This window comes from Scophthalmus maximus, chromosome 10 (assembly GCF_022379125.1).
Source record: "Scophthalmus maximus strain ysfricsl-2021 chromosome 10, ASM2237912v1, whole genome shotgun sequence".
In the NCBI taxonomy this organism is placed as follows: Eukaryota; Metazoa; Chordata; class Actinopteri; order Pleuronectiformes; family Scophthalmidae; genus Scophthalmus; species Scophthalmus maximus.
Window position 1 is genome coordinate 8,761,030 of NC_061524.1, and position 138,119 is coordinate 8,899,148.

Sequence of the window (138,119 nt, forward strand, 5' to 3'; positions counted from 1 at the left end):
CTCCTGCCCAGTCTGTTGGCTGGATGGAAAGTCCTGTATCTCATGTTGGTGCAGCAGAACATTTAAAGCAGGTGAAAACAAGAGGAGCTTTATCCTGCTGCTCACGTCTCTGCTGTCTCCATCTAGGGCCAGTGAGCAGGGAAACATCTCATTTAAGTTTCCCCCTCTCATCCGCCTGACACAGCTCAAGTCCGGCTACGAGGGGCTCCTTCGCTGACACCTCCGTGTGAAGGACAGTGTGCACATAACGCAGCTCTGTGTGGAGGTTGGGTGGAAAAATTTAGCTGGGTCTGAGCTGTGCTGTCTTTGGCACCGGTCGCCTCTGGGCCAAAGCTTATTCATCTGTGAACTGACAGCTTCACCTTAGCCCAGGAAACTGAGGAGCCGAAATCCAGCGGATCACTGATGGGCTGAATGAAGAACTTTCATGAGATGTACTTGACAGGTTTACCTTCTAATATAAGGGCAACGTTCTGAGTTGACAGGATTTGTGTGGCTTTTTGTCTTGATAATTTGTATTTTATATTATTTCCCTCACTTCCTGGTTAGTATAAACCAGAATATGTTAACATGCTTGAAAAGTTGTGTATGTAGGCCTACCCTTTTCCCATTTCTTTTTTCTTTAAACCACAACATCAAAGTCAAAGAGACAGAGAGAGCGACTGGTTGTGAAATTACAAGGCAGCAGATAGTGGCAACTCCCGTGTCACCTCCCTCTCTCGGCTAACGTTACCAATTTGGGGGTTGCTCAGACATTTTTCAATAATACTGGTTTGGCTGCACAAAATATATTTGAAATATTTGATCATGTTTTTTTAAATTTATTTAATAGGTCAAAAAAGGAACTTCACAGAACTGGAAATACCTAACCAAGCTAAAGCTATGCAGTGACTTGTTATAATACAAGTGGAAGATTGTTCTCTCTGAGTCTGTGGGTGTCACAATGAGTTGCCTGATTGTGTTGCTGTGAAGCATCTTTGTGGTGTTAACATTGAATCTCAGAAGCAGTTGAAGTCAAGGTTTCTTCAGGTCAAACTTCCAACTCGGCCCTGTGGAAATGAGAAACACACCAGCAGGACTATTTTCTACCTTCCATCTCTGGCAGTTTCTCTTCTGCCCTAAGGCTCCTAACAGGAGACTAAAGCCAGAAACAAGACAAGGCTCTCTGCGCCTGCTGGAGGCCAACACACTTGTCAAGTTGTGCGATACAGATGCAGTGATTTGTTATCTAGGCTTTAAAAAAAAATAGCATAAATAGTACCTTCAGACAAAAGTCTATAAAACGAGGGCACAAACCCAATCGGTCGATCAAGCAAAAGACATCTTCACAACAGTGTTCAGGGTGTAACATGTGTTGAATGTTTGTTTTGGATTTCATAAAACACTGGTATTTCTTGGTATTTTGTGTCAGAGAAGATTGGCATCTCCACAGAAATTCTTCTGTTACACAACCCGCTACAGTGCTGTGTTATTGTAAACCCAAGGGAGTTTGCTTGGGGTCCACGCCTGTAAGAATGAAGGCTGTCATTGAGTTAGTGATGTACCATTGCAGGTATAAGCATAGTAATTACCATACCTAAAGCTTTTCATTACACATGCGTAGAGGTTACATGCTTCAGCTAAGTTCATGCAAACTCTTGAGCAGTAATGCTGGGATTTTCCAATGACTGGGGCAACTGACATGACATGGGTTTTCTTTCATGGGGAAATGTTCATGTCTCCTCTGACATCTGGTTTTACAGTGGCTTCAGATGCCACGGCTGGGTTGGTTGTGGTTGTTTACGGACATTCTGAGGGATTCGGAGAGGTTTGCCACATTGGCCCGCTCAGTGACAGAAGTGGAATTGAACCCAGATAATTATTTGCATACGAAATTAACTAGCTATCTTGGTTTCTCTGCAAATATGACAGTGGCACGTGAGTGTTCGGGGGAAGCCTGTTATAAGTCTCCATAGGGTCTTGTTATGACTTACACTTCATGTCTACACAGAAGGGCCCACAGGGACATAGTGTCAGGCTAAGGAGACCGCAGCTGAGGGGTGGCTGAGTTCAAGAGGCTGCATGCATGGATAGTCACTGCTGCCCTGAGCACCCAGGCTGTTTCTTTAACACTGCTGGGTCAACACGTCTTTATTGTCATTAGACAGAAGGAGAAGTCTCATCTATCGTTCAGCACTGACCAAAGTTTACCTGGGGTTTGCAAGCGTGTGTTTTATAGCCTCATCTCTCTACACACACACATCGCTGATGGATAGTGTGGCCCCATGACCAAAGCCCTCCCTCTTCTCTTGAAACAGCTGATTTATGTCTGGTCCTGGACACTTGTACTCTGTGGCTGGAATGCAGGGAATTTCAAAGACCCCTCCTCTGCCTATCCTGTCCACACGCAAACAAATGGAGCAGGCGCCTGGTTGGGCAGATGAAGACCCATCAGTTGCTCCCACTGCAGGGCAGGGAAACAGAATGTAAGGAATGTCAGAGGCGAGAAAATAAATCCTCTCTGTCCTTTCTGTCAATCTGTAGCTCTTTTCTCCTTCTTTCCTCTGTCTCTTTTATTGTTTGTTTTTACTCACTTGTGCCTCAACTCTTCCCAGAATTATTACTATATTTCAGCGTTACTTGGAGTTATCGTGTTTAATCATTTCTGGACTTAACTCTCAGTTCTGGCGTATGCACAAGAAATTAGCCAGAATCGCACAAAATTAATTTATTCGTGTTACAATTTTAAAAACACAAATATGCATAGTGTTCTTTTGTTTGAAATAGTCATGTGGCAAATGAACTATGTGACAATCAAAATAGTGCTTTGTTAAACACGTTTAAATTCACACAATGCTATATGTTCATAGAGAGTCTGAGGGGGTAAAAAAAGCAAAGGTCCTCAAAGTTACACCGTGAAAGTCAACATAAAACAAACCTTGAAGCATTTTTACAGTAAAATAAAATCAAAGGCACAATGGCTGTGTTTTAGCTGTAACTCACTATCACATGCATCCTAAACATGCGGATGGCATGGTAACCCAATTAATAAAGATTTAACACTCCATAGAAGCTAGAATAGTTATGTGTTTTGACAATAAAAACATAAGCGGCTCTGTCTATTGTAGCTCATTTTCATCTAAATGATATATCCAGACACCATTTTGATTGCTTTGTGAGTCTTTCTCTCATCATGGCTATAGTTTAAAAATTCCCTTTCTCCTCCTGGGGCCTCACCACAGCTCAAGGCCTGCTCTTTACTGCGGGTTTATCCATTATGTTCAGCACATCGTCCAGGATGGATGGGCCCAGATCAAGTTCCAGCGAGAGGAGTGACCCCGTGATCTGGGTGAGGGAATCCTGCGATGTGCTTTTTTCCTTGGAAAACGCAAAATCAAAATCACAGATGCGGCCCTCCTCCACGCCACTGTCCCTATCCACCCACTCTCTGTTGCACTTTGAGAGCTCCTGCTTGAAGCCCAGTGTAATGGCATTGTTAAAGTGTCCATAACCATTGCAGTTGCCACTGAGGCTTGTGCTACCATTGTAGATCTTGCTCTGGAAGTCCCCTTTACCACTTAAGCTGTCAAAGCTGTCACTGCTTGTGGTGCTGTTGAGGCTTCCGTTAGCTTTGTAGATGCTGTTGCTGTGGCCATTGATATAATAAGAGGATGTCTTATCAAATCTGCTTTCGCTCTTGTTTATTTTGTTGGCTTTGGCAACTGCCTTAGATGTGGACCTATCTCTGTTTTCCAGCAGATCCAAGAGGACATCAGGCTTTGACTGGATATCTGCAGAGGGAGACGAAGGCTCACTACTGAAGACATCCATAGAGCGCAACAAAGCATCCATCTGCAGGATCTCTACCTCCTCAGCGCTGTCGGCTTTCATGGGAGCTGCAGGCCCCATTATGTCCTCCAATGGCTCCGGGGGCATGGAGAACACAGTGGAGGAGATCATGGGAAGGGTGAGGGCCTGGCAGCCACCAATAGTTGGGAGGGAGATGGCATTCTTGAGTACTGGAGAGGGAGTCTCGGCAAATGATGCATCACCTGTGCTGTTTGCTCGCAGGAACTCACTTTGGATGCCATACTGAGGGTGAACATCTCCCTTCCCTGGTAGGAGCTCATACTTCCCCTGAAGGAAGGACATGTCTCCGAAGGCATCTCTCTCACCGCCCCTGCCAATGTGGATTGTGTGGCGAAAGTCCCCGAGTGGTGGACTAATCATATCTGGGGACAACATATCTCTGAGGCGACATTTTTTCCCCTTCTTACTATTGTTGGGTTTCAGGTATATGGGCGCTTTTGCTGGCATTGCTGTAATTGTAGTAAAGAGCTTGGTTGTGCAGAATAGAATAGTCGGAAGTGCTCTATAAGTTCTGGATGTTACAGTTCCCGAAGGGCGAAGCTCCGGTTACATTCTCAGTTATATGCCGGCCAAACACGACTCCAAAAATAATTGCAGCAATTGCAGCATCAATCAGGAAACGGGAATGCAAGCAGAGCTTGTGATGTCTGGTGTAGAGAGGTCAAATGGGTCACGTTCCTGAAATCAGAGACAAACAGAGAGTATGTCAGCATTTCTTCCGAAACATGGACTCATTGTCAGGTTTTCCAGAAAAGGTTCCTTTGATGAGTGCTGCTACTGGTACAAAACTCTGGTCCTGCCTTTCTGAAAAAAGAAATACTGTCACCCTCCCAGACATAAACTCTGGATCTTGCAGGAAAAATAACATCCTCATCCTTTTCATGCATCTGGCAAACTTAGAAGCTAGAGGAGGATGAGGCCTAGGTCTAAGGCTTTTTGCTGCTCTGTTCACATTTCCAAACATGAGCCTCCGTTGGCCTCCACAGTTCTGTATGTGCTAATGTGGAACAGCTGGACCGCAGATTGGGAAAGGAGAAGCAAAGGGGGAATTTAGTCGGATCAGAGCAGTGCAGCTTGTTTCAGAAGTGAGCTACCGCTCAGACACGCACAGAGATAGAGGGAGATGGACCAGGGGGGGAAAAGAGGGGTTTAAGGGGTTTAGGGGGATTTTGTGAGAGAGAAAGAGTGAAGGGGTTATAGAGCAAGTAGATCCTAAGAAAGAAGTTGATGTGGATTATGAATTGATTTGGCTTTGATGGGCAGAAGGCTCTGAAGTGCTGAGGTACAAGCTAGGTCGCACAATACATCAGGATGGGTCAACATTATTAAGGGTGTATTGGATTTGGTAAAAGAAAGAAGGGTGCCTGATTAAATGCTGCCATCTCAACTGAGAATGTCATCACAGTGGCAGCCCCATTCGTTTAGGATGTAAAAGAGGAGCGAATTGGTTTGACCGTTATAAATGACGTAGCAACCAAGTAGAAAGGGAAAAAACAGGGAGGAAGGGAGTTGACAGTGTGTGTGTGATGGGGGGTTGGGGTGGGGGAGAGCCCCAGTGAGGAGAGAGCTTGCCCATTTATAGACATATTTACTTATGAAAGGTCTGTCAGCAGTGACCGTCTGAGTGCACCGTTGCACAGAAGTGCCTGGGCGGTCAAGTCCACCCCCCACCAAAAAAAAAAGAGTAGAAAATAAAAAGGTTTCAGTGAGAAAACATCCACATTCCTTCTGCAGCCGAGCCCACAGAGACAAACTGTGTCAACCTTATCAGAGACACTTGAAGAAGGCTGCGGTTATTCTGCAGGCACATTAGTGTGGAACCAGAGAGACAGACACTTGCTGCATATTTGAATCCAAATGGCAGCCTGGAGACCACCGCACCATCTTCAACATGGAATTGAAAAAAATGTCACCACAATGATGAGGAGCATAGGATGACATCTTCTCATTTGGGGGGGGGGGGGTATTACGAGATAAACCTGCCAGCCAGAAATTACATTTAGGACGTTATTATAGCCATGACAAACACCAAGGGATGCAGAGCATGTGTGAGTGTGTTGAACGGCAGCACCGCTCATCGAGGGTCCTCATGTGTCTGAGTGCTGGTGAGTGTCAATGTTTGTGAGAGGTGCCTGACTGAACTCGTGAGAGATAGCAGTTTTGAATGTATGCTATGTGTGCGGAGGAGAGCATGTTTGTTTGTTAACTGTGAGGAAGAGAAAGGGGAAGGGGGAAGGCGAAGAGGAGTGCTGCAGTGTTTGATGAAGGGAGGGGGGTTGCAAGGCAAAATATTCTTTCTTTTCCCCTCTGCATTTCTCTTCCTCCCACTTGTTTTTAAGCATCTCTCCCTTTCGACTGCTCCTCAGTCCTTTACTGACCTTGACAGGTGATGTTCACTGCAGTGGGAAATTGGGCTTGGATGGGAAGTGAAACGAATGCACCTCCAAGCCAAAAGCTGCTTCCCGTGGGCTTAGAGTGCACACATCTATATTATATTATATTATATATATTATTAACTTTTGTTTGACTGCTCCGAAGAATAGAAGGTCACTGCTGCACTTCTGGCCGCAACACTTCTAATACAACATACCTATTGATTATTAGTCTGCCCTAATGACGCTATAACATCTGTCTGGTCTGTGTGGACCGTCTGCGAGAGGAAAACACACAGCCCATGCATTATAATAGATGATAATGCTGGATGAAATCAATAGTATGGACAGAACTTATAGGAAATCCTCTGGCAGATGAGCAATTCAACTCTTTCAACTCTCACAGGGGGACATCTGCTGTGCATCCTACCCAAGGTCAACACTTGTGGCCCCTGAGAAGTCAGCTGGCATGGTGAAAGCATGAAGGTCTGACCTTCACGCTCGCTGTTCTGCTGGACTATATGGCCAACATGACTGGAATTCCAGAGGCCACCAGCAAAGTATGAGGAAAAAAATTTCCACATGTTGGTCTCTTAGGGATCTGCTGCAAAAACAGTATGAGGGTTGATTTAATGAAAGATTGAGTAAATAAGTATTGATTTGAGTGTACGTTAAGAATCTCTTAAGTCTTGGCAATGTTAGCTAAGCTTGTGTTGGCCAAAGAGGAAATGAATTGATTACAAGAGCTCAGGGCTTTAATGGCCTGCTCACCAGCAGCAATGAATCCATTTGTGTCTCTGCAGGCTGTTAAAAGTTGAGCAGGTGTATTCTGGTATATCTCAAGCCAGATTTGCACCCCCCTTTTGGAACTGCTCCAAAAAAAAAGGATGCCACAGCACGTGTTGACCGGTCCAAGCCCCGCGGCGACGCCACTGCAGAATGCGGTCGCAGGTTTCATTTACACCTCTGGGGAAGTGGGGATCTACGTTCCTTTTAAAATGGCTTTACAGAGCAGCCTCCCAGTCATATTGGGAGTTGCAGGATAAAGTCACTGTCATTGGGTCAGCAACAGCTATCTGTCTGGGCATGAAGTGATCTGGAGCCACTCCAGCCTCTTTAAAAACGGAGCTTTGCCTCATCGGTTCGTGCTTTGAGGGTTAGTTATTAGCGAGGGGGCAGCAGAAGGAGCGAGGTGATGAAAGTTTGAGTGTGGGGACAGATAAATGTGGGGTTGGTATCTGGTAATTAAACTAATGGCTCGTGATTTGTCTGGGTATTTCTGGACAGATAAAAGTCACGTGTGATGAAACTGGGCCAGTATATTCTTAGAGGCAGTGTAACCCCACTGTAGTCTAAACAAATTCTACAGTTTGATGATGCTTCAGTATGAGCTGCTGAGCTGATCCAGAGCTGGTGATGAGGGACCCATAGAGAGAGAGGCTCAGAGGAGCAGCTGTTCAAGATATGACCTGCATATGACTTCACCATTCTTTAAAATAGAAACCGTGCATCCGCTAAATCATCCTCCCGTGATGGAATTACTGTGCTGACATTTCACATCAGTGCTGTTGAAAAAATAGCATTCTGCTCTGCAACCCTGTAGTAGTTGTGGTCAGTGTAACATCATCAGCGTGTAAGAGACAACTTCCTGTTTCTGCAGAGCATTTCCATAGAAGTTTCCAGATACAAGTCAAACATCTAATCGGGGCCTTGATTCCTGTCAATTCTTTAAATAGCAGGAAGACCCTCTATTTGGGGCTGCTATAAAAAGTAAAAGTTCATACCACAGAGGGTAATAGTAGCTTGAAGAATAGACTGAGCTTTTTGTTACATAAAAAAACCCCTCAATTATAGGCAAAGGCCTTACTTTCGGGGGCCTGTTGGTGGTGCCGGGACTAGGGTGAATAGCAGGGTGGAGTATTTATTCTGTCCTTCGTTCTTGTTCCCCTTGTGCCACCCACAAGCATGGTTTGGCCAGCACTTGCCAGAGTTATCCTTGGCAGGGATGGACACGAAGCCGAAATCCAAGCACATGAAACATGAAGGGAATGTCAACACATACTGACAAAAAAGAAATAATCCCTTCCTCCCAGTTTCCCCTTAAATCCTCCTCCAAATGTGCTCCCCTCGAGAGATAAAGGCGAAGCCAACTCTGCATTTCAGAGGAACATGCCTTTAGTGTGTAGCTGGACTAAAAATGTCTCTCTTGGAAAGTAGGGAGGATATCATGTTGCTCTGAAACAGTTCAGCTCTTGTGTTACACGTATGAGAGCTGGACAAGCATTCCCATAAAAGCACAAGTTACCAATGCACGTTCCACACATTTCACAGTTACTAAGCGATATCCCATTCTGCACATTCACGAAGACTGATAAAAAACCCACACACTTCACATGACAGCAGGTTTACTGCAGCAGCCTTATCCCATCTAATTCAGACAACTGCACCAAAAGAGAGTGAAATGAAACATGTTCCCATTTGTAACTCACCTCAGTTATTCCGATGGGCAGATCTTGATTCCTTCCCACGTATCACTGGTGTTCTCCTGAATGCTGCAGCCCCAGGTTGATGTGTGTGTTTGTGTTTGTATGTGAGAGTGTGTGTTCGTTCAGTGGCTGCTGTGCTGCTCCTGTGGCTTGTTGACACTGCCCTGCCTCCTGTCTCTGCCTCGGGGCTACACTTCTGTTGACTGGGACGTCTGCCGGACAGCTGTTTTGGAATTGCTCTCCGGCTCCTATTCCCCTCTGAAGCAAGTCAAGTCTCCTCCTACACCTCCCAGCACTCCCCCTCTTCTTCCTCTGCCTCTTTCTCTCTCTCTCTCTGTCTCTCTCTCTCTCTCTGTCTCTCTTTCTCTCTCTCTCTCTCTCTCTCTCTCTCTAGCGGCACCTGTGCTGTCTGTCCTCTCTCCTAACCAGAGCTCAGATTTTTTTTTTGAAGCAGCTCTGTGGTGTTTGAGGATCCTCCTCGCTTCCTGTTCCTTGGTGGAGCTGTGGTGATGAATGAACACAAGCTCCGGTCTTGCAGCCCGAAGAAATCAGCACTGTGTGCGGAGACAGGCAGATGCCTCATGGGATGTCTGGCGGACTCCCTGCTCCATAGGGCACGTATGTGCTCCTGCCCTCCCCTGTCTGACTTTGCGACTGCCCACATCTGATAAGAGCTTTTCTGTCAATGCAGCCTGCAGCCGACGCACACTTGACTGGACTCTGCCTGTGTCTCATTTAAACCTCTCCCCTCTGTCCTTATCTGTCTATCACACATGCACAAACATACCGTCCAATTATTTTCCAAACTCCTTTCATTCATTTTGTGCATGGTGCATTTTCCAAAGTTGCAGCATTCTGAGGCGGCACTGTATGAACGGACTAATTACTGCAGGATACTGCAGCACTGCAGCACATGCAGAGGACATGAGGTTAGCTGTAGACGAAACAGACGTCCTCACACTGTCAACCTTCCTCTCTCTGATAGGATTTTAAAAGCATAGCCAAGACCGTGTGTGTGTGTACGTTTGTGTGTGTGTGTGTGTGTGTGTGTGTGTGTTAGGGTTATAACCTGATGCCCTTGAGTCAAGGACATGGCGAACCTTGCCAGTGGATCCCCTTTTTTCTCGATTCTATTCTTGTACAGAATTAAAAAAAACATCGCCTTGGTAACCGGTGCAGCTCAGAGGTGATGTCACACATTGCTGTGTAGTTTAACCCCCAAAGAGGTTGAGGAAAGCAGAGTTGAGGTGTGTGTGTGAGCTGCTCATACAGTGTGTTACAGAAGGGGAAAGAAGATAGATGTGGGGGAGGGGCGCGTGTGGCTCGATCAGTGTGTCTGTGTGTGTCTGCGATTAAGAAAAAAAGGGTGAATACGTGTCGTCACAAGCCGAAGCAGCACTTTAAGAATAATCCTGTCTTGTACAGAATATGAAGCGACACATCCTTCTGCAAACACAACAGATTCTCATTCCTCCTCCCTGGTTAATTTGGCCTGGTGAACTCATTCTGCTAAATCCCCGTCTCTCTACTTTTGTATTGCAAGTGATGGATGCTCCACTGTAATAACTCGCCATATATAATGCTTTGTAAATGCGTGCGGGGTTGTGTCTGTTTGTGGATGGCTTACAGTTGCCCAGACACCTTCTATTTAGCCTGCACAGGCGTTATTTAGTAGCAGTTAAACAGCAGTTGTGAATGAAGCCCTTTTAGCGATGTGTTGTCGTGTTGCCCTGGGGTGATGTCATCGCGGCATCCATGTGGCCGGCACATGATCTTAAAGTAGAACACACAACACTGTCTTCTCATTTAAGAAGAACATTAAACCCGGGGGAAATCCAGAGCTGCCGCTCTAAAGGGAAACTAAGTAATTCCCCACTACAAGATTAATTGCTGAGTTGTAGAGATGGGAAATTAACTTAGCGATTAACTTCTGTCAAGGCATGACAAGTCGAAAGTATGTAAGGTCAAGATAATGACTTTATAAATGTCTAATTAATTAATTAATTAACTTATTCACATGGCAGGAAAAAAAACACGTGCCACTGTTAGCCTGCAACAAGGCCAAAGTCCATGACCAAGGGAGTGCTTCCCTCCCACAGAGATCCATGTTCCTGCAGAGCCCACAAACTCGCCCCAGATATCAAATAGGGATCATAAACAGTGACAACATCCTTTTGTGAATAGGGCTTTATTCACTTTAATCGTTCATAATGTCTACACTTGCAAATGTTAGTTAGCAAATGCTAACTACTACTTCAGTTTCCTTGGCGAGGCCACTTCTGCTGTGTTTTGGAAAGTTTCCTTTTACCCCTCCACTATTTTGAAATATTGTCTCACCATCAGCATAAAGCCTTACTGTATGGTGTATTCTGTTTCATACACAGTGCTTGCCAGGACTTCGCTTGTCATCTTATTTTTGTTTTTCCATCACAAGTTGTGTTTGGGTTGTGTTGTTGGAGGAATTAGTCTTCAAAAAAATGTATTCCAGTTCAGGACTAATTTGTCTTGGCCTGCTTTGACCAGTGGCTTTGCCCCGTACACAAGGAGAGCTTTCTAAGTGAGGTTTCTCTAAAGTGTTTAGTTGTCCTGTCTAAACTGTTCCACTGAGGTCACCTTTCCCCAACTGACACAGCACGCACTGATCCGAGGTCAGGTAAACAAGCCCGTCCTTGTCTACTGAAGTGAATCAACCAAACACAGGAATTAAAGAAGCGTACTCAGCCATCAACATATACAGTATGTAATGCTTCCATACAACTCGTGAGGTATAACATGCATCCGCAGTAAGTTTGACGACTTTCTCTTGTCTCACAGACTTCATTTTAATCTCGTGTTAACACCGCACTCCGTTGACACATCCACCGCACGACTCCACCATTCCTCCTCCCGCTGCTAACACACGCGTTCACACCCATTATGTAGCAAGCTACATCATTATCACTTGTTGTGTGGAGGAGGCCGAGTGATTGAGGTGAGGGATACTGTATGAAACACTACTATAGACTTGTCTTTTATAAAAGGCTGCTGCTTCAGCTGTTATTCGAAACTGCTGGAAATTTCCCTGGTGCTAACATCGTTTAACCCATCTATCATGTGACCAGCATAAGAAGACAGAGAGAGGATATGGAAAAATATATCGTGGACGCAATAATAATTGCAGCCGTGAGAGATGTATACTGTATCAGCCATTTCTTTTGAGGGCCAAGTTGGGTTCTCCTTTTTATGATTAAATCTGAGTAGGGCACTGAAGTAGTTTGCTTCCAAAGGGAACAGGCCTAGAATAATAAAGATGTATGTAGGTATAACAGCGGCATTACTCCCTACGACTCCCGGCAGAGGGTTCAAATGGCATTTTGTCGACATTTACCACAGTGTTTAAAAAACACTGTAATGAATAAAATGTCCAGCGCACGTATTCAATATACATTGTGAGCAGCTGGAGACCTGACGCCGCATGTTGACAGCCTCGTCTACAACTGCCCTACTTACATTCTTATCAAAGCTTTCTCTCGGGGTTGTACTGTTTCACTGTACATTCATTTTCAACTTGACAGTAAACATTTCACAATGTTCTCAGCCCCACAGGCAGCACACAGGGAGGGACCCGACGCGGAGGGCACTGGCCAATGTTCTGAGTGCAAGAGATGTGCAGGAAGGGGTGTGGGTAGTCTAAACACTGTCTTGCTCTGTGGCCGTATCCCAAATGTTTTTCTGTGTGTGCGTGTGGGCGATGCACCATCCTGAATTAAAGCAGACCACACACGCCAGAGGTAGCACCTCGGCTTTTGTTTCTATTTTAGCAACGGAGCAAAACTTGGCGATAGGTGAGAGGTGGAGTTCAAGAGTAAGGACAGCAAGAGGTCAAGATTTAGCGGTCAGAAGTTAAATCAGAGAGCAAAAGCTTCTTTCTGGAAAACATTTGCCAATTTAAAGTTGCACCAGTCACTAATTTTTTGTGATAATGGGTCAAATGACTGTGCCTGCCATGAAAGGAGATGCTTGTTGTGATCAACAATCAGGCATTTGTCACTGGTCGTCACAGTCAATCTCCGCCCTACAAAGCTTTTCAGCATCTTTCAGCTCATTGGCTTGCAGCTTTAATGTGTTGGTTCAGTTGCAATGCTTCCATCAAGCCCAGTCCTCACTGCAGCAGGCAGCTGCTTTTAACAAATAGGCTGTTAAACCAATGTACATTACCAACCCAGCAACCAATGGTACACTGAAAATGTTCATGACCAGCTGATAAAGATGCCAAAGAGTAAGAAATCTTCCTCCAGAGCTGATGAAGACAAAGCAGCATTAATATTATACTTATATCCAGAAATATGAATCCAACTTAATGCTAATGTTTCTTTGCGTGCTTCTAGGCAACTGTTTGTTAACACATATTTGCCGTAACTTCTTTATTTTATGTTCACAGAGTCTTTCACTGCCCCTTTGAGCACCATCGCTGCTTTAAACAGTCAAACTGGAAGAAGTCATCACAAATATGGAACAGATACTGTATCAACTTCAACGCTTTCACCACTGACAGCTTCAAAAAACAAGAAAGCAGTGCAGCCACAGTCACGCTGCATTAGAACTGTACTTTGGGCGCATCTCTTCGTTTTGTTAATGGAAAAAACTTGCCAACATTCAATAACGTTGTTTGCTGCTCTATTATTGCTGTTATGCATCTATACAAGTAATGTGATTTCCATGTATAAACCGCAAATGATTGCAGCAAAGTGAGGACACATTTTGAGGGAAAGTGTACGACACGTACATTTTACCTAATGTTACACAAAAGACTCCTGGAATGCATTAAACGTCTCAGACTGATGATAGTGTAGGAGTATCCGAGGGGAGGTTTTTCCTCAACCTTGACAAAATCTGACCACTTCCGCTGCAGGGGTGTCGATGTCTGGCTTGTATCCTTGGAAAAGGGAGCAAGTGATGCATCGCTTGGTAAGTAAAGGGAGTCTTCCCACTGGAATTCCAGTAGCTGTGCCACCGACCACCCTCTTGCGATCAAGCTTGCGGTTGTCCATTTCCACCAGCCTATATCCTGCTCCGTCCACAACCAGAGCACTATTATGTCCATGAGAATTGGCAGGATGCCCTCGCCCATATCATAGACGGGTGAGCGGGGCACCAGCTCGAGTCAAGCGGAGTTCAGCTGGAGGCCTGAACCTGTGTTCACATCACCAACTGGGAGGGAGATAAACAGTAATCACCAGTGGCGCTCATTGATGTCTCATGTTGTGCTGGTGGAGATCTTTAGATAGGATGTCAGACACACTGTGTACAGTACATTCAGTGTCCTTAGCAGATTTATACTTCGGCCCCTGGCAGGGTCTGTTCCTCATTAGAAACATGTTTCATGCTCTGGAACATGCTTCAGGTTGGAATTTGCTGTATGTACAGAGCGGTGGTTATATAAGGGCTTTACAAGTGAGAGAATAATGTGAGTAAACAGATGTTTGATTATCATTATCAAAGAATAGTGACGTTTTCATGCGGTGTCATGCGATGGGTCACAAGGGGGAACAGGAAAACATATTCTGCGTTCCGTGTGAGATACACTTGAGATACTGGTTGAATAGCTGCTCAGTTCTATTTTTGAGGAATATAATTTATGATCATTGCATGACAACTGTGGGAGGGAGGGTGACCTCTGTTGAAACCTTTCGTTGTTGGGTTACCTCCAATCTGATGGAATGGTTACTTCCTGTTTTTTCTTCATGCCTACTTGGATGTCCACTGGGAATCCATGTGTCGAGTTTGGTTTATAAAGGTCTTATCTGCTTGTTCAGTAAATAACATTCCACGGTTGAAGCTTCTCTTTTTTTTTCTCCTTGTAACTGGCACTTTATGGAAAGCATCGGCAAAAGAGAAGAGACTGACAGAAAGCCATGCCTTTGATTTAATTTTGCGGAACTGATAATGCCAATAATAATAGTAAGTGTTATGATTACTGAGAGTGTTATGCGGCACTGTACATTATCAGAGTAAGTGTGTATTGGCGGCCTTTCATCAGCTTTAGATACAAGTATGCGTGGTTTCATTTCCAGGAACGCGACTGCACTTCGTAACATCTGGTGAGATTATCTCCAAATGCTCAGTTCATTAGAGGCGCCGGAGGATTCCAGCTGCTGCTGACTTAGAAACACTTTCTGATTAAGTTGATTGCATTCATAGTTCTTTTTCAAATTGCTTAATTGTGTTATTTGAAATAAGAGACACATTGTTGCTCATATTGGTGGCACGCATCCCACAGTAAAGCATATGATTGGTTCCAAAACAGTGCTGAGCACGGAAAGGCAGAGACGACTTGAGCCAGGATTTTAAAGATACCCAGACACCATCTACTCTACTTTTTATCTCAACAGCTTTAATTTGAGAATTGCGTTATTTCTAATAGTGCATGCAATTCATTGTGAACTGCCCTGAATGGATCCAAATCACTTTTCTTTTGCTTTTCTTTTCTTTTTCAGAGAATATAGAATAAACTTGTGCAGTAATTGGCAATACATCGCCATAAGAAAGAAATGGTGCAATTTTAACATCTTGTGCAGATAAACACATGCATGCCCATGTTTCTACATTCAGTTTGAATAATCAGATTAGCTCTACTTGGATCTGGACTTGATCCTCAGGCAGGAGCTCCATTTAGATAAAGGGGAAACAGACCTTCACATTTACTTGACACAAATTAGCATAGCAGCAAAAACCAGAGCATCACAGGCCACAGGGGATGGGTACTTTTAGACTACATTTAGTGATCATTTTTGTTGTTGTTGTTATAGTTGGGCAGGCAGTAAATACACTGACATCTAATAAAGTCGGTATGGCTAACTTGTTAGCATATAACTGTGACTGCCTGACACATGAATGAATATGAATTGGCTAGACGGTGGAAACAAAGTTGTCCGAACCTGAATCTGAATCTGAATCTGAATCTGAACTATAGGTTTGGAGTCTGTCATTGGAGATGAGATTGACTTAGGCTGTAAAAGCAACAGAAGATCATCATTTTTGGTTTTGTAACAACAGTCCAACCTTTTTTACATCACATAACCATTGTCACTATTGAAACACACATGCACATGCACATGCAACTTCAAACAGAGAGGCTGAGGGAAAGACAGGGACACATTCTGGAAAATCCAAACAGGATTCATTTTAATGCCTCGTGTGCTGACGAAGGTATGTAAAGCAACTTCTCAACTACTACCTGTCGGGACTGTTACATAAAGCTGAGCTGTAGCTTGAAAGCTGACAGTCGTAACATGGCGGCGACCTGTCCAAACCTGTCAACAGAGGGGAAAAACACTGCATGCATTTTTAAGTTGACACCTCTTCAGTTACTGTCTATCGGACTAGAATCCACACATGGTGTCATACTCTGCATGTCTCTGCTCAAACACAGAAATTAGCTCAGAAAGGAGGCCTGTAATAATGGCCTGCTCCCCAGAAAGCCTAGCATGTGTCAAAGACAGAGGGAGCTGCTGCGGGGGCTAGACAAATACCAGGGATACCTCCGCCTTTATTGTATTCAGAGCCACTGAGCGTGTACAGACACCAAGCGTGTGTGGTGAAACTGAGCGCATGCAAACAACTGAGGCACTGAGGGTCGGACACAAAGGAGCTGGTCATGTGAAAGGAAGGACATTAGATTGCTTGGACGGCAAACTGTGTGCAACCTCAACGCGAAGACTATCAAAGAGGACGTTGATTGGAAGCTTAGCTGAGTAATGGCTGAGTTAACTGACAAGTGTATCTTTCGGAGATCTTTCGAATTAACAAATTTGTCGTTAAAGAATCATTTCAATGTGGTTGTGAAGTATTGCTGGACGAAAGCCCCTGGCCTGAACGTTTCGGAAATGTTCCTGCTGTTGTGAACGCGTCTGGCCTGCACAATCTATCACTGTGCTCTTCGTATATGAATGGCAAAGTTCATGTCAAAGCCCTTATCAATGTCTCCTCTGAACCTCTACACCAATTAATTTCCATTCTGCTTGACTTCAGCTTTGGCAAGAAGCTGCACCTCTGCTCATATGAGCTTACTTTTTGGTGCTCCTCTCATCAAAGTAGCTCACAAATTAAAACGGTGCATATATGGCTGAATACAGTGATAGCATGAAAGGCTTTAAGCATGAACTATTTTAACATCAGTTAAGTGGGAAGGATACTGGGGGAGTAAATGTTCCTGAGCTGTTTGGATTGGATTTAAAATGATTCACTTATGCTACAGCATGGCTCAAATGATGTGTCTTGTCTTTAAAGCTTGTGTAATATCTTTACTTAACTGGGTCCATTGGGTGACGATTTAGGAGGCTTGTATATATGTAGTCTGTGAAATGCACGTAAGGCAATTGGAAGAGATGAAGAGGGTTTTGTAGAAGCTGTTTTGTTCTTGGTCACCTCTGACACTGGCTTTGTATTTTATTTCAAAATAATGGATATAATCTTCTAACCTTTCATTCTACCAGGTCAGACAGAAACCTCTTTTCTCACGTGATACCATCTTCCTCTGTTATTCGGGCCATCAATAATCTTATTACTAGTCATTTTTCAACCAACTCTTTTTTACTACAGCCCAGACAGAGTGCAGCAATCTCCCAACCTCACCAGTTAGCGCTGTCATAGAAAAAGTGTCCATCAGCTCGCTTCTCTGGCATAATGAGCAGCCATATATTTTATCGACTGCTCACTTAAGTGTCCCAGTCTCTCTTCCCCCTAGTAGCTGGGTCACACAGAGGCTGAGGGCAGAGAAACACACCAGACCCGTCTGGATATCCTGAATCCCCCAAAGGACAGATCAAACAGTGATCTACACCTCTCCCATGTGGTATGTATTTGACATGGGTTGGGGTGGGGGTTGCAAGCTCGGCACTGGTCCCCTCCACTGTCCCAGACTCGGGGCTAAATCATGTGGGCAGACATATCCGACCTGTCCCATCTGGGCCTGCTTATCTCTCACTTTGTGGAGCAAGGTCTGGCTGTCAATCAGAGCCTTCATCCGCGGATACAGAAGGAGGTGTCGGAGCTGAGATATGAAGACAAGGTGCAATATGGGGGATGGGAAGCGAGATGATTTCTTTACATCTCTGGGTTCAAAAGCGTTGGGATTGACAGCGTGGTCAATTTACGTCTCAAGACCGTAAACAGTGGGCCTCTACAGTACTGTATGTCATGTGTGTAATGCACAGTAGAGAAATACAGTAGGCCCGGTTGGCATGTTTCCAGGCCACTAAAGTTCTGTAAGTGGGAGAGTGGGAGAGACGGAGGGAGTGGGGGTATTTGAGATATAAGCAGCAGGTTGAATTTTATACAGTTTTCAGTGGACGCATTCTTCTACAGTGAGTGTATGTGTGTTTGTGCTTCACCAGGTGCCTGGAATGCATCTGGACTAACAGGCAATATTTCACTCATATGGTCCTTTGTGTTGCTGAGTACTGCACATTTAAGTCAGCAAAGAAAGCTGGAGGATAACAAATGTTAACTTAAGGCCTCCCTAAAACAATACCCCTCTCTGTATGACTGAAGAGTTCACCAACGGGCTGTCATTACATTGTTTTGAATTTATATTCCCCAGTGGTGCAGTTCACTGACGCATTCAGATACCAAACCAAAGGAATGTTTCACATTTCTTGCAGATTATACTGCCCTGCCTCGAGGTAGCTAAACATTCATTAGTCATTGAATTCGACTTAATCAGCTCCACATAATTGTGTGATCAGCAACAGTAACGCCCCTGGAATGTCAGTGTTATCGTTAAAAGTGCATTTTGCGCTGATGACCGGCACTGTGATTAACAGCACCACGGGGTGTGTTTATCCTTTTCCCCAGTACTGCTTACATTTTTGAATCCAGAAATAGCCTCGTCATTTAAATCACGGCATATATTTCTCTTCCGTTTAAGCATTTCCTTCCTCTCAGCGCTTTACGACAACGGAAGAAAATAGATACATATTCTTGAGTCACCAGTATTATATGACAGCCCAGCAGCCCAAAATACACAAAATATGCATGGTTCAAAACAGACAGGGTGTGGAACAATTTTTTTATCTCATGATAAATAATAAAATAGAAATATTGGGGATAGAGGAGCATAATAAGCTATATATTCCGTTTTAAGATACTTCCATAAATTGTAATCTTTCTTCAAATAATAGCATTACATAGTGGAAATTAGGGGGAAAGGGAAAAAATTAAGTTTACTATTTTCCCTCTCAAACTCAATTTTCTCCCAATATTTCATCTTCCTGTTTGCTTCCACTGCCTTTCCAAATGTATCATAACTCAAAAAGGCGGAGAGAGAGTGAGAGAACGAGAGAAAGGAAGGGAGAAAATAAAAGAGAAAAAAAAAGAGTAAGAAGAGAGGACAGAAATAGTTGAGGGTGTGTAGGCCCTGCTCTGACCACTGGCATGCATGAGGAAGCAGCCTCCATTCCACCGGCCAGCGGATGGTTTAGAGACACTACAGAGCTCACAGCTCAGCAGCCCACATGCAAGTCCACTGGCTTTCCCCACCCTCGGCTATTCTGGGCCTCTCTGCCACTGTGGTGGCTTTCACTCAGCAACCGCACAAATAAAGCCTGAGAGAGAAAAATATGAGAGATGGAAGCTTCGGGCGATGAGGGGACGATTCGCATTGTTCACTGTGTCTTGTTTTTTTCTTCACCTCTTGCCAACATACAGTTTTTTGAGGTGATTTACGGGACTGCGGCATCGCCGAGACAAAGACGTCCCGCAGCAGGTTACAGTGTGTTGGCCACAGCATCACCAGCGACCATGCAGGATAATTCCAGTTTATTCCAACTTGGATTTTACTGTTGTCATTTCTATTTTTTATGATTATATTGATAGCCGCAATAATCGCTGAATTGGGGCAATATATGACAATATCAACAATTAAATCTGACAGGGCAAGAAACTTGACATGGTAAAATATTCAGAATAAATCAAAAGATTAGCAAGATTATCCAAACGACTTCATCAGGAGATATAACCAAAACTCAGCTCACACAACATGTTTGTACTATAGTAGCGTAAAACTGTGTCTGTGTACGGCTATGTTTGGAGCCAGATTTGAAGAACTGGATGTTTGTATTGAAAAAGTGTTTGATCGATTTTGGTGGTTTAAAGATCCATTCATTATTTTTTTATTGTTTGTCTTTTGGAACTGGTGGGCATTTTAAGTCTAAATGTCAACAGTTAGTCTCCATAGGGAGTGCTTGAAAGTTCACCTTTTTAGCTTTCCTATATTCAAAGGCAATGAAAATTGTGAGACCTGTCCTCCTGAAAAAATAGCCCATATTACAATCTGTCATGTTTTATTGTTGGGTTATTATTTTAACCCAAATCACCGTCTCTCCCCAAAGATAACAACATCATTTTTGTGCCTAAATGTAAACAAACTGTGACTTGTTGGAATTTGTTGTTTTTCAAGTTACTTGAAAACTGTAATGGATTACATATTAATCACTATATATTAAAACAACATAATTCAGCTGCAGCAGAATCTGTTTTCTTTTACTGTTACTCAGCTTAATCTTTCCCTGCAGTTCTAGTCTTATGTCTTATTGTTTGCTTCAACTTTCTCATTTTTAATTTCTTTCTGACTTCCCAGTTGGGGCCATTTGATTATGAAATGATTATTTTCTTTCAATGATCAATTGTCTTGTAATGTCTTTTTGGGTATAGTAATTCTTGGTCAGGGAGTAGCTCCATATAGCCACACCCTTGCTCTGCTTTGCTCTCATCTGTTTTGTATCCAGTGTTACAAATCACCACACAATGGCGGGACATCTGTTTATTGGTGTATCGCATTACATGAGCAATGATAAATGATGTAGCACAGTATACTCTTACAACAAAATGTTATTTAAGAGAGGTTTTATACCTGTAAGGTCACCAGGGGCAATGTCTAAAATATTCCACACAACAATAAGCAGATTTATTCTGTGGAGCATCCATGAAATGTCATATTGCTATTTCGAACCCTCATAACTCTTGCTTTTACTATCTTGCGTTTTACATAGAACACAAATGTTTCTTTATTTCCTCTGTAAGGCCTCAGACAATACAAGCCTGTGCTTGGATGCTGGTGCAGTTTATTGTGTTATGGACAATAAACAATCTTCTCAACCTTCAACTGAACTTTGGGTAACTTGTGCGTTGACACAACCTGAAGGAAGTTTGCTTTATGAGAATGACTTCAACTAAACTCTGCTTTCATTACCATCAGGAAAGAAAATAAATTCCACAGCTGACTGATGAGAATGCATCATATTCTGTGATATCTTATGGTCCGACAGTAGTTCTCCTTCTAAGACTCACTTCACTTTTATGTGCTGGACACGTACTGTTCCCCCCCTTTGAGAAATGATTAATTATTGATCAAAAGAAAATGTAGAAAGAAGCAACAAAACCCACCTCTCTTTGAAGCTGAAGGGTGGTCTACATCAGCGTCTCCTGGGGCTACTGCAGACTCCGAGCTACTTGTCCTCTCTCGCTGTCTTTTATTTCATGTTGTAAGGTGCAACAGTTTTTGAGAAACTCTGTGCCATCTCTGTGAATGGCAATGCTGGCCCGTCGATCCACAACTTTGGTCCAGAACAAATCTCAACAACTAGCAAAGAATTATAGATTTCCATAAAGCTTTGAACTCACATTCATAAATCACAGACAGTGATCATCTCACTTTTCCTGCATTTAAAATACAATGGAAATTCATGAGCATTGACATGTTGAACATATATTAAGAAGAGTCTCGTTTGGCATTTCGTAATCACCGTGTACTGGTCTAACAGAGGGGAGCAGACATAATGTAACTACCCTAATAGACGTGACTCAGGCTTGCCTCACCTTCACATGCAGCGATGCAGCCTGGGTAATGTGTCTGGAAGAGCCGACTTACAGCACAGACTGTGTTTAAAAGCAGATTACGTTGATCTCTGGCTCATACCACCGTTAACCACAAGGAGCTGTTGTCGTCTTGGCCAATGCAGATAGATGATGGAGCGCGTCAGGGCACAATATGCTGAGCGGGACAATGAGCAACATCTGTTTTAATGCATATGGTTAAAAGGCCAACCTGTGCTCCTCACCCTCAATTAATCCTCCCAGGAGGATCTCAATACTAGTTATTTGGTCGCCACCTGGTGGCCATGCACTGCTTGCAACTAAAAAGTGCTTATTTCCTCATGTGCTCCATCAATGACTACAATAATACTACAGAATTATGATGAGGGCGGTCATTAGGCGGGACATGTATCTACTTTTATTGGGGTTACCTAAGAATCAAATCCTGACCATTTATTTTTCAAATCAAAACATTCTTATATCTCATTGAAGAGATACACTTTAAAAGCTGATGTGCTGACTTTGTGGCGGAAGAGCAATGGGAGGTTGTGTTCTCACAAACTGTTCCACCTTTTGGAAAAACAAAAAAATATGTATTGTGATGGACAAAGATCTCTTTAGAAAAATATGCAGACAAAGTTGTTTAAGTGATCCGTATCTACTTATGGAGGAATGCGTGATGTCTGATGCCATGACTAATTATACATGCAGCAGAGGACAGGGAGGAAGGAAGAAGTCATTTACCAAGACGTCACCGATGTAATCTTCTGACCTCAGATTTTCCTAGCATTCATCAGTTGTCACCACTTTGTCGCTATATTCACTTTTTGAGCTATGGTAGTTTCGCAGTATACGCAAAGCCTTTGTACATATAATATTTTATCAAAATGTCAGTCCATTGTAAGACAGCATGTACACTAAAAACTGATTGATCCAAAAGTGGCCCTTGAGGGGAACCACTTCTGATGCTACATACCAACCATTTTTTAAAGGCCCTGTACATAAGCCACTTACTTTCTTATGTACAATATACAGAATGTCCCATTAAGCCAAAACTGCATGAGGATGGATTTTAATACTGATAATTTGGTTTTGAAAATAAATCAATAATATAAAAAATATATAATATGAACCCCCCGCGACCCTTAAATGGATAAAGCGGTAGACGATGAATGAATGAATGAATATAATATGAAATACTAATTGTCTATTCATAAATACAGTAAAAGACATTGAGAAATCCACCCCAAGATTCTAAAACAACATAATTCTTTTTTCCTGCAATAAAGGAAAATAATATATAACAGAAGACTACATACGTGATGGTGTATTGTTGCTGCTGTGTTAAAATAATGCAGTGTGAGCAAACACTGCATTTTCCTACCCTGCCTCATTGATTGTGTAAGTAAGCAAATGATAAATGGTTAAACGGAACTGTTCTATTTGCTAAGAAAGAGATGACTAATATACCTGACAAACTATAACATGTGCTGCAAGTCAGTGACGAGTTCTCCGGTTCTGTGAATTGGATGCATGTCACAAGGAGATTATGAGGAGACGGGCATGGAAGTTTGCATCTCTGTTTGGGGTTACCTTCTTCTGCAAGCAGATCCGTTCAAAACAGACTATTGCAAAGTCTCTGTCCTGCTCAAGAATGACTGAGCCAAACCTGGGAAACCTACTGCGAGTAGCATCCTTATCACTAACATCTGATATCAGCAGCACGCCAAAGAACAGCAGTTCCAGTCATCGCATGAGAAAGGTTTGTGTGATGAATGATTAGTGTGGTACACCACTACTCTCACAAACCAAACATACACATCTGATGTGGAGTCTGAGATGATAGTACCTTCAAATTCATTATTACAGTTTTTCTCGATTGCTTATGAAACTGGGATCCACTTGATCTTCATCATCACCTTCTGTTTTATACCAGATGTCTTCTCTTAAAAATGTCTTTACACAGTTTTTCGTTGAGTTGACACATTTTCACAACCTCTTTCAAATCAGTTGACACATATCTCGAACAAAGACCTGAACTCTATTGGTTTAACTGTGCCAAACAAAAAAAAAAAATCTATTTTTGGATGCTAGACTTGCATGAGCATGAATCTCTAATGCACCTGTATGCTTTGAACAAATCTTCAATCAGCAGACAGTCTTGATCCCACAAGAGTTCCAATGAATATAACTGTGAGTGATACAATTAATTAATGTTATAGGTCATATATGTCATTTATTTTAAAAAATGCTTTGAAAATGAATAATCTTGATATTTTATATCTCAGTGTCACACACATCACAGTTACAAATTCTAACTTTAAAAATATATCAAGTTTGAGCCAAATGTATATATAATTTAAAAAAAAATATATATATAAAGTATATATGACTTATGTGGAAGTAATGAAATTGGTAATTGTAACTATTCATGTTGTAGACCATAGAGCTCACATTCTGCCAAACCAGGGTGCAGCGAGTGTCAGACAGGGCGAACAGGGTTTTAATAAGGTAAGTAATGATCTGGTTCTTGTTTTTTGATGATTTTTTAAGCGGAAAAACAAACTAGACATGCTACACAAAGTTAAATTGAATTAACCATGAACTGACTGAACTGTTAACAAAGATAACCTCTGCTGATACTTCAGTTCTTTGCTTCCACAAAGCCAACTAACATGATGAGGCTCATTCTGACCAAATTTTAAGATGGACAAACCACAGGATAAACTAGTATTTAGTTAATTTATCTAAAAGTTTTATTTACGAAAAAAAGAAAGTAATTTGTTCTAATGCACTGCACGTCTTTTGTGGAAAAACTGTGTTCTTTGTTAAGAGAACACTGGACATTTGGTGATCTTGTGATGTCCACAAAAGACGTAATATCTAATGTAATACATAAACAAAACATGTTTATTAATTTCGATTACTGCTGATTTGGTACTTTTTAAATGAACCTTTTATTTTCTTTATTATTATTACTTATTATTAATGCCTTTTCATATGTGGCATTATTTATTTATGTCCTTTAGCTTTGTCTCTTCCCATTCATGCGGTGTTAGAAAGTTTAGTCAATGCCAGACATGGACTTCCTCCTACAAACTAGTGAGAAATATCTAATTTTATGTTTCTTTTTATCCATTGCTTTCCCAGTGATGTTACCACTAAATGCAATGCAATCTATTTTGACGTGATTTGTTTTTTTCTAGGTTTCAAAGTTTAGGAACCACTGAGGTAGACTACAGTATATTTTACTAGGATAGGTTGAGGAAAAATATTCATGAACACTAACATATGGTCATAGTCTAATGAATGGTGACACGCTTCAAGCCAGTGACATACAGTTGCTGATTTGCTTGTTCGGCCTCAAGATAAGAACATTGAGGGCCTGCACCTGAGATAAACATCAATAGAGCAAGTGTAGGCCCATGGGTTGGACATCCCCAATTCCTTACACACACTAGTTGAATGATACTGGGAGTTCTGTTATGCAACACTTGCCAAAATCTTTATGACTGAATGAATCTTTAAACAATCTGTAAACATGGTTAGTTTTCCTTCCACTGAGGCAGGCTTACATTACTGACAGGGAACAATTGGGCTTCACACTCTGTCAGTAGTCCCGATAGTAAAGCCTTATTTAACCATGATTCTTCTCCCATGTAATGTTTGACAGCTGCAATGGGCTTATTTCTGTGCAAATCTGAGGCCGCTTTTGTTTCATCGCCTGTGGTATGAGAGCTTGTGCAGATGTGTTGTGGGTGGATAAAAATGACAGTGTTGACAATATCTCCTTATCTGCTGGCTTTGACCTGATGGGTGCAAGGCCATGGCTGGATGCACCTCCCTTATCACCATATCTACATCTGCAGTTCCAACCCAGAGGCACTGGCCAATGTTTTTTTTTTAAAACACCGCCATGTCTCCAGGTTTCAGGTGGGCTTTTTGTTTTCTGTGCAAGCAGAATGCAGGCTGTGGGCTAAGGAACAATACTGTGTTCAGAGAGCAGGGACGAAACTGCACGTAGCGATCCCCACATCATGTTATGCAAGGGAACTCCCTGTTACCCCTGTTTCAAAGCTACAATGGCTTTCAACCTTTCAGTTGGAGTTCACACACCTTTGCCAAGTCACGTGATCCTCCTAGAGAGGGACCACTTACGTCTTTTCATTATTTAATTTATTTATTCATCATTTAATCTTAACCAAACTGTTAATCATGAATTAGTTCATATTTGTGGATGAATATGATGAGATGATAAAAAAACTCTCACAAAAAGAGTAAATGTGTAAAAAAAAAAAAAAGATACACACAGTACATCTCCAGTTAGCCATTCTAATGCTCCTCTACAACCAAATGCCATTTGTAACACTTGGTTAAAAAACAGTCAGGGCAGCTCCATGTTCACTGAGTACAGGTCCAAGGTTGATGTGATAATATGTGTGTTCAGTAACGTTTTTAAATCCTGCCCCACACTTTATTCAAGTTCACTGCTGGACACACTTGTGAGAGGAGCATTTTAAAGGGTGAGTCACTGTTTGAGCTTCTTATTACATAATAATGATTATGAGCTGCATAACATTTATTTACTGCTACTTCTAAATCACACACTGTTTGCACTGTTGTAGCTCATGTTTGAGCTTTAGCCGGATTGTTCACTCACGTGTTAAGAAAGATGAAAAAATTCATGGGAGAGAACTCTTCTCGAACAGAACAATTTGGGGTTAGATGGGTTAGATCTGTCACTAAAATTTCACCCACATTACAAAATAGCGCCGCTTAATGTCAGACAACAAAGTTATTCACTAGTGTTAATCACATTAAAAAGTGTTAATCAATTAAATTAATATTTGAGTATTTGATTGCATTCTTATTAAATATAAGTTGTTTTAGTATAGTGTGAGGCATAACGTCGACTTTTTTATTTGGATTTGAATGAATTATTTCTGTCAGAGTGGGTAGGTTCTTTGTGGGGTTTTTATTGCGAATCGTAGCCCGGAACGCTTTATTTTGGCGCATGCGCCAGCACGGAATCTTTAGACTGTTGCACTCGGAGAGCTGTCAAGCCACAACAGAAGTGCCTCCTTCCTGCACTCTAAGGTCTCTAAGGGCTGTTTTATTGTTTGTTGAAAAGATAATGCTCGCGTGAACTGTTGCCGTGGTTATGTTTTCTCTCTGAGCAGTTTTATCTGTGTGAGCTCGGTGAGTAAATTGTTTGTTGGTGAGTATGAGCCACAGTTTGTTGGTGTTAGCATACCGCTGAAGAAGCAGCCGGTTTAACCAGTAGCAGCCCCATTAGCCGCTGATTATACAGTTGGCTAATCGTGCTAATGAAACCAACATCACGGACAGGACCGGGTGCGCGTGAGACGCCGGCGACACGTTGAATCTAATGTTTTCGTGCCATATAAAGCTGCTGTCTGACTCCTGGTTAACACGTCTCCTTGGTGATGTGTTGATCCAATTATCTTTCCGTAGAAGTCTGTAATTAATCTGAATTTAGTGTCACCCCGTGTTCACCTAACCCTAACATCCGAGCCGTCGCCACGGTTCTCTCACTGAGGGACCATCAATAAATTCCCGTTTGAATAGAAGACAACAAGCATTGTTTTCCACAGCTTACATGTGTGTGACCTGCTGACTATAAAGTTATGCCGAATTGTTTTTCTACACACTACTTTGTTTTGTGTTTTTTTAAGTGCTTCCTATATTTTATGAATATCAATATTTAATGAAACATATATGCCCCCCAGTATATTCAATATTGTTGTTGTTTAGACAAAAGGAATATACCTCTTTTTTTTTTTAAACATCCATTTCAATAGCTTCCTGGTCATGTGAGCCGCTGACTGGCTGCTGAAAATAGGAAATGCCTATTTAAATTAGATTTGAATGTGTCTTCTATTTTATATGAATATTAATATTTTAAAAAACAACAACATTTTGTTCAATAGACCCACTGACTCAAAACAATTTGTCTTATGTAGCAATACAAGGTTGCATGTTTTGGAGTCAGTGGGTCACATGACATGGAAGTTATTAAAACATTGATATTAATGTAAAATATAAGAAGCACTAAAACCAATGAAAGGAGATGTGTCCTATTTGTTCAGGACAGTAATAATATATGGTATGATGTCAGCTGGCCACATGACATACATGGAAAACAATGCAGGTATCTTGATGGTCCCTCAGTGAAATCCCTGTGGCGATGGCTCGGAGGTGAATGTTTCTCAAATATCCAACCGGTAGCTAACTTCACTGTTGTTTATCTAAGCTAGTTGACCAACCAGTCTTAAAGTAGTGCCTTGCAAACTGTGTGTTGCCGATAGGCCTTTTTTTCAGTCATTTTGACATGTCCCTGTATGAGAAGCACCGGTGTAGAGTATAAAATGAACGGCGTCTGAAATCCATGTAACTGCTTCGGTTTTAGGGTCCTGGCCCAATGTTATCACTGACACGGTGATTTTCCTAAATGTCTGCCGTGATAAATCCTTTGAATGAACTCTCTTAAACTCATTTATCTGATTCTTCGACATAGTGTCAGCTTATGCAACAAGGACTTAAATCCCAAAGCGTGACAAAGGTAAAAAGTTGACTTAAATGCTATGGACACTGTACTGAACTTAAAAAAATGAAATAGATGTCTATTCATCTCCTGTTGTGTACCAGGATCTCCTGCTGTGAATATGTGTTTGGATTGCCACAACCACCAGTACATTTCAAGGACATACACAGTGATCATGATGTATGAACACAGATAAGAGAGGAGTGTTTTCTTTTTGGAGGAGCAACCCTGTCCCTGTCCTTCTCCTTGAGTTATGCCATATACACAGCACAAGACTTTAAAAGTAGTCAGTTAGCACAACTATACTTTTAATTTCTTTTTTGATTTTTGGGCCTTTAACTTTGCTGAATTTGCCTTGATGCCATTTATACCTTCATCATAACTAGTCTATCTACTTTGCATTTTTCCTGCATTGGCTGCAATGAGCTGTCACAGTTTATAACTCAAATCCAGGCTGTCACACCCCTCACACTCCTACGTCCATCCAGATATCTTTTGGCTGTCAGTGATACATTAGTTAGATTTTTCGATCAACATTTTAACAGTTCACAAGACCTTCACAGACCGAGCTTTGTTTTTACTCTGATCTCTTGGGGAATTCCTCTGCAATCTCCAAAACCTTTCTGGCTGAAATTGTGTAGTTTGAATTCAATAGATTATTTACAGTCAGTAATTTCTTCAGGGTTTGAGTTTTGAAACTGCTGTGAAAAGAGTGAAGTCATTAAGTATGTTACCTATATATACGAAAAAAATATAAAAACACAGGGTTTGAAAAGAAATGTATGACATTTCGGTCAGCAAGAAAGTCAATGCAGTTCATCATCACCCCACTCTGTGTTAAAGGTGAATGGTCAGTGTCTGGAAGAGATATTGTTCTTTGTTGGGTCATTTCATGTCAAAGCAGATAATGTTGCTGCTGCAGCATTGCTTTCTTTTTTTCAAATCCTGTCTTTATCATTAATGGGTTGCCAAACGAAGGCCTGTCATACATTTCTTTTCAAACCCTGCGTTTTTATATTTTTTTCGTAGCCCTTGATATCAGTTCCTTTTAATAGCCTCAACATGTCTTATCTGGGAAGCCATGTTTGGACATTTGTACCTTGACAAGTATTGTTCTGAGTCTCACCAAAGGGCTGGAAAACAAACATTTCATCACCTTTTAATTTAGGAAGTACGTGACGTAAAAATTGTAATTTCTATTCATTCTTTTTGCAGACCTCCAGGATGGCCCAGGCAGACAGCAGGGTGCTAGTTCTGGGAGCATTGGCTGGAGTTGCTGGTGTCAGTTTGGGTGTGATGTTTTACCAGGGCTTAAGTTCAAGACGAAAAGGCTCCTTAGTGGGCCACTACTTCAACCGCACTAATGAACAGGGGCCTGGCATCATGTTAGTGGATGGTCCAGGTCTGCCCGGGGGTCAGGCTGAGGTGCTGGATCGCCTTGAGGCCCTGATCCAGTCTGTGTCTGAACTCAAGAATGAGATGAAGGCATTGAAAAATGCTCTGCCTACGCTGCAGGACCAAGTCAGGGAGGAGCTGAGTGGGCGTGATGAAGCACGTCGAGCCAGCCCTCTACACAGGACCACGCCAACACGGAGGAAAAGAGCTGCAGGCACCATCACTGGCACCAGAGCTGAGGGTCGGAGCTCAGAGGAAGCAGAGAGTGAGGGAGGGTGAGTACTTCAAAAGCCACCAATCGGGGAGAACTTGTAACCCTTTCAGTATTTAATTTTTTCTAATTTGTTGTCAGTCAACATTTCTCAGAAATGTGTCCACACATAGCTCTTTCAAACTCACTTTACATTTTATGTCAGAAGTGCATTTTCCTAAATTCACCCCTCAGAGAAAGTCAAAAAATCAATACTGCCACGCTTTATCATCGTCCCCACACAATGACACAAATATGAAGAATCATATCTCCAGTACCTACGACATATGTGGTACCTTCTTTACTTACAGTACTGTAGGAAAGAATATGGTTTTCACAGAAGTCGATTTGTAGTGTGACTACATTAATATAGACACAGTCCAGTAAATCTAAACGAAAGAAAATAAAATTATTTGGAATTTTAATGAACATTTAAGAACGATGACTGATGATTAATAAGAAATCCAGTAATTGAGAGTTTGAAAGGTCAGTCAGTCAAATGAACTTGAGTGATTTTGCTCTACAAAGGCAGATTTCAAATGAGAGGGATTATGTGGTTTTCTGTTAATCTAAACTGATAAACTGTTTAAACTTGAGCTTTAGATCATCTAGATGTTTGATCAAAGGGTAATGAATCATGAAACGCACCGTTTGACATTATTTCATGAATCGAGTTTCAGAGTCTGGCTCATCACATGCTATACTGACATATGGGTGCTGATGTTTAATAAGTCCAGTTTTTGGTTTTAAGTCGTCATGCAGTAACTGTGGTTGTATCACAATCACTGTCATCATTACAGAGTTTGTCCAGCAGACTTCACTGTTTACTATACTTCCAAGCTGCCACTGCTCATGAGTTGACACGGAACAACAGCTGAGCATATGTCAGTGTAAAATGCTTTAGAATATCTGTAATATATCTGCCCCATGGTACTTTTGTTCCATTCTTCAGATCATGAACATAGACATTCACGTTAATATTGTCCAATATATTATAACAGTTTCAGCATCAGTCAGAATGTAGAGATAATGTAAATAATTCCAGTAGATAACTACAGGATAAATATCTCAACAGATGGCAAATACCCTTTTTATTTCAGGGTAATTTCCACTTCCACTGATCAGCCTTTCTACTCTTGCAGTAAAACTTGACTGCTCATTTAATGCACTAAATTATAGTTTTGACAGTATGTGCATTCGCCTCAGGTGCTGCAGAAAACAGACTGATCGAGCACCGCATGCCGACTCATCCACCTCCACCCTCAGCTAAATGCCTTGAACTCATGCCAACCCGAGGTAACATAAACAACAGATGTGTTCCCTTTGAATGGACTACCATTTAAAATCTAATCTTATAAAAACAGATATCAACAGTTAAATGATGATTATGCAGTCGGACAGATACTTTTTTTCTCAACACGTGACTCGGTAATTGTAACACATCCAGAGAACAAATCAGAGAGCACATGGCGATCTCTACGAGGAGTTGGATGGAGATTATATCTGGCGTTTGAGTACTTAACCTGAACTGGCCACTGCTTCACTCAGAAGTAGAGAGAAGTAGAGCATGTGAAATGAGCAATCCAATCCAATGTGTTTTGCCTTCTGTGTCCTCTATGAATTACATTCCACACAAAGGTTGGGTTGAGTGAGTGTTTTTGTTTTGTAATGTTTTCCAGGAAAGAAGCCACTGTCAATTGTTATATTGTGTTCAAGATTCTTGGGATAGTTCAGATGCAACCAGATGCATGAGGGCATGAACACATCTAAGTGTGAAAAAAAAGTCTTGGTATCTGTCGATTCAACATTTGTGTATTGTTTTCCAGCTGTAGATTATACTGGACCTTTGTCGCGTCAACAACGACATGCAAAGCAGTAGTGCCATCACCCTAAAAGTATTTTAGGTTCCAGTTGTTGGCATTTGAAGTGAGACAGCACAAAGATGGGTAAAAACACCATTTCTTCTTTCATCACGGATAAACATCTCAGGTTACCCTGCCTGTGCTTATGTTACCATCGCCCCCTTCATTTGCTAAAAGGAGCAGATGGAGGTACAAGACAGCCCTCTAGCAGGTTTGGTTCACAGGTTCACCCTGGTTCACAGAGTGACAGTCGTTGGCTGCATCAAATGCTCTTAATTACAGCTCGGATTATTATGCTTTAAAAGAAATCACATCACGCACACACCTCCCATAATTAAAGAACCTTTCCTGCCGCTCTGTTATTTGTGTGAGGGTGTGGGGGTGAGTGGGTATAGTGCAGTGGAGAAATTCCAGCCCCTCAGGGAATGAGTAGCATTCCCCCAGAGGAGCAAGTTACACCCCTAATCCTCACATCCATTTAAAGGGTTCTTTGTGCGTGTTCGGCTGGTTTGGAAGCACAATATCTCCACACCACATCCCAGCAAAAGCCAGGATTCAAGGGATTGGTTAATAATCACTGCACTCAACAATACATTTAAAATAAGCAAGATATGGTATATTCATCACTTTTCTTGAAAATGTAAGTTTGCAAACATGCCAGCTCAACATTTTCTAGTTCAGCCCATCTCAAAGTGTTGCATTCTCCTAGTTTTAGTAGCAAAACAACAACAACAACTTACTAAACTTATTTACATAACATATACATTAGTGGAGCAGCGGATTTCCAATAGGGGGCGTCATGCAAGTATAAACGGCGCTTCTCCAAATATTCACACAGAGCTGTGCAGCAGGACATGATAGATGAACATCATGAAAAGGCAAATGCCGCTTCTAGTCTTTGTGGATTTCATTTCTTTTGCAAGCTTAATGATTTCCTCACATTTGTTTTGGCATGTTTCTTTAAGTTTCATAATTTCAGTTGATTAATTAGAAAACAAAAGAAAACAGCTATTTTTCTAAATCTTCGTAAATCAGACTGTACATTTGCATAGATGTTTCAAGTGGAACCATTTTTGGCAAATTATCTGATGCAGTGTAGCTCCAACCTGAGTCTGTGTTTCTGCAGAAATGTGGAATATAATGTAAAAATGATTGATAAAGTAAAGTATTGATTTATATTTTCTGACAAACTAACTAAAACGTCGACCCATCCACTGAAAGGTTGTACGTTCCAGCTGTTTACTCCATTGACTCCTCATATGTCACATCTGCTTCCTCAATGTTACCTCTACAGATAAGGAGGCCCATCAATCACCCTGTCTGGGGGCCAAGCTGTCAGAGGCCTCATTTAAAAATTTCTTGTAGGAACTTGTAATTCCTTGAACAGTTCCCACTCAGTTTATTATTCACATCACATCTATGTAGCTCAAGGACATTAGCACTTCTTTTTCCTTATCAAAAAATAGCTGGATAGTTATTGATTTAGGCATATTTAAGCAGCACTTTTGTTTAGTGAGGGATAAGCCTGATCAACACACAGACTGTTTAGAAAGAGAAAAGGGAGCTTATTGTCTGCTTTGTGTTTAAAAGCTTTTAAACTATCTTCCCTGTGATGTCATGGTACATGCTGCTCCCCAGCTGTCTTCAGCTGAGACATTCAGATTTATATCCTCAGATTCATACCTCAGTGAAAGGCTTTCAGCCAAGCAAACATTGATTGAATTGAGTTTTAATAGTACAATGTGTACAGCGCAGACCCAATGTTGTGTCAAAGTAAACCGGTCTTAGTTTGATTCTGACCACCCACATTTCCTAATCATATGTTTGTTTTATTGGCCCTACAACAAAGAAGCTTCCATGCTATCATATTAAAATGCAATTCTCTGAAATTTGGATTAATTTAATGCAATTTTTTAAAGTTGAACACACTATTGCATAGTGTAAATAATATAAATAAATTCATATTCTTTGTAAGTAATTCTGGGACCCAATGTGGAATAGGTCTTAAATTGGAATTGGAATGGAATTAAAAAGTCTTAAATTAAACTGTTGAAATCATGTTTTTTCTGCTATACAATTAAAGCGGCTATTATCAATATTCTTTTCTTTATTTTTTCTTTTTCTTTTCAGAGCCAGTTCTGATTAAAAAACTATCCAAATTATCCGAACAATCTGAATTGTATGCCTCTGAGCTTATCTTTTTTTTATATATATAGATTTTGGACTTGCGCTGTGCAAATAGTCATGGCAAAGAGGTAACACATAGGCTCTACTTGGGTGGCCCACCCAGGTAGATTAAAACTCGCCCAGGTAGATAAAATCACTCTTTTCAACTTGCGTAAATCTTGCATTAAAACGTCATATTTCATTCTGTACAAAAATAACACATTTTTGGCCGCAATTCTGAAACCCCCGTTTCCAAATGTGTTCCTTCCTTGTACTATTAGAGAACAAAGTATTACAACATCCTACTTATGGTTTCATGAACATACCCAATGAATTGTTACATTCCTTTTTTACTTGTAATGTTATCGTGTGTCTTAAAGAAATGAATGACAGCTTGTGTATCGTTCAACATTCATTTTCCACCTGTAATACATACCACAACAGCGGAGGGTATAGTTAGACAGGAACCCAGTTATGAACAGGTGGTTCAGCAACTGATCAGTGGGAAAGTGGAAGTTAGACTTTAAAGAGTCGCTCCCTGTCCAGCCTTTGGAGGGCAGGTGAAGAATAAATAACTGGACTCCAGTCAGTCAGCCATTGGCCATTGTTGTAGAGAAGCCTTTCATAGGTGCTGTCATCACAGCTACACACTGAATGAGCCAGGCTGCATGTTCCGAGGCCCAGTGGTGTTGGGATGGTAACTCTGGTTTGTTTTGAACAGTGTTACCACAGAGACTGCCATTGCTAAGCCCTGTTGAGAGATCCCTTCATTGCCCCTTTGGGTCTTTATACTGAAAGGCTGATCTAATTTAGTGAGCACAAAGCCTGCTAAAAACGAAAGTTAAAGGGGCTTTGTTTAGGTTTTTGCAACATTATTATTGACACCTATTTATTTAACAAGCTATCAGACATACCATAAATTCACTTGCTATGAGTCGTCTCCAGCGGTGGAAACCAATGCCAATGTTCATTCTTGTTTTGCTTCTATTTCATTCCCTTTTTTGCTTCTCCTGAATTAAGCATGCTAACCAGATAGCCTGGGCTGGTCCAGCCCGTCTCATCGCTATCCAAGAGCGAGTCACTGTAGCATCCAGGCTGCCCTAAAAAGTAGCACCGTTTGGAGGGCGTATTATAAGCTTTCTTGTAAACACAATGGCTGAAGCTCTTGACAAACAACCAACACACCATTTCTAATTGTTTAATTATGAAAATAATTGTTAGTTGCAGCTACTTGTTTGATCAGCAGTGAAAAGCCTAAACATCTACTCACATTTGTGAAACAATCATTTACAAATGCATGGTGTCTTTATTGGGCAATGACTTGGGCAAATTATCCATTGATTATCAAATTGGTCAGATTGTATGTCAGTAACCTAGCACAAAGTTTGACCCATACTTTCAATTCCAAGTGTAATGTCTGAATGGATCAAAGGTGTCAAATACCATGTAATTGATAACTTCATCCATCACATTACGAATATCATTTTCATGTCAGTCATCAATCAAAACAGGTAAGTTTTTTTTCCCCTGCATAAATCAATTTAATTCCTTGTCATGTATGAGTCATTGGACGGCCTGATGGTATATTGTGTACCTAGAGTTGCAATGACAATATTCAGACTTGTGCTTTCATAGCTGTGCTCAGCTAGTAACATTGCAAGCATAATAATGCCTCCTGCACAAATATACATTACATAAACACACAGTACTTCACGCAGACCCTTTACTTCTCTTTTCATTCAGCTCAAGTCATTCATGAGCCGGGGAATGGCGTGACAGGAATGCGCTGATCAGTCAGTGCTGCCTGTCTCTCCAGCTCCACTGAGTAAATAGCTGCTGCAAGGGAGGGAAACAGACTGCTGAATGAATGAAAGAACAAAAGGATGAATGAATTGGGGATGAATGACTGAATGACACTAGCCCAATAATATGACTGTCTTGCTGCAGTTAAATGGCTGGCCTATTAATTGCAAAAGCAGTGCTATACTTTATAACGTGGTGCGGCCAGACAAAGAAAACTCAAAAGTAAACACAAAAGCACACCCATTGAGATTTTTTTAAGCTGGGGTGTATTGGCCAATACTTGCCTTTAAGTTTGAGGGTTTACTCAGGGGTTAGTGCAGAGAGCAAGACTGTAGAAAGGCTTTGGAGCATTATCCCAAAATGATGATATGAAAACAGATGGAGATTTAAATAAAGACACCCTTAAGTCTGCTGAACTACTGTATATGAATGAAGGATGAAGTCCCAAAATGAAAGGAGAAATGGCAATCGTTGTAAAAGTTGAATTGATAATAAATAAAATGCATTCTTGTTCAGTTCGCAGAGGGCCTTGCCACGATGGCAAATTTCAGCTGATCTTTGCAGACTTAAGGTAGATATTGCTGTGTAACTGACTTTTCCTGTTTTAGATCCTTCACATTATTACTGATCTCTACTCGTACTGTTTTAACATTAGATTTTAGCATTTGCCATTATCTTTTAATTATTCGAGCTCTAGAGATGATGAGTGCACGCAATATACAATCAACCCTTGTTGATCTGAACAAACACAGTGGGTCTGCCGTCATAACCATCCTGAGCTAATAACAACGAAAAGCATTCTAGGGAGGACACACAGGTGAGATGATACCCTGCTCCCAGCTATTCCGGTGCACAGTGTAACAATTAACTGTGATCACTCAATCAATTGGACATAAAGTCAATTGTGTAATGAACAAAGAGTTTTGTTACATAAGAAAAGTAATGAGAGCTCAGGAGGTTGCACTACCTGCATTCATGGCGGTGTGTTGGGGTGTCGCGGTGCCATTGTCATGTATCATAATATAAGAATCTTTACACCTCCAGTTATCACGTTCAGGAACCGATTAGCAGAACTGAAATTCAATTTTTCTTTATAGGTATCTGGTACTCGGCCTTTTGGATGTGTTTCGGTGTTGGTTCACCTTAGATTCCCAACCCAAGTAATCACAGCACTCGGGGTTGAAGGGGTGTGTTGTGGGAGGAGTCAGCAGGCAGCTTCACCTTTTGGGTCCACAGTCTTTGTGCCTGTGGCCCGCTCCGACACGTCCCTCCAGAACCATGGCTCTCAGCCCAACATATTCCCTTAACCGCCAATGACGCACATTCAGCCGTTGCCAAGACTTAATAGAGGCTTTTCACATTTTTACCCTTGTCTATGTCTTTCATTTCCACCAATATTGTTAATATTGTTTGGCTATTCTTTCTACTGCTGCTTCTTAAGTGTTAGTTTTGGGTGTTAGTTCATAAGACTACAGTGGTTGAAAAGCACCATAAAACATCTAATGCCAGTGTTGCATGCCTCACCCTGACAAACAAACCTCCCTGTGTTCATGTTAAGGTTTCCAAGAATCCACGTTAAGACGTCAAGAGTTTCTTTACAGCTAGCATTTATAAACAATTAAGTGTCCCACTTATATAAACTAACAGTATGTGTGTGAACAGGAAGTGAAGGTTGATCCTTTATAATGAGCACCTGGCAGAAAACAACTTTGCTCGTTAATACACGATTGTGATTGATCTGATAATTTTTTTAGCTCAGGTGTTTTTGTTTTACCTCACAAGTAGAAGATGGATTTTGGACACAGACCATTATCTTTAGAAACTCATAACATTCAGGCTGTTGATTCATGCTTCTGAGGTCAAGTTGCACATCTAGCTGTTGGCAGGTTGGTGACTGTCTGGCCAGCTCAGCTTTCTAATCCACAGCAAACTGAAACTACAGCTTTTTCTTTTACTGACATGTTGTTGTCTGTTTTGGGGGGTTTCAGGTACATGACTGCTCTGACAGACTCTGAGGAAGATGAGCAAAGTGATGCAGAACAGAGGGATGAAGAACAGCCTGCGGAGAAGTTATCTGTCCGCCTTGAGAGGATCGACTGTTTACATCTGGGCACCGATTCTGACAAAAGGGAGAGTCTCAAAATCCTTTTGGAGCTGAGAGAGGAGGTGTGTAAAAATGGTTGTCAATCTGCATATATTCAGTTTACAGATGTTTCTGTTGTCACAACTGACAGAACTGTGTGTTTTAACACATTCATGTATTTCTGTAGTTTGGACAGAACTCCAAGCTTCTTTGGCGGCTAATCCGAGCTTACTTTGATGTTCATGACATCAGCTCCACTGTGGAGGAGAAGAAGATTCATGCACAAAATGGTAATTTTCTAAATTCCCATCCCCGTCTAGATTTGCGGTTTTGTAATGTCATAACCACAGCTCTTAATACTAGACAAACCTCAAATGGCAGTGTCTCATCTGGAAAACCCAAATCCACGCATTATTTTTTCCTGCAATGACCTCAGTCCTGTGGTTTTAGTTTCTGACCCACAGTGAATGAGAAAATATTTGGCAAGCTCTGACCAGCCTGTGGTTTACAGTCCACAATGAATCAGATAGTAGCAAGTGTGATCTTTACGTGTTACATCGTCAGTTTAGTAGAACAATTTAGTCTAGAAGAAAACTGTGGTCGTCAGTCAGTAACACGATGAGAGACAGGCAGGCCCAAATCTCATGACCTCGCTGTTGCTATGATGGTTTACAAACAAACCAATCAGAATACAACATTAATTGATATGTGTACTTATGATCTGGTATAATGTTGCTGCTAATAAAAAATCAACCCATGCTATATCCACCACAAGAAACTTTTACCAAATGGCCATTTCATGTCGCTCTCTTTTCCTTGGCTATGACCAGGTTGAAAATATTGTCTATGGTTAATGTTATTCGTAGTGCCAGCTCTATCGCAAAAGCTTAAGTTCTTTAATTTCATAATAGCACTACGATTTGGCTGACATTTATCTGATATGGCTGAATATTGCAAAGACACAGACGATTTTTTTAAAGCCATCTCATGCAGTGTGACATACATTGAGCATGTTATTGATTTATTTATTTTGGTAAACCTTTGCACACTGAGCTATCTGTGTACATGTGCTACACAAACTGTCTATTCCGTGTACTGTATAGTATCTCAATAGTTTATGCCCTCAAAGAGGACACCGTCAACCTCACAATGACAAAACACCTTTCTGCCACAGGCCCTGTAAAAGCAGGGCACAATGACTTTCTGTGCTTGTCTTGTGTTAGTCTCCAAGACTCAGTACAGTAGACGGTAATGCTTTTATTTCACAAACAGAGGCTGTTTTGTGATTCTGCAGTTCTGAGGTTCAGACTGGATTTACCTGTTTCTCTGTGATCGTCAATGAGCCTCTAATCAGAACTGGCCAGGTGCCTCCTGCAAAGACACCTTTTGTTAAAGCATCTGACAGTTTTAGACACATGGCTATTTAAAGCAACCGGGCATCATATTTAACATTCACTCACATATAAATGGAGCAGATGGAATGAGACACTTTCAACTGTGCTCTCTTCCTGCATTGCATTGCACTTCTGTTTTTATCTCTGTAATCCAGTTCCATGTGACATTTCTTGATTCAAGCACTATATCCTGTCATGTTTTCTCAGACAACACACCCTTTGACTCCACTAATCCCAGTCCTCTTTTGTCATGTGAACAAGAATGTCCGGAGTGAATTGTGTGCGTTTAATTAGTTTTTCAGTGGAGCATCATTATCAGTTGTCTGTCTTTCCCTTCCTCTCAGGGAAGACGGTTGGTGAGGAGGCGGTGAAGCTGAACCCTACATGTGCTGAAAGTCATCAGTGGTAGGTTTGAGTTTGAGTTCCACAGTTCATCATTTAACAGCAACTTTTTTTTCTATCTTTCCAGCCACCATTTCAAAAGTAAATCAGTCATGCATACTTGAAGATACATTTTAATGACATGTGACTCGCTGTCATTAAGCTCCATTATGGGAATCACTGTTGAATTAGACAGTATGAAAGCATAGAACAGGTACTTTCCCCAGATGAGAAGTCTTTGGGAGGGGGCGATTTTGAATGGCATGTCTGCCTGGAGCAGCTGTTCCTCTGTGTTGGACTGGATCATTGACTCATGCATTTCTTGGGCAGTTTAGCAAAGGTAACTTGAACAAATCAAAAGGAAACTCTCAGAAAGCCCACAGGGGTAGATGACAGAGAGACTAAAATGTGCGTTATGGTCAGTTATTCCTTGGGCAGAAGCAAAACAGAAGAGAATATGCAAAGGAAATTGGATTATTATTATTTTTTCAAATAAGAGTGAAATTGTTGTTTTCAGCGGAGCATTGCTACATGCGTTGCAGACGTGCGTGTTTGTGAGATAATAGTAGCTTACTCCCCCAAATATCTCCTCCCTGCAGATCACCCCCTCATCCACCCGATAGCATCAGATCCACTTCCAGGAATGTAAACACAGCCTGGGTTTACCTTCGTTCAGATAGACTGACAGTTACACGGGAATAACTCATGTAATTAATGGTGTTCTGTTATTGCAGTTGCTGTTCCTGTGTGTCGGCAGTTGCGCCACAGCACACAATGTACATATTTACAGCTGCACATATTTTGTGCTTGAGGTTACACTTGTGATTGATGAGGCACTAATGCGTTGTTGAGTTACCTTAAAAAGCACTTTGTTTGCAGGTAGTGGACATTCCAAAGTGAATAATAATGCTCTATGTGTGGATCTTAGTAAAACACGTAATAGGTTATTTTCAGATCAATTAAAGGAAAGGAAATTAGGAGAGCCTCTTCACCTCTCGTTTACCTCCCCGGTTTCTATGTGACTCTGGGAAAAAAAAAATCCTTCTTATAATTAGTTGTGCAAGAATTGTGAATCAGGCCTGGTGACACGAATCCCATTTGCATTTGTGCAAACCCCGGTGGTGCATTCCCCTTCTGAAACACTGCTCATGTCAAAACTTGACTGCTGATCATACGTGGAATCCCTGGCTGGGGTAGAGAGATGATTGCACTGGATGCAACGCTGATGAGCTCTGAGCTTCACTCTGCGACCGTTTTAAAGGCAACTGCAAAGTCTGCTCCGTTCATTAAAACAGTAGAGGGCCACTTTAACTCACAGTAGCTTTGCGTACCTCATGTTCAACATTGGGCCTTGAAATATAAACTGCATGTTTGAAACACTGCGTTGTGTTTGCTTGTTTACATGACATGTTTCCAAAGTGTTCATTTTTTTACAGTTAATTACATTCCCTGAATTAGTGTCCTTGATAAATAATATCATATGGCCACTTTCTGTATACTTGCGTGTGAATATGTCTCCTGGAAAACAAACCCAAACTGCCTGCTCGAGCCAGCAGCCCTATTTGCTCTGTTCATTAGGGGATAATTAGTATTAGCTCATACACATACCTCAGCACTCGAGACGTCAAGTGAAATAGAAGGCCGTGTTTGTTTAGTTAATTATGAGCAACAGCTTTAAAAAAGCTTAATGCTTAATCCTATATCCACTAATGGAATTTGTAAGATTCTTAAACCGAGCAGAAACACTGTCTAAGTTGAATGGACAGGGCAAAGTAGGTAAAGCTGCACTTTACGAAGGGAGGAGGCAAGGACCGGGGCCGGTGCCAGGCAGTGTTGCAAGGTAGTTTATGTCTGAGGTAACTGTTTACTTAGTGTTCCGATGCCGTGAGAAAACTTGTCACCTGTTTTTCTTAATGCCGCCAGCCTTGTCACAATATGACAGATGTTGTTTAGATGCGCTGCAAGTCAGTTCCTGCTCCACCACTAAAACTACTCACAGAGACTTTCGGTGAATGAACGGCTTTTTGAACATTTCCATTAAAAAATGAATTTTGAACCTAATTTCACTCTATGAAATCTTGGAAACATAGCAAACATAAAAGAGTTAGTTACTACTACTGTAAACAAAGTTAACATAGAGAAGCCGGACAGGAAGTGATGGGATCCCAGTAAGTGTTGCTGCAGTTTGACAGATGTGGCTTCAGTGTCCTCGTCTGTCTTCTGCATGAAGGGAACTGTTGTTGGATGTACTGCTACTAACACTAACAATAACACTAACTCAGTTATTGTCGAAATGTGTTAATTTTTCAGAGTTGACCAAATTAATGTACAACCTCAGTGGCAGCACCAAATTTGTTACGAGTCAGTTGACTTATTCTTCACGCTGCAGTGCCTCAAAGTAAGGCCGTTATAACTGGATGTTCACCAAAAAAAAGGATTCTTAACCACGCCAACTACTCCAAATGCAGCAGATGAGCGGAGAACACGGCTGTCGTATCCTGTGTGGCCTTTGGTATCGCATGTAGTGAAAGTACTTGGACTTGGCTGCGTGAAGTCGTTTTGGGAAGAAGAGCAGGGTCAGCTTCTTCATGGACTACAACCTTAGAGGAACACTGACAGTGAATTGGGACAGAACTACTTTCATTGCACAGGTAGCCAATGCTCACTGCTGCTATACTCTGAGCCATAACAGCCAGTGAGTGATCACGCTTGGCCTGATTTATAATCTTGTGTACTTTACAAGTAGATTTAACATTTTTGCACATCACATCACATTTCAAATATCTGGCAGGATGACAGTGCACGTATTCTTTGGACATTTTAGCTCCTCACTACATTTTGACTTAATTGGTACAATCAAAATTGTTTATTTTACCAGATCAAAAACAATAAAGAGCCTGATATTATTGTATCTGTCCACTAATGCCCTGCCAATAAGTAAAAGGTCCTAAAAAAGAGTGTGTCTTATGTAAAACATGCGACCTCCCTTCTGAGCATGTACACTGGCCGTTTGAAGAGCTGAATGTGAGGTCTGTTTCACTTCATAAGAGATTACACATACTTTCCCCACTCTGTCATGCACTAAAATCTCTGTGTTTTTTTCCCTGGTGAGGTGGATGCAGTCCTCATAGCTCTCCACACTGTCCCCTGCTAAATATTTAGATTCCCAGTGTGTGTCAGAGTAGACGCCTCCACCGCTCTGGTCTCAGGTTTCATTCCTCAGAAGCTCTCTAGTAATGTGTAGCAGTCGAGTCTGCCACGGAGCTTTCTAAGAAACCATTTTGAAACAGAGAGCTGAGGTGTGGAACACAAGTGGGACGCACTGTAAGTGTGTCTTGTGTCCGTGGATATATGAACCAGTGTGACTAGGGAGGTTTAAACACACAGTACACGAGGTGCTTTCGTGACAGGGAGAGAGGCCTGTGTGTATAATCTCGGGAGATGTCAGCGATGTGATTCGTCCCTTTATCGCCGGCTTTGTTTATAGGTGCCTTTTCATTTATCCCACCATGTGAATTCAGCCTGTGTAAATCCCTGCCCATAGGGCCTCTCCGATGGTACAAAGGCCCATGGATTAAGCAGGCAGCCGGTGGCAGAGCCAGTCAGAGGAGGGAGAATGGGGTCACATTGACCTCTGCAAAGACAACTTTAATTTCAAACACGTGCCTCTGTTTGCAACGGTCATCGTTTCGTGTCGCCACCGCAGCATTGTGCTCTGTTCCTAGCAGCTGTGGAAACCCTGCGTGCGTCTAAATTTCAGCCCATTGCTATACTCCGGCTCATCACTGTGGGAACACTTGACACATGGGCACAAATCCCACCTCCCATCCAAAGAAAACACTATCAGCTCATTCTGTCATGCGCTAGTAAGTATATCGGCGCACTTAACACACTCCTGCTCATTGTCTCACACAGGTTGTCCTTGAATTCCTCAAGTTCCTCCTCCTGTTTCTGTACATGTTTTAGCCTGGAGTCTTGCCTGGCCCTCTCTGTCTTTGAATGAGCTGTCTATGTTTGGAGAGTTGAAGGTTGAAATCAATCTGCTGTTTCCGCCAAGCAGCTGACACTTGGGCACTTTTGTTTTTGCCCAGTAGAGTGGGGGATTTCACTGAGCCTAACCTTGCACAATTAAGTGTTCTGTCCTTCGCTCATCTTCCCTCTTGTCATGTTTTGCCACGGCCCACCTTTCCTCCTCTCCTTGATATTTCCTTTTTCTTGACAGTCAAGCAGAGATAGTATTTCAACTCTGAGAAGAAAGGAAAGGATTAACAACAGCAGAGAGGCCCTTGAGGCTAGACACACCTCTCTACACCTTCACATCCCCTCCTCTCATTCGCTCCCTCCCCTCACTTTCTCTCCGCCCTCTACCTCTGCCTCTCCACAGGAGGCCTGGTGTCGTTGCACATGGTGACAATAGGTATGTTACATAAGAGCAAAAACAACACACCATCCATCTCCTGCATGGTAAAGAAAAGTTCATCTTTAATCTTTTTGCAAATTATAGGCATACAATTTTTTTTACAGAAACACAGGAGAACAATGTACTTTGATGTACTAACTACTGCCAACTCCACCCAACCTACCTCCACCGGGGAAAGTCCAGGTGCAGAGATGAGCCAACACTATTATATCCTGCTCCAATCATGAGTGGCTCTGCCACTGGCACTTCTCAGTAAACACAGCCAGAATTGCCACATGCTGAATAATTTTCCAGCGAGCCAATCAGAGGGAAGTAAAACTATGTCTTGCGGTAGCATAAAAGTTGAGCAATCTCTTCCACAGCCCACACCTGGGAAATGTTCAATATCAGTTATGATTACTATTCACCTTGGTATGCCGCACTGGCCCTTTTTCTATTGAAGCGAATATGTCTCACCAGAATGAATTGCTGCTTCAACTGCTGAATTTATTTATTTTTTAAATATGTATCAGAATTTTTTTACGTTGAAAAACACAAGTGAAAATTAGTTATTGAAATTTTGAAGTGTTGAATTCAGATGGAAAAAAATTCACTTACATAATACAAAATATTTATGTAGCAGAAATTCAGTGCCTTTTAAATTTAAAAAGTCTGGTGAGACAGATTTGCTTCCATATTTTTCTCATATCACCTCTTATAAGATTTATTGTACTTAATCACATCAGCATATAGTAACATGCTGGTAGCAAGAGAGGGAAGACTGACTGGTTTGCTGCCATCCAATATGGACTTACTGAATTCACAGAGCATTAATGGGTGATTTCAAAGAGAAAAAGAGGAGCCAGGAACTCTTCTTGTTTATTAATTGGGAAAATTATGTTAGAATTTGTTAATCTATGTATAATGAGAACCACAAATGTTAAACTCATGATGCTGCCAGAGGAAGAGCCGAGGACTGCAGGGGTGAGTCTCTCTTTCTCTGAATGTACAAAATGTCCTGGCAATCCATCAGCTGTTGAGATTTCAGTCTGGACCAAAGTGGCGTACTGACCAACTTTGCTTTTTGTGGCTAAAAACGTTTCACTCTTTCAGTAAAAGCTCTTGATCCACCGTTGCTTTGATGTTCTCACTTTGTTTAAATTTGTACGAGGAGAGCTCAGAATTGGATTAAAGTGTAGTGGCCAAGTGCAAACCGACTGTGTCCCGGCTCGAGTTCCTCTCAGCAGATATTTAGTCACCGGTGATGGATTTGCTCAAAGCCTTTACATCCAACGGTGTGTTTTGATTGGAAGCCAGGCAGCACAACTGCAGGCAGATAGCATCTCTGCTCCTGTGATGTTGTGGAGCTCTCCACTCATCGGGCGCCAACCAGCGGCGGAGTGGCTGCACACTGCACTACCCTAAGAAAATAAACAGACCTTCAGCTATAGTAACTTACAATTCATCGGCCATTGTTTGCTCTGCAGAGGATCTTCAGGGCACTTAGAAGATGTGGTTGATACTTGTCTTATCCCGGTTCATTTTCCACACCACCTACATGAATGGGGGTTAGCACCAAATTTTTTTGTGATGCTTCATCCAGTTACAACCACCCTGAATCATATGTGCACGTGTGTGTGGTTCGCTTACTAGATGGAGCATTGTCAACTGCAGTCAAATCCCAGTTTCTTAACCTGCCAGAATAAAAGATAAACCTATCTAACAACATCTTAATTTTGAATTTATCTGGTAATCATATGATATAATTTGATCTGTCACAACATCTGAACTATTTATTCTTTTTTGTTTTTTGGCTTAGTGTGGTAATTTGTGTCAGCGTGTTGTGCCTGATCACTATCCAGAGACAAAAACAGTACGAGTGACTACAGAGAACAGTAACCCACCTACTAATCATGCCCTGTTAAAAAAAAAAAAATCCATTCACACATACCAGACACCTCAGCACACACACGCACAGTTGCAGATTCCATCTACCATCAGCACCACCATGTCAGATGACCTTTGTATACGCCGATCCTTCAAATAAAAAGGTGTTCATGTCACTCTGTGGTGTTTGACAGAGTACCAGCAGGATTAAAGCAGCCTTGCGGTGAAAAGACTTTGATCAGCGCTCTCCTCTTTAAACTCTCAGCGTCATGCTGTCTTACAGATTCTGAAGCTGAAATCACTCCTTGTTTCCCCCTTCACCTGCCCATTGGTCCAAGTCAGTGTTTTAATTAGAGAGTGAGGGAAAAAGGTGAACCAGCTTATTTCTGCAGATGTTGTCTAATGAGGAAGTCTCGCTAAGTAACGTTGAATGTTGAGGGTGTTTTTTTCCTTGCCCCTCAGATTGTGACCCAGAGGAAATGCGGTGTGACTGAAAGGTGTTGCCAAATGTTCTGTCTAATCCTCCCACCTACATAAAAACTTCACTAGCTGACTTCTGTATGTCAGTCAGGACTGGGCTGACCAAAACAATGATGCCAAGTTCTCAGAAAGGCTCACATTTTCCTATTCTACCAGTTGGATCATAGGTTTTCAGTAACATATAGATAGATGCATTATCAACTGAGAATAATAAGAGTGTTATAATAAGTCTTTGGCAAAAATAATTATTTTCTGTTGCATCTTTCCTCAAAGGTTATTCTACTTTCCATCCAGTGACTTTCACTGCATTATGAAGATGTGGCAAAAATGAGGACTGAAGTGATCTTGTCGAGCAAGGTCAAAAATTTGAGTTGCCACACCAGCTGGGCAGGGTTGCCCTTGCCCAAGACATTCGATCCCAAACACACGGTGGTCCACGTCTTGTGTAGTGTTTACAGCTATCCCAAACAGACACACTTGAAAACGAGGAGAGAGCCGGCTGTCGTAGAAAGGGGTGACGACGTGATATTCGTTCAGGCACTTTCAGACAGTCCTTCCTCTGAGCCATTCATAGTGTTTGAATGATGTAAACACAAAGTAACAGAAGTCGTTGTGTGAAGAATAAGAAAAGACAAAGTAGAAGTCAGCGTGTCAGAAAAGTGTGGGCGGCGGGGGTTGAAGACGCAATCAACCATCCATCAAGCACTATGATTAAAACATACTGATGAGTATTGCAACAATGCACCTTTCATGTTGCCAGAATAAACGAGGGATAACGCAGTGTGGAATAATGACTCTGTGATGCATAACTCTGTGTTGTTTTAGGAAAAAAGTTACCACCAAGTGTTTGTTTGTGCTTATTTTGAATATTAATAAAATGTAATCAGAGTTTAAAGAATAACTAACATATTTTTAAAAGTACTTTTTGTTATATAATGTTTCTCTCTGAGTAAAACTTTTTTTACATCAATTTTTTGTGTGTGGATTTCTGGGGGCTGAAAATACAGTGTGTAAAACCGGCAGACGAGTGACTTCAACACACTCTGCTCTCTGCACAGGTACGCCATCATATGTGGGGTTATAACAGAATACGACACGGTGCAGAACAGGATAAAGAACGGATACATCTTCAAGGTAAGTTGTTGTCTAACGCACATTATTCCATGTCACATGTTGTGTCACGGAGTGCTCTTTAATAGAAATGAATGTTCATACTGTGTATACTGTATGATGGACATTGCTCCTCCCATGTACTTTGAGTAGAGGGGAATGGCCACTCAAATCACTGAAGCCACTCCTATAGCCATCCAGTTGCATAAGACGTGTGTGGAACAACGGCACGTAGCATTTTATCTTCTGTCAGCAGCTTCCCCCTCAAACACTGTACCATCAAACTCTTGACAGGCGAAAGAGAGAGAGAGAGCTGGAGAGGGAAGAGTATAGTTTTTTAAATAAATTTTAGATATGTTTATAATAAAAAAAGCTGAATCAGAGAGGGGGGGAGTGGAAAAAGAATGAGGGAGGGAGGTTGCGTGACAGCCAGGAGTGTGTGCTTGCCCGGCGAGATCGCGTGTGTGAGGTGTTTGTGAAATACTTGTGGGTTGGTGAAGCAGGACAGATCAGGTCAGAACAGAAGGCAGTGGAAATAGCAGCCGTGTCATGAATCAACAGTGAAAATCTTCTCCCTGTCTGCCTCCCCTCCCAGGATCATCTGGATAAAGCCATTGAGCTGAAGCCGCAAGACCCGTTGTCCTACTACCTGCGCGGCCGCTGGTGCTACACCGTATGTGACACACAACACGTGGCCCATCTCTCAGAGACTGACATGTGTACATGGCCCCCCTGCCTCCCCTCGCTAACCCACCCATGGTTTCCCCCCATTCATTCCCACTGTTTAGGTTTCTCCCAGGTTTATTTTTCCATCTGTGAGAATCGCAATATAATATTGTGCAATGGAGATATTTGCATCCTGTTTCTATTCAGTGCATGTTCTTTCAGTAACAGGCATTTATTTCTTATGTAACTTGTGATTGTTTCTTTTGTCTGTCCGTCACTGTATTTAACTTCTAGCAAACTTTAGCAACAATGAGTGATGATGACTATGATGAAGGTTTACAGATGTTCTGTTGTTGAGTGCTCCTGTTGTTTGATGAGCAATTCATCATACAACCTGGTGCCAGTTGTCAAACCTAGTTCGTGAAAGGAAGGAAGCTATTACGGAGATTGCTCTGATTAAATTATATAACGCTCACCTAAACTGTTATGTACCAGAGAAGGTGTGAGTTTGCTGTGCAAATTTAGTGCAGCGGCAACACCTGATATTTTCAAGGGTTGAGTTTTATGGGCTTTTCTGTGTCGCGTTCATGCTCAACAGTGATTTACTGTTTGCATTCAGCCAGAGGTTCTGTTTGAAAAGGTCCGGTGATGACGCCAAAGCAACGCTACACCTGCAATTACACATGGCTCTGAAGAATGGTGTGAGGCAGGAACATTACATGTTTGACCCTGGCTTCTCCTGGCTATTATCATGTTGTGAGTAAAGTAGACGCGTATCAATGCACAGGGAACCCTTGGTCACGGAAATACTCAGTCGAGAGATTGTGTTTTTCTGGTTGATTGGAAAAATGAAGCGTAACCGATCACGCTTGGAAATTTATTGACTTCTGGTAACTACTAAAGCACTTTTTACACTTTGTTGCTCAGAGACATTATCACTTTTAAGTGACAAAGGGAGAAACCTCCACATTGCGTCGTCTCTCAAGAGATCATTCGGCTGATGTTTTATTTTAGAACACCGATGACCTGCGGAAAAAAAGTGCTGTTTGAAGTATATGACCACTGTTACCCGCAAATGTCGTAAAGAGTAACTTAACACCACCTGCAATCGTGTTTTTCTGACCTCGCTGCAGTGAAGGACAGGTGTAGTCATGGCCACTGCGACATCACTGTCGGGTGTGGCTGCAGCTGCAACAAAGCCCATTTCTGACCACACCTCGCCACACCCTGCATGTGAAAAGAGGCAGTCAAACCTTTGTTTTCAGCCCGGTGTTAATAATCAATCCTGAACTAATTTGCATAGTTCTCTCTCATTGTGCGGCGTTCCATTGTTTTGCAGGTGGCCCAGTTGTCGTGGATCGAGAGGAAAGTTGCGGCCACGTTATTTGGAGAACCTCCAAGTGCCACAGTAGATGATGCGCTGAAGAATTTTCTTAAGGTACCCTTTCTGTTCACATCATTCTGGGTGGTTTCATACTCCTCGAATACACTCACATGTTGTAAACATTGGAATGAAAAAATGTTAATAGCTGTTACGCCCCACATCAACATAGTTTCATTGATTTTTCCGTCTCCCCCGACCTGCCCCTGATAGATCTAACACATCCTGTTTGTCCAGCCGTAAACTTGCCGATTGCCTCCAGGATGCTCCTGTACCCTGCTACCAAAGACCAAACCCTCCTTGTTTACAAAGGTGTAATCTGTCTTCCCACCTTTTTGAATGTTTATATAGTAGAGAAATGAATTTTTGCCCCTGGCCAAATATTCCCGTTCTTGCCTTCTCCCTCACATCTTGTGTATCTCACTCATCATTTTGATTTGAGCGGTCCTGTTAGGACACGTTGCTCGTGACACTGGTGGAGAGCCTCTGGAGAATCTCTTGAGCTTCAACAAACACATCCCGCAGGGTTGTAGCAGATGCCCCGCTCCTAACCTGTGGTTATCTTTACCTGACTAACTGTTGTGCTGGAAAGTCGGGATGAGTCAAGGACAATGTCTCGTGTTGTTGGCCTTTATAATGATACAGTTCGTGCAGATCACTGTCTTTATTTAAATACAGAAGACACAGAGATCGAAAAAACATAAGTAATCCATCTTGAATATCCCAGCAGGTGCCATTACAGCTTTACTGGTGAGCTTCCTTGAACATTTTATGTTTCTCCTCAGGTTGAGGAGCTACATCCAGGATATTCCAAACCCAACTTTGTGTTTCTGGCCAAGGTTCGTACCAGAAACTTTTGGTCTCAATGTGGACTCCGACTGGGACTTGACCATGCGTTGACAGTTTTTGTTCTTTTCTTCGACAGTGTTACAGAGACATGGGGCAGACGGAAAAGGCCAGGAAGATGTGTGAAGCTGCTAGTTCAATGGACTCTGTCTCCAAAGAGGTAGAGTCCATCACTGTCAGATTGCATTGCTGTATTTATATGCTTCTTTTTCTCATCTCTCTGTACTAAAACCCTTAGAAGTCAAGAATCTTAGTAGAAATGCAGCAGTTGTTTGGTTGACTTTCTCCTCAGTCACACGGGCATATTTCAGTGCATTTCGCTTTTTTCCCTCAGGATGAAGAAGCACAGAAGGAGCTGGACTTTCTCAGCCTGGCGCTTGGTGTGTGACAACGCAGCTCAGCAGCACATGCATTTTTGGTTCCATATGCTATGGGTGCGCGGGGTTTGGGGGGGGGGGGGGGGGGTTGTTGGGGGTGGGGTTGTAGAGACGCCATCATGTTAATTCGCTCTGTGAGTGGAAGGAGGTGTGATGTGGCTTTATATCACTGGTGCAAGCGATAGGCTGCCACAGTCACCGAGTACTTTTTAAATCAGACTCAACTCTGACTTGACTGTCACCATCAAGTCTTTGAGACAGATTTTTGATGACTTTAATCTCATATAAATCAGTTGAATCATGAATTATAGTAAATCCAGTGTGATTGTTAGTGTTGACTGTGTGTGTTCCTGAAGAGCAGCATGTAGCAGATAGCCTCTCTCTGATTGTTCTGATTGCTGCAAGATTCTTTGACAATGAAGATCCGTCACATTTGGGAACTTGACCCTCGGGACTTGCTGTTCCTTCCTCTTTTGTCCAGTTTCTTCTTTGTTGTTGTGTTGTGTCTCCCACCACACATTCAAATGGCAATAACAAAAGCACATCAGACAATGGTGCACCCAAACACAGATCCTGGTATGCCGTGACCACTGGATGACCTCTTGCCCTCTTTGCTCTGCCCTCATTCGGACGATTAAGGCTCCCCGGCTACATTCGTATGCAGACGCTCTAAAAGACTTTGATCATGCAGCAAACACGTGTAGGTGAATATGTTCTTTCATGATCTCTTTCATGAGATCTGATGTACTGTTGTTGTTGACTTTGGCACCTGTTCGTTCAAGACATTCATTACTGTGTTACCTCCTGCTATTCAGTGACAGTGATTTCACTCCGGTTTGATTACAGTTTATAAATTGATCCAACAGGAAGATGCAACATGGTACACTCTTGGCCGTGGGTGCCGCAGGTTGGTAATGTTTTTCCTGGACCGCTGTTGCACAGATCTGTCACCAACTAGTACTGAATAATTTTAATCAGTTAGTAGGACATGAACATATGTTTACTTTACTGACACGATGTGTCATTCCTCACATGTTTTAACCCCTGGTTATCGTTTGGAATGTTTTAGCAATAATTTCACGATTTCATATTTGGGGGTTTTATCAGCACATCTGTCCGGCAGGTCCTTTGTTAAGGACGGCTACCTAAATCCTTTAATTTTCCACGTGTTCCTTTTATGAGCTCCCGCTCCCTTACGCTTTACTTTCTTACATTGTTTTGAATGTGTCTAATCTAAAGCCAACTTTTTTGAGTTTTATCATGATCCTCCAATGTCAAATCGAGTGGAGAGCCGTCCTCCACACTACTCGTTGGTACGCCAAGTTAAAAAAGGGTTTGCTTTTAGAAGGCTCCTATTACACTGTATAAATACACAACAGCTAATTATCCCGGGTTAAGGTCCAATTATAGTTTTGCTCAGGTTACAACGTGATAAGGCTTCATTAGTACAACGAATAACATTGAAGGTGATTGAAAAGAAACCTCACTGGAGTAAAACTGTAATGTAACTAATGAACAAAACCAGAGGTGGACATGCTGCTTGAGAATGATGTGACGCATTCCAGGTTCGATAAGGACACCAAAATCTTGTTTTGGGGATTTAAAAAAAAAAAAAAGAATAATTTTACAGTCTCAACTATATGTACTACATTTAACTTTAGGTTTTTAAAGGTACCTGTATTGTAGAAATTGTTTTAATTTGTCACTTTACTGATTTTTCTGTCAGCAATATGAATGTATTTGATTTTTTTTTCTCAAATGCCAAAGCATGTAAACATTAATCAAGGAATTTGAAATCTGATACACTACATAGAGATTATACTGTACAGAGTCATAGGCAATGTGTACTAACTGATAACTGTTGCCAGAGAGTCTATAATTAAATCTGTGCAATCATGATTTGAATTGTCAGTTTCTCATTTGTCTTGCTTGTTTGAGTACATGAGCTTGTTTCATGCGCTCAATAGTTTTTTTGCTGTTCACGAGGAATACCCTCTCATAAAAGGTTATGTAATCTGCAACTTCTAATTAACTTTTTACTGTGTTTTTTTTGTCATAAACTAAATTGGTCTTGATCCGTAACCAACAAAGTAAACGCAACATGCAGGCTCCTGCACAAGTTTTAAGGCATCCTTTCCCTTCTCCCCCAGACTGTACATTGTGTGCCAGGCCAATTGGGAATTAGCTACTGGATCAGATTCAGGCCAACGTCTCGCCAGTCTAGTCATGTTTCAGCATTTTTTTTCCCTCCATGCTAGAGCCACTCTTAATAGGTGCCTCCCAAATGAGCACAGGTGTTTGTTTATACAGTCGTGAAAACTTCACCCCCACCACAACTTGATTTTATCCGACTCCCGTGCACACAGCTGCAGAAATCACTTCCAGCTGTTTTTCTTAAATATGAAGGAAACTGTCTGTTTGTTGAATATTTTAGTTCTTTTCACTGGCATCATATGGCACTGTACGTCTCTGTGTGATTGCATGTAATCTTGATTGTCTGTACATGCTTGCGTACAAGACGGCACATAATGTTGCATAAGGAGTTTAGAGGCTGCAGCAGCTTTCGGGTTTGGCTTTCTCGCAAGAAAGAAAAAAGGTAGATTGTGTCGATCTTGAGCAGATGAAAAGCGCCACCTTCCTCAGGCGTCGGTCTCAGAAGGTATAGTGTGTTAATTAGTCAGCTTTTTAAAGTGATTGGGAGAAAATTTCAACTTTAAGGCCTCACGGCTAACTCGATGCCAGCAGCCTGGCTACTGTCCAAAGCTTAAAAAAAACGACCAAAAAAAATCCCAATTTGATCGAATAATCTTCAGTTAAACATCCGGTAGTATTAATACAGGCGGGCTGGTTGTGTTACTTCCTGACGCAGTCCCTTTGTGCCATCAACTGCGTTGTCATGGCTCCGGGAACACCGGGTCCCGGTGGCCATGGAGAATAACATGGGGAAAGCAAAGCACGGCTTATAGGGAACCAATATCCGCGCGGATGGTGTCGTTTTTCTCTCACCATTACCCCGTGCAATCGGTTTTGACATCATAATGACAAGTTTACGCCTAAACCTTGTCTATCTCCGCTTGAATTGGATGTGAGAGTGCTGTATGTCTTGTGATCTAACTCTTTGAAAGACAGTAAATAAGTGTTTGTCCACTGACCCGCCAGCCTCTCCCGCTTGTGTAGCCCTGGCCCTCAAGCGTCTCCTGCAGGCCCCCCATTATTTCAGGCTGTGTGGGGCTTCACTGACAATCTTGCTCACCCTTCATTCAGATCTTCATGTATCCGTCCATTCACGGCCTAAGTTACACAACACTCAACAGCTGAAGGAGCTTATTATGTGTATGCTACATGTGTGCCTTGTTTTTATCCCCAGCCAGTGCAGGATACAAGCTTAAATGGAGAGATTCACACTAATCTTGTTAATGCAGCCTTGACAGGTCTCAGCTGTAATGACACAGGATTTGTCTCACCACCTCTTCGTGCAATATTTTATCTTTCTCAGCGGCGGGGCTCGTTCCACCGCAGCCAGCCCCGTCTTGTGATGCGCGTCCGCCAAACTAAAACAACGGCACCTGCTTCACTGTGCAACGCCGGACGTTTCTCCTGTCGTCTTCATTTTGAATCCGCGCGTGCCGCAGATATTTGTGGTTTCGTGCGAGTGTGTTCCGTTTCCATCATTTGCAGAATAAAAGCTCTGTGCCTGCACTGTATGTTAGAAATATTTGCTTCCCTCCGCAGCGTCATGTAACACAAGGAGGGAAACCCAACAAAAGCAATAAGCCCCTGAAGCATGATATTGTCTGCAATTATAACCCAGGTCATTATCCCACTGAAACAGGCACATTAACCATGACATTGTCAGCGTCTCTGTACTTTTTGTTAGCTCATTTGTGTCTGATGATCTGTCTGCTCAGCTCCGACTCCCTATTTCACCAAAGAGGTGCAAAAGCGAACGTGTTGTTTTCCTTCCCATTCCTAAAGGTTATGCTTGGAGTGCTGCCACACATGACTTCACTGGCACTATTTAGTCTTCAGTTTTAATTCTGCATTGGTAAAGAGGGGAGAAAGGCGGAGTTGGGGCGGGGGGGGGGGGGGGGGGGATGGGGCATATCAGTAATCATCTGCTGTGGTTCTATCTGAATTTGTCACGCACTCTGAAAGTTGTCTGGCTGGCTGGCTCTTGCTGATCGAGTACAGGATGTTCTGGCAGGGTGAGATAAAAACGCTGTGCGGGGGAAAGGGATCTCCCAAACACTTCCCTTTTGTTCCCACCTGACCAGGCAGGACGCCAAGAGTTTGTCGCATTCGCTAAAAAGGAGTCCAGTGTCAAAAACTTTTTGAACAAACCAACATGAATATATGGTTTGATTATAAGTCAATTCATTATATAATTTTGTCTTTATATTGTAACGCTACTTGGTCTGCTTGGTTATGACAAATGTGTGCCATTGATCTGTTTTTATTTTCACCTTTAACCAGTTAAGACATGAAATGCACCAGCGAGAAACAAGAATAGTTAAAGTGTATTTATTATGTACAGTACAGTATAGGTGAAACCACTCTCACGCAAGTGGCTTTGAGAAATACTCAGAAGAGGAAAAAAATCACATCTGCAGTTAATGTGTAGTCGTGAAAAAAGCTTAGTAATACTGCAATGCTTGACCGAGCAGTGGTAAATGTCAGGTAGCCTTAAAAGTTTCACTCGCCTAAGTTTAGTTCTATCAAAGAAGCATTTGAGGTCAAGATATTGTACAGTTTGGATATGAGGTATTCCTTGGAGTGTAGCGGTTACACTGTACAGTATCTTGTCCCCTCAAGACGTGGTAACTAATGCCAACGTTCTGCAAGATTTGATTTCAGTAGTGGGTTCACTGGTACACCAGTAAATTGACATTACTCTCGTAGGTCTGCTGATCAAAATAATAATAAGTTGGAATAATTTGGTCACTGGCATCTAAATTAAATGATGGGTTAAAAAGTTTTTTCCATTGAGCAGCATCCTACAACATAACATCTCACACATCGATAATAATGAGCCAAAGTAACACTGATTAGTCTTTTCACACGTGCATGCGACAACAGTTCATAGGTCTGGTGTAACCTTGATGTTCCTTTGCCCTGTCCTGTCAAACAGCAACTAAAGTCAGTTTCATAATATATTAGACGACTGTAGAAAAGCGTTATAGGCCTTATTCCTGAGTAACTATGCTTTTATGCTATATATATATATATATATCAAAAACTAGACGTTAGTACAAAAGATTTTATATTAGTAGGCAGCAGTGTTGAGGGCTGCAGCTCTCCATGAGCTTATTCACCTGTTCATGCAGACGACCTGGTGCTTTTGTCACTTGAATCTCCACTTTTTTATGGTTTAACTTTCAAATAGCACATATTTTGTGTATGTTTTGAGGAGTTTGGTATGGCATTTGAAGGATCTGGACCCATTATTAGAAGTATTGAAAATATGGGGGCTAAATTAAAGGAATTCGTGAAAAGCTGCGAAATATTTTTTGAGCTGTTGGAGTTTTGTTTTTTTAATCTGATGGCAAAAAGATTTCATAGAGAGCATGAAAACCCAAGAAGTCCCTAGTAAATTCTCCAGCAATGGCATCCACACCAAAATCACCAGGTTGCGTTGCACAGCAGCTGTTCAGGCCTGTGTCGCTGCCTGTTGCCTGCACCGAGGTCTGTTTGCGGCTGTTTGCCGGTGATGTGCAGCTGACTGGAGTCCTCCGCCTCCATGAATCAAAAGATGATGCTGTTTCCTAAGTGGTCTGTCCGATTGCGTTTGATGTTGGAAAGAGATTCATCCCAGGTGAACTGCTGGTTGCGGGAGACGTGGCGTTTTAGCACTACAAGCCATGTCTCCTGTGAAACGCATGCCACATCTGTTTCTGTCTGGCACTACAATACTTCGCAATAAATCATCCATCAGTGATCAAATCCATTTAATCGCTCTCTCCTCAGTGTTAAGTCTTTAAAACGTGTGGAGGATGCAAATTTTATCCTGAGATTTCAGCTTATAAATACAGTATTATTTTTAGCTCACAAACATGAACTATAGTTCATAAGTCTTTTTGTTTTTCAGCCTTCATTTATTTTTGCTTGTCATACTTTATTGTTTTATTCGCTCTCTGTCGGTGAGTCTGATGAGGGCTCGCCTTTGACCTCCTCAGTGGGGCCCTGCCTCGTGGCCTCATCCAGCAGTGACGTGTTGCCACGCAGAGACACTGCTATGGAGAAGGCGTGAGGCTTCAGTGTCAGACCGTAGTTGTAGTCTAATATTGGCGGCCTGGCCGGGTCGGTGGTGATGTGGCACTGGTGGGCGATGAGCGCTGTGAAGAGGAACAGCTGCACCTTGGACAGCTCCTCGCCGATGCAGCGCCGCTTGCCCAGGGAGAAGATGAGCACGCTGCTGGTCAGGTCCTTGTTGAGCGCGCCGTTCTGGTCCAGGAAGCGCTGGGGGTCAAAGGTCTCCGGGTGGGACCATATGGCCGGGTCGTGGTTGATGGACCACTGGTTGACGAAGATGACCGTGTTCTTTGGTATGGGGTAGCCCATGATGGAGGTGTCTTTGGTGGACGAGTGCGGGATGGTGAGAGGGACGAAGCTTGTGAAGCGCATCACCTCGTAGACGAAGGCCATGATGAACGGCAGCTGCGGCTGGTCCTCGATGGAGGGGAGTCGGCTGCGGCCCACCAGCTTGTCCACCTCCTGCTGGAGACGGACCTGCATCTCAGGATACCTACACAGACGGCAAGTACGTTTTAGGTTTTCAATACAGGGTTGACTTTACATCCATCTCCTCTTAATCTCAGTTCGTGAAGGTATGTGATCTGAAAAAAATTGATCTGGCACTATTTGATAACCAAAGAAAATGCACCATTTTTTTAAATTTTTATCTGAGGACCAGATGTATTCCCTTTATCACCCAGCTCTTGGAGCACTTTGCACGTTGTCATTGACAAGTTCTCCAGGAGTTGAGTTACTATACCTTCCTTTAAATCGGGCAGCTCAGGTATGTCTTGTATTACATCAGCCGGTTTTATTGTTTAATCCCAGGCACTGATGGGATTGAACAATCAAGCAAGATTAGAAATTGAACTCGCGTCAAATCTGGCAAAGGTCTTGATACTTGCGGAGGGGGAAATGCTGACTTGGCACTTCATTCACTTTCACTGGTGTGCAGTTTCAGCTCTTTACATTTTGCTGCCAGTACCTGCCCAGCCTCAGCTCCCCCACAAGGCTGGTACATAAAACACACGCTCCTTAGCAGCCCGGTCCACTGTCCTGTGTCATTGTCCATTACACTTTAACACATTAGCCATTCAAATAATTAGAATTATCTGCAGTCAAATGAAATGAAAGGAAAGGGGCTCTTACTTGACAAGTATGAGGATGATCCACTGCAGAGCAGTCGACAGTGTGTCTTGACTCGCTCCGAATATGTCTGCAACAGCGGGGGTCACGAAGTCCTCCCCCCCTGTCAGTCCCGTCTGGTCTAGTCTGTCCAGTGCCACGATGAACGCATCCGTCATGTCCCTGACGGTGCTCGACTCGATCGTCTTTCTGTGCTCAAGGACTTTGTCTCGGATGAAGATGCCAAACTCCAGGTTGAGCCTCTTGAAGTTGTCGAACATGGTTTTGATGGGGTTGGGGAAGTACTGGAGCCAGGGCATCACGTCCACCATGCTGCCCGCCCCCACCGTCTGGGTGAACTGGTCGTTCCTGCCCACCACCTGCCGAAACTCCTCGTCCTCGTACGAGTACCTGTTTCCGAAGCACACGGCGCTCATGATGTTCGCCGTGGACACCACGAGATATGTCATGGGCTGGAAATACCGGTGCTGCTCCGTCTTCCCCACGAACAGCTGCAGCAGCTGTTGCACCTCGCAGAGGACGTGATGCTCGAACGTCTTCTTGGTGTGCGGGTTGCCGGTGGAAAACATGCGCACGGTGGACTGGGCCACGCGGCGGTGCACCTTCCACCAGTCGGTGACGGTGCCGAACGCGAGGCTGTTGCCGTTGGAGACGCACTGGAAGGAGGTGAAGTCCGGTCTGCCGGCGAAGTCCGGTCCCTGCTTCACGAGCGCCTGCTTGATGGAGTCCCCGTTCAGCACCACCACGGTGCGCGAGCCCAGCTTGATCTGGAAGACGTCGCCGTACTTCTGCGCCATGCGCGCAAAGTACAGGTGCGGTGCGTTGCCGAGTTGCGCGGCGTTGCCGATGACCGGCCAGGCGACGGGACCGGGCAGGCCGGGCGCCGCCCGCTGCCGGAGCCACCGCCACAGGTGGAGGGAGACCAGCAGCGTCACGCACGCCAGGAGCAGAGCTCTGAGGGTCTCTGGGCTAATCCCCTCCAGTGTCACATCCATGTTAGGGATCCTGCAGCAGGGATGTGACAATAATATTTCACATATTATCAGAGGTTTTTCGAAAAATGAAAAATCCATACACGGCATGTGCAATTAAATCAATGCAATTGAATGGGGGGGGGGGGGTTAATACCTAGTTCTGTTCTTGATTCATCGGCCTTTGTGAAATAGATTTCTTGAAAAGACAAAGGGGAGAAAAAATCAACAACAAAAAAAGAACATTGTATCCATAAAAAATATATATATTAGATTATTAGTCTACAAAAACTCGAAAAAAACAAAACAGATACTCCATGTTGAAAATGTGCAGCCTGTTGTACATCCACAGTGTGTGACAGCAGTGTGTGTGTGTGTGTGTGTGTGTGTGTGTGAGCCTCCTGCTCTCTGTCCGCAGCCTGCCCATGCTTTGAAGCCCCACAGCGCAGATCCAAGTCATTTATCCGCACACAGCGCAGCATCACGGCCCGTCGGCGCCATGCGTGTGCCCGAGAGCCTGGTTGCGGTGGGCAGGGTTGCTGCAGGAGGGTGTCACCCCTACACACCCACCATCATCACCTCCTCCTTCTCCACCCTCCTCTCTCTGCCGCTGTCTCCCTCCCTCACGGACAACAGGCGTCGACCGTGAACGGCAGCGTTTGGAGTCCAGTTGTGCAAAGTTCTGAAAGCTGAAGTTAACTGAAGTGACTGATAAGAAAGTAAACCAGCCCCGTTATGTGTATTTGTCCTCTTTAAACCACCTCAAATGTTTAGTAATAATACGAATAACAAACTGTACAGAACAGTATAAACACGTTCAATTTTAATAGTTATTATTATTATTATTATTATTATTACTATTATTATTATTATTATTATAATATTTGTTTTTTAAGGGTGATATATAAATATCATCATAGTCTATATAGAAATTGCTAAACAATCAGTAATTAGAAGGATAAGTGTTATTAGTTTAATATATATATATATATATATATATATATATATATATATATATATATATATATATATAGTTTTTGTTATTGTAAAAATCGTTATTTATATTTTATTATTATAACTATATGTTTTACACTTACACTTGGCTTCCTCAACAATTGACGTTTGAACTCTTATTCCCTGTAACAGTGTGCGTGCGCCTACGGGAAGACAGGGGAGTTTAAACTTACACAAAAAAAAAAGTTTCTGCTTTGACGCAGATGTGACGTCTTATTTTTCAACTTATAAGTCTTATAAAAACAAACAGCTGTACATAATCATAATATTATTAAGATGCCCGTAGAAAAGCACAATTTTGTATCCTCTCCTTTAGGGAAGGGATGCAAGCAGCTATACTGAGGCAGGTCTGGATGGATATTTGTCTGTAAAACACACTCCAGTGATGATATTTTTGCTTTGCCCATTGTTGATGAAAAAAAAAATTGTGACCACTGGGATTTTAACAAAGAGGAAGCTACACTCCCTCCACAAAAAAGCCCATTGAAGCTTGTTTTTTTTTTTTATGGCGTGTGTTACTAATTGTATTTTTCTTATTGAGACTATTATGGGACTATGTGTGCACAGGCTGCTTTATCAAATGTATAATTGAGGGTGCGTTTTCCCATCAAGCCACCAGGAGGAGGCGAACCCCTTGTTGCAGCACATTAACTCGTCCTAATTAACACACTCCAGACCTGTCCTGCGGGACACACTCTTCCACTGCCTTTTCTCATAATGATAATAATAATAAGGATGCATGAGGGTGTATGGAAACGTGCCATTAACGCGTAATCATGGCTGTTTGATCGTCGTGTTTGTTTTAGAAGTCTTCCGTCCAGGGCTTAGAGATAATGATAATAATAATAATAATAATAATAATAATAATAATAGTTGTTGCCCCTCTCTGCTCTGATTCCCACAAAGCCTTCAGATCTGCCTCAAGCCTTATTTCAGTTCATTTGCTTCGTGTGTGTGGATGACGTCTGGGTCTCCGGTCCCATGCTCGGGTCTGTTCTGGTCGCGGATCCAGCTTCAGCACCGCGGACAGCGGCCTCGGATCAACGCGCTTATGATGATGATGATGATGGTGGTGGTGATGATGATGCCCTCAAACCCTGCCCCCGGAGCTGCAGCTCCATGCAGCATCCAGGGGCTTTAACAGAAAATACTCGCCACAATTGATTTGATGCTGCAAATTCGATGTTGTGAATTAATGAATGTACTTACTCTTTTTTCAACGAGGATGCGACGATAATTTGTGTTTTGTGGTTACATCCTCGGAAATTTGACAGAAATATTAAGGCCCTCGCAGTATCAATATATATATTACAGAATCCTGCTTTGTATATAAAATACAGACCATTCTTTCTTAATAGATTATTTTGATTTCTATAACCTCATCATAACCATCATCTTCTAGACTCAGTGTTTCACCATATAGGCTTTAAAAAATAGGCCAGTCTAGTAAAATGTAAAATTTTATATATATATATTATAAAACAAATTTGTATTCTCAGTCTACATCCTGTGGCTTAATAACTTAATTATTGCATAAAGAAAACATAATTCGTCTTAATAATGTTTATAATTATTTATTTATGAATGTTTGCTATTCTTAATGGCCACACAATATTTATAATGCATTTAAATTAAAATCTAAATAAACCCACATCTTTTCATTTACAAAAAATTAAATTTCAATTGTAGTTTCAATTCAAAATGATATTACAAATGTATTAAGGTATGAAGTCACTTACTAGATACTTCCTGAGTCAGGGCCCTCCTGTCGTCCTCCCCTTGGTGAATCTCAAACAAGGTGACAGTGTGTGTGATCTTGCTTTATTCCAGTGATGAATGGATCCGCGAGGGTGGAGACAAGCTAGTGAATGAACAACTGATCCCAGCCTCCTTTACAGAAAAGACCCAGTTATTAGATCAGACCTCAGCAGGTCATCCTGCCTTTTATTCCACACAGTGAAGAGCATTCTGCACTTTCCTCTCATTTGCCCTTTAAAATATTTTTTTTAAATGTTTAAATTAATATATATAGCTGATGATATTAATTGGTTGAAAACTGTAAATAAAATTATTATTATTAATAATACTTTTTAGTTTGTTATAGTTTTTTAAACAGCAATAGTTTTACACATAAAAAGACTCACAAACATACAAACTGTCCCTCTGTCGTGTGTGTGTGTGTGTGTGTGTGTGTGTGTGTGTGTGTGTGTGTTTGTGTCTGTCTTTCTGTGTGTGTGTGTGTCTGTGTGTGGGTCAGTGGTCAAACCAGTGAGCCTGAACAACCCTTGGTCATAAGACTGGCTTTTGTCTTTGGTTTAACTGCTTTGTCAAAAGACCACATCGTATGTTCTTGAATAACCCTGAAGAATTCTGCCCACAGATTGAGAGAAAGAAAATCCATACAGCCTTCTATTTAATATCACTGCAAGTTAATCAAAATCCTAAGACAGTACATTTTTCTCTATTATTGTTAAAACATAACTGAGGGAAGATGTTGATTTGTCTGATTAAACTGGGACAGCTTCTTTACACCTACAGAGAGCAAAACATTCTAAATAATTATTAATGTTACATAAGAAATAAATACAAATACCTCAGGGTTTTTTTTTAATACTTTTTGTGTTTCAAATTGATAATAGTGATAATATGATAATAACCATTAGACCACTAACCATTGCACAGGGAGACCAGGATTACATATATTTTCACAAGGATGCTCATATTTTAAATTCACCTTTGTTAGAGTACCAACATTAGCATGTAAAGATATCAGTGCTGTTTACTGAGTAGAGCAAACCACCAGTAAGCTGTTTCCGTGTAAAGCCCTCAAACCCCACATTTGTTTGTTTTCGGATGCCGAACCTTTGACGTCATCGCCCTCAGAGGTGCGGTGCTGTGATTTTAGCCACAGAGCAACCTGTAGGGTGGGCGGGCCCTTGCAGTGGCCTCTGCCTTGGGCCCCCAGAGCTCCTCACTGTGAGCAAGTTCAGTTTCAACACCAGTTGCTTGACTGACAGCTCAATTGCTCGTTGCGTGTGAGTGAGCATGGAGGTCGGGGAGGAGCTCAGTAAGGGCGTGTGCAGGTGATGATTTGCTCAGACAGTAAAGGTACAGTTACATTGCAAACTTCCAGCCTGGCAGGGCAGTGATCACGTCTGAATCCAACAACATTTCTCACATTCAGAGCATAGTTACATGCGGAGGAAATCAGAATAAGTCGTGTGAGGAAGTGATGTCATCTACAGAAAAGGGCGATATATGAGGCGGGCCATTACTTTGATTTATGACAATAATTATTGGACCCATTCACACGACCTCGGAAGAGCTGCGCGCCTTCTCCAGCACTTACGGGGCTTATCTTACTCGCTGAATCAATGCTGTGAACTTCAGGGGAAAACAAGGGAACAGAGGGGGCTGCCCGTGGCTATTCTAAAGGTGCAGAGCAGTCACGCACATGTGCTTCATCACAGAGGTGACAACTGAGGGGAAAGCCTCTGACAACTTCACCAAACAGCTGTCTACCCTCGGTGGCCTTGTCGTGATCAGGAGCAGAAAAAAAGCTGCCGACACACTTGGAGTTGGTTCAAATGTTGGTGAAGGGCCTGATGTGCCAGTGAGGTTTGATTAGTTAGCAGAAGATGTTAGAGGAGTCTGTAATATGACAGATAAAACTGATAAAACTTATAGAAAAAAAATGCAATTTCTGGACCAAAAAATTCAATAAAAAATGTTTCTTAAACTTTAATTTAAAAACGAACATGAGCCTCTGTTAGTTTAATATGTTGGGATTTAAGATGACAGTGTTTTTTTTATTTCCTGATGCACTGAAGTCCAGTGAAATAACATAAATACAGGGTGCCACTTTTCTAATCATGTAAGAGGTTCAGGAAATTATCAATTATTTATATTATATTGCGTCAGGAGAGGGAAATTAAGGTATGTACAACGGTAGCCTCTTATGTCAATGTCCAGTTTTTCTATTGAGCAGCAAAACAATAGGGACAGAGAACTATAAGCAGTATCGGCCTACAGCACAACAAAACACGACTTCTCGGAAATTAACTGAATCACAGATAGAAACACTGGGAGTGTTGTCAGCTAGGAAAAAAAAACTGTTAAAGCTTTCAGTTTTCAGAGCCACAAGATGACTGCCATGGCTTTAACTTACCAAAGCATTGTGCATTTGTCAAATAAAATGCAAAGTAACTTGAAGCTGCACAAATCAATTGTGGCCACAAAAAAATCCCCATGTGTTTTAAAATACATCCAGCTGTAACCTGAACTAGCAAATATGGGCATAGCTCGCCAAGAGCTAAACAGCTAGTGCCACAAGCACCTCTTTGTCCTGCTGCCCCCAAAATCAACTAATACTGCTCAACAGACAATATGTAAAAACTAAATTTAAAAAACAAAAAACAAAACCCAAAGACAATGAACCATCACATATTACAAGAATGCTACATGTATTGGGTATTTGACCCTCTAATGTGGCAATCTGTGCATCAGGGATGTTATTGCTTCTCATCCTCTGTCACATTTAGCAGTTCACAAAAACATATGTACACATAGGGAAGCAAACACAACACAAGCATGCATGCAGAACCAGAGACACACACACACACACACACACACACACACACACACACACAGACACACACATCAGGATTGTCCGTGTGGCCCCATCTTGTTAATTACTTTCCATTAGAGATGAATCAACCTGCCGCCGTGTGATTGGTCTGACTACCACCAAACCAAACTGTCATCTGGCTTGGCGATGAGTCAGGGAGAGTTGAGCGCTAGGGCAAACCCTTTTACTTTGGTCCAACCGCGAGCGCCTCATTACGACTGAATGACCCCGGTGACTTCAAATGTCAAACTGTCCCACACACCCCCCCACCCCAATATTTCCCAGAAGTTGACAAATCCGTTGCTTTTTCTTTTCTTTTCCAAAACAGCCCTTTCCATCTGTGTTCATGAGAATGATGCTAATGAGAGTTTCAAGTATCTTAATGACCTTGCAGATTAACTGAGTGCTCATTGAGGTACCTCTATCTGTATGGCCTTATTTTTGTCCGGCCAAGTGCTACAGAGGCCCTTGCCAAAGCGTAGTCAGCCGCCCGTGAAGGCGTCTCCCTTCCATTCTCACACTAAAAGGGCATTTTCCCCCGGAATTCTGAATCAGCGTGCATGTCCGCTTTTTTTTTGTGTGTGACTGGAGGAAAAACCTTTTCATGGGTCTGCAGAGTCCAGTTGAACTGTTGGCACTTCTTTGGAAAGAATGGGAGGCTTATTACGTGTTCAGCCGCATGACTGCGCTTTTCAAATCCGTGGCCACTAAAAAAGCCTTTGCCCGCTTCTATCCTAGTAGCTGTTGTCGTCAGTCATTGTTTTTATTGGTCTAATTGAAGAGACGGACAAGAAGCCTATGGAAAAGGACAAGCCACTACAATGTGAATAGCTTTTAATGAAGGCGAAGATGTTTTGTTTTTTTGGACCACTGTGTGAACGGAATGAACTGAGGATTATGTAAAAGAGAATGTTGATGTTTGATCTTCAGGACCTCAGATCTAAAATAAATAAATAAATAAAATATAATTGGTGAAGACAGATTTTTGCCCTCTGTGAGTTTTGTCCAAAACGGCATCTAGCTTTCAGTGCATGCGAGCAGTGGTGTGCTTATAAATGGTTGCTGCTGACACTTAAGGTATTGATTAGAAACTGATGTTAGCGTGTAGTGTGTGTGCAAAACAAGAAAACACACACCTGTGCACTCATAGTATGCAGATCAATACAGACGAAAGCCCAACACCAGAGGCTACAACTTCTCCTTCCCCCGGCCTAATCTCATCTAGTCTCTGCATGATGACAGCATTGCTATTCTAACCCAAACCAGGTCTGTCATTATAAGTCACTGAAGCTTTGTCGTCTCCCCCCTTGTGTTTATCTCTTTCCTCCTGTGAGAGGTCAAAGGTGAAGCAGCGCTCAAAGGGAAGCTAAGCTTCTCCTCCGCGACCCCCTCCCTGGGCCCGTCTTTGGTGTTTTTACAAGATAGTAATGATGACGGACAGTCATGCGCGATAGGCTGCAGCCTGCGGAGGTGGAAGTCACGCAAGGTGCTGCTTCTTGTCCCGGGCAGAAACTCCTATCTGCTGCATCAACAGATGCACCAACATTTGAAGAATCAGAAAGTATGGATCCGTGGTGATCAGTAATTATCAGCCCAGGAGAGAGCCCAGGGGCAAAACTTGGAAATGATCTCACGGTGGAGAAGTTCTTAGATCATGCAACCTTGTCTTGCAACATTGCACCAAAACCTTGTTCTGAGTTAGAAACACCAACTTTTCAAAGACAGATACAAACTAATTCGAAAGGGGTACTTCCGCAATTTGATATTGTACTTCCGTAAAACTGAGGGCTAATAACTAATTAAGAATACTGATAAAATTCAAAACAGCAGAGGCAGAGCCATCAAGCTTTCAGTGCCACGTATGGGTCAATCCCCAATTTCCCATAATGCAACTTACTAGCATTGTTTAATTATTCCCATGCCTTGTTAGTGTGTGGTTCTTTCAAACTCCACACTCCCTGTTTATAGCGTTTTCAGCTACACCTGGATGTATCCAAGTCAAATCAAACACAACATCCCTGAAGTTATTGTGGAACCAAAGACATCATACACGTATTTTACCTTTGACAGGTGACATTAATGTGTAAAACATTAATCAGCTTTAGGCTCTATACAAACACCAAACACCAAAAATGGGCCAAAAGTTCGAAGTTATGATATCAAAATCTCTTATGTGACCAAAGCTTGAATAGAAGCATGAAAATGACCCAGTTATTCAAAACCGCTCGGACAGTCTTTGTATCACATTACAAATTGTTGTCTTATGTTTGTGTCTCCATGGCTGGAGAAGCCCAAACAAATCCAGCATCAGTCCTCTGAAGCATTAAACTGTGACTTATTTTGCCAGTCATGTGAAAACAAAGGGTGTATAAAATGCCCAGCCACAACTGTGGGATGATCTGATTTGGGTGCCCAAGACAGCGAAGGCTGCAGGCAGTGCGTTTGTTTATGATGATTATATACAGTAGACTGCTCTTTCTTTTTTTTAAATCCTTAATGTTTGATTATGTCTAAACCTCATTGTCACTGAAACAGGGATGTTGTGTTGGACTGAGTTTTTAGAGGGACATCATCGCGGGGAGCAGACTCAGAGAGTGGAGTCACAGGGTTTCCACTGTCCTGTACTTTAGTTCGCTTCTCTCCGGGAGATATAGTCCTCGCTCCATTCCTGTCTCCAGATATGCTTTCCAGCTGTTCTTCTGTATTCAGCATCTCTTTGGATTATTTGTCCATGCTCACCTTTCCCAGACATCCTGGATTACAACAGTGGGAAAAACAGAAACGGTGTATCTGCTTCATCTGGGATGTTTTGGTTAAATGCAACCTCGCAGACTCATTATTGCAATTGATAGGAAACATAAGCTGATGAATGATGGAACCACCTGCACTGTTCTGATGAGGAACTTTGGACTAAAAAATTTAAAAAAAACTCCACACAATTATACTGGAACACTGAGGACAAATGTCTGCTGGAAGTAAGACTGGATGTGTAAAGCTTTGGGCATTGTGATTTTTTAAATGTATGTACAAGCTTCTTGCCGTCACCATGAAGCAGATCATATTCATCACTGGAGGGATATTGACATGAACTCGTGTTTTACTTTGCACATTATAAAACTTTTGTGAGGAAGCCGATCAGAGAAGCACGGATCAAATTTCCTCGATTGCTGAAGCATTTTCAAGGACTCATGCAAGTGTTTTGGTGCCCTGATTTAGGACTGTGTGGAGCGTTTTAAACTTCTTGTTATATTCAAACAACTGTTTTTGAGGCAGTAGGCAGTTTCCAGACATGAAAATCAACTGAACTCAAGGACTGTTGAAACTTGCATGAGCTGTCTAATCCATCCCAATGAGCAACAAGTTGCATCATTGCTGCAGAGTGAAGCGGTGACTTCTCTTCAGATCAGTCTGCAGTTCAACTCTGTTGCCATGTAGAGATAATCCAGCATTTGGACAAATAATTATGACTCAAACTAGTTTAAATAGTCTGTAAATAGGTTTTCATATCATAAAGAAATCAATGCAACCCACTGAATGATTAAGCCTGGAATGATTAAAAAAAACACATAGATACAGTCCTCTGACAGTAAGAATCATATTTGACAGATAATTTTGTAATTTTTGTGTGTATCTTGGAGGAACATCAAGTGGACATGGGTCATGACGGCGGAAGCCACATGAGATCGCTCCCTGTAGTCCCATATCTATTCAGGCTCAGTACTGCATGTTCTGAGCTCATTGTTTCATCGGGGGATTGGTATTTCCTCTGGTCCTGTGGCTGCTGCTGATACACTGCCATTACTATCCCTATCTATCAGATAGTATCATATGGAGGCAGGTTCAGTCATGGTCGTGTGATTTTAGTTGTCATTTTAAATTGAATCACCCTTAAGTTCTCTGCTCTATGTATTTATGAAAGGCCTCAGTTTGACAGGATCAACTGTGGGATTTGAAAAATGAAATTTTTGCAAAATAAATTTTGCAAACAAATAATGGACCAAACAGAAATGTTTGGAGCATGAAAATGAAATTTTGCACGGGTTTTATTTGATAATATATAATTACACGGATGTTAACCGTTGAGGAATAGAAGGCCTTTCTCTTTGTTTTCCCTCCCTTCAACAGTCGTCCTTGCAAGTTTCAGTACATTCAACCTATTTCATATATATGGTCATATATATGGAAATGTTTAGTTAAGTTAATTTCATCATTTGTTCTGACAATGTCTTTAATACTTTTTAAGGGTTTTCAACTGATTGTATTACCTTGTGGAAATCGCCTTGAATGTGCCAGACTATTTATTTATTTATTAATATGAATTATTGTGTTCGGAAAATATATGAAATGCTTGATTAAATTCAACCTTCAATTTAATGTCTATTCTTGTATTTAATTTTGGCTTTATACACCTCAGTCTGCATATTTTATAACCTCATGCAAATATATGCTGTTTAGTGAAAACACATGTAAAATAAGAAAAACATATCACTTAATTATTTCAGAAATGATTGCACATTACTGAGAGAAGAGAAAGTGAGATATGGGTGATCCCTTATACTAAAAGACCTGCCACAATAAATAAATACCACTGCATAACATGTTTCTATAACCTACAGTGGAAACAAACCACTTCCTCTCCACCCACATCCCTCTTCCCCCACCAATGATTAAAACCCCCTATCAGAAAATAAAATAGAGTCCCAGCGGATCTGATTCTATTGAGAGAAGGAAGGGTGGAGGAATACAGAAAGAGCAACACAGCAAAACATACAGTACCTTGTCATCTGAGCTAAAAACCATGCTGCAGTGACACACACACAAACACACACACACACACACACACTAAGGCTACTGAGTTCTGTTTTCATTTGCTTGATTTGATAAAAAATGATATGGCTGTTGGAGGGAAAGAGTTCATTATTAAACATACAGTATGTATTTGAATTTAATTGATTCAGTAAAGGTATTTGGACAAAGAAAATCATGACTTGATATCCATCAATCAATGCTATGGCACCTGGGAGCTTCCTTCTGCTTCAGCTGTTCAGATCTCAGGATAAGGTTGATCACTGTCATTGGCCCAATGGGTGTGCTGTGTGATCAGGGTTTAATTCAACAGACCAGTGTGACCCAACTGGGTCTGTAACATTATCCTGCCTTTTATCACAGTAGGAGACGTCACACATGCACTTTATTTTGGATGGCACATTATTTATCTGAGGAATAATGAAATATGATACATGGCAATGCCATGATGGCATCGAAATAACAGGTACAGGGTGCAACTGTTTAGATCATGTCAGTTGTTTGATTGCTCAGCCCCGGTTGTGTTTAGATACAGGTTGGCATTTTACGGCAGCAATCATCACGGAGGAGGGAAGCAAGCAGATATACAGTAAATGAACAAGAATGAATTTTCAACAGCCATGATTGATGTGATTTGAATCCAGCTCATTATCTCAGACTTATGAGTCAAGCTGCAGACCTTCAAAATCCAATGTGCATCAAAGCAGAACTCAAGTTGGGACTGTGGGCCCCAGATGGTTGTGGGAATTAGTGTGATAGAAGAATAGTGGTGAATTGGCCCGTATACGACAAAAGAAGCATCGCCAAGTAAATAACCCATAGAGCGTTGCGGTCCCCTGTTGTGTTGGGAGGAAACGGTTTCATACACCGCACACACACGCACACACACACACACACACACACGCACACACACACAAGATTCCTGTGAGACCATGGCAACGGATCTCTCAAGCATGACGTTCTCATCGTGTTGCCACAACATTGTTAGAATGTCACAGCTCCTCAACATGTTGCCGATAAAGGTGACAGTGGAAGTCTGGGCACACTTGGACAATCAATCTGAAAAGCGGCAAAGGATTTGGGGGGCATGGGAGACACAGGCAGTGAACCATTTTGTCGGCGGTAGTGGTGTGGTGCAACCTCACAAATTGTTTCTCAATTTTGAGAGAGACATCTCTAGAAATTGCATAATTAACATTCTACTGCATCTGAAAATGTTTTGGCATTCTTAATTGATCAAACCATTGTGTGCAGTATAAAAGGACATCAATTAGGCGATGAACTCACAAAAAATGATCACCTGACTCAGTGACTGACAGTTCTTCTTAACCCTAAAAAACTATTTTAGGATCTTTCAGCTATTTTTTTTGGTTCTTTGCATCACAGCTTTATTGTTTTGATTGACTCTCGCAGCTCTCAACAGCACAGTGTACAGCAGGTGGCAGTTTTTAGCGGAGCTTTGATAAACCCATTGTACTATGATTGCCTTGCATCGAACGGCCCAATGCTATTTTGAATAACTCTACAAATACAGTCTGTCTGTACCTTTGCTTTTTTAGGCACATGATGGTTCCATTTAAGTTGTGATTATAAATATCTGTCTGGAACAAACTGAATTCTGTTTTTCCATTAATGAAGGCAAACACACAACCCAAAAAAGCATCCCCTCCTCTCAAAGCCATGTTTACCTCTTTGGCTAATTTGAATAGAACGCTTGTCAACAATGGTTATTATTGTGTAGACGAACCAACAATACAAATGTTGACAGGTCCAATTGTAGTCAAATGTAGGAAGGTGCCCGTCCTCAGCCACTGTTTGGGTGACTCCAAGGGTCGACATGCTCTAATAACTCGAACTGAACACTAATTGTCTTGTCTGAATTGACAGACAGACCTCCAACTGCTCACTGTTGATACAATAAGATCTCAAGGCCCTGATGCATCATGGTCCATCCACCGAAGAGTCTGTTCCTCTGGTTCCTTCAAACTGGATTGGTATCCCTCCTTTTACTGTGGGATCCAGACTTGTGATCCTCTGCACAGACTTTGCCACGGTGCCACACTTTGAATCCGCTCCCACCGCGGTTGCCAGGGAGACAACAAGGTGTACAAAGAAATCTCTGCCAGGATTGTGTGGGATTATTTTGTTTGTCTGACTAAAGATTGGACAACACAAAAAGAGAAGTGCTGTCATGGCTTTGGTAGTCTAGCAGAAAGGTGAGAGGCTGGCCTGTCACTCTGGATTACTTCTGTCTCAGCAGGGCTTTGATGTGGACTGAAAACTTTTTACAAGCTAGACGAACGCATGCTGTACTCCCTGTGTTTGCATTGGCTCCCATGAACACACAGATTCAGCTGGCATGTGCATTCGCAGTGCACACACATTGCAAAACACATTGCAACTTATGCATGTGTATGTATATATATATATATGTCTTTGTTTGAGAGATGTAGGTGTCTTAAAAAAAGCAACATCCAGTCATTTTCATTCACAACATTAAAGCTTGTTGTATTCTTCCCTCTCTCTCTCTCTCTCTCTCTCTCTCTCCCTCTCCCAGACTCTGCTCCAGCTCACATGATGCATGCACATTCAGGTGGATTTATGAATGGTGCGTGTCCATTCATAAAAGTGTCTGTGTTCTGTCCTGTGTGTCTGACTGTCTTTTTTTTTTTTTCTTCTTTTTTTTGCATTGACATTCTTTGTAGTTTACATTCCTGTTTGTCACCAGGTAATAGAGTGTGTTCGTCAGGCTGAATGGGACACACCGAACTGGATGAACAAGGTTGTAGTGGCACGCGATGCTCTGTGTTCGCCTGAATCCCACAGTCACACACACACACACACACACACACAGACACACACCATGAATGCACGCGAACATACTGTACCTACTGGGAGAAATGCTCTGCAGCCACACGCTCATTCAAAATGCCTCAGAAATAAGCACCAGGAGGTTGTTTAGAATCAAAATGCATTTATGTTGCATTCTTTCTTCTTTTTTTTTAAAGATCATTGGCTGGCTGTTTTCCACCAAATGTTCACGGCCCATATGTTTGATTTATGGGCTTGTCCTCGGCTGCCTGAGTAGATGGGAGCAGATGAGGGTGTTCAGGGGTAAGATGAGCTGTCGACGAGTTATTGTTACAGCGCAACCATCACGTGTGGTGGCTCTGCCCCGACAACTCACTGCTGCACCAACTTCTCACGAAATGATCGAGTGAGGGAGGGGAGGATGTGCAGCGCAATGCAATATCTAATGAAGAATCTCTCAGAAGGAGCTATTAGAGTCTGTTGCATCAGATAAATGGTGAGCTTTCATGGAGATCAAGATTTTGAGAGGGGTGTTTCTGGGACAGTGACGGCACAGCAGAAGTGTGAGATGAACGATTGCAGGGAGCGTGTTTCACTGAGTCAAGGCAGCATCACGAATCAAAGTGAATGCACAGGAGAGAATCAACACAGTGGTGAAATAACACGCGCTGATTTGCCAACTAATGAGATTGTTTTCATTTATTAAAAAAGGTTAGACTTCACAGGTCTAACAAGGCAACAGATCATTTTGATGAGAGTAATTTGTAAAGACCTTATGCAACTCTTTTGGCTTTCAGACAGTTTTCTGTACACGGCCAAAAATAACACATTTGCCTGACAGTCATTATAGCACCCATATCCTTCGACCCTTGATACACGAAGAAAAACTCCTCCAGAAAAAAAAAAGCGTTAACATTTCTCCCCAGACAACCATCCATCACTCTGAGATGCAGAATCATGCAACATGAGCATAAAGATAACAGAAACTGGGCTGACATGATGCTACACTGTTTCATGCCATCATCATTCTCATTTGCTTCATTTTTGCAGCTTTTTTTTCTCGACTGATGCCTCCAGGAGAAAAGTGCCTGCTGTTACTAGTTTCCCTGGGAAAAATATATTTGCTGACTTGTGTAATTTCTCCGCTGGGTTAACATCACGGTTAATCATAATCCAGCCTTGTTCCGTTTCCAAATGCAAAGATTTGTGCCGTTTCTTTGCAAGTCGCCACTTCTGAGTGATCTTTCCTTTGATACTCGAGCCAGGCCTCCTCATACAGTGCAACTGAAAATAGTATTTGGTAATTACCAGACTGCTGATGGTGGCACTGACAGCTTCCCATTGTGTTGTGTAAGCCCTGCCAGTCGTTCACGGTGATGACATGTGTGCGCTGAATTTAACACTTTCCGCTTTACTTAGTGACAGGCCGTTGTTTTTGTGTGTTTACTCGTTGCTAATTGATGTCCACATCTGTTGCTGCCTTCACCGCAGGTTAAATATAACACACAAAGCCATGAAAACACAAGGTCAAAGGTCATTAATAAAGTACAAACATAATCATCCAATCCGAAAAGTTGAAGTGAATATTACGTATGTTAATTGCCCGCGACTCTTTCTTCCTACACACAATGCCGTCACTATGGATACATGTTTTTAGAGGCATTTAGGTTGAATTAAAGCGATTTCCGCCCCACCCTGGGAAATAAAGCAGTTCACCTCAACTGGAACCTAGTGTGAAAGAGTGACAAAGACCTCCTGTTGATGAAATAAAACTCAATGTGTTCACGGTCTGCATATCCTGCCCGCCCCTCTTGCACCAGTTGACATACTGTATTCCCTAAAAAAAAAGGAAAAATGATTGTCTACCTGTGCAGTACGTGATTCTGCCACACTTCTATTTTTAACACGGGTGTATTCACTGGTGGGCCACCATTGTGTTTGCACAGTTGGCTTTTGTCGCTGTGACGTTTGGTTGGAAAATGACTGTCAGGCCAGGTACAGTAAACAACACTGTGGTGCCATTTTGTCTGTCTCTTTTTTTATCAAACCATTTGCAGCTTCCTTGTTTTGGACTCACATTGATGCGGGGAAATGCCTTCTGCCTTCTATCCTACTTTTCAAAGCATTTCCAATTGTGTTGAAGTCACGTGTGTGTGCATTCACGTCCATAGGTGTATCCACACTGACCCTAAGCTGCCATACACAGAAGATGCTGTGTCTAATTAGCTATCAGAGATATCTTTTCATTTTCATTTTGATCATAACAGAGACCAGATCACCAGCCTGTGATGGACAAAGTTGCATCAACAGTTAATCATGAACTCACAGTGGCTTTGTTGGTGTGTCGACGACGTCTTCTTATCCGCAAGGCCGCAGCTCGAGCGTCACCGGACAGAGCAGCGGTGATTCAACCTGGTACAACATACTTACGTACAGTGTAACCACACAGGCACACATCATGAGAACGACAATCCAGTGGCAGGATTAGGCAACAAGACCCAACAATTATCTTTGCTCCAAACATACTGTTCCCTGTGCAAGCCAGTTGGAGTCATTAATCATTACAGGAATGTAACCAAAGTCTGGGTCATCATTAGCTTACTAGCACACCGCATCAGCCTGTATGAACCCAAGTTCCAACACATCATCGCCAGCTTACTCACTAGACCTTAGTCATGGGAAATGACCTAAGTCATAAAATCATTTTTGAACACGTACTTTATGTTCCCCCAGGTTATGCCATTCACAACAACAGAGGCATAAATTCTCAGAAATCGCAGTCATTGGTATGTCGATGTATCACAGGGTGATTTCTTCTACTTTTACACTTTTGCCATGAACAGACTAAAGTTATCTAACTATAATGAGAAAAGTTTTGTATAGTTTGTATTGTATTTTCTGACCTCAAGAAGTGATACCATCATACTTTCAATACAATAGACTTACTTTAATTTAAAGCCGTGATATTGTTTTTTTCCTGACCTCTTGGGACAATGGAACTGTTTGTAAGCTCACAAACAGGGTCAATAAGTCAATAAAGCATTTTCCTGAAGAGTTTATAGTCTCAATCTCTAGTTTTAAGTCTTCCTCAACACAACATGATGGTCGTTTTGTAAATGATCGTCCCATTTTGACGATGAAAAATGGGATGATAAAGCACGGTAACGCATTGGGGGCGTGGATACAGTGTGATTGACAGCTGGTAAAGGGCAGGTCACAGGTGTAGGCGGACGTGCAGTGTCCTCAAGCTCTCAGTCAGGTCCACCCCCGATTTTCAAAATATGGTTACTTCTGGTTACTTCAAAAAAACCAAGACGGCACTGGTCAAAATGCCAAACACGAAGCTTCAAAACAAAAGTACACAAACGGGTGTTGTCCGTACAACATACTCTTGGTTAAGGCTAATTTGAATGACGCTTCCTTGCTTCTAAAAATAGCTCCTGGAAGTTGTGGTTTCTTTTTGACAATCTGTGAATCGGCTGACGCAAATGCATTTACAAAGAATCTTGTGGTGACATATCTAGGGCACATGGTGCAACATTATCCAACGCATTAATTTGGATTCATGTTCATGGCCAATCCGACAAACGTAGGTCAATACCCGCTCAATCAACTTTGAGCTCCGGTCTCTTAGTCTCTACTCAACTGGATGAACAATCTACTTGCTAACCTCATCTATCTGCCTTTTGGTTTTCACTGGTTGGTTTATCCGCAGCTGGAAAAAGAGTTGTATGAGAGTGGTGACAAACTGTAAAGTGGTGGCATGTAAAACCAACAATGAGCTAAATATCATGTTTTCACCACCAGCACCTACTCTCTAAAACACTTGTTGCGCACTCTGCTAGAGGACCACATGCTCTCAAGTTTATTATTATAACCATATTGTGAGGCGCAAACTCAGTGGGCCATGGCAGGGCTGATCATTTGATCTCCCTCAGCCGTATAACAGCAGATAAACACTGCAACTCGACCCACATCGAGGCCAGACTCCACAGGAACGCAGGTGTACCTGTCCTCAGAGCTCATGTCACTGATAAAGAGGAGAAGGTTGCTGCCCTGCAGAGAGAGAGAGTGAGCCTCTTTGTTGTCCATTGGTGCTGCCATGCCAATGCCGCCGACAAAGGCTCCCTTGAGTCTCTGCGGACCAGGTCAGAGTTCCCATTCCTCTCAGCCAGGTGATATAAAAGAAGCATACGGCTATCAGTCTCCCTGGGGGGCGTCTGTCACCGGCCCATATCAGCATCTGGGATCCTGCCTCGTCTCTCATGAGGTCTTGAGAAGAGACCCCAGGATGTTCAGTGAGGAATGTAATTCACTAGCACTCCCAAATGTCTTTGATTGTTTCCACTGAGTCCTTCATTCGATGTAAAAGTGTCCTTAATATTGCAGCATAATGTTTCTCGTCTTAGCCGTAGATCTCAAGTTAATCATACATTCTCCCATACTGTACCGTGTGTGCAGTGGTGTGCTAATGGTAACTGCTAATATAGTTTGGAGCATGACTGCTCCCATTGCTGTGGAAACAAAATCTACTTTGATCCAGTTATGTAATGACATAAGCCATAAAGTCACTGCAAAAAGAAAAATCTCTGGGCAAAGTTTTCCAACTCCCCCCGAGGGGGAAGGATGCATGAGAAACATGGCCCCACGCACACTTCACATCACCACAAGCCCTGTTCATGCATCAGATTAGTAAGTTTGTAAGTTGTGCCATAACGTCATTTGTATGCAAATTTAATAACCCAAAATATAAAAATCAAAATAGGGACATTTGTGTTGTGTTGTGTATGTTCATCGCTTTGTAATAAACAACTAATGATATGACTTCTCTTTTGGCAGGGAGGGCCATATGCATCAGTCATCAGACGTTTTCATTGAAGCGTGAGTCTGTTTTTGCTAGAGAATATTGATTCTTCCAGGTGTTGAACAAATGTATGAACAAATCAGTTTACACCGAGTGAAAGTGTTTGTGTTTTTATGTCTTGTGTGCAAAGCATGTCTGTAATATGTCTCTGTGTGTCTGTGTGGGTGAAACATCATTACGTTCTACTTATTCCCGACAAAATGATCAAACCAGCTTTGGCAGTCGATCTGTGATACTTGGACGAGTAGCGTGTTCAATACCATGTCACAAATATTTGGCACCGTGAACTGAAACCGAGCTGTTCATCAGATACAGGGAGTGTAGCAGCATGGGAACTACTGTACATCTGTAACACTAGCAGCAAAGATTTATGTAACCAAATATGGGTCACAACAGTAGACAGGCGCAAGGTGTTTTTCAAAGTTGATGCACTAATAGAGATCATTTGAAGCTGTGTATCTACAGTTCATGTTAGTTTGGGACATTTATACAGAGAGGAGATAAAGAGAAGCAAAATGGACATCAACTGCTGGAGTATATAGAAAGAGAAAAAAAGATTTTTTATGCTAAATGTTGGAGGGGACGGGTGGATGATCTCACAGTGAACCCATATTACAAGGACAGATAGGAATGACCCAGAATCCATATGGAGTCATGTCTTCTCCACGTCAGTGCCAGACCCTCCCTCTGAAGGCCTCTTTTAAACCTCTGCAATTGACATGGGGCATGTCATGTCATCAACACTCCTCCATGATGAAAGAAAAAAAACAACCCTTCAAATGGAAAGTGTCAGCGCCCGGTGCAGTCAGAGTCCACCAGCTACACGCCATCTGTTCTCTTAACTCCCTGCATGATACAGTCGGCGAGAGCATGAGGGGAACTTGACTGGGTTTGTTTTCTCATCCTTGAGTCGAGACCTGCAGAAATATCCAGTGTAAACCTTGGGCAGATGGCAGGGAATGAAAAAGATCTGTGGGAGTTACTATATACAGTATTACAGTATGATTCCAAAAGAAAAACCTTTGCAGTATTTTGAAATAGAAGCAGAGAGAAACCCCTGCAGCAAAGGGCAGCTGATAATAATCATTAGTGAAGAATGGCAGAACAACTCTCCACAGATTTGTGCAAGACTGGTATCATTTATGCCCAGGAGCATAACAAAAAAACAAACAAAAAAAAAAAAAAATAAATATATATATATATATATATAGAGAGAGAGAGAGAGAGAGAGAGAGACAATTAAGACATTTGGGGGAAATTTTCCATGAAATAAGGCATTTCAACTTATTACGGGCCAGCATCTTACACAAATTAACAATACATATGAACCCACAAAATGAATCCAGTTTGTTTTGTGGCAGAATTGATATCCTATTCCCTTAATCGCCCCTCTCCCATTTGTCTTGCGACCCCTTCATAAGTCCTGACCCTCAGGTTGGCAACAACCTCTCTTAAAGCGTGATTCAATAATCTGACACATTTTCAAGATATTCCATTTTTCCAGACAGCACAACTTGAAAGCAGAGCAGCGCTCTGAGGTTGCATCCTTGTATGCGTAATCATCTGACACTTGATTGATGCATCTCTCAACTTTCTAAATCTCCCTCCAGGGGGTTTTGAAGGCAAATGCTTTGTGCAAAACCATGATGTCAGAGTTTCAACATCTCACAGGGAAGTAGGAGTTGTGGATCATTTTTACTGAGTTCAGATGAAGGCTCTTAGGTCGGAAATCAAATGTGTTTCTGGTGCTGCGCAAAAATGATATTTCACGATTTTTGTATCTTTTCTTTCAGCCTTAGTCCAACATATGTCACAACACCTTGGATGTGTTACAGTATTTTCACAGTATTTGATGAAAGAATTAATGTTGATCAAAACTATAAAACCAGGAAAAAAATTATTGGTATTAACACAATCATGTTGGATCTGAAAAATCCTGACTGATGACATGTGTTGATAAGAGATTACATTGCCTTTCCCAGTCTACAATATTACCAACATGGTAACAGCAAGTTGTGTCTGTGTTGTGGTTTGTCTTGTGTGTATCAGAGAAAAGCATCAAAGCCTCCTCCAGTCACATGTCTCAGCCTGTCCCTTATTGTGCTCGTCCAGTCAGCCTGAAAACTGCACCTCTGGGATACAGTGACGTGATGTAGAATCTGTAGTGTAACTCCTCCGGGTTAGTTCAGCTCCATCTGTACCCCTACTACTTGATCATCACAGAATGAGTCCAAAACGTTATCACCAGAAAATAAAGACGAAAAGTGCAAAAAGTTAAAATTATATTGCCCCTTTAACCAACATGACCATAACTATAGTGCTTTTGATAAGTTGGTAATGAGAACTGAGACTTCTGCCTTTTGAAACTCACATCAATAGACGATTATGTTTTACAGCTATGGAATAAAAATCATTGTCACTGATATGTATTTTAGATAGTAATTTATTGCGTCTATAACAGATATTTCTGTCAGACGACACACTTATAGGCTGTTAACGTCGCTCTCTTGTAACAAAGAGACATTATAATTAGTGTCATGGACATGCCATCATTAGACTCATGCATCAGGCAAAGTCACAATTACACAGGATTTTCCATTTTAACATCCTGATTCATTTATGTGATTTATTTCCCTCAATTTTGTCTTGAGTGAAGCAGCAGAGGCACGGTCTGTCAGAAATCTGTCATTTATTTGTCGGTTGGAATTTTTCTGTAAACCCACTTGCAGCATGAGGCAACCAAAAATTATACAAGAAGAAATGTGTCATGTCTTGAATAGTCTTTATTTTTTCGAAGATATTATCCTTTATTGATAAATTTAGAGAGACAATAGAGTTTAGCCAGAAACATCATAATCGAGTAAGAGAAGGAGAATTACAACAAAGGTCAAGGGCCTGAAGTGGACAGGGGATAACCAGTTATCATATATTATATCCAATTCAAAAACTGGCCACCATGATGCTACTCAACATGCCACTTTAAATCTTCTCCTACTATATTAAAAGTGCAACCCTTAATCACTAGAGTATCCCTTTACATGTCCTTCTCATAGCTCACTGTGCATGTACAGTACATATATACAGTAGGTGTATGTATGTATGATGTACTGTACACACAATCAAACACTTGCATTCACCTACATGCATTCCTTAATTCAACATTTACCATAGCTAGTACATAAGTCCAAACTTTAACCCAACTTCAACCTCACGTTGCATGTTCCTTCTCACTGATGATGATGCTGGTGGTGTCTCCCAGTCCACACTTTCCATGTGAATATTAACCTACGTAGGAGACACATGCCTCATCAACTCTTACCGTAACCTCGACCAAAAACTAAACTAAACCCTAAAAAATTATTTCAATCCCCAAATTAAAGAAACGTTCCTTAATATGTGACTGTATGAGCATGAGTGGGATTCACCACCACCAAGAAAATGCATATGATTTGAAAGATACCGATGTCTGTGGGAGAGCGGTTGCTGCCCTTACGCTCAATTTATATAAGATTTGCAGAAAAGCATATCGCCCCTTGATCATGGACATTGCATAATCGCCTGAGGAGGAACCATCCTGCCCCAGATCATGTTGTTTTTGTTTGTGTGTACGTGCAGGTTGCCAGACTCCCCCCTGTTACCATGACAAGTGCCATTAGACACACCAGTGTTTCTTTATTTAGACTGTAGTTCATACATTCCCCTGGCCGCGATAAAATCTCACATCTATGTGTGTGTGTGTGTGACCGGAGTTTGTCCTTGAATCAGAAGCGAGGCCTGATGGGAGCACCTTAACAAAGAAAGGGCAGCTAAGTGCCACGTATCACCGCAGCATCATTGGCATGTTTGAGCCGTATATCTTTCCGATCTGAAAAATCACTGATCACCTGCACAGTATGCGTGTGACGGAATCCTTATATCTTGATTTGCAGATTGCCTGCTCACTTCTGCACGTACAGCTCACAGTTCTCTGCAGCTTACCCGCCGTTAATTGAAACCCAGGAGCAACACAGTCCTCTGAATCCAAGGTAAGAAGCTCCTTCCTCTGATGGACTCACCAGTCCCCCCTGGCTTCCACTTATCTCATCCAGTCATGAAAGAAAAGCAGATATGCACCCTGTTTCCTCACAAACACATGCAGCACACACACACCACAAATACAGCCGAGCCCAGATGAACACACGAGCTATAAAGAACCGAGGAAGGATCATGAGAATATAAAAGGTGTTGGCAAAGTGTTTAAGGAAAAATAGGACTGATAAAAAGTGTTGTCTTCCTGCTATAAAGAGGCAGTTAGGTGTTCGGTGGAACAATACCCTTCGCGGAGGATTCGTGCCCAGATGAGAGATAGCGTGTGACTATGTGCAGCCGCCGCCACCCACACAGATAAAAGAGGAATGGTGTCGTGCAGACAAAGACACCAGGCCTCACTGATCCTTCAGATGCCTGCGCTTTCCTGGAAAGAGTCACACTTGGCCTGTTAGGGAAGACATTCTCTTCTCTCTCTTTTTTTTCTCTTCCTTCACTTCAGAGGGGAAATTCCACCTTTACACTTGTAAGTTCACTCTTCACATAGCCACTGTTTATGTTTCTCTTCCCCCTTTTTATGGGTATGGGTGATGAAGGTTTTGAGTTAATGTTGCTGCGAGTCTCTCTTTTAATCAAGCATGTTCCTCCTTTGCATGCGAGCAGCAGGTGTTGTTTGTTCTGACAGATAATAGCAGGTTAGGCCTCTCACACCACTTCTTGATTTATAGTTTATCTTTGACATTTTTCTGTCCAACGCAATTGAGGTAATTAGGTCAGGCCTCTGCTGAAGACTCGACTGCCTGATCTGGAATCCGTATCCTCTCGTTTCAAGTAAGACAGGCTTGTTATGATTTCTGGTAGGGTTTTGTACAGTAGTGCAACAGGCCTGCACACTGTTGCGTGTGAACCTCTGGCCCATTGCCAGGCGAGAGAGCGAGTTAAAAGGACAGGTTGCATAAGAAATGAGGTATGTTTTGATTTGGAGCGTGTGTCACGGAATATGTGTTTAAATTGGCAATATCCATGGTCAAGTGTCACGTAGGGCATTTAAATAGACAAGTGATGACACTGATTGTTTCATGCTCATTTTGATTTCTCCAGAAGTAATTCAGGGTGGGTAATAATAACAGAGTCCAGCCACAGATCAGTCTCCAATGAATGGAAAACTTGTTCTTGATGGAAAACGATGTGTGTTGTTTGAAACACAATGTAACAAAATGTAGCCAAATGATGGAAACTCACAGAATTAATTATTTTAGTATTCTGATGGTGGGTTATTGTGTTTTGTATTTTTACAGTTTAAAATTTTTCTTTAATTTGGCGTACTTTTAACGTAATTTGTCTAAATATAACCTATATAAAAAATAAGTAACAACTGGTGACTCTACAGTAGCCTTACCATTTGAAGGACGTTTTGTAAATCCTTTAAAATATTTTGAAACAATGATATTTGCAATAAATGTACTCATTTATTTGTAGTTTTTTTTGTACGTTTCTGCAGCATGTTCATATTTTCTTTTGATTGACTCAAAAGGATGGAATCTTAGTAATTTTTTTCCATGGTACATTTACAATGGTTTATTATAAGTTGAACAGCTAAAATCGGCATGGAGATATCGTAGAGAAACATATGCATGAGTATAATGGTACATATTCATATAGGCAAGGGAAGGCAAGGCAAATATTTGTATAGCACATTTCAACAAGAAAAGCAATTCAAAGTGCTTTACATAAAACATTAAAAGCATTGGGAAGACACACATTAAAATACAATAATTAAAAGAGAAATTAAAAACATTTTAAAGTAGAATTAGACAGGTGATAAAAGTTACAGTGCAGTAAAAGAAATGCAAAGATAGTTTATTTAATGAAAGGCAGCGGCAAACAGAAAAGTTTTTCAGTCTTGATTTAAAAGACCTGGTTGTACCTGAATTGCTCGCCTGGGCGTGGATGCACAGATTTATTATAGATGTATTCAAGAGTCAAGATTCAAGAAAACTTTATTGATCCCCAGGGGGGTATTGTACGTTTTATAAAATCAAATAGAATAAATATATAAAATCACTGTATCTTTATGTTCTGGCGTCCTCTAGAGGAGGACACCTGCAAGCGCTGAACATCCATGAGACCTACAACTCCCAGCATGCACTTCTCACCCAGCCGCGCTTCCGCAGTGGAACGACCGGTGTATTTTCAGCTCGTGTGCCCCTCGACGATGGCCGGTCAGACTGTGAAGGCGGTGTTGTTCGACCTGGACAACACGCTCATTGAAACAAGTCGGGCGGGCGGAGCGGCGATGCGAAAGGTGGTGAATATGGATGTTACTCATGTGGTGTTTCAAGTGAGGGAAGGAAAGGAGACGATGGCTCACCACGGTTCTTCTAGTTCTGCCTATTCTTTTTTTTAAGCCTGTGGGGGGGGGGGGGGGGGGATACAAGTTAGTTCAAATTAAAACGCTCATAATAAATCAAATATGTGTTTGCCATTATACCATATTTCATTATCATTCTGAGATACTTTTACTGTTGAAAGTCTCTAACTTGACACGCCTAACTCACCTGTAGTTCTGAGGAGAGGACACTTCCGGTCGTTTCTGTATCTCCTCATGCTGACTACTTTATATACATTTTACTGATTTAATGTATTTTTCTGTAATGTAGCATTTGTGCATTGCACATCCATCTTCAATTTTATCAACACACGTCAACTCACACCTCAGTCCTTCACATTATTCACATGTAGTCCAATTTTGTAAAGCACACAACATTGTTTAGATAAGTGCTTAAGAAAATTATTATTATTTATTAATTTATAGGATTCACAGTTGAGCTGATGTATGGTATGCATACCATTGTTGACTTTATTCTTTAACTCAATATGTGAGCATTGTCTTAAACAGAATCTCACGGACTTGCCTCATTTTAACCCAAAATGTTTAATTTCCATAAACAAGTTACTAGAGTCCCACATCCTCCAAAATAAGTGTCCCTAATGTTGCTTGCATACCCCCAGGCTCCCTCTTTTGGTGTATTGTTTGACTCCATGTGAGGGTTGTGATTTAATGACGCTCTCTGTTGTGTGTGTGACTGTCAGACCAGTGAACTCCTGAAGACCACACTTGGCCTAGACGACAACACCACCGGGGTCATTTGTGACAAGTTTAAGCAGAAGCTCTTCCATGAGCAATTTGACCCTGCAGCAGGACGGTCCATAGATGATGTGCGGGTGGGTCACTGGGAGGAGAGCATCCAGGAGACTGTGAGCGGTAGTCGCACGCCCTCTCTCGCGGCTCAATGCTACTCCATGTGGAAAAATAGTCGCCTGGAGGTTCTCAGTCTGTCCCCTCAAATACGCGACCTCCTCAGACAACTGCGCAGCAGATACAAGCTGCTGCTGCTGACCAACGGTGAGGCTCAGACCCAGAGGGAGAAGGTGGAGGCGGTCGGATGCGAGGAGTTCTTCGATGCCATTGTGATTGGGGGAGAACATGCGGAGCAGAAGCCATTCGCGTCCATCTTCACGTTGTGTTTCAACACGCTGGGGGTGGAGGCGCAGGACTGCGTGATGGTCGGAGACTCTCTGGACACAGATATCCAGGGGGGCTTTGATGCGAGAGTACGGGCCACAGTTTGGATCAGCAGCGCAGGCGGCGCTGTGGCAGATGGCTCAGTGATACCAGACTACACTATCCCTACTGTGTTAGACCTGCCACATATTCTGGCACAACTGAAGTAAGGACAACTGGCGACTGTGACAATATCCGGTGGGATCTTATGGACATTTTTTAATTATGGAAACGTTTGAAGATTAATGTCATGATCTAAACATATTTCGGAAGGGGGACTATTTTTTACTCGTCTTAAGCATCCAATTTCTTCCTCTCTACACAAAAAAACATGGGTTCATAAAATACAATACAATTTTTTTATACATATGCTCAAACAGCTTCAACAGTAAATGCTATTTATGCAGCGAATAATAAACATTTCAGTAACAGGGGCGATTTCATTGCAGACCAAGCACTTTCTCTCATGCTAGTTTAAGCCGATCGTCATTTTACTTGTTGTCGAGCTTGGAGTGGCTTCTTCCTGAATAATGGATCTGAATTCTCCTTCAAAAAGCACCATAATTATCAGCAACAGAACAGTGGTACAGCACAATTTTATTTGACACTCAGAATGACTGTACATAAGTTATTTTCTTTAAAGACCCCTCCAGAGAACATGTCAGTCCATTCATTGGTGGTTTTGTCAAAGCCTTGGCTATTAAAACACTGAACTAAGGAAGTAAATGTCTCAGGCATTTTGGCTGTTTAACACGCATCATAGCTGTACAGTATATTTGTCTCATGTAGCATGATTCTTTCAAACAGCTCCAATGAGACCCATTCTTACAAAAACACAGATCATCTTTTGATTTGTACCTCTTCATATTTAAGGCATGATCTAATTATCCTTCTGCAAAATTTACTTGACATCTAATTTGACTTTGATGTTCATTGCGGCGAGCTCGGCTACAAAGTAGCGGAAGACATAAGGGACAGACACAGAGTCAATAGAGTCACTTTTGCCACACAGTGTGCACACAGTCTTGCGGTGGCGCATGGCCGACCAGTAGGGTGGTGGTTTCTCTAACAGAGGGGACAGGAGGCTGCCGCAGTCAATGCAAATTTGAGTTACCGATCGGTCTGAGCAGTTGAAAAGGCGATCGTGAAGCAGGAAGGACGAGCCGTGGGCCAGCAGGGCGTCTCGCTCCATCTCGCCGAATCGGATGCCTCCCTGGATGTTCCTCCCTCCCACGGGCTGGTTGGTCACCTTGTCTCGCGCTCCCGTGGTCCTCACTTGAAATTTGTCGGAGACCATGTGACGTAGCCGCTGGTAGTAGACCACCCCGATAAAAATGTCAGCCTCAAGCTCCAGACCGCTCAGGCCACTGTAGAGCCGCTCTGTGCCGTAGTAGTTGTAGCCACCGGCCCGGAGCATTTCACCAAAGTACTCCAGTGCGGAGTTCTCCTCGGAGAAGGTGAAGGGTGTGGCGTCGTGGCTCAGGCCGTGCAGGGCGCCGGACTTGCCGGCCATGCTCTCAATCAGCATCCCGATGGTCATGCGGGAGGGGAAGCCGTGGGGGTTAAAGAGAATGTCGGGAGTCATCCCGCTCTCTGTGAAGGGCATGTCCTCGGTCGGCCACAGGCGGCTCAGGATGCCCTTCTGACCGTGGCGACTGGCAAACTTGTCACCGATGGTGGGGTTTCGTGGCACTCGCACAGTAATGCAAACTCGTTTAAAATGGCCTGAGCCGCCGTCGTTGCTGCAGATCTTTATATTGTCGACCACACAGGCCTCTTGGCTCCTACAATCAAATTGTGACAAAACACAATATTCATTATAATTTCAAAAGTTTAGCTGCAAAGCATCCAGATTTAATTGGTATTGAAGAAATTGTTTTCCTTAATATGAAAGTCAAATCTTTATTTCATGATACGAAAGTTGCATTTCCTTTAGTGAGCTGATGAAAAAAACATTACCACAAAAATGTTGACACTTACTTGTAGTAGTTGATGAAGGTCTGACCCGTGTTGAGGTTCATGTAGCTGTAGAAAGGGTCTCCATACTGAATTGTTGATCCAATGTGAGGGAGTCCATCAGCATCCAGTCTTTCATTCACCTTTGGATCACCTGGCTTGGCCCCAAACACCACGCCGTCTTCTCCCCTCACCTTGTCCGCCAGATCCACCAGCTCAGTCTTGTAGATGCTTCCGTGGGCAAAGCCTCTCTCCCACGATGACTTGTTCACAATCTAATAAGAGAGCGATAAGAATAAGTCAAGTCATATTTGTTTATATAGCACATTTAAAACAACAGGAGTTGACCCAAAGTGCTTTACAATCAAAGGAAGGTGACAGAAGCATGGGGAGAGGGGAGGATGTGCAATGATGTACAAAAAGAAAGGCAGAGGAAAAGTTAAAAAGACATAAGATATAAATACAATAGAATAATGGTAGGCTTTAACATGATCATAAGATGCTCATAATTTTACTCCATATAAACGGTTCATTTCTTTAGTGTATTAGTCCAGTGTTCTGTCACTTTCGTTTTACCTACCATTGCATCTTCCATGTCATAGCCTGTGTAGGATATGACGGCCACAATGGCGTTTGTGCCACTAGGGTAGTTGTCCAGGTTGTAGTGGTCGTACATGTAGGGCCTGACCAGTGGGCTCTGTGGGGTCTGGAGCCGGTACAGCTTGTTATCGGAGCGATCCATGAACGAGTGCAGGGGGAAACCCATAGTCTGTTTACCTGCAAAAGAGAATAAGTTACACAACGAAAGAAGTGGAATATATAAATCCACTTGGCGCGTGCACCCGTGTAGGTGTGTGGGGGCTCTTGTTGTCTCCGACTTACCCATCTGACACTGGTACATGTTCCTAGGACTCTGGTTGTGGTCTGAGTAGGGGATGAAGTTAGCCACCACGCTCAGCATACTGTGAGGGAACAGTTCCTGGTGTGTGGTGACTCCTTGCTCAATCTCATCCTCCATGATGCCCACATTGATATAAAGCTGCAGCCAGTCAGAAAAATATTATTCAATAAACGTTTCAGTTCTGTTGTGGTGATAACTACCAGAACATTTCTTTAAATTGGGGTTAATACATACTTGTTCGAAGGTACCAATTAACTCTTCCTTTCCAAGAGCTAAATTGTGAACAGGCCGCACCATCCGACAGGGTGTTGTGAAGAGGAACAGGCCTGGGTACAGGCTGGCCTTGCCTGTTTTGGGAACCAGGACAATCTCGGTCCAGGGAGGGATCTTCTTCTCTCGCAATACCTACGTTTTTGATTTAAATGTCAGTTTTCCGCACAAAAAATGTACAGTGCAGCTCTTTAACATTTTTACTATCATACCTTGAACCTGCGCAGTGAGTCAACCACAACTGGGACTAATTCCGTCTCCAACCAGCCTACCAGAGCCCCATCAAGGACCACAGGGTAGCAGTCTGAGAAGGCTTGACCAGGAGACCCATCCACTGGAGTAACACCTGAGACATCAGAGACATAAAAATTCCAATGTAATTCAGTCCACTAACATGTCCTATGAATATGATTTTTTTTGTGTCTGCACCTATACCTTACAGCTTAACTGAACAGCTGAACACAGTTGTTATCTGAAGTAAGAACTCACCGAGAGAACAGAGCAGGCCAGGCAGGGATGTGGTGGAGGAGGTCGGTGCTACAATCTCACAGCTGGCTGTCATGTGATTCATGAGGCCGCACGGCTCTCCATCCGGGGTGTGGACAGGACACAGAAAGCCCCATGACTCAGGCAGCAGCTTACGAACAGAGGTGGTCCTCATCTTGGCGAACGCTGCTCCTCTGTGCACACAGCGGAAGTGGGACAGGTAGCGGATGAAGTTGAGCTTGTCGGCGACGACACACAGTCCTGTGTTCTGCAGCATGCCAAGACCTGGTGTCAGAGGTCAGAGAGAGATTCATTTAATTGATGAGCTATGCTTAAATAACATAATAAGTACTTGTTCTCAACTCATGAAACCATACCTGATTTGGAATTGAGGTTCCCGGTGGCCAGCAGATATTCAAAGGGTTTGGTCACTTCAGTGCCCATGTTTAATATCTTTATTATGTTTTCTACACCCCATCCTCCACTCAGTTTTTTGCCTCTCTTGTCAAAAGCCATTTTTACAGTCACCAACCAGGCAGCCATTCTCTCCTGTGAAAATATTATAGGGGTCAAATCACTAATAACCTGAGTTTCATAAGAAACATTTAATTTACAGACATTTACAGGTATTTGTGTTGTTTAATTTCATATAGAGATTCATGTTAGCAGTAAAGGAAGAAAATTCTGACAGTGCAAAATAATATATAATTTCTGTTGGGATTAGGTAAAAGTGCCAAAGCCAAGTAATGTTTGCTTTTACCAAATCTCACAGCTGTCCACTGTTCAGTGACAGAAGCCAAAAAAGGACAAAGACTGCTCAGTGCCCGTTTCAATGGCCGACTTGAAAAAAAAAACTAAACTTGCCTTCAGGAACATGAGGTAGAGCTGGCCAGGAGTTAGCACTTCCTGACACATGATGCTGTCAGGGTTCTCCTCCATGCACTCCTGCTTGGCAAACGTGAAAAGCTTCCTTGTCATCATACAGAGAAGGTAGAACTTCTCCACGTCTGACTTCAGGTGGATACAGATGCACTCACTGATCAAAGCAGAACACAACTCCTTTTACTAAATATACCATAAATGATGACACTTGTGCATTGCCTGTATAAGTTTGCAAGTTAAGAAAAACGTCTCATCCATCTTTCCTAAAAACTTACTTTAGCAGGAAGTTCGCACACTGCTCGTCTGTGTGCCACTCAGGAAGGTTCATTTTAACCCTGAAGCGCTCTCCAAGGTAGTCGAGCACCTTGCTGCGGGTGGTGCAGCCCTCCTCCATGACAATACGCAGCATCTCTGATACACAGCTCTTGTAGAAGGAATTGTCCTCACGGCCCTTGATGAGTTCCTGGTAAATCTGGAAGTCTGTGAAGTCCACCAAGGCCTGGAGGACACAACAGAAAAATATATCTATATCAGCGCACCATACAGCACCAGACATTTATTATTTTCTTCTTACATATTCTGTGATCATGCCACTTGAATGAATACTGCAGACATGTTCGTTTCTAAAACACAAGAACCGTTTACCTTGAGTGCAAAGCCTAGCGGGAGGAAGAAGAGCTCTTTCTGGTAGATGAAGTTCAGCATCACAGTCCCATTATCTAGATAATGTAGGTTCATGTTGATGGCGGTGTGCTCTTCCCTTACACAATGCATAGAAAGGCCTGTGAGAAGAAAAAGACAATGACACACATTTTAAAAGACAGACAGCTTTCATTTCTGAGTCTAGACTATGATTACTGTATTTTTCACATTATCTGAAGGGTTATATATACCATATTGAGTGTAGCCCTGGCCCCGACTCTTCCACTTAGGTCTTGACATGGCAATAGGATAGTTCCTCCTAGGCATGATCAGCATTCGGATAACTTTCTCAATTCCATTCACAATGAAATACCCTCCCATTTCCTGTCAACATTTAAGAGGGAGTTTGCACTTCTTTTTTTATGAATAAGGATCCATAAAGTTGGTTTCTCTTTATATTACAAGATGTGCCTCTTACCTCAGCTTCTTCATGGTGTTCGACAAGCTCCTTAGGGGACATACCGTGGAGGTTGCACAGCTGGGACTTCACCATGATTGGCACCTGACCCAGGGACTGTTTGATGATGCCTTTGGGAACTCCATTGACCGACCAGCTGACGTCAGCCTGGGATGACACAAGGCGCAGAAGATTAAAGTACTGTTTATATCTCTCGTATGTTGTCTGGATCCGTCACTGACCACTCCTTAAGTCTGTGCCACAGTAGAAGTCTGGTTACCGGTAAAATGAAAATGAATTGTCTACAATGAGATCGTAGATGAATCTACGCTCTTACCACCAGCTTTCCTTTGTACGAGCATCTCCGCCCCCTGCACTCGGCCGGAAACACCCTCATGTCCCTGCAGACGTTGCCCTTGGCGACCATTGGGTTGTTGATGGTGGATTCGACGAACGAAAGGCTGATCCTGTCATTTTTTGCCATGAACTCCAGGGGAGGGATGGCCTGAGAGAGAGACATGTCACGTCATAGAACACTGAGACCCCTGGACAACACAAACACTGACACTGACAGTGCCTGCCTGGTGATAGCATAGACAAACAAACACAGTCTACGCACATAATATAGTGGGATTTTATTTTATATCCTTCATAAAATCGTAGTTTTTGATTACTATAGATAAACTGTGTCCTTACGAATGGGTTTGCTTTCCAACACAAATATGGCTGCTTAAAATTGAGAGAAATACACGAAGCCAACTGCAACAGTTAATCGATTATTAAATTAATCGCCAACTATTTTGATAATCAATTAATCGGTTGAGAAGTTTTTATGGGGGGAACGTCTAAATTCTCTGATTTCTGCTTCTTAAATGTGAATATTGCTCCTCTGTGACAGTAAACAGAATATATTTGGTGTGAGGAAAAAACTACACATCATATTGAGATTTGGGAAAAACAATCTTAATTTTTCACAATTTATGGACCAAACAACTAATCGATTAATCGAGAAAATAGGCGACAGATTAATCGATTATGAAAATAATCGTTAGTTGCAGCCCTAAAGCTAGCGTTAGCAAACATGGCTCAAATGATCCTTCTTGCATTAAGTTCCCATAAGATTAAAGTTACTTTCGCGCATAATTGAGCTAGGTGTCATTTCATTAACATCTTTGAAGACAAGGGGTTTCCCCGCTTCGTGATACGTTTATCTGATACACGGTTTCTTGTGTATTTTAACTTTGAGAGTTAAGTTTAAGTTTTAGAAGTTGAGCTGACCTGTACAACGCGGCTCAGTCCGTCGGTGACAGCCTGGTCGAACGACTCGATGTGAGCCTTGGTCAGGTCCTGGACGGCGGCGTGTTGAGTCTCCTTCAGGACGCCGAACCCTCCCCGGGTCAGGTTCTTCAGACTCGGGCCTTTGGGTAGATCTGTCCACTTTGTTGAGAAGTCCATGCTCGCACCGGCTCGGGGCTCATTCGCTTGTTTACCACATGTGCACGCTGACACAGGAAGTACATCCCTCACGCGAGGAAAGTCTTCTTCTTCTTCACTCGTTGGTTATGTGGCGAGTCGTATCGTTGTTGTTGGCTTACCGCCCCCTTGTGGTTGGTGTTCGCTATTTCACTCACTGCCCAGTTTTCAAGTAAACTTTTTTTTAATTATTCCACCGTCCCATGATTATTATTACTGATGGTTAAATTTGTAAGAAACACTTAATGCAAATGAGGTCCAGTTCATTTTAGTTTAGTTTTTAATTTGTACTCTTTTAACAGTTTAATGGGGTGTATACTTCCCTTCTTCCTCTTTGGATGTTTGTCTCAGCTAACGTCAACTCAACGTCTTAATCTGTGTTACAATCTTTGAACTAGAATAGATCAAAAAGTTAATTCTGCACCCTGAACACAGACTGGTGTATATGCCTGTATTACTATCAAGTATCAAACAAATGTAATTGTGTGATTAAAATTAAAGGTGTCAAAGTCCAACATTGTGTGACACACTTTTTTTTATTTCTCACTGAGTCAGCTGAGAGGATGGATAACATATTTCATCTATCCAATACAGATGTTTGTTGGACCATGTAGTCCTTTAATATATACATGCCAGAAACTTGATATTTGTAATATCTTTTTATTTTATTTCTAGCGATATTGTTTGGACAAATGTTCATGCAAGATTTTTCGAGAAAACATCACCTAACAAGAACACAGCACAGACATCTCCTTGAATATGACACTTGCTTTTTCGATAGAGTTGGCCAGTAGATGTGAGGATGTTCGATTTATAGTCACTACAAAAAACGTTTTACAGCGGGAGTTTGATCTTTGGTAAAGATGAGGAAAATACAAAACATGAGGAAAAACACCAGAAAATTAGTCTGATGTGCAAAGAAACTCTGAATACAATGAAATGACATAATTGAATTCAAAATTGATCTAACGATGAATTAAACAAATTCACTTCAGTACGAACTAATGAAGGTGCATTTCAATGCTGGAGGTTCATTGCTTCTTCTTTTTTTATCAGTATGCAAACTTCCCTCTAAGGCACCCGTCCCTTTGATGGAAAGACATTTTCCAAAAAATGTAATTCAAAATACTGATAGTTTGCTTTTGGAATTTCCAAAACCAGCTATCAAACCTTTGTAACTAATTTTTCAACACAATCATGACCTAAATACCCATTTTCCACTTACATGAATATCTTTTCCAACTGTCAAACATGATATCATCTACTAGCAGGGCTCTGAAATGGATTCACTGAACTGTATGCTCTTAGTTACTGGGATTCCTCTTTACAAAACCGGTTTCCTTTAAAAGAAAATGGTTAAACATCCCTGCGACGATCTCAGTTTTCTGACCTTCACCTACTCACACATCCTTCCTTCCTCAGAGTCATCTAGTAAACACCAATACAGAGATTTAAAAACATAAATAAATGCGTCAATGGTGTCCCTTAACTTATGTCACTCAAAGCATGGGAAGCAAAGCCTCGCACATTTGAACTAAGGTTAAGAGAGGAACAGCAGGGATTCTAACATTATGAGAGACTAATGGCTTATTCCGTGTTTAAAACGAGCGCCTGCAAACACAACGGCGGAATTTTTCAAAAATGAACAACCCAGCATGCAGCTGTCACAGACTTCGAGCTAACTGAAACGTTCACATCTAAAGGAAGAACTTAACGCTCCTTTCTAACAAACTGCAACTTAAAATACATCTGACACCAGTCATCTTGCACAGTTACAACTCAGGACACTGCTGTTCGCAAAGAGGCTAAGTAGAAATAAAAGAACTCAAATATTTTAATGACCCCATGAAACAAAAAAGGACATGAAATTAAAAACAGCAGAATGAGTGTAGAGAGCGAGTCCAACAGTAACTACAGAAGAAGCGGTGACTTGACCAGAGTAGAGCAGGATGTGGGCTTGTTTGCTATTTAGTCTCTATCAGCTCTCCTACAAACAAATGTTTATTGTGTCAAGTCCCTTTTATTCCATGGGGTCTCACAATAAATTCTAATAATCAACAACACACTTTGTACAATCTACTCTACCTTCATGTCAACAGTAGAAGAAAACGTAACCCACACACTTATTGACAACACTTCACAATAACACTTCTCTTTTCAGAAGTCAGAAATTGAACACGGACATCAGCTCTTTACAAACTGGGGCAAAAGGTGCTGTTCATGAGGATGCATACTACTACTACATGCTTTCACACAAACATGCTCTCTTCCAATGACAAACAAAAACACCAAAGTGTCTTCAGCCGAACTAAATTCTGCAATTAATTTGTTGAGGACATAGTAAATGTCTGCTAATGCTTCACTGAGCCCATTAAGGGAGTCAGTTTCTTTTTTCCTCTGCCAAAGAGAGGTCAGAGGTCAGGGACACTAGAAGTAAACCTGGGTTTTTGAGCGAAAGGACGGACCCCCTGCTCACTAATGCCACCCTCCTGCCCTCAATGTAGACAGACACATTGTGAGGCTAGAGGAATGTTGCTGTTCAAGGCAAACCTCGACATGATGAATGTTTCGCCCACCAGACATATTGCGTTAGTATTATAGCTAATATTATATTAGGGAGTCATATGTTATCCCATAGCAGCCCCTCTGGTTAACATACCTCATACCAATTAATGAATACAAATGGCTGCAGGTAAGCTAATAAAAAGAAGAAAAAAAATAAGAAGAGAGTCTGATGAGAAAATAACAAATTCACTAAGATTTCCAATATCAAGGAATCTGTGTTGACGGATCATGACCGCATTGACTGCAACAGTGCAAAGGCTTATAGAACAAGTACGAGTCACGGTAACAGAGCAAGCTAACTGGCAGTCTCTTCAAGGGAGCGTGGTGGGAAATGTAAGGCACTATAGTCTCACTTGGCAGCATCTCTACATCCTTCAGACCTCCGTTAATCTTCTTAGGGAGAAACCAGCGTTGGTGGAACTGAGATGGAAGGGCATCTTGTCCTCATTCAGAAACTCCCACACAGTTTGTTGATCAGTTCATCAGCGTCCTCACATTCATAATATGCATAACGAGGAGCACAGAGATCATTGCTGCAGTTCAGTGATTTCCATGAAAAGAAAGACTCCCTCTCAACCTCGCCTGACTTGCCAGGAATTTAGGAAGTGGGAGGTTCAATTAAAGGCTCGGCTGGCTGACGTGTGCTACTTCTCAGGTGCAGATTAAGGGTGGAGGACAGAGCATGAGAAGGTTGCTAGTTTGGGGGGAGACAAGGGGAATATTTGAGAGTGAGCTGAGCTTACAGTCGAGTGAAAGGGCCCACGTTAAGAGGTGCTCTCAGTTTGGGAGAGGAGCAGGAGTTGGTGGTAAACATGGAGGAAGGGGAGGAGGAATAAGGAGAAGATGAAGCAGATGAAGGGTCACTGTTGCTGTTCAGGGTGAAGACACTGGAAATGGCCACATCAACAATACCTTGACAAAGCTCTGAATATAGTTTCCTGCAGGAGAAGAAAATAATAGAAGTGTTGATTGCAAGCAATGGAAACATTTCCAAACATTTTCCAACTCCGATCCACTATGACAACCATATTTGACCAAACAGAGCGGACAACGTTGCACCCAATATTCAATTGTATTCCTCTATTGTAAACAGAAGCCAAACATAAACTGATGTGAACAAGAGACAGAATACAAGGTCATAACACTTCTAAAAGGAAAAAAAGACTGAATGGTACTGACTGTGCGCAGGCTGGAGCTCCATTGATCTCAATGAGCCACACTTTGAAGCTCTCGTCCACCATGAAATCAAATCCAAAGAGCTGGAAGCTCTGGTAGGACAGGTGCTTGGTGCCGATTACAGGCTCAATACATGTCAGACAGCTCCTGTGAAAAACAGAGGGCAAAATAGGAACCTATTTAGGAATTAACTCAACGCTTCAGCTTTTATAATGTGGTGTGTGATAGCGAAGGTATTCGTAGCAAAAACAAGAAGGACCTACTTTATGATCTGCTTGATCTGAGGTAATATGGTGCTCTCCAGGGCGACACCGTGAGTGTTCAGCAGGTACAGCTTGAACTCGTCAAAGAACATCTCATTTCCCTCTTCGTATCGTCCGTAGTTCTGTGAGTGCTCCTTCTGGATGCAGTGGTTGGTCAGGTGGCTGGTCATGTCCTGGAGGTCAGAGCTGTTGTAGGGCTCTGAGGAAGTCCGCAGCACGCCCTCCCGGTACAAATAGATGTTATACTGATGGTCCACTAGCACCCAGCTCCTGGCAATCGAAAGACATGAACCACAAGAGCTTCAGTAACAAAGTTCAGACGAACTAGGCACATTCTCTGCCGGTTTGTGGAGAAACATAAAGGACTCGCCTGATGTCAAATTTGCGATGACCCGGCTCCAGAAGTAACGGTTTCTCCAGGTACTTCTGGATAACATGGACCTGTCCCTGATTATCAATGTACTCCAGCAGCTGATTAGCATCATGGGATATCAAAATACCAGCGCCTGTTGCAATTTAAACAAATATGTTAAGCTGCTAGTAATGCCACTAGCACATCATCAATTTGAAACTGTACACAATATATGCAGTATGTCTACTAAAAGGGAGTTCATCTCTAAAGAGAAAATGTCTATATGGCTCAGTTGTATCTTGGGTTTAAACCCATGGATAACTTACCTTTAGCTCCAGCAGAAGACTTTGCAATCCACACTGTGCCCTCCCCACTTTCTTTCTTCGAGTGATAAGAGGCCAAGAAAACCTCCCGCTCGTCCGTCTTGGGATTGTTCTTCAGATGGCTAATGCCATTTGTAGCTGGAGCAACGGGGGTGTTGAGGTTAGTGGGATAGATGATGTAGGATTCTGGGAACCAGCTACTGGAGTCAGACAGCTCGGGGCTAGTCTTTATTAGCCTAAAGAGCAGAGGGGGGGGGGGGGGGGAATGGTCAGCTAATGTAATCCCCTTTGAATAATTTACTCATAAGTGCATCAGTAGCGTGAATGATGGGCAGACAAAAGATATATAGATTTAGTCTTTCGACGAGGTAGATACACACTTGACCAAGGACGCCTTTCTGCAGAGCTTGTCCGCTCCTCTGTAGTAGTTCACCAGCTGCACCAGTCCTGGTTCGTGGCCTGCAAAGTCAAAGAGTGGTCATTTTAAAAATCTTTCCACAGGATGTTGGGGGGAAAAAAGATCCCTGCAAACCTCACAGCAGCTGTGTCATCCTGAGTCATATCTAGTGCGCGCACACACACACACACACACAGACACACAGACTTCTCCTGTCTGCCAGTATATGAAATAAGTGAGGGGGGCACATGATTTACCTAGACGTCCAAAGGGCAGTCTGTTCCGTTCACCGAGCATCAAGTTGAATCTGGGATTGTCTCTCTTCAGCCTCTTCCATTGTCCAGTCGAGAGGAGGATTTTGGAAACTTCTGCATAAACAGTGCTGTTGTCGTCCCGGGTGACAAAGGTGTACATCGGGGAACTCATGATGCCACTCTGGACTGCGAGGTTTCTGCTTTTTTTTCTTTTTGGTTATATGATAAATAAAAAACACACACAAGCGACCGGGTCGTTAACTTAGCTGCGAGGCTGCCTGGTTGGCACTGCAGCACGGACACTGTGCGGGGTTATCTCCTCGGTCCGTGCCATGGCGATGAGTCAGTCATATCCAGCCCACACATCGCGGTTAACTTACACAGCTGTGCTGCTGCGGCTCCGGCTCAACAGTTCGAGGCTCACACGTCTCTGTGTCCGAGAGCACAGCGAGGGAGCAGAAGCGACGTCATGTTGCTAAGCGGACAGGATCCCTTCCCCTTCGGCGTCCCCCAGACAAGGGTGTGACTGACTGACTGACTGACTGACTGCTGCCGGCTCCCGGGGCTGGTCCTGTCTGGGTTCATTCACATCCCGCCTCAGCTTTAGCTACAGCTAACGGACTCGGACCGCGACCACTGTGGGCCGCGATCAAGGAAGCGTTTCCGGTATCCCTTCTTAGAGCCAAATAAGAACTAGTTTGACGTGTTGGCCAACTACACGTCTAGCTGCACGCCATCACAAACGCAGTCTATTTTATTTTCCCACCGGCGCGTGCTTTTATTCTTTGAACGCTTAGCGGCCGCTGTCATCCACTGTCGACGGCACAAACGCAAACCTACCGGTGATGGTTAGTGTAGTTCACAGCTCCACTGATATCACGAGTAGTTAACATTCTACTTTTGTCTTATTCACAATAAGAGTAAATAATACACATTCGAATAAAACTAATTATCAATAATAATTTCTTAAATCTAATTTACGACGGAATTTAGTGCCCTGCTGAATTATAAAACAAGACTACACTACATCTCCCAGAATGCAACGTAACGAAGTGACCAATTAATCGGTACGTCTGTTAGGCGTGTTGTGACCACAAGATGGCGGCGTAGGCCTCACAATAAATTAGCACCGAGGACCCGAGTGGTGTAAACATAACACACAGGAAATAAGTTTCCAACTCAAGACATAGGTTTTTACCCTGGGTAAGACTTAAACGTTTTCTAAGTGAATACAAGGAGTGGGTAGTTTACGTTGAGTATAATGCGAGATAATAATAGATGCACAGAAAGGGACGGGGCTCTCTGGGCGAACCAGGAGGATAAATGGAGCACTCCCTAGTTTTGACAAGTAATGGGTCCCGTTCCGCTATTTCCGTACACGTGTGTTGCTTTAACTGTGTTCCTCGTTGTTCTGGTATTTCTATATCAAGTCGTCAGTGGTCGTTTGAATGAAGAGACAGGCAGACCAGCTTTCGGCAGGAAGTCAAAGTTTGGCAGGAGCGGAGCGGAGACGGTAGTGCAGGTTTTCGGAGAACGAATTGGGACGTGACAGGAAGTCGTACTTAGCGAGGAAGAAACAGGTGGCGGGAACAGAGAAAACCGCACGTCAGAGTAGGACAGCTGCGCTAACGTTAACAATTATCAATCGTAAAGGTTGTGTTTGCAGTCAAGTGCCTCTGCGTTGTCTTGATATCGACAAAGATAAGAAGATAACACGAATAGTAAGTGACGTTCCTCATCCTTACTATTGTGGCGTCCTTTGTGTTGCGGGGTATTTGACAAATGTATGTGGGGCATGTTCATGTGGCTGTTTATCAACAGCATGTAACACTGTTACATTTCTCTGACTGTCCAACCTGAAGCTGGAGGACAGTGTTGCCTCTTGTGCAGCTGCACATCCATCACATCCTCTCATTCGTGCATATTCAGTTTATTATTCATCGGGAAAAATACTAGTATCGTCAAAGAATAAAGAATCTGATGTCATAAGACTTAACTTTTGTGTGGGGGGTCAAGAGTGATGTGTGCCTTGCTGTTTACTGATGTCATGTTTTTTTAATAACTCTCGTCCCCTCTCCTTCACCAGGCTGGAGCAGGCCAGGCATGAGTGGAGCACACCTGGACGAATGGCAGAGGAGGTCCTTTGACATTTCATCTGGCAACTGTACACCTGAACAGACGGCAGATGCCTACCGGGCCCACATCCTCTCCATTCAGTATGCATGGGCAAGCTCCCAGCTCTCGCAGGCCGGCATGGCCAGTCTGCTCGGGACCTACTCGGAACGCTACGCCGCGGTGCTGGACTCGGATGACCCCCGCACCGGGCTCAACAACTATGCAGAGAGTGCACTGCATCTGGCCCGCAGTCAGAGGAACTACAGTGACAAATGGGAGTCCTCCCTGACCATGGACAATGTGCTGGAGCTGCCCTGCGTGCAGAGGATGATGCAGGCAGAGGCAGGGGGAGGAAAAGGCTCCCTGGTGGCACCAGCAGATGTTAACATATCTGTGGGACTAGAGAGCAGGGGCAACTCCCTGTCAGCTCCCTTTACTGGTGGTAGGTCAGAGGCTGCGTTGCTGAAACCTATAGGACTAGCACAGTCTAAAATGGAGGTTAACAACAGTGCCAGTAATCTTGCTAATATTTCTGCAGTGAGACCAAGTGGCTCTGAGGGGATCTCAGGAAATCCAAACTTATTCTCCCGACCTTCAGCCCGACCGCAGTCCGTGTTTAGTTCTTCAGTTCCTCCTCAGGGAAACCCTGGCCCTTCAGGTGGCACACAAAACTACCAGTCCTCCCTCTCCTCCACATCCAATCCATCTAAGCGGAAGAACTTTTACAACTCTGATGGAGGAGATGTTGGCAGGGGGTCACAACGATGTCAAGCAGCCAGTGACCCGAGACCTGGAAGCAACTTCAAAACGGCTCGTGAGCAGTTCGTTGTTGACCAACATAAAAAGCATTCCCATCAGCCTCAGAGAGGCCAGGCCCCTGGGATGGCAGCAACTGTGAAAAAGTCTCTGGGTGCTAACAGGCCTCGGGGTGCATTTTCTAAATTTGTGTCACCTATTCCACGACAGGAGGAGCAAGAAGGTGGGGCGAGCTGTAGTTCCAATCAGGAGCCTCAGATCCTGGATGAGCGTCTGAAAAACTTTGAGCCAAAGATAGTCGAGCTGATCATGAGTGAGATCATGGATCACGGGCCTCCTGTGGCCTGGGATGACATAGCAGGTCTGGAGTTTGCCAAAACCACCATAAAGGAGATAGTGGTGTGGCCCATGCTGCGACCTGACATCTTTACCGGCCTCCGCGGTCCGCCTAAAGGCATCCTGTTGTTTGGGCCCCCAGGAACCGGTAAAACTCTGATAGGGAAATGTATCGCATGTCAATCAGGCGCCACCTTCTTCAGCATCAGTGCCTCATCGCTCACATCAAAGTGGGTTGGTGAAGGGGAAAAAATGGTGCGAGCCTTGTTTGCCATTGCCCGCTGCCACCAGCCCGCTGTCATTTTCATCGATGAAATTGACTCACTGCTGTCCCAGCGGACAGATGGGGAGCACGAATCATCACGCAGGATAAAAACAGAGTTCTTGGTTCAGCTGGATGGAGCAGCCACCGCAGCCGAGGACCGCATCCTGGTGGTGGGCGCCACCAACCGGCCTCAGGAGATAGACGAGGCGGCGCGGCGGCGCCTGGCAAAGAGGCTCTACATCCCCCTGCCCGAAGCAGCAGCCCGACGGCAGATTATAACTAACCTCATGGCTCAAGAGAGGAACCAGCTCAGAGAGCAGGAGCTGGGCAGTGTGGTGACAGCCACCGAGGGCTTCTCCGGCGCCGATATGACTCAGCTGTGTCGAGAGGCAGCGCTGGGGCCCATCCGCAGCATCCAGCTCAGCGACATCGCCACTATCACCGCTGATCAGGTGCGACCCATCCTCTCCGGTGACTTCCAGGAGGCCCTGAAGACGGTGCGACCCAGTGTCTCATCAAAAGACTTAGAGCTGTATGAAGACTGGAACAAGACTTTTGGATGTGGTCGTTAAAAAATGTGGCCCCTCATGCTGATTATCCTCTACCTCTGTTAAAGTTATGAATGTTATTTTGAGCTGAGATGGGAAAATTCTAAAGCTGTTGAATATGCTGTGCGTATGACGAACAGAGAAGGTGTGTACAACACAGCAGGAACACCTTACACTATGGCTTCACAAGGATAGCTTTCTGAATCCAGAGATATTTTACTTTTTTCTAAATTGTATTTCTTCCCAATAAAATAAATGTGCAAAGTACCACAAATATCCATAAGTTGTTGTTGTTTTTTTTAACAAAACAACAGTAAGTTTATCCCCAGTGGAGTAGGACATTCCCGCCGATCCTCCTCCCACCTGAATCCACAGAGGGCAGTGTGATCACTGTTGAGAGCTTTATTTGAAATGTCCCCCGAGGCCGGGTGTGCTAATCATATCCATGGAAGTTGGGCAACGCAGAGAGTATCCTGGGTGTCATAATTGAAGAAACCGGAATTGCTCTACCTCCCTTCTTGTTAGAGATAAGACAGCAGTGGACTCGACAGGAAAACCTGTTCCTGCGATTCATCCCATTTATTTGACAAATAGGGTGAGCTCTATTTTTTTTTTTGAGCACCTACTCTGATCAAGAGAGTTTGTTGTTGGTGCAAAAGCAGACGTGTCAAACTATCTGTCCCGGTCATTTCAAAGCCATCTCCTCCAAACAGCCCAAAACTTTGTTATTCTATGATCAAGTAGTAGCTCTGGTCAACAGATCTTTGTTTTTCAAGTTGAATTCGTCATTCGACCATTATAGATTGTGCACACATGAAATGAAATTCTCATGTAAATTTCATGAAACAATGTTTGAAAATCTGGAAGACCATGAAAAAAGACTTTCATTTATTTTTCATCTTTTTGTCAAGTCCCTGATAAATAATTCAGATGCGTTTGGTTGGCCAGTGTATGGAAACTTTGTTGAATTAGCCAGCAGTGAGAGCAGACCTCCCGCCCGCCCCCCGCCTCCCTGTGGGCGTCTCTGAATGCGGGCACTCCTCACAGCTGGACTCGGACAGATGCACAGGATTCCTCTGGTGCTGGCGGGATCCATAGAGTCCATTGAGTACGGACTGAAAACTACACCATATGGTGGAAGCTTGTAACTCAATTTGACTGTGGCGGTGCAGCAGTGGTGACATCGGGGGGTTGTGTGGTCACAAACGAACACATTTTACACCGTTCCATTCATCGAACACAGACATTTGCCTTGAGTTCATGTATGTTGAGATTTGGAGCCATACAAATAAAATTAAATAGAGTTCAATTGATTTGAATGTAAAAACACTCAAATAACAGTTTCAAAATTTAGAAGGAAATATTTTTCAATACAATTATAGAAGTATAACCAGTTAAAATAACTTGCAAGCTCTTCCTTTCATAGTATTATAACCCTGTTTTTGATATTATTTAAAGGGGAACATTTTTATCATCAATGCGTTTACATTCTCTAACTGAATTCAAATTGTCTTCACATGCATGGTGGACTGCAGCATGTAATTCTATGTCACTTTTTGTATTTAACTACCCATTACTGTGTCCAACATACGTTGGATTGCATTTCGTTCTCAGCTATTATTGACCGACTCACTACAAGTAAATCAGTGAATCCGACAGTGTGTCCGAGTACTTCAATGTATGAGAATCACACATGTACTTCTTTATCGGGAAATGGCCTGAGAGTGTTAAACAATCATATATTACATAATTCGCTTGTAGGATTTGACTAAGTTGGATCTGATTTTAACTATTATTGTATACATACAGTTAAGTAGTTAAGTCCACTACCTACCTGTACAGATAACTGTATATTGGAAGATCACAAGGTGAATACCAGGTGCTATTGAATCATTTATGGCATGAGAAAGAGGGAAACACAAAATTCTTCCTATTTTTCTTTTTGCTTTTCTCAAATTAGCTTTTCCATAAATATTTGACCTCTTTGGGCCTTTAACAGTTATCGAAAATAACTGCCAACAGAGAAATTTAGCGGGAAATTGCTCTTTAGGGGAACTAAAGACAATTCCCATGATCTGATTCATGAGGAGGGACCCTGACTAAACCCACTGCCGATAGATGCCGATAGAATTTAATTTAGCATCCTGTATTCCTGTCAGTGAAGTTGACCCCAGATACATCTTATAGGATTCTGTTGGCAGAACAAATGGATTTGATCAAGTCTGATTCTTAAACGACGACGTCAGTCAGATGGCTGAAAAGGAGAAGTGAGATCTGGGATTCTGGCAGGGACAGAGTGGGTTGGCCAGATTATCCCTCTCATGCAAATGCCCCCCCCCCCCCCCCTTTCGGGCCCCAGTCAAGCGTGGGGGACTCGGCGCTGGCCACAGCTGCTTCCCGTTTCTGCTAAATCACACAGCCGCCATCTGGACGAGGCTGTCGCCGCACAATGATGCCGAGCTCCTACATCGACCCTGACTCCAGACGGGCCTGGCCTTCTGCTCCAGTGGCTGATCCTCTCTGTCCTGTGCTCTCTGCTGCCGCCCCGCTCCTCAGAGGACCAGCCAGACTCTTCAGGTCCTGGACACATTCACACGTCAACATACTGTGTGTGTGTGTGTGTGTGTGTGTGTGTGTGTGCGCCACTTGTGCGACCAGTTGTCTCTTGATGTCACCGTTTAACACAAGGGTCTCTTTGCAGACAATTGCCCCTAAGGTGTGTTGGCATTGTATTCTTGTTTTTGTTTTTTGCAGCCTCAGGGAATTATAACACAACATCAATTTATTTTATTCAATTATTGGTTATAACTACAACCATGCTATTAGTAATTGTACAGTTTGTGTGGGGGAGGTGTTTATTTATTCCCCTCTAACTGTAAAATGTTTTGCACAAATGCCAGTCATTCCCTCTTTCTTGGCTCTTCCTTGACAGGCAGGACTGAGCCTCATCTTGAATGACATCCAACCTTAATTATTTCATAAGGTTCGAGGGTGTGAAAGGAAATCTCCATATATCTTAAGATGGCAAAACGATACCATAAAAGTTAGATAAACTTTATCATTGACTCTTCTTGTCAAGAATATGGTCCAGTTAAGGAAAAAGATATCCCATTAAAAAAGACACTTGCCATGAAATATCTGCATGTATATAGAGTAAAATCATAATGATGTACCCACATATATAACTGCTACAGTACAATTACTGTAGCTCATTAAAACTGGTAATTCTCATTTCTTCCCTTTAAAAGTTTCTCAGGTATAGATTTAGTGGCTTTCTCCTTATTTTCACGCTCATTTACTGTAGACAAAAAAAACAACACTCAATGTGCATATATAAAATATCTTTTATTGATATTTTGCAAGCTTTAAGTTTCCTTTGAATGGCTCACTTCATTTTGTGAGTGAAACAATTCTTAGCTATCAGGTATGAAAAGAAAAGGCCAGGATAACATTTTCTCATGATAAAACCAAAAAAAAACCAAACAGCTTCCAGCAGCAAGTCATGATTTCACCTCAAACACATTTAGTACAGTTGAACAGAAAAAGATGCAACTTTTTTTAAAATTACCCTACAGACGAACAACGATCATTTCAATAAATACAAAAACAGACAGGAGTCTAAATGTGATATAAATAATGTGTAGGTTGCAACAGACAGGTTGAAACTTTGGAGGGAGATGTGGGCGTATCTACACTGATTGTTAAGCCTTTAGTGAGTGCATTTAATGCAGATATTTAGGTTTTCCTCTGATGAAAACAGCTGCAGTCTTTTTCCAACATTTTAGACTGCAAATGACAGGATGGGGATCTTTTCTTCAGAACTAGAAAAAAAAAAGTTGCTGCCTGGTTTTCCAAAAGAAAAGTCACATTTGTACATTTTATACATGTGTCAACTGTAAATACATGATTTAAAGTGTATGTATGAAGTGGCACAGTACCTCAGCTCGTCACCGGAATGAAGTTTCGTTTCTTAAAAAAAAGACTAACGGATAACTAGTATTTCTTCTGAACACGGTTTTTGAAATTAAAATAAATGGATGTTTTTATTCACTGTATACATTTACCTGTGTTCCACATACATGCATACCTTGTGTAAAGAAAACACATCTTTCAGACACCAACAGTGTATTTTTTTTTCTTCTATGTATTTGGTTCAGGTGCATGTCTTTGAGTGTGTGTGTGTGTGTGTGTGTGTGTGTGTGTGTGTGTGTGTGTGTGTTTTTTCCCCATATATACACTTTCTTTGTCGTGTGTGTGTGTGTGTGTTCCCTGGTGGATGGGGCTCAGTAGCGGTGCTCGCCTCGCGTTATGTGGGAGGAGAACTCATATCGGTCTTGACTCTGGTGACCGCAGAGGTTGCACTCGAAGGGGTCTCTGAAGCCATGGCAGCCCATGTGAATGGTGTACATGACGTGGTCCAGGAAGAGGACGCGGCAGTGTTCGCACCGGTACGCCCTCACCTGCTCCCCGTCCGCCGTCACCACCTTGAAGCCCTCGGAGGCCATCTCCATGCTGGCCCGGAGAACCTCGTACTGCCTCTGCTGCTCCTCCTTCACCAGAGGAAGCACGCCATTCCTCACCCCGGAGGTGATGTGATTGGTCAGGTAGATGAGACCGGGGGCCGCCCCGCCCGAGCGGTCCTCGTTGTTGCTCTCGGTGTCAGTGGAGTCCTGGCCACTGTGGCTGGGCGAGGCATCCTTCTCGCTGGAGGCAGACTTGGACTTGGAGAGCAGCAGCAGGTTCTCAGCTGCACTGTCTTTGGCTGACAGGTTGAGGCCCGTCCCCGCGTGGGCCTCCGGCACCGGCTTGTGATGAGCGTATATGGAGCTGAGGCCCACATCAGAAGAGGAGGCTGGGGAGGTCTGGACCAGAGGCCGCAGCGACTCGGCCCCTAAGTAGCTGATGGCACTGTTGATGGCCTGGTCGATGACGTGGGGCTGAATCAGCTCGCTTGCTCCTCCGTCGTAGGAGAGGTCCGACAGACGCTTGTCACCTGAGGGGCCAGATAGACAGAGGAGCATTGTGAAGGTAAACTTACACACCTATATTCTGTGATTCCACCATACTGTGTCTGCTTCTCTCCAGCTGAGAATGACTCACTGTTATTGGTTTTTTCCCTTCTTTTGTTATGAAGATTATCACCATTTTAATGTAAAATCAATATCCAGGATAAAACACTCAGGACACATTGATAGCAAATTATTGTCTAAAGGAAATTAAACAAATCAAAGGCAAAATCCAGATTTGACTGAACTGCAAAGATATAGATATTTTTCAAATTATCTGGTATACTGCATGCATTCTGCATTTCACAAGTGTTACACTGTAAACATTGTATTTAATTTACACAAAGGAAGCAGATTTCAGCCCTTACCCACAAACTTCTGGGGCATAGTGCTCTTACGTTTAGCTACATTATTAGCTAGTCTGTCTAGCACCAAGGCTCTGTCAGATCCCGTCTGGCTTAAGTCTTCCCTCTGCTCATTGTGGTTGCTTTCTTCCTTTACTACTGGAAAGCAAGACAGAAAAGTAGATTTCAGAGTCAAAGTAATTTGAGGTTGTCCTGTTTGAAGCGATGAACTGGTGCCCGATGGTACTTTCCTCACGGAGCACAGAGCAGACTATGCTGACACATCAATCAAGCACTGGGCCTGTAAATGTCGTATCTGTTCGTGCTCTCATGTCAAGTGTTTCTAGGCCTTCAAGCAGCACATTGAGAATCTCAACTGTGTTCATTTAATTCACAACTGCAGAGGATACATGGACAAATGACGACACGGTGACTTTTTTAGCTCTGCAGTTATTTTGAATCTGACTTGTCGGAGCATTTAGTATAACTGCAACATCGTCAGCATGGAGCACTGCAGTGGCACGCATAGAGAGTGCTGCGCTCAGGGCAAAGTAGGCCATCAGATTCGGGTGGGGGCAAAGTGAGCGAGCGCGTCGCGAGGCACCGACCTGTGTAGATGCTGCTCTGCAGCCCCATGCACTGGAGGTAGTTGTGGCACCGCTCCTTGTGCTCCTCGAGAGAGCTGCGCTGCTTGTAACTCCTCCCGCAGTACGCACACTTGTGGGGCTTTCCGACTACAACCACACACACAAAAAAAAGCATATCAGTGAACAGAGAAACCCGAAAGATTCTTTATTAAATTGTTTTTGGTTTGGTTACACAGTCATGATTTAACCTAAAGGTAACTTCACCTGCCCTTTCATGCAGCTCGTTCATGAAAGAACACAGGGATGTGCTGGATTTTGACACTTCCAGTTTGATTTGAATAAACAGAAGAAGACAAACTGGGTACTGTATGTGGCCCTGACTGTGGTCAGACAAAGGAAAGAGCACCACCTACAGGACAGCCAAGGGAGAAGACGTGGCAGTAGAGAGCCCACACTTCCCTACTGATGATCCCTGGAAAGTCCAGTGCAAAAACTACGCAAACAGACTTTTATATCTCTTGGGAGGACATGAGCATGTTGGTAGCTCCTACTGAGGTCATGTCCTCAGTATTTCGGGGGGGAATTTGGAAAGAAACTTAAGGGGATTTTTCCTTCGACAAATCAAAACTTCCATATGTTGGAAATTGTATTTTATAGGCTGATTCCTGTATAGACTCATTTGAAAGGTAACTGCTTTTATGCCGATAAAAATAAATAATGAATAGATGAGGGATTTACTATTTTCTTGTACAGGAATGAACTTTTTTTCTTTTGAAATTTGTGTTGTGCATGTTGCCTCCCACTTATTGACTATTTACTCACGAGAACTGTAGGGTAAATCCAGGGAACTAAATCTGGAGCCAAATTGAGGGTTGTGGGGTAAAACATATAAATGAACAGTTGAATGAACAAAATATGAAAAATCTGTAAAATATAATTAAACAAAAAACATTAGCCCCCGTTGCACATGGTGCATTATTTATTCCTGTTTAAGTAACATTTGTCAAAAACTACAGTTCTCAGCTGTAACAGGAAATTTCTGATCATTTTCTGACCTGATTTCATATATTCACATAGCAACCAAAGGGCTCGGAGCTGAGTGCCAAAGACAAGGTAGGGAAGTCTAAAGTATCAGGACTAGTGGTTCGAGGTCTTTTCATGGGATTTGTTGACAATAACAAAAAATTGTTCGAACATAAAACAGGAATAATATCATTCCCATCTTTAATATCGTATATCTTTAAAGCATAGGCCACAGTTTCTGTGTTAATGTTTCATAATCATTTAATAAAAAAAGAAAAAAAAGAAATGGTGTGCTTTTGTATACTTGCATCTTAACCTTTTATTCAGTTTAACTTTACAGAGCCGGCTTTGCAAGCGCACTGTTTCCAACCGAAACATTTCAGTAGCACATACTTCTGCAAAGCATTTGCAAAAAAAAGTGACACCATATCTACTCTGTCAACTTCCCCTTATAAAGGCCCGGGCTCTCGCTGTATGCACTGCAGAAAGTCATGTCATGCCTTTTGTAAAGACTTCCACCCAGGGTCCCAGAATTACCATGACTGCAGAAGTTTGCAGTGTGTGTGCCACCTATGCGTACTCACCCGAGTGGGTGCGTAAGTGGCCGGAGAGGGCATCCCTCCTGCGACAGGCGTAGCTGCACAGGTGACACTTGAAGGGTTTCTCCCCAGAGTGGAGCTTGATGTGGCGCAGCAGGTTACCCTTCTGCGTGAAGGAGGCACCGCACTGGCTGCACTGGAAAGGACGTTCTCCTGAGGAGAAGAGCACAGCAGAAACACACCGTACTGTAAAGAGGCTGATGAAACACACGACAGAGACAGAGCAGAAAAAAAAAGGGGTTTCAATGGCACCCATTTAGGTTTTTCATGTATCCGGCAATTCCTGATTTTGAAGGCCTTTTTCCTGCACTGCTGCTTAAAATCTCACCATGTCTGATTTCTCGACTGACAACAATAAAACAATTTTTCTGTGTGGAAAGAAAGGCAGGCTGCCGCTGTGGGAACGCGGGGTCACTGCACTACAAGCATCCAGAGTGCCAGAACAAGCTGGATGACGGTTTGTCTCAGGAGCAGAGAGCAACCCGGCATTCTGCGGGAGGGTTTCACAGCAGAGTGACACTCCATCTCTCCATGCTCCCCCTGCCCCACCGACTGCCGGCGCTCTGATCGAACAAGAGCCTTTCAGACTCAGCCTGCCAGTTCCGTAATGCACCATTGCCTAGGTCAATTTGATCTGAAAATCTCATTTTTTACTCTTCTTCGTCTCTAAAAAAAGAGCGGCACATCACAATGCAAATTCAGCCTCATTTGAATAAAGCGAAGGAAACACTTTGTGTTGAGAGCCAGTCTTCCTGATCAGCGCCTCTGGAATAAACCAATATCCACCCTCTCCGAGTGTTGTGGCATTCTGTGAGAACGTTTTAATATGGCTCTTTTTTCAAAGGCCCCCCATAAAATAAGAGTCACCAGTGAAGCAGCAAAAATGTATAAAAAAGGATATTCATTAAAAATGCATTTCAGGAGCAAAGACTCACCACAGAATATTTTCTATTTAAATAGGAGGCACTTCATTATATCCTTTATTGTACTTTCTTTTGCATTTACATTAGTCTAGTGTTCCTTTCTTCCATTTTGAGTTTCATTAGTTTCTAAAGCATGACAGTTAAGTGCCTTTTTCAAAAATGTTCCCCACCACTGGTTTGGTTCCATTACAATAGAATATCAATTTTGAAATTTTAAACTTTTAATAGCCAGATAATTGTCACTTCATGGAGATTCCATATAACTGCAGCAGATATCATGTTCCTCAACTGAGGGCAAGTTGTTTTTTTTCCGGACCAAGTTCGTCTCTGATACTTTCTCGCACAATAATTTGACCAGTTATGGTTGCTGTTATGCAGTAATAAAGAGTCATTTAGATGAACAATAATGAATACTAATGGTATGCTCAAAGTCTATTTAACGCACGACAGGAGGGTGTACATGCATACAGCCGAATGCTGCGGCATGCCATCACAACTACGTTTAAGAGTTTTTGAAAACACAAGTACAGGCTCTGAAGTTTTTATCTACGACTGTTTCTACTTGTTACGTGTAGGGCGAAGAAGACACAAAGCTACATTGTATGCACTCTGATATTGCTTGTGTTAATGCAAAAACAGTAGGAGACAACTACTCTAAGATCTAAATTTACCAGCATTTAAAGTCTAAAGAACTGCTCCAAATCTGTAGGGAGGCGCCTCAGTGGACACCTTTCTACCCCCTCATCCATCCCCTCTTACTGACAGTGAACATGGGTGCAAAGGAAGGGCAAGAAGTATTGCAAGTTGGCTTACCAGTGTGGCTTCGCTTGTGCACCATCAACACATTGGGGCCAATGCAAACTATCCCACAGATATCGCACTTGAGCTTCCCGTTGGGCAGCCGGATACCACCGGCCGAGGAGAAGGCCTTGGCTTCAGGCCTCGGCTGTGAGCCGTTCACCTTGGCCCCAGAGGCATCGATCACGCGCAAGTCTTCCGCACACTCCTCCTCCTCCACGCCATTCATGTCACAGGCCAGCCCATTCTCCTCATCACTGCGAGCCTCAACTTTAATGTTACAGACTGGAAAAGAGGGCAAGGGGGGGGCCACGGTTTAGAATACGAGCATGCTTCGTTCATGATGTTATTTGCTAAAGATGGGCAATTTGTCAGAGTGATGTGACATGAGAATAAACTACCTTAGTGATCATTTCTAAAAATGCATGTGAACTTGTTTTGCATTATATCACAGATATACCTATTTTTCACTTAGCCGGGAATGGCTTCACTCTCTTTCGAAATTGTTCTTAATTTTATTATTGGATTAAAAAAAAAAAGTTTCCTCATTTACCTGACCAATTTGGTTCACCGATTTATTAAATTTTTCTTTCTCTTATTGTCGTTTGGCCTTTTACTTTCATGAGATACTTTTTGCGGCAGTGTGAAGGAGACACATATTATCCTTTACTTTTGTTACTTAGATAAATCACTTGCCTATCTTCTCTTTTTGTCGCATCAGATGAGAGGAACTATGGCCTACACATCTAAACTGTGATCTCATCTGCTTATTTCTTTCAAGGCAGCATAGTCAATTTCATAAGGATACACAGGTGGAGAGTACGACTGCTGTTGAGGATGTCGGTGATGAGATGAAGAAACACACAGATCAACTCACACCATCACACTTTGGTGAAACAAATGACAGCAAGATAAACAGGAAACAGAGACACAGGAAGCAGTGCGAAACTAGGGACGACAGCGGTGTGTATCAGAGCAACAGAGTGCGATGAACACACACACACACACACACACACACACACACACACACACACACACGAACGAACACAGAGACACATATAGGCTATTGTTCAGTTACAGGGGTCTTGGTCTGTCTTACTTTAGTTACAGTACAGAAAGTAAATGCTGCATGACTGCTGAATGGCAGTTATTATCTGTGGAACTATTCGAAAAAAAAGCTCATAGGCTCTATGGGGTTTCACAAGGTGATCAGTAAAAAGAAAAAGTTTCCTCCTTATTTTCCCACCGGTGAACTTTAGAAACATTTGAGAGAGCTGACCGATCTTGCAAGTCCCAGAACGTGGTTGCATGTCATGATGTGGCGGCAGACCTATTTCCCCATGCCTCTACCTCTGTTTGTATAACTGAAGAGGAAGAAGTGGAAATCATGAAATATAGGAATCTATGGAAAAGGGGAAGCTTCAGAAAGAGGGCCTGTCTAACTGAAATACCAAGAATTATGGAGAAGTGACAGAAAGGGAAGCACGGGAAGGGAATTGTAAAACGGCCTGTAACTGAAACTTTCTTTTTGTTTTAATTTTCACCGAGAGCCAACAGGGAAACATAAATCCCCTAATAAACCAAATGTTTCCCATAGAAAGCGAGAGGTGGAGCAACATTTGAGCAATAACAACAAAGGATCAGAAGATGTTTATGGGTGCTTTCCTGATTAAAGTCACATAATCGGCTCATCCGTCAACACAGAAGATTGTTATTAATTTCTATTGCAGGACAAACAACCTGTCCAGCTGTTGAAACTATTTTGACAACCTGTCTCGTCTTTGCTGAGCAGATGAGATGAGACAAACACAGACTGTGCACAGAAAGAGAAGGAAAGGCGTCACTGTATAAAAACAAAATGCTACTACCTGGTTCAGTCAAAATGCAAAAGATGACGGGGAGCAATGCTGTCTAAGTGTGTATGACTTAGTTACCAAACATGCAGCATGTGCTTTCAAAATGTAATGACATTGCAATGAGGATGACAATGTATCTAAGCAAAGATCTATATGTTTGGTTTTACATGCATCAACAGATAAAACTGGTGATCAACTGTTTTTTTGTCAGTTTTACACCGTCACACGTGAATCAATGAAAAGGCTTTTGCCTTGCTCGGTATTAGCTAGAGGGACCTCTCTGCAAATGGAAAACACTGGTCCAGGAAAAATCAAACAACAACAATTTAAACCCCTAAAGCAGATATACAGTGTGCTGTGCATAAGGCATTTTGTATACCATCACAGCTTTAGGGATAATGAATGGTTGGATTAATGCTCGTAATGTTTATCTGCAACTGTCAGTTCCTGAAACACCTAATACACCAGTGAGACTCTCAGGTTAAAGCAGACAGAAGGGAACCATGAACGCTGGGCTGCCGCCCGCTTCTCATGGATATGGGGAAGTTGTGAGTAAATTGGGAGTAGGAAGAAGGCTTTTTACTTTATATCATGTTGGTCACGCTCACACACCCTGATTTGCTCTTTTTGGGAAGCAACTGTGAGCTTGTATAGCACACAAACAAAGCAGGTCGCAATAAAATTGTTAGAACCTGATCTACATCTAATCCTCAGATTACAGGCAAGGCACAGACTGTTGCAGAAAATAAAAGAGCAACGTCAAATACTGAGAGAAGCTTAAATAAGCGTTTCTTTTTTTTTTTTAAAGCCATAACAGTAGTGAAGCCTTTTCGGCACAGGAAGAAGAAAATACAGAGATCGATAGCAGATACTGAGTAAGTGAGCGAGTGTGTTAGTTCTGCAGTGTGGAAACACAGGGAGCTCACTGGAGGTTCCTGTTACTGACTTGTGCTGCTCTCACTGCCTGAAAATAACCCTGTGTGCAAGGTAGTGGAACCGCATGTGTTAAACCACGCCAGCAACACACGGAGCACGACTTGCAGGAACACCAAAAACAGCCTGCTTTTCCCCTCACGCTCAAAAAAAACAAAAAACTCTCCTCCATGTTTTCGGGAACTAGACATGTGAAATCTGAAAATAACAAAGGTTCTGTCCGAATCACTGAAAGTGAAATTGTTCAACTGGGATGTGAGGTGCATCTTGTCTGCGCTCATTTATTTCAGTCGGACAAAATCAAATATAGTGAACCAGTAAAATTTTGAGAGCAAAATTGCTTTTACTCTGACGTATAAAAACCTCCCTACTTCTTGGAGTCATATATGTGTGGATTCTAATATTGTTGGTGCACAGCAATAATGACAATCCCAGGCTGTGAGTGTAACAGGAAACAACATGGCTTCTGAGGTTTTGAGCATTCGATACCTCGAGGTCCTGTGTCCCACTTACAGACCCCCTGCTTTTTTTTTTTGCCTTTTTCATTACAGAGAACTGAGCAGCACATGATCCTCGGTGATAATTATAACACATTCAGGCTTTTATCACAGCGGCAGCGATGCATAGATGTACCAGATACTCGCACTTCCCTTCTTTCGCTCTTTGGGCTCTTTCTTTCTGTCCCTATATAGATGCATGTAGCCTGCACAGACACCCATGCAAAGAGATGATATACTGAATCGGGATTGAACATAAGATCACACACAGTACATGGAGTCAGACATCCACGCCGACAGCTGTGCCCTCTTTACTGTCTTTACACGGTGCAAACGAAAGTTAAACGTTTAAATCATCCGCTGTCATTATTTCCAGATTTTTCCAGATTGTGCTAAACATCCATCAGTCGACTGAGATGAGATGTACACAAAAAAAATGGCTGCGCTTGTTCAGAAGTATTCAGAGATTCCTGCACGACAACTCAACAGTTGTAAAGTCAGAGCGAGAGCGTTGGTGAGTAAAATGTGTGCAGGTGTGTGACCCGAGTGGTGCAGCGAGGCACTGATCTGTCTGGAGCTTGGCCCCGTTCCTGAGCTCTTTATCTCCAGGAGTGTTGAAATTGTCTGATGGCAAGTTCTTCTTGGGAAACTCTTGCACATCCTATTTCAGTTTCCTCTCATACTTTATTTTTGACTCTGTGCCGCTAATCATTGCCGCTATCTGGATAAGTGGAAAAACACAGATAGGATGGCGAAATTTTGAGCTGTCGTGCTCACTTTTCACATGAACAAAATGTGCAAACCCACATTTTCACGATCCTGACATGCATCCCCTTTTTTGGTCTTTTTTTTTTTTTACCCATTTCACATCTTTAACTGTTGAAACAAATTCGTCACATTCCTCCATCTGAGCGGATCATAAAAGCCGTGACTGTTCCTATCGTTATGGACACACTAATGTGCTTGAAAGTATTAAGACGTTATTAATTTCATGGATAAACAATAATAATGAACGAAATAATATATATTTGTGCTGTGTTTGTAAGTCTGATGCATCTTGCTGTCATGCAAAACTGAAATTTCTTTTCACAAAACACCCACGTTAGAAGACTTGAGACAAATATACACCACCGATGTGAATCCCTCTTGCGGGCTGCATCCTTATTTTCACCATGATATTCCCTGGCTTGATGTTCACAAACTCAAATCAAGGCCACATTAGCTATTCCTTAAGATTCGGCTTATTAATGACATGCCATGGATCAACGATATTTTTTTTCTTCTTTTTACCTTTTCTGCCAATGACCTAAATGTGTCTCTTTGCAGCTTTAAATTAATTTATCCAAGGGATTTGGAATGGCAAATTTCTCCCACTGGATGTACATGAGATTACGTTTTTAAAAACATATTTATGCTTTTTTAAATAAATGTTGTGCTTTTGATACTACAGACGTTACTTTCATGTGACCGTTTTACTCTCATTTGGATGCTTTTGGGATTGAATACATTACTGCTGGGAAAGGCACTGCTGTGGGTTTTGACTCTTTTTATTGCTGCTTCATGGGATACACTCTACTTAATGTGGCAATCACACACTCTCATACTAATTTACGCAAGCATCAGTTCTGACCGGCTTTGGGTGAATTTGGGGAGATGTTGCCACGTACCTTTGTCCCCTCTGTTGTTCTGCTGGTGGGCGGAGCTGGCTGACAGGTCCTCGGGGACGGCCATGGGCTCCTCTGTCTCCTCGGACGCTTCGTTGGTAGGGGGGCTGTCCCTGCCTGGGGAGGTACACACCAGCACACACCCATCACTCACCGCGCAACCCCTCAACGCGTTTCATTCACGAGAAGCAAAATTACCTCCAGGTGGGTGTAAGAGCCTGTTTGTGGGCCTATTGTATCTACTTTCTGCACTCAGTGGCTCAATCATGAAGTAGGTAGTCTTTTACCTGGCATCAGGGCCAATTCCTGGGCCTCCTCTGTCTCCATGCGGTGCAAGTACTCTAATGGGAGAGAGATGGAGATGTATTTGTGTAAGTTTAATCAAGTGCAGCCTGAGGAAACAACATTATAAAAAGCTAGAGTGGAGTAAAAGGTGTACTTCTCGACGTGACTCTGTCACCTCGGCGAAATCACTCTTGTCACAGCCGCAGACACGCCACTGTCCCCCACATTACATTACAAAGAATCACAGACATTTTCATTACGAGTCTGACAGAGAGACCGAGCTTGGAAAGTGGCTTGGCTCCAGTTGATGGGGCCCGCTGGTAGCACGACTTCCCCGGGAATGAGCTTTCAGACCACATTTGTTATTTATTGTTAATTTCCTGCCACGTAATCATCCAAAAATGCAAACTGACTGCCGCAAAATTAAGCAGAAAATTAACTGGCCCCAGGTCACAGAGGATGCGGGTGTTCGCCGTGCCCAGCTGATCGGTGCTCGTGTTCTCTCTAATTTACTGAGCATGCATCGCTGAGCCCGCGGCCTGAGCACAGATGCATGCACGCCACAATGAGAAACAAAGAGAGGGAGAGAATGTGAGAGGAGGAGAAGAAGATGAGGAGGAGAGAAAGGCGACAATATAGATAGATAGAGGCAGAGAAGTATATAGCGACGGGAGGGCAAGAGTCAGAAGAGCAAATGCAACAGGAAGAGCCACGAGGAAAGAAAAGAGACAGAGAAGCAGGCCAAAGGACAGAGAAGTTCAATTTATTTATTATTTTTTTGAGCAAGACGAGGCAGTCGAGTCCAGAAGCAAACCTCCGGCCAGGCCTGAATATCTGAGGAGTCACCAGTGCTCGTGGCCCCATTAATAATGGATGGCCCTCAAGCCTGCAGCAGATGGGCCCGACAGCCTCGGCCCCAGCTCCGCCACTTCAAGAAGCCCTTGGTGGGGCGGCTGCCCAGTCCAAGCAGCCACACAGGGAGAAGTGAAGCTCCCGAAAATAGCGAAACGAGCCCAAGGGAGAAGGGGAACCTAGGCCTTCCTGTTTCACTGACAGATGGCTCCACACATTTGGAACAAATACTGGGAACCGACCAGGCCGCTCTGTCGCAACACACAATATTCTGCGGAGTCAAGTCAGGAGCTCGGTGTCCTGCAGAAGCCCAGGATACAAGTGCGATGGGAGGAGGGGGGCAAAGGTCACTGGTGCAGATGATTTGTTCGGCACAACACAAGGGTGTTGCGTGTGTCTCTGCCCAGCTCCGACTCTGCAGCGTCGCGCTTCAGCATCTGGAGTTTGGAGGTCGGGTACAGAGGGAGGTGTATTCTCATGTGCCCTTTTTCTGGGCAGATGGTGCGAGGGGAAACACGGATGTGTTGTTGGGGAGGGGGGCTTCGACAGAAATAAAAAAAGAGAGTTCCTACATTCAGCCACAACCCATTTGTGTAGGCATGTGGAAAGTAAGGTGCACGTGGAATATTCAGGAAGTAGCTACTTTTTTTCGAGAAAGTGATACTATTTTCAAGCTGCTTTTTTATTTCCAAAAGTTATAGACACTTCTTTAAAAAAAGAACTACTGTCTCGAGTGTTATGTGATTAGCCAAACTGGAATTGTCCTTTGCATTAGTTAAAAGTCTTACTCATCAAACTTTTAACTTTAGGCTTTTTCTCTTTTTTTATCAAACAAACTGAAATTGAAACAAGGGCAGGATTTTTTTCCCCTTTATTGCCGATGTGGTGGTTGTAACCACTTGTTAGTGTGTATATGAGTAATGAACTGTGGGCAGCTAGAATCTTTCAGCCAGTGAAATGGAAGTCACAGAGAAGACTTTTGACACAGAGCGCAGGGGTGCGGGGGGGGGGGAGGGGGTGCTGGAAAAGTTTTGGTCTGAGTACAGCGTCAAGTGAGGAGAGGCAGGAAGAGGCTTGTGGGTTGACAGAATTCAGTCGTCCTCCTGCGCGTGTGTGTGTGTGTGTGTGTGTGTGTGTGTGTGTGTTTGGTAGATGGTGGTGTGTTGGGGGAGGGGGGGGGGGGGGGGGGGGGGGTTAGAGGCGTATGCTCATAGTGAGGTGCAAAAGCTACACCAGGGAGCAGGGTGGAGATGAGAAACGGCGAAACCGTTAACAGATACTGAGGACCACACCAGTATAGCCAGGGTACCCTGGAGGAAGCTCAAACACCGGTGGGTATGGATACATAAGTGGAAATGAGTAAACGCAATACACATTTCAAATTAACAGTAAATATGCGACAGGCTCAAGTAAAAAAGGATAGGGTGAAGGATGTAACAAAAACTAAGTGTTTCAGTTGGAACCAAATTAAATTCTTGCATTAAAAATTCTTGCACTTGACAAAGTATGACATCATTTAAAGAAGTCTGTGACTTAAATAGAATGATTGATTATAAAAATCCAAAATAAGTGTTACCATACGACCAAGGAGATGCATATTACAGTAAATACGATTTGCTACAACTATAGCATTATATATTTATCGTGTACGTGTGTGTGTGTGTGTGTGTGTGTGTGTGTGAGTGGTAATATAATTTCTGTTTTTTTACTGACATACTGTTCTAAAAGTTTCTAGTTTTTTTTAGACATTAACTAATCAAAAGAAATTACTTCATGAGAAGTAATGAAGCTATGTGCACTTTCTTATCAACCATTAGGGAAAAGAGATTGTCCTACGCTTCCAAGCAACGTGGTACAGGGTCACATTTGTTCGTATATGCACATGAAGATTCCCATCAGTAATTCGTGAAATGTATGGGTGTCAGTGGGTAGATAGTGTGAGCCGATGTGTTCTGGGAGCCGATCGAGGGGGTGAGGGGAGAGCCAAGGTGCGCTGAAGAGAAGTTTCCTTCATTTGCATCTGACACACTTCACTACTCTGCTATTCAGACAGTACAATCATTTTAATAACTGCCTGTCTTCCTCTGCCCCCCCCCCCTCCTACTTCTGTTTCTACTGACAAGAAAGATAATGGATTTGCAGACAGATTTACTTTCAGCACCTCTCCTTCTGAACTATGAAAAAGTCTGTGCAGGTACTGGGGGTTCATTTTACACATTTTGACATAAAAATTAAAGTGGACTTGCCTTTTTGCCAAGTATTAGTTTTTGGCTTGACTGTTTGCATTCAAGTCTGGTTTTACTTAAATGACCCGGCAATTGAACCCTTAAATGTTTCAAACCCGTCACAAAAAACATTTGACTTAAAATGTAAAGTTAAATATTTACTTGCTGAAAATGACAATTACACATAACATTGTGTTTTGTCTCGAAGTTTCAAATGTGAACCAACTCACACAGAACCCATTGCTGCCAATTGTGGAAGAATAAATACATTCTTAAGTTGCATAAATATTTTCAGCCTCGTTGAAGCACAAATTATTTCCTACAGAGGCTCAGCGTCTACGGCCACTTTGCTTCTTAAAAAGAAGAACATATTTAACGATGAGTCGGTCTCTTTTTTTTTCTTCTTCTTCTTCTTCTTCTTCTGGGCGTTCAGGAACAACTTTCCACCTCAGTGACAGAAGTGTAAAAAGTTTCAACAGTCCTGCCTACATGTGTTGTTCTCTGTTCTCCCCTTCACGAACACGTTTAACACCCGAGACAAGCTTAACAGGGAGAAATTATCAGATTTATTGACAAATACCTTATTTGAGACATGAGCTTCAGCCGGCGCGTACTGATTTCCTGTTTACGCAGCGCCAAAAATATTTTCACATTCGGTTTGTTATTTATTTATTTTTTACCCTCAACAAATTTGCGTCCTAATAATTTTATTTTTTTTTAAAATGTGAATAAGTCTTTAAATAATTTTGCTGAATTTGAGATACAGAGAAACTATATGTGGAGTGGAGTGAGTGCGCACATCTGTTGCAACAGGTGCTATAATAGAAGTGTAAAATGTATTAAACGCGGGGAAAGTGTAAAGACATTCACGGCTACATATAAGGTCATTGAAAAAATTACATGTGCATTCATAAATCTAAAAAAGGGTTAGGGTTGGTGAAATAATTCATCCACGTTCCCAAAATAAAAAATTACACGTGGAAAATAGGGAACGTCCCATTATTTCACTTAAATAACCTGCTACACAGGAACAAATAACGAGTTAAAATAAAGATATTTCACTGTATTAATTCAAATAACATTAACTGTTTTGTGGATCCCTTGCATGTCCCACACCGGCAGAGAATTACGCGCAACGGACGGGATCTGGTGCTGCGGCGCACCTGCACCGAAACTACAAGGAGAGTTTTCTTTTCTTTTCCCAGCCAGGTACAAATGACTCCTAAACATCTTCACGACAAACTATCTCAGCTCAGAGACGCCGAGCGAGTCTCCGAGGTCGGAGTGGAGCTGCAGAGGCGCGGTGGAAGTCACTTTACCTGCTATTCCTTGAGTTTGCAGTATGAAGTTCTTCCAACTCTCCCCGGCTCCATGTGCAGAAGGTCGCAGCGCCGCGGCGGCCCCATGGAGCTGCGCCCGGAGTCCCTCCCCTCTCCACTGCACTTCCTCGTTCCAGCCCAACATGACTATGTCTCTGAGCTCGTCTGAGGCATTTTGCTCGCTTTTATCCACGGGCCGAGTCTGCGGCGCGCAGTCGGGCCACCGAGCCCTTGGCACTTGCTTTGTGCCGTGCCAATAAAGGCTGACACCCAGTAGACCATTACTGGCAGCCATGCATGAGATGGGATGAGGCGCGCGAGGAGAGTGGACCGTTCATTGTTTATTTATTTCATTCTCACCGAGGAAGCTGATGGGGGGGGGGGGCTCACTGGTCCCCTCACTGGTCCCCTCACTTGCATATTGGACAGCTCCCCCACTGTCACCTGTTCTGGCACGCTGAGGCAGTCCATGAAATTAACACAACTGTTTTCTATTCCATGTAATGAGTTTTTTTCTCCTTTCCTATATAGTCTTTCATCAATTTGACTTCCTCTCCAGTGATGGTCCCCTCGGTGTCGGAGCCCCCTGTCCCACCTCGTCACATCAGCCAGAGTGTCCGGAATCGGGAGTCTGTCTGAACCAGAGCGAATTGTTTCTTCCATCAACATTTCTACCCGGTGTTACTTTCTCTTTTAGGATGCGTGTGAACTGAATGTGTCGTCTCTCAGCCCGTGGCCCAGTCCTGCAGATGATGCATTATTTTTCACTAAAGTGTGGTTTTCCCTCTGGTTTTGTGCAAACTGACACTACATGCCTGACTCTGTGAAATGTTTGAGTTCCGGATGCTTCCATCAGTATGAGCTCAATGAGACACTCAAGTCAGTTAGTTCCAAACTGCTGAGAAGTGACTTGAGACTGAGACACATCATGAACAAATCCGATACATACTTGTTCCATAGTTCATTCTGAAAGTCTTGAGACTTCCATCAACTAGCAGTGGCTCAAATCACTATTCTGTGTTTAATAACTACTTTCCAATCCTACTTGACAGGCCAACTAAGGGTCAGTCCCCTGTGCAGATGTAAAATTTGAATCCAGATAACGATGGGTGCCCACATATTGTCTGAAATTATTAAAATAAATATAAATTGTGGATTAATATTGATGGGAAATCTAAATAAATAATGAGTAACACCTCTGGTTTGGCCAACTCACCTCTAATTGACCTGTCATTATCATCTCTCATGAATATCTGCCGGGGTGGATATTTGCTGTAATCATTCAATTCTTACTCAAAGCCTTTTCCTTCCTGCACGTATATTTACCGCTGATTAAGTGACGGGAGTTTATATTCACTTTCCCTGAGTAAGTGATGGTTATACTCCACTGTTTTCTCTGCTTGTGACTGTTTATCCCAGTATCCCACTGTCCTCAGGCCCCCCTCTGCGCTCTTATCTCAGGAGAGGCTGTCTGTGCTGGATTGCTGAGTCACCTTTCGTTGGAAGCCGCCCTTATCTCCTAAGAAGCACAACATTCAGGCAGTTGGTTGCAAAAGGAGGAACTTTGGGCAGGAGCACTGTGGCCCGCTGTGTCTTCACGGCCATTATAGGGATTGCAGCAACGCTCGCCGACTTCCTCAAAGCCTCGCGACTGGCGCTGCTTTCGTCTACAAGGTCGGAAGCTGTAGTTCTCGGACACCTGCAGGTATGACAAGGCTGCAGGAGGACGGGTGCGACTCCTGTGGCCACACTGACGGAATGCTGGGACTTTAATGTGACGCGGCGCTATCAGTGAACGCAGAGGTGTCCAATCGTGCCTGGGGTCTTCCATGACCCAGAGATAGTGTCCCCTTCTGTGACACAGCAGCTTCACTCACTCACATGTCTGAGAAGCAAAATACTGTCAGACCAATGATTCAGTGAAGACTTTAGAGAGGCTACTGCAAAAACTGGCATCGATACTCAACACTGGCTGAGTTAATGATAATCATCCTAAATGCTGACTTCTAAAAAGCATGTAAATTGTTATTGGTAATGTTTACAAATTAAAGCAAAATTCTGCAGAGGGCTTCAATGTTTTTTATTGCAAACACTATATAATAATATTACTTAACTCTGCAGCCTCTAAGATCATACCTCACATACAGACTGCAATCGACAGCTATACAAATCAAACCAAACATAACCCTCTGCTCCCTCAGGTTAATCCACAACCTGATGTCGCTGTAATTAATATCATTATGGCAAGTCTCAAAACATCATCAGGCAACGTAGCAGGTCGACTACTGAACAATAGACTCCGGCTGGTTCTTATTTCATGGATCTTTAAGCAGTATTCACTGTTTCACATTTGGAAGCAAGAGCAGCATGTAACCCTTAATTGGTTTCAACACCTTAATAAGTCAAAGACGTTCAAGACTGATAATCACATTAAATAGTCCAATTTATCTAAAAAGTCAATTGCAAACTGAAAAACTCTTTTCTTTAGGAATGCATTATGCTCTGAGGATGTCAGAGTAAATTAAATTCCCCTCTGCACACTAAAGCATCAATTTCCTTATGGTAATTATCTGCTGGAATAGACGTGTCACTAGAAGGAGTCAGGCATGCTTGACATTTAGCCTTTTTATAGAGAGGCGATGAGCAAAAATTAAGATGAGGAGAAGGAAATTAATCTCCGGCCCAGGCAGGCATTGAGAGATCCTGGAGGATAGTGGCTGAATCAATCATGATGTTTGTGAGCCTGTTTTGAAAAGGAGTCAGTGATGAGATTCAGACCACAGGCTGGAAAATCTGAGGAGGAGGGGGGCCTTATTTATTTATTTATATTTTTAGAAAATAGAGTTATGATTGCTGTGAGGAGGGTTACTCAGTTTTATTGGTCTTACACACAACAGCAAAATGGTCTGGGGTACAATATAGTAACAATTTCCTTTCCTTGGTGTCTTGCTAAGACGTAGATGAGAAGATTTATACCGGCCTTATGTCGGTTTGCTAAATAACGGAGGGGGGGGGGGGTTATAACCATAGACTGTATATAAAAATGGACATAATCACCGGATACGGAGAGTGATGCCAATGCAGTAGTGCGTAAAACTTGTATTGTCTTGAATGACCAGCAGAGGGCGACTCCAGTGGTTGTAAATGGTGCATTTCTGCATTGCCTTCACTTTCCGTACCCGGTGACTACCGTACATTTTATATACAGTCTATGGGTCCAACCTATGAGTGTTGAGTACTCGTATTATTTATCCAAACAATGGCTGCTGCCGAAGACTTTGCAGGTCTTGTGATCAAACCATCACAAACTACTTCTTAGATAACTGAGATGTGGATTAAGAATAGTGATGCATTATCGATCATACAACCGTTACTCCTGACAAGAGTGTGTTCAAGTACAAATTCTTGTGAAATGTTAATCTCAAACAAAATATATGAATAGAAACAGGAAAATTAGCGCATCCCTATTGCCTGTCTAAGCGTGAAGCTGAACAAACCACAGACATAAAGCTGTAGCTTGGCAGACACTTAATATTGTCAATTATATTGGGTAACATCTATAAAAAACAGACAAATGACGAGTGCAGTGTTTTCTGAGCAAATTAGCTTGGGTTAATACCAAAACGTTACTCATTATAGATCTATTATACACATCATAGTTAATACCGTGAAACATGTAACATTAGTAAAGAAAACCCATAATTCCCTCAATATTTTCCCTGTTAAACACACACACACACACACACACACACACACACACACACACACACACACACACACACACACACACACACACACACACACACACACACACACACACACACACACACACACACACACACACACACACACACACACACACACACACACACACACACACACACACACACACACACACACACACAGTGAGCGCATCAGTGAGAGAGTGAATGTTTAAGAGTACAATGCGAGCACTCACTACCCAGAGTTAGAAAACCACTCATCTAAATCAGGGGAATTATGGTAATGGGGCATCTCATTATTCTCCAACTCTCTCCGAATCAGTCACTGACATCACATCATTATAGACGTATTTATATAAACAGATTGAATGGCATGAAAAGGAAGCTGACACCTTCAAAACTTTCTTATCTGCTTTGTCTAATGTCTCCTTGTGTGTCGCTGTGTGAGACCAGGAGCGCGCGGTCTCAGGAAGGGGTTACAGGGGGTCGTGGTGGTCACCATTCTGGACAGGGGAGCCGCATGGCTGAAAACAGGACTCCCTGCTTCTTCAATTGCCCTGGGAAAATATGTAATTATTTTGTATAATAAGTTACTAAATTATTAATCATTTTTTAATTAAAAAAAATAAGAAATCCCAAAACCCAACAGTCATCTTCATAGTGAAAGACTAAATATATAAAACGACTACAGTCTTGAAAAAATACCCAGAGACACTGTAACGCAGTGTAAAGAGTGAGCTCTGGCAAGCAAAAAAAAATCCAGAGGATGACTAACTGTCGCAGCAGACAGTTAATCAATCCAAATACATGTCTTTTTTTTCTGTTTTGAGGAAAAACATATGGGAGGCCAGCCTAATCAGCAGAGGAAACAGATCTCAGGGGGTGTCGTCACCAGGAAAATGGATCTGGGTTGTGAAAAACCACGATTACCACGAGCTGCTCTGGATTCAGCCATCTGGAGATGCCTGCTCCAAAAGCCGGTAAAGTTCGCTCAAATGAGGCCCAACTAGGAAACAGGTTTACGCCTCCTTAACAGACAGACAGCAATCCCAGAGTGGAGGCTTGTTGAAGCACTTATCACGTTCATTCATGTAAACGGTCATTATCTCAGTTAAGACGGCTGCTACAACACTTTTGTGGGATTTTAAATTATTTTAAAAAGTCAAAAATTCATTTAAATTTCACCACAAATTTCCACCCTGTACTGTTTCAGGAATGACATCCATTGTTACATTTTTCTCTTTTTTTTTAAACTCTGACTCAACATTTCTAATTACGGTTACCGACTGACCAATATCTCACCAGCCCACTCATCCAAAAGAAATAATAAGACCCACAGTTAGCTCATGCAAACACCTGAAGAACTTGATGCCGAAGGAAGGAAGGAGAGAGGAAGGGTGACAGAGAGAACTCAAAATTAAAATTCAACATAAAGACATTATTACGGCTGTAATCATCTCACATGCTCATTTTCCAATAACATTGTTCCTAATCTGTTCTCTCTAATTTCGCTTGAAATACAAAAGTGGTTATGGATTATGTGTTTTTGTTATTTGTTCCTTCAGTCAGACTGAGGCAGGAATTCCACTCTGCACCTTGACATCCCTTCTTATGATTTGTAGAAAACAAAGGATATAGGTTAAAAGATGTCTTTGCTGCATTGTTACGGCTAAGGTTAAATTCTGCCTCTATTCACAAAGATCATTAAACACATGCTAAAAATTTACCACCATCTTGAATCTTAGTTTATTAATTTAATTGTACAAGTATAATTTTGGTAGTAACGACGATTACTCTAAACTGTATTAAATTTTCACAGGAATGGCAGTAAAATAAGGGCACATCCATGTGGTGAGGTGTGACATGCCAGTGGAGTGCATTAGATCGCCCTCCAGTGGACATTTGTAATAATTATCCCCCCCCCCCGGGTCTTGGAGCCATGATACAAATGATGTATATTAGGGACACAGTGAGGTCCAAAAGTCTCAGACCAATTTCCTAAAGCGGCATCATACAAAAAGAGTATAAACAGAGTACATCAGAATAGAAAAAGGAGAAAATTTAAGAAGATGGGAGATTATAGTTTGACATAAAAAAAAAATAGTCCTTGAATGACAACAAAAATGACAGATGGCCTACTGAGCAGCAAACTTGAGGACGTAATGATTTGTTTTGCTGCCTAAGTGGTTTCATATAAGTTACTGTGAGGACTCACCCAGAGGAGCGTGCAGGAGTGGCGACAGCTAGGACAGAGACTGCAGCATCAGCACCGGAGTCAGCATAGGCAGCCTTGCCTGTATAACCAGGAATGGTGGTTCGTCTGGCACAATATCACAAGTTTACACATAATGAGGCTGAATGTCAACATTTGCAAAGAATTTCAAAGGTCTGTCAGAAAGTAAGTGTTAGAAAAAATATTTAAAATACAAAATAAATGTCTGTAGATCCAATGTATGTACAGTATGTATGTATGTATGTATGTATGTATGTATGTATGTATGTATGTATGTATGTATGTATGTATGTATGTGTGAGATAAAGGTGTGTCTCACCGCGCTGTGGGCGTGTATGGAGGCACGATGCTCCTCCTCAGGGTTAACGGCTGAAAGTTTTCATCCATGTTATCAATGTTATCCATGTTCTCAGAGCCAATTGCACCACTGCAAATACATAAGAACAACACAGCGGGTCAAGGTCAGCTCTGTGGATACATGTCCGGGAAATGGATTCATGAACCCGTGCCAACATGTTTGTCAGGCACTCGCGGTGACCTCTCGAAACACAAAGTACTCACGTGTACAGTGGGATTTGTCCTGACCTTGGACATCCACTGCAGCTACAAAATAAGGAGGACGTAAGGTCACTGGGGGTCACTGTGGATCAGCATATAAACTGCTTTATATAAGTTTTCACTGGTTGTGGGGAACTTACAATGATATGGGTTTCTTGGCATCATTCCTCAGTCGAAGCTGCTGCCTGTTCCACTCAGCTCCGATAGACTTGGAGAGGACAGCAAGAATTGATCGTTTGAACAGAATTTATCGCGCATCTACATTTAGGAAGACGGTCTGATTTTGTCCTCACGTCAACATATAACACACACCTGTGACCGCTCACATAGGCAATCTGCAATCAGTGTGTCTTAATGTTAAGATATTAAAGGACACGCCGGGTAATATTCTATATTCTTCCTATTTTTCTCAAATCCAATCAACAAACACCAACCCCCTTGGTTCTTAATAAGGATAGAAAAAAAAGTTAACATACAGTATAGTATCAAACATATACTTTAATTTAGTTGTTGGCAAATACTACTGAATATTGAAAAAAAAACAGAATACCACCAAGTCAAAACTGATGCAGGTCTTTGAGAGTACTATTTCGTGTGTGGAAAAAGTGACTTCAGCTCAGCAGAAGTAATTGACCTATTCTATTGTTTAGATCCTGCCCTGTTATGTTTATCTCTTTACACAATAACCACCGATTAAAAAAAATCAAATCAATTCCCTTCAGTCAGTTGTAAACATCTAAGAACTCCCAGCTGGGGGAAAGAGAAAACGGCTGAGCTCCAGCGTTGTCAGTTTTTGTCCATTTGTGTTCTCACGGCTCACCTGCCACAGCTGAGGTCGGCTATTATAGCTCCTCGATGAGGGACGATCAGACACTGGGTCGGCCATTTTTGGAGCCATTTTTGCCAGGGTTGTTTCTGGTGCCTTCAAGTACCGTGGTAACTTTGTATGCCAACCAACTTCCTCATAACTCCTGAAAATGAATGGGAAGTTCTGGCCATTAAACGTTTGAACCATTGTTTAGCTTTATAATTATTAAAAGGAGACAATTAAAGGTCATTGGATTCTGACCTCTGGGTTGCAGATGTGTATGTGAAGCGTCGGACTGCCAGTGAGTTCTCCGTCCGTAGTCTCAGATCAGAGGAGATGCACTCCTTAAAAATAACATTTATAGTTTTATTATTGTCAGTGGCTAAAATACTGAATCAGAATAGACTAATTAATGCTGATAACTTTCTTTCCTTCTTCATTCCTTCCGTTCTTTACATGACACCAATCCGATGACCTTACAGTACAAATAAACTTTTACTTATACTTATACTTTTAGGTCTGTAATGAGTCCAGATCTGCATGTTCACTTTAGCTAAAATTCCTGGGTAACCGTTTTAACGAAGACGGGTGATCATCTGTCTTTCTGTAAACGATCTTTGTGGTGTAGTAATGTCGTCAGACAAATTTGTTTTTTTTTTCGAGGCCACATTTCACGTTCTGTCGAAGAACGACGGACCAGGCGGATTAACATCTCAAAACGACGAGTGGTCTTTGTGCTCGCACACCGAAGCGGATTTATGGATCGAAACACAACTTTTCGTGACAACACTTCGACGGTAAGACTTGATTTATGTATAGCGCTCTTTGATACGAACATTTGCGGAGCTGCTGCTGCATGTTGGTGTGAGAGTTAGAGAAAGCATGCCGTTGGAATCCGCGGAGGCTGGGCGTTAGCATGATGTGTAGCTTGTGTTGTTAGCATGTCGTTAGCGGCAGCTATCAATTCTGTCACCATGAACATGCTGGGCATGGCAAGTTGTTGTGTTAATGTGACATGCTGATGTAGTTGCTCGGTGTTTTACTTGTGTTTCGTGTCGGTGAAGAGGGTTTGACACCGGTTTCTGTGCAGCTGCCGCGTGGCTTCACAGCTTCACGTTTAGCATGTAGCACATGCGATTCAAGATGCCATTTTATGCCCACATTTTTGGAACGATATTTTTGTTTTGCTCGTCTTCAGCTGCTTATTCGATGACAGTTGGTCAAACACCAATGGAATCAGTGGACTCGGAGCGTTCTACTGATATGTATTGTGGTGTTAGACTGGAATATCACCTCCGTCATGTGTGGACATACTGGACATGTACAGTTGTTGCGTTTATGCCACATGCTGATGTGGTTGCTTGGTGTTTTAATTGTGTTCCATGTAGGTGTAAGTGGTGGGTATTGGCGTGTGGGGGGTTTCTCCCCGTTCTGTGCACATGCTGTATGGCTCTATTGCTTCACGCTGAGATGTGTTGATTTGTTTCAACTGGGTCAACTAACTAGTTCCCTGTGGAGTCAAAAGTCTGGGGTTCGCCGAAGTGATCAGGATTCACATTCTCAGACTCATGGATTTCTGAAGAAAATGTATTTGCAATCAATCCAATAGCTATGCTATTTCAATCTGGACCAAAGTGGTGGACTGACAAAGCAACAGACTGGAGCTGTCCTACCTAAACCTCAATGCTGCTGAATGACACGTGCAAGACACAAAAATCCAGATAGACCTTCCATTAAGTGAATCTGATTCTGAGTCAATCAGACAATTAGATGTTTGAACACATCGGTGAGCAGCACCGGGTTCACCACTCTCCTCCCACGTGTCAGGCAGTTCAAATACAAGCATCCATCAAGCCCCCGCTCTTCACTCCAGCAGATTGCTGTAAAGTTGCTCCAAACCATCCTAATGTATGTCAGGGTAATTATGATTACTTCAATTAGCTGATTGAGAAGCAAGATAATAAAGCATGATTATATTCTCAAAGTGAACACCTGCCCACATTACATTTTGCTGGTGTGGGGCTTCAACCTGTTGTGGTGAAACCCGGAGGGAGTTCTGTGTATGTGTGTGGTTTATTCTTTCATATTTAATATGCGTTATGATAGTGAAGTGATTAATTATCCAGAACAAAAAACAGCTTTTGTTTCAATCAAATGTTTGTTTTGTCTGCACTGCAAGATTGATTGTATTCATCTGTTTTTATGCCCTGAGAGTAAAGGTGGAAAAATTGAAGTAAATGAAAACAGAAAATCTACTGGGGTTTGCAGTGTTAATGGAATATGAATAAATGCAAGTAAATCAATGCTGTTTTTGCAATACAGTCAGTCATCACCCACCTGAGGTCCAGTGTGTTTATCAGAGAGATGGCTGTGCCTCGCTGCTTTAGCAAATGTCTTCTGTGAGTCTGGTCGAACTTTAACAGGACTGGTTGAACCTAACAAAACAAATACTGGGATAAAGGCACATTCGGAACCATAACTATACAAAGTATTAACTGGGATTACTCTGTCAAGAGGCACTGGGGCAAAAATCCTCCCCTTATTCCTACTGACCCCTAGTTCCCTGTACAATTAATGTCCAGCACCCACCTGGCAAACAGCACACAGCAGAATTAGCAGTATAATAACACTGTGTTTGTGTATGATGATTTGGTTAAACCAGCTGACATTTGTAAATACACTGTCCTGAATACACTTTCAGTCCTCAAATAAACACAAGGCATAACCTTCTCCTGGATATTTGATACAGACCTTACAAACGACCTCAGTTTGAGTTTGCAGCTCAACAAAACAGAGCTACTATATTCTACACACACTGTCTATTCTTCAATAAAACACAGTCAGGTCATGACCAAGGTAACAATTAAAACAATATAATGTAGATAATCAGTACATTTATTAATTATATCAGCTCTAAACATTTCAGTTTTTAGTGTTTGGGGCCTTGCGGCAGTTGTCCTGTTAGTAATCCAGCCTTGACGTATACTTTCCAACAGGCACAACATCTGATATGAAATAAGACAGGCAACAGATATAATGTTAATGTTATTAACATTATATGTAAATATAAACTGTTATTTTTTGTTCTACCACTGAGTCTTGCTTTCAAGACTTCATCGGGAATCCTCCTGGAGTTCCAGGCCTCGTCCTCACTCACGTCTACACAGACACCAGAGGGGCTCGGGGCTGTTTGTGGCCTCTCTCCGAAGCCTGGAGGGACCCGAAGGGCAGAGGCCACATGATGGAAATCTATGAATTTCTGACGTCCTTTGACCCCCAGGACCACCTCCGCTCCGGCACTCAGCTGACCACAGCAGTGATCCAGCAGGGGGACGTCGCACCGTAATGGAGCCAGGCTGACGTGCTCAGCAGGTGGGTGCGATCTTGCCAGAGGACCCTTTGCGCATCCAGGTTCCAGACTTCTGCCACCAGTCCCGTACAAACTGTGGTTCAGTCGTCTGATGACATGTAGCTCTGCGGAGAAAGGCTTGAAGGGATCCAAAACTGAAGTCATTATTGCCAGTGGAGAAATAATGTGTGTGTGCGTCTCTTTCTGTATGTGTGTGGTTGACAGAGGATGTCATAGATCTGCCGATGGGCATAATGATGCAGTGAGTGCTGGTTGCCCAGAGACTGTCTTTGTTTGCTGCACCGATCAAATTACTCACTTGGAAAGAGGCCACATGACCTTCCGGCTGTGGCGCTGTGCATCCTCACATACCTTAGCATGAAATATATTTGTAAACATTTATTCTCTATTTTCTGTAATAAATGGGAGGAAAGATCTAATAATCATCTCCTGGTTATCTATTTTGGACGCTACACACCAATGCAATTCACTTCGGAGGAGCTTTCGTGGCCGATATTGTTTCCTCTGAGCTGCTTTATCTTGGCGATGTACAAATACTTATTTATCACACAGACCAAATAGAAATGTTTGTCCATATTCAGGGAGGCTCCTGTCCCTGGAACATTACTCCACACAAATGTGTTTTGGTGGCAAATAATAATGAGAAGACTTGGCCTTGCCTCAGGGCTTAGTGATGCTCCTGAGAGAATGCTACATTACGTCTTGTGATGGGTTAGGAACTGTTTATATTCTTATTAAAAAAGAAAAAAATACAGTGTTTCCTCTGTGGATTGGAGATGTCTGCTTTTCCTCCAACGGCCACTAGATGGAGCAATATAGCCTGATTTGTCAGAGGGTAACACTAGAAACGGGCCTGTGTATGTTCTCCTGTCCCTTATGAATTTACTGACAGTCCACAAATATCACAGAAAAAAATATGAGTCCCGGTTGTAATATTAAGATGATACATTATGAGCCTGGTATACCCTTACTGTAGATCAAGGTGACCATCAACTCAGTGTTGAATACTCAGACACACTTCAAACCCCTGATGAAATATTAAAAGGTTGTTTTTTTCTTTGCGCAACGACGATAAACAAGATATTTTTATAAACAGAAGGATATGCTGTATTTTTAGAAAAAAATCACATGGATGCAAAAAGAGTAATTACAAATCATCTAATATGGTGCATGCACTTATTTGAAAGAGATGTTTCGTCCTCACAACACAAAAAAAACCAATACTATCAAAACGATGTGCCTCAGTGCCTATTAATTAGTTTGCTGAAATGTAATGTCAAATGTAAAAATGTCACATGAATACACAAGTATGCATATTGCAGCTACTGCACATATGCATGCTCTATATAAATAGTGAAGGCAGCCCGGGTTAGATGGCATTTTTATTCTTGGGAGAGGATTCATCTTAATGTGTTCGTGGCGATGATGGTGATGCTAGTTGATAGGTGATTTTTACTCAGGCTGTCATTAGCAAATGTAAACACCCGAGAGCTGTTGAAAAGGATGTGTTAAAAATAGCCTAATTAGAGTTATTCTGATAGCTGAGTGGTGAATATGCCTGACTCCCACACAACGTTCCTCCACAAGAGGAAAGCACAAATGACACTTGTGAGATCTGATGTGGGCTCCTTTTGAAAATCGCTCTCCAGATAGAAGAAGAAAAAAAACACACACACCATTTGTTGCATCAATCTTAGGTCTCATGAGAGCTGTGCTGATGCTGTTGTAATAAATGAGGTGATGTAGGTCCAGAGGTCCACATGATTTATTGCTTTTGGAATCCATTAATTATTCCCATACCAGAAATTCGTCTGTTCACCAAAATAAAACCGCCTCAAAGCATCATATCCTAATTATTTTTATTTTTTCATTGTTGCAGGAATTCAAATATCAACCTCGGCCCGAGCAGCCCTTGTTACTGAATCCTGTATTATTAGTCAGCTTGTCTGCCATTCTCCAGACTCCTCCACAGTCTCAGAAATTATTTAAATCTCACATCTCACCCCTGGTGCCGGGCCCAATCTTACAGTGCGGCATCCATTCATTTGCGCAGCCCACATTCGTCTGAGAGAAGCTGTTGCTCTTGATTAAGAGGCATTGTCGCTGCTGATGCTGCTGCCTTTGCTGCAGAGGGTCATCAAAGCAAAGTCACAACTGTAGTTCTGTTGTGGCTGGAGACAATATGGGCAGATGCAGCTCTGGGCAGGGCATTGTTTTTGTTAATCAGACAAAAGGGCAGAGGGGTGACCCAGGATAACACCCCAGGATCAGACAGGCAGGGCCGGAAGGAGACAGGGCTGCAAGGGCCAGTGAATGGATCATCCAAAAATAAAGACAGGCAGCATCCTCAACTTGAACTGTGCTCGGGAATCAGTGTTTCAATATATTAAACAGATAAATGGGACCAGTAGACAGTATACAGATATTGTATGGTTTGCAATTGTTTATCTTATGAGTGCATACAGTAACATTTTGATGCATTGGGCACCGGCCGATACATACAGGGCTACATATCTCATGACGGTTACAGTATCTCTAGCTATCTCTTTGTATGCATGAGATACAATACAGCTCATTCAAAAAGCCCCATGTCTGATGCTAAATGCATCCACTCCTGGGATTATGTGCATATGTCTTGTAAACTAATGGAAATGCATGGCGATATTTATAGCATAAGGGCCCCAAGTCCTAGCTCATGGGTCATATTCATCACACCATAAAGGCAGTGAGTTGATTACTGCTGGACTATGGAAGCATTAGATTAGAGAGCAAATTGGCTGGAGTGAACTCCGTCTCATGCCGTGTGCCGCACTCTAACCCCTTTGGAAAAATCCAAACCGTGTGCAGAGAGGAAGCTCCCACGAGTGGCTGGGGTAGCTATGTCCTCAGAGAGTGGCCAAAGGCTTTATTGTAGTGCTGCTTTGCTGCCCTCCGTCGCTGCAGCTCTCCGCTTGTCACACTCAGTTAGCTCAATGAAGTAATGAATATGCCGCTGTACATTTTTCATGAGGGAGGTGGGAGTGAAAAATCTGCTCTTTATAATGCTTTTAATATGGAAGTTTTTACACACACTCTCTCGCCCCGCAAAGCCAGCCACCGGGTTATCGTGAAGCTGGATGAGCATGATATTTAATGTTAATATTCCTCAGGGGGAGTCGGCATAATGCAATGTCACTTTCACTAATAAATATGTTGACTACAGCAGATATACATGCAGCTGTAAATCATGAGTAAGTTGGGATAACAGTTCCTGTCCCCTTTTGGAAAGAAGTCAGTGGCTGCACAGGAAATAATAATAACTTTAAAAGAGAGAAGGAAACTCTCACTGTACCGTGAGTCACTTATTCAGGTCTCACATCATTACAGTAATTAGTTTACAAGTAAGCACACCCATGAGCCTCCAGAAATGGAGGACTATGAGAAGAAAAGATAAATGCAAATGAGTGCCGTTCACAAATGATCAACAAGCAAGTAATTAGGCAAATGACTAAGGTTGTGCATATTTTTAAGTGTCAATTTAACTATCTAAACCATTTAACATGCATGGAAACACAGAAACTCCACTGTGATTAGAAAAAAAAATTGCTCCAATGACACTTCAGATCAGTGACAGCTGACAGTGGAAAGAGGGGGAGATTGTGGTGTATTTCAAGTACTGAAGAAAAATATAAATCATTTAATGACAATATGATAAAGAATCTGTTTTAATTTTTTTTGTGGGCAGGAAATTAACACCAGGTCAGGATTACAGATTACAGTGCTGCTGGCAGCCTGAGTCAGCTGTAAAACCCCGAAGGCCATGTTTTTCCCGACAAACTGCGTGAAAGCTAGAAGAAAAGTTAAACTAGTAATGAAATGGTTAGCTTAGATGAATGGATAGAAATGTAGAAAACACAGCTTAAAGTAATGGACAAACACTTCAAATAATTAGCCACTTCAAGTGGTAGTTAAGAAAGAATAAGTCACCAAAAACAGCCTGAAAATAGTCAGTTCATCCGTATAAAAAGATCCTTTTAATATCCGCTTTCATGCAGTGTCACTTAAAATCCACTTTAAAATCTTGAGTGACGGTGTTGGTGTTGGGGGAACTACAGCTCGGCTCTGGGATATGTCAGACAAAAAAGGGTTGGAAGGAATGTTTAAGAACACGACTTTCCTTCTTTTGAGGATATTTCTGGCTCTGTCTCAAGCCATCTGACAATGGCCTACAGGCCACCACTCCACTACATTTTGATCTGTGAGCATTAACACACCTCTGATTTTCAATTACGAATAAGATGTCGCATTAGGCAAAGGAACACTGAGGGTAATGGACTTTCTCTGTTGCTCAAAAAGACAGGCTTGTCTCTGCAGACTTTGGTTTCCATTATTAAACCTCCACCACGTTGCCCACCTAGGCTGTTTCCATTACCTCTACCCAAGGTGAAATTACCTGCTTTTGAAACTTAAACATAGCACGGAAGCCAGAGACTGGTGAACCACAGCCTGAACCTCCATTTCCTCTCTGCCGGGTTTGGCTATTCATGTTCTTTGAGAATGCAAAAAAGCGTTGCATCTATGTCTGACATCCTTACTGTTTTCATAGCCCAAGGTAATGTACAGCAGCATGGGAGCCAGTTGCCAATACATTCACTTGGCTCTCTCTCAGTATGTATCAAGACCTGGATGATAAATTACCATACAAGAACCACAGGAATACACACATACAAAAGAAAAAAAGAACCACGGGATGAATGTTGTGTTGCAAATACAAAAACTTAGTATTCCATAGGGCTGAGACAAAAGCAGCTTCTTTTATGATAACCAAACAATTCACAATACTATCTCCCGTCTGACAGCAACTTATGCAGATGTGCGTGGCTCAGCAGTGCTCCACTGAATTGGACACCCCTTAAAAAGTGTTCAGCAAGCAGGTCACATTGGCCAAGGATGCGGATGAAATGCTGAAATATTGTCTTCCAGGATGCTCTGAGCTTTATCACTCACTTCCCTGCCCTGTAACAGCCTGTGATGGATAGGGCCAGATTGAACCTGCAGTCGCCATTCCAAACCATGTCATGGTTCGGATAGGCAGATAGAATATTAGGGGATTTGCTTTCTCCCAGGATTAGATCACCCCTTAACACTAGAGCAGAGCCACGTTACTTGTTTGGTTCCCATATCGTGTCCCTCTAAAACCCTGTTGTAGTTAATTGGACCATATCTTTCACATGGGTTAGATGTGCTCCACAGATGTATGAATGGGAAGACACATTTCATCAGTGCAACAGTGAGTGTCACCCTCATCCTGAGGCAAGACAAGGCAGAGAGGTGAAATTGAAAATGTGAAAGTCTGCGTAGCGGCAGAGGAGGAGTGCTGGAGATATAATACCAAATCTATAAAGGACAATTTCAGGCCCCAGACTCTGGAGATTCAGGCGCTCAATCATGAAGTGATTCACTCAGATTGATCAAGGAGCGTCGTAATCACATGGGAAAGTTACATGTGGATGACTCGCAGAACTGTCAAGAGATTCAAAGCTGAATTTAATGGATCTAAGGGGATGTGCTTAGAAATCATCTCAGAAGGTGCAAATGGAAACCTCAAAGCATTTTACCAGCATTTAGCAGCTGTCCAGTGAAATTCATGTTCAGAACAGTGGAATTTAGACCAAGAACGACACCATCAGAGAAACAGAGAGATGGAATTTACTTTGTATTCTCACAGCAGAAATTCAAAGGGCCTGGCTCTCTGAACAAGGAGCAATCGGAAATCTACTAATGAAGCGCGCGGCTGATAACAGTCCCATTTTAAGCAGAAAGTCTAAATGCACTTATAGATAACAAGCCTTTTATTTCAAGTGATTCCGTTTAAAAGCTTGGTGCTCCCTCAGAAATTGAAGTCAATGCTGCAAATGTGACATTAAATATTCATAACCTTCAGCTGTCATATATTCTTCCTGTTTGAAGATAAATACTCAACAAAAAACTTTAATCCTACATAATTATTATTAACATAATTGTTAAGATAACTAGAGCATTATGGGTAAGTGAAATCTCAATGTATTGCTCAATAACACTGTCTGGGACAGATGCAGGCAGGTAAACGGCACTGAACTTTTGCTTATTTTCCTGTAATATCGGCTCATGACATTTTCACTTCACAAAGCTTTTAATGCATATCACAAGTCTGCAGACAGATAGAGCCATTGACATACACACTGTGTATGGGAAATCATAAACTGCTTTCAAAACTTTAGATTGAAGTTGGCACTGAAGTAGTTTGAACTACAGCTTCAAACAAAATTTTTTATATTCTGAACTTTAGAGTGGCCCAAGCTGCAAAAAACTTTCATAAGTCTTACTATACTAGGATGTGTTTGTGAATCTGTTTTTGCTTTTTTGATCACAATTTGTAACGTGATGTAACATAATAATTTGATAAAACATTACTTCAAATCATTTCAGAAGACATGTTTTGTTTTTTAAATAGTTTCTTAAAAAACAATTGACTCCTTTTCTGAACAAATAGTGAGTCTCACAGTGTGTTAGCTACCTTCAGTGTTTCTATATAGTTTAACATTTATTATATGAATGATCATCAACATTCTGAATTGAGCGACTGACTTTAAAAATGTATCTGATGAGGTAATCAGATTGGAAATGTGTTTCGAGGATTCGTGGATCCTCTACATAGATTAAGTCAGAAGCTGTATCTTGGATTTCAACTGTTATTTAAGTCACAGTATATTTTACAACACTTCACCGAGGGCCAATAATATCTGGAGGACCGGTTTTATTCCTTAACATTTGTGAGTAAATAAAGGTGCATGCTCATGAAGTTACAACTTTCCTTTGTTGGCCAGGTATGATGACGTCACCTGAAATGACAAAGCTGGCCGATTGCTATAAAAGCACAATGAGTTTCATCACCTACTACAGCAGTGCAAGTTGGCCAAGACGCAACAGGAGCCTAATTACCTAGTTACAGCATTAGAGAGACCGAGCTAATGTCTTAGCTCGGTCTCTATATTTGAAGGGGGTTTAGTGGCCTACTACTGCCGGGAGTTTTATGTCAAAGTACAAGACCCAGTGTTGATTGGTAGACTTTAGAGGAAGTCTTAATCACAGCTTTCCTCTATCCAATCAGAACTGAGCTTGAATAACTGCTGGAATATGAACTGATATAATTCCATTTGTAAATGTTAACGGCCTGGACAGAGCAGTGGGGGTGGGGGGGGTGACACATAACATCCCTGGTCGGACTCATTACTTCACAGGCTGAGACGCGGCAGGTAATTTGCTTGGGAAATTAGACATGGCGGAGTATTATCTTGTAAAAGTGAAAAGATAGAGTGATGACACAGTAGTAATATTTTAAAATAGAAGAAAACTGTGGGGTCAGGTGGAAAAGAGAGAAAAATCCCAAAGTCATTTGCCTCTTGTATGCACAAGC

At 42.4% G+C, this 138,119-nt stretch overlaps 9 protein-coding genes and 2 long non-coding RNA genes across 29 annotated transcripts; 5 read left to right on the forward strand and 6 right to left on the reverse strand.

Annotated features, from left to right (window-relative positions):
- Positions 1-2,692: 2,692 nt before the first annotated feature.
- cdc42ep3 (CDC42 effector protein (Rho GTPase binding) 3) lies at positions 2,693-9,395 on the reverse strand. Of its 2 annotated transcripts, none has more exons than XM_035606753.2 (2): positions 8,711-9,395; positions 2,693-4,527 (listed from the first exon to the last, which is right to left on the reverse strand). In XM_035606753.2, the coding sequence occupies exon 2, from the start codon at positions 4,294-4,296 to the stop codon at positions 3,223-3,225; it is 1,074 nt and encodes a 357-aa protein (XP_035462646.1). In that variant the 5' UTR covers positions 4,297-4,527; positions 8,711-9,395; the 3' UTR covers positions 2,693-3,222. The 2 variants fall into 2 exon arrangements, with proteins under 2 accessions (XP_035462646.1, XP_035462647.1); XM_035606754.2 differs by lacking the exon at positions 8,711-9,395 and adding an exon at positions 8,089-8,242.
- Positions 9,396-25,946: 16,551 nt separating this feature from the next.
- Positions 25,947-50,679, forward strand: LOC118283887 (regulator of microtubule dynamics protein 2). 3 transcript variants are annotated; one of them, XM_035606310.1, is made up of 11 exons: positions 25,947-26,082; positions 29,340-29,794; positions 37,589-37,766; positions 37,871-37,973; positions 39,422-39,482; positions 47,283-47,358; positions 47,930-48,007; positions 49,340-49,438; positions 50,167-50,220; positions 50,307-50,387; positions 50,562-50,679. In XM_035606310.1, the coding sequence occupies exons 2-11, from the start codon at positions 29,349-29,351 to the stop codon at positions 50,613-50,615; spliced, it is 1,230 nt and encodes a 409-aa protein (XP_035462203.1). In that variant the 5' UTR covers positions 25,947-26,082; positions 29,340-29,348; the 3' UTR covers positions 50,616-50,679. The 3 variants fall into 3 exon arrangements, with proteins under 3 accessions (XP_035462203.1, XP_035462201.1, XP_035462202.1); XM_035606308.1 differs by lacking the exon at positions 25,947-26,082 and adding an exon at positions 26,581-26,656; XM_035606309.1 differs by lacking the exon at positions 25,947-26,082 and adding an exon at positions 26,620-26,758.
- Positions 50,680-50,682: 3 nt separating this feature from the next.
- Positions 50,683-52,503, forward strand: LOC118283888. The gene is made up of 2 exons (XR_004784700.2): positions 50,683-51,304; positions 51,471-52,503. It is a non-coding gene; the product is annotated as an uncharacterized LOC118283888 (long non-coding RNA).
- Positions 52,504-55,109: 2,606 nt separating this feature from the next.
- Positions 55,110-61,854, reverse strand: LOC118284036 (cytochrome P450 1B1). Of its 4 annotated transcripts, XM_047335248.1 has the most exons (5): positions 61,706-61,854; positions 59,523-59,641; positions 59,110-59,151; positions 57,985-58,986; positions 55,110-57,346 (listed from the first exon to the last, which is right to left on the reverse strand). In XM_047335248.1, exons 4-5 carry the CDS (start codon positions 58,974-58,976, stop codon positions 56,725-56,727), a joined length of 1,614 nt encoding a protein of 537 aa, XP_047191204.1. In that variant the 5' UTR covers positions 58,977-58,986; positions 59,110-59,151; positions 59,523-59,641; positions 61,706-61,854; the 3' UTR covers positions 55,110-56,724. The 4 variants fall into 4 exon arrangements, with proteins under 4 accessions (XP_047191204.1, XP_035462502.2, XP_047191203.1 ...); XM_035606609.2 differs by having other exon boundaries at positions 59,110-59,641; XM_047335247.1 differs by lacking the exon at positions 59,523-59,641 and having other exon boundaries at positions 61,706-61,836.
- Positions 61,855-81,507: 19,653 nt separating this feature from the next.
- LOC118283459 (N-acetylneuraminic acid phosphatase) lies at positions 81,508-85,386 on the forward strand. The gene is made up of 3 exons (XM_035605436.2): positions 81,508-81,626; positions 83,194-83,405; positions 84,194-85,386. Exons 2-3 carry the CDS (start codon positions 83,223-83,225, stop codon positions 84,833-84,835), a joined length of 825 nt encoding a protein of 274 aa, XP_035461329.2. The 5' UTR covers positions 81,508-81,626; positions 83,194-83,222; the 3' UTR covers positions 84,836-85,386.
- Positions 85,246-92,106, reverse strand: polr1b (RNA polymerase I subunit B). The gene is made up of 15 exons (XM_035605431.2): positions 91,538-92,106; positions 90,597-90,764; positions 90,281-90,427; positions 90,054-90,186; positions 89,806-89,942; positions 89,436-89,659; positions 89,143-89,314; positions 88,656-88,827; positions 88,282-88,563; positions 88,005-88,138; positions 87,757-87,927; positions 87,504-87,660; positions 87,202-87,398; positions 86,646-86,896; positions 85,246-86,449 (listed from the first exon to the last, which is right to left on the reverse strand). Exons 1-15 carry the CDS (start codon positions 91,712-91,714, stop codon positions 85,567-85,569), a joined length of 3,405 nt encoding a protein of 1,134 aa, XP_035461324.1. The 5' UTR covers positions 91,715-92,106; the 3' UTR covers positions 85,246-85,566.
- Positions 92,107-92,376: 270 nt separating this feature from the next.
- On the reverse strand, positions 92,377-97,899 carry ttl (tubulin tyrosine ligase). Its single transcript, XM_035605435.2, has 7 exons — positions 97,066-97,899; positions 96,792-96,870; positions 96,415-96,647; positions 96,107-96,242; positions 95,737-96,006; positions 95,477-95,620; positions 92,377-95,235 (listed from the first exon to the last, which is right to left on the reverse strand). The coding sequence occupies exons 1-7, from the start codon at positions 97,232-97,234 to the stop codon at positions 95,037-95,039; spliced, it is 1,230 nt and encodes a 409-aa protein (XP_035461328.1). The 5' UTR covers positions 97,235-97,899; the 3' UTR covers positions 92,377-95,036.
- Positions 97,105-101,360, forward strand: fignl1 (fidgetin-like 1). 3 transcript variants are annotated; one of them, XM_035605433.1, is made up of 2 exons: positions 97,105-97,255; positions 99,149-101,360. In XM_035605433.1, exon 2 carries the CDS (start codon positions 99,166-99,168, stop codon positions 101,104-101,106), a length of 1,941 nt encoding a protein of 646 aa, XP_035461326.1. In that variant the 5' UTR covers positions 97,105-97,255; positions 99,149-99,165; the 3' UTR covers positions 101,107-101,360. The 3 variants fall into 3 exon arrangements, with proteins under 3 accessions (XP_035461326.1, XP_035461327.1, XP_035461325.1); XM_035605434.2 differs by lacking the exon at positions 97,105-97,255 and adding an exon at positions 98,154-98,265; XM_035605432.2 differs by lacking the exon at positions 97,105-97,255 and adding an exon at positions 98,376-98,783.
- A 3,048-nt stretch (positions 101,361-104,408) lies between these two features.
- ikzf1 (IKAROS family zinc finger 1 (Ikaros)) lies at positions 104,409-120,307 on the reverse strand. Of its 9 annotated transcripts, none has more exons than XM_035605086.2 (8): positions 119,994-120,307; positions 115,600-115,653; positions 115,316-115,429; positions 110,378-110,647; positions 108,627-108,794; positions 107,041-107,166; positions 106,487-106,588; positions 104,409-106,075 (listed from the first exon to the last, which is right to left on the reverse strand). In XM_035605086.2, the coding sequence occupies exons 1-8, from the start codon at positions 120,286-120,288 to the stop codon at positions 105,366-105,368; spliced, it is 1,839 nt and encodes a 612-aa protein (XP_035460979.1). In that variant the 5' UTR covers positions 120,289-120,307; the 3' UTR covers positions 104,409-105,365. The 9 variants fall into 9 exon arrangements, with proteins under 9 accessions (XP_035460979.1, XP_035460978.1, XP_035460977.1 ...); XM_035605085.2 differs by having other exon boundaries at positions 106,487-106,591; positions 119,994-120,306; XM_035605084.2 differs by having other exon boundaries at positions 106,457-106,588; positions 119,994-120,304.
- Positions 117,642-122,178, forward strand: LOC118283293. 3 transcript variants are annotated; one of them, XR_004784495.2, is made up of 3 exons: positions 117,642-117,780; positions 118,573-118,643; positions 120,525-122,178. It is a non-coding gene; the product is annotated as an uncharacterized LOC118283293 (long non-coding RNA). The 3 variants fall into 3 exon arrangements; XR_004784494.2 differs by having other exon boundaries at positions 118,577-118,643; XR_004784493.2 differs by lacking the exon at positions 118,573-118,643.
- Positions 122,179-123,858: 1,680 nt separating this feature from the next.
- On the reverse strand, positions 123,859-127,496 carry LOC118284126 (spermatogenesis-associated protein 48). Its single transcript, XM_035606793.2, has 6 exons — positions 127,327-127,496; positions 126,647-126,714; positions 126,510-126,551; positions 126,268-126,375; positions 125,931-126,035; positions 123,859-124,272 (listed from the first exon to the last, which is right to left on the reverse strand). Exons 1-6 carry the CDS (start codon positions 127,402-127,404, stop codon positions 124,134-124,136), a joined length of 540 nt encoding a protein of 179 aa, XP_035462686.2. The 5' UTR covers positions 127,405-127,496; the 3' UTR covers positions 123,859-124,133.
- Positions 127,497-138,119: the final 10,623 nt, after the last annotated feature.

Excerpts from the sequence above, each read along its gene's own strand:
- cdc42ep3 (XM_035606753.2), bottom strand. The coding sequence starts at position 4,296 with ATGCCAGCAAAAGCGCCCATATACCTGAAACCCAACAATAGTAAGAAG.
- LOC118283887 (XM_035606310.1), top strand. The coding sequence starts at position 29,349 with ATGGCCCAGGCAGACAGCAGGGTGCTAGTTCTGGGAGCATTGGCTGGA. Across the intron at positions 37,974-39,421 it reads GAAGATTCATGCACAAAATG|GGAAGACGGTTGGTGAGGAG; the intron begins GTAATTTTCTAA and ends CCTTCCTCTCAG. Across the intron at positions 47,359-47,929 it reads AGAACGGATACATCTTCAAG|GATCATCTGGATAAAGCCAT; the intron begins GTAAGTTGTTGT and ends CTCCCCTCCCAG.
- LOC118284036 (XM_047335248.1), bottom strand. The coding sequence starts at position 58,976 with ATGGATGTGACACTGGAGGGGATTAGCCCAGAGACCCTCAGAGCTCTG. Across the intron at positions 57,347-57,984 it reads ATCATCCTCATACTTGTCAA|GTATCCTGAGATGCAGGTCC; the intron begins GTAAGAGCCCCT and ends CCGTCTGTGTAG.
- LOC118283459 (XM_035605436.2), top strand. The coding sequence starts at position 83,223 with ATGAGACCTACAACTCCCAGCATGCACTTCTCACCCAGCCGCGCTTCC. Across the intron at positions 83,406-84,193 it reads GCGGAGCGGCGATGCGAAAG|ACCAGTGAACTCCTGAAGAC; the intron begins GTGGTGAATATG and ends TGTGACTGTCAG.
- polr1b (XM_035605431.2), bottom strand. The coding sequence starts at position 91,714 with ATGGACTTCTCAACAAAGTGGACAGATCTACCCAAAGGCCCGAGTCTG. Across the intron at positions 90,428-90,596 it reads CGTACAAAGGAAAGCTGGTG|GCTGACGTCAGCTGGTCGGT; the intron begins GTAAGAGCGTAG and ends GTGTCATCCCAG. Across the intron at positions 89,943-90,053 it reads CCAGGGCTACACTCAATATG|GCCTTTCTATGCATTGTGTA; the intron begins GTATATATAACC and ends TTCTTCTCACAG.
- ttl (XM_035605435.2), bottom strand. The coding sequence starts at position 97,234 with ATGAGTTCCCCGATGTACACCTTTGTCACCCGGGACGACAACAGCACT. Across the intron at positions 96,243-96,414 it reads GTCTTCTGCTGGAGCTAAAG|GCGCTGGTATTTTGATATCC; the intron begins GTAAGTTATCCA and ends AAATTGCAACAG. Across the intron at positions 96,007-96,106 it reads CATCGCAAATTTGACATCAG|GAGCTGGGTGCTAGTGGACC; the intron begins GCGAGTCCTTTA and ends TTCGATTGCCAG.
- fignl1 (XM_035605433.1), top strand. The coding sequence starts at position 99,166 with ATGAGTGGAGCACACCTGGACGAATGGCAGAGGAGGTCCTTTGACATT.
- ikzf1 (XM_035605093.2), bottom strand. The coding sequence starts at position 120,288 with ATGGCTGCCAGTAATGGTCTACTGGGTGTCAGCCTTTATTGGCACGGC. Across the intron at positions 115,654-119,993 it reads GCAAACTCAAGGAATAGCAG|AGTACTTGCACCGCATGGAG; the intron begins GTAAAGTGACTT and ends CTCTCCCATTAG. Across the intron at positions 115,430-115,599 it reads GGAATTGGCCCTGATGCCAG|GCAGGGACAGCCCCCCTACC; the intron begins GTAAAAGACTAC and ends GTACCTCCCCAG.
- LOC118284126 (XM_035606793.2), bottom strand. The coding sequence starts at position 127,404 with ATGGCTCCAAAAATGGCCGACCCAGTGTCTGATCGTCCCTCATCGAGG. Across the intron at positions 126,552-126,646 it reads GCCAAGAAACCCATATCATT|CTGCAGTGGATGTCCAAGGT; the intron begins GTAAGTTCCCCA and ends CTTATTTTGTAG. Across the intron at positions 126,036-126,267 it reads CCATACACGCCCACAGCGCG|ACGAACCACCATTCCTGGTT; the intron begins GTGAGACACACC and ends ATATTGTGCCAG.